General features: G+C 41.3%; 3 protein-coding genes across 4 annotated transcripts; 1 reads left to right on the top strand and 2 right to left on the bottom strand.

The window, feature by feature from the left end:
* Positions 1-2,521: 2,521 nt before the first annotated feature.
* slc15a4 (solute carrier family 15 member 4) lies at positions 2,522-28,439 on the bottom strand. Its single transcript, XM_053870534.1, has 9 exons — positions 28,275-28,439; positions 27,481-28,084; positions 25,547-25,839; positions 25,033-25,174; positions 24,852-24,932; positions 22,542-22,722; positions 18,048-18,203; positions 13,370-13,528; positions 2,522-3,650 (listed from the first exon to the last, which is right to left on the bottom strand). Exons 2-9 carry the CDS (start codon positions 28,048-28,050, stop codon positions 3,499-3,501), a joined length of 1,734 nt encoding a protein of 577 aa, XP_053726509.1. The 5' UTR covers positions 28,051-28,084; positions 28,275-28,439; the 3' UTR covers positions 2,522-3,498.
* Positions 28,440-28,874: 435 nt separating this feature from the next.
* glt1d1 (glycosyltransferase 1 domain containing 1) lies at positions 28,875-51,460 on the top strand. Of its 2 annotated transcripts, none has more exons than XM_053869621.1 (12): positions 28,875-29,063; positions 29,917-30,068; positions 30,186-30,291; positions 31,287-31,338; positions 33,318-33,354; positions 33,852-33,908; positions 41,531-41,629; positions 42,721-42,770; positions 46,291-46,334; positions 48,138-48,258; positions 48,637-48,735; positions 49,977-51,460. In XM_053869621.1, exons 1-12 carry the CDS (start codon positions 28,966-28,968, stop codon positions 50,127-50,129), a joined length of 1,068 nt encoding a protein of 355 aa, XP_053725596.1. In that variant the 5' UTR covers positions 28,875-28,965; the 3' UTR covers positions 50,130-51,460. The 2 variants fall into 2 exon arrangements, with proteins under 2 accessions (XP_053725596.1, XP_053725595.1); XM_053869620.1 differs by having other exon boundaries at positions 33,315-33,354.
* Positions 51,461-51,520: 60 nt separating this feature from the next.
* Positions 51,521-96,185, bottom strand: LOC128761961 (transmembrane protein 132D). The gene is made up of 9 exons (XM_053869619.1): positions 95,741-96,185; positions 85,073-85,940; positions 69,383-69,520; positions 63,860-64,052; positions 59,991-60,134; positions 57,732-57,937; positions 57,282-57,546; positions 55,426-55,617; positions 51,521-54,279 (listed from the first exon to the last, which is right to left on the bottom strand). Exons 1-9 carry the CDS (start codon positions 95,805-95,807, stop codon positions 52,978-52,980), a joined length of 3,375 nt encoding a protein of 1,124 aa, XP_053725594.1. The 5' UTR covers positions 95,808-96,185; the 3' UTR covers positions 51,521-52,977.
* Between the last annotated feature and the right edge of the window lie 25,711 nt (positions 96,186-121,896).

Raw genomic sequence — 121,896 nt, 5'->3', positions numbered from 1 at the left:
GCCGCTTTAAAGCCATCATATTTTTGTCCGAGGAGAATAGGCGCACCGCTCGAGCGCGGCCACGGAACGCACTGTCACACTCGGTTATTAATGTTGACTGACAACGTGTTTGTGTTCCGAGAGGGAAATCCTCATGTGGAACATTTGTCCAAGTTAAGAATGGAATGTGTTCTTTGTGGTGATATTTGTCATCAGCTAATACGCACTTTGAGTGAGTCATTAGCCTTTCTCTGTCTTAGCCACAGTTGAAGTAGCCAGACTGAGATGAGATGTGCGCAGGGCAGATGCTACTTTACTAGAACAGGGACAGGCTTATAAAACTGGCACTCACTGCAGGCAAAGTGGGTCAGTACCACGTCTGCCACTAGTTTCATAATGTTACTTCACTTTTAAAAATGGATGCACCGTTTTACAGGGCATGATAGTGGTTCCCCCTTTGATAGAAATGTTTTCCTTTTTACTCATCCAACAGGCCACACCACGACCTAGTGGGTCGCACTTTTGCCGGGTCCGACTCCCAGGTCGTGACCTTTCTGCATGGAGTTTGCATTTTCTTCCCGTGTATGTGTGGATTTTCTCCAGGTTTCCCTTCCCCAGTCCCCTTTCTTCGGGATACGGGTTAGTCTCGGTCCTGGTCTTGGTCTTGCCTTCCTCATTGGTCTTGGTCTTCCGAGCCCTCTGGTACTGGACCTGGTCTTTCTATACTCTGCTCTCAGGTTTGGAGGTCTCAACCTCAGCACTAGGTTGAAGTTATCATTCTCCGTGGCAGAATTGCTAAGGTTAACAGGGTGTTCCATTTAAAACCTTTGAACTTCTGTAAGGTGACGACGACACATATTACTTTATCTCGTACCTTTTTCTGAGACCACGAGATGGCACTCTGTCCTGAAATCTATGGCTTGCAATATTTCAATCAAAACACGTTTTTTAAACAGAGAGCGCCACTTACTGTAGGGCTGAGGCCAGGATTTTTTTTAAACTGTGGTTTCAAAAATGAAAAAAGAAAGATTTGTAACGCAGTTAGTCAAGAATTGATAGAGAAACAAGGAAAAATGTTTTTGACATTTACTACTTTTATGAAAAAAAACAGCAGCTTTTCGTCATGAGAGGTAAATCTCTCTCCCATCGGCAGCGGTCCATCTCTTCTTATGCTCGGTCGGAATGCCTGACTTGAGTTCAGTGAGCAACGGATTTCAGTTATTATGTTTCTTTTGGGATTTTCCCTGTTTCCACTTAGTTTCAACACGTTTCATCAGGTGAGATTTCAGCTTTAAAAAAAGATTTTTTTCAATCTTTTTTTTGCTTGTTCACATGTAGTGGAGACCCACTCAGGTGTAGAAATGAAGACAATCTCATTAGTCCAGCACTACCTGCAATTTAATTCCAAATGTAACGTAACCAGAGACAAAGGGACATCTGTGGTGAGAGCAGGGAGCAAGTGGAAGATAAGCTAGAGAGGAATGAAGGTTTGAATCAGAATCACAGTTATTGTCATGGTCAGTGGGGATCCCACCAACTAGGACAGTGCTGCAAAATAAAGTGCTGTCAATAAAACAAAATAAAATAAAACAACAAAGGCTGATCACAAAACAGTCTGACGGCCAAGGCTGCAGTAAGATGGAATACATGTGTGTGAATGAGAGGGAGCCAAGTGGACAGGTGAAGATACAGGATGTAGAGATAAAGAAGGTGGAGGACTTTAAGTACTGAGGCTCAACTGTCCAGGGCGATGGACAGTGTGAGAAAGAGGTGAAGAAGGCAGGATGGATTCATTAGAGAAAAGTGTCAGGTGTGATGTGTGACAAAAGGGTGTCGGCAAGGATGAAAGGGAAAGTGTCCAAAAGGGTGGTGAGGCCAGCAGTGTTGTATGGTTTGGAAACAGTGGCACTGAGGAAAAGATAGGAGGCAGAGCTGGAGGTAGCAGAGATGAAGATGCTGAGCTTCTCTCTGGGAGTGAGCAGGATGGATAGGATCAGAGGGACAGCACACGTGCTCAGGTGTTTAGGAGACCAAGTCAGAGAGGCTGGATGGAGATGGTTTGGACATGTACAGAGGAGAGAGAGCCAGTACATTGGTAGGAAGATGTTGAGGTTGGAACTGCCAGGCAGAAGGTGGAGAGGAAGGGCAAAGAGGAGATTGATGGAGGTGGTGAAGGAGGACATGAGGTTTGTAGGTTTGAGAGAAGAGGAAGCAGAGGACAGGGTGAGATGGAGGAAGGTGATCTGCTGTGGCCACCCCTGAAGGGAGAAGCCCAAAGAGAACGAAGAAGAAGAAGGAGGAGGAGGAGGAGGAGAAGAAGGAGATGTTGAGGTTGGAACTGCCAGGCAGAAGGTGGAGAGGAAGGCCAAAGAGGAGATTGATGGAGGTGGTGAAGGAGGACCTGAGGTTTGTAGGTTTGAGAGAAGAGGAAGCAGAGGACAGGGTGACATGGAGGAAGAGGATCCACTGTGGTGACCCCTGAAGGGATCAACACTTCCAACACTTACTGGTTCAGCAGTAAATAATGACGCAAACTCAGCCATCGACTCATGAAACAAACTTTAATGGCAACATATACACTTCAAAACAACATCCAGTTTGTGCTGCATGATCAAGAGAGAATATACAGTAATTCCAAAATGAACTTTACAGGGATTTTACAACTGAGATGACAAAAGGCACCGAATGACTGGCAACAAAATGAGTCAATCACGAGAGGCACGCTGTGAGCAAGCTTGTCGTACCAAAGGCTGATATGAATTCTCAAAGGCACTCATGAGTGACACGGTTCCTCACACCCTGAGTGTCCGATATTGTGTGCAAAACAGCGGCCGGACGAATCAAACACACGAGAATCTTCTCTTGCAACTTGAAAAGCAGAACGCATCGCAGCGTCATCAACACATTGAAAAGGAAAACATGACACAGAATAAAAACAAGCATTTAAAAGTCTAAATATGAGACAGCGCTGCACGAATCAGAATTTCACATTTGCTTGAGTTGTACCTGTAGACTTCTTGAAAAGGAGTGTTTAAAAGGTCGAGGTTTGATGAAACAGCTTGCAGTATGAAATGAGAGGCACGGCGCCGCTCTCGGTCAGAACGTTAAAAACAAATACACGTGACAACAATCGCTAGTATAAATTGACCCTTACAGTTAAAGTGCATTGGATTTTCAGGGAGCTCTCTCAGAGCTCGGCGTGTGAGACTGTGACTAAGAACGTTAAACACTAGATGGAAAACGCGAGTATTTATTCGAGCATCAGTTGAAAGGAGTTCGATATATAAGCAGACAGAAAGCACATTTAAAACAGCATAATATTTATAACTCAATTGGCACTTAAAGCAAACATAAATAGAGAAAAGCCTGATCTGCTCCATTAAAATGGTCAATTCCTCATCACCACCCATAACGCACTTCAGAAAAACATTGTGAATAAGGAAGATTCATCAGATTAGTTTCTGTGAACAGGCTCTTTGGGTGCAGTGGGGAGACACCAGGGAGGTCAGGCGAGGGCGCTCAAGATGAAAGGTGTCGGTGCCTCTGACCTGCCGCTCTGATCCTCTGCTTGTCGTACTTGACCGAGACGATGAGGAAGACGAGCAACGTGACGCCCTGGATCCCCGCCAGGAGGAAGAAGTAGTAGTGCAGAGAACACTCGTTGATGTTTCCTAAAAAAAACCCAAACACTCCAGTGAATTTGTTTTCCACGATACAAAGACAGTGAAATCAGAACAGTTCCACTCCATCAATCCTGTCTGAGAACTTTGTTTTGACTGTGAGTCATGGAAGTTTTTTAATTCATTTAAATGTATGCTGTGTTTTTACAAAAAGGGCAGAAAGTACTTCCAGAACAGCAAGGGACACGGGGAACACAAGGTTGGTGGGAGGAGTTAAGAGGCGGATCTACTCTGGCAGTGCTTCACTCGGACGCGAATGGAGCAGAATGATGGTGAAACAGAGACAGTCACGGGACATGTGACCTCTTCCGTTCAATAAAACTGGGGAAGCACAGCAGAGCATGTGAACTCCAAGCTAAACAAGCTGCAATTCACCACAGATACTCAGCTTTACAAGCACAATTCAAACTTTCCTTTGGATAGACTTTTCCCAGAGTGTCCGTGGATAACAGGAAAAGAATGTGCTACGACGGCTCTTCAGTAAATCACGCTTCGCAGAGCAGAGTCACGTCGTCGCCGAGCCCTGAGCCCTCACAAATAAATGTTCGTAGCAGCAATACGAGGAAAACAAACCCAAGTCAGGACTGTCAGCAGGGAAGCTTTTTACTTCCCATCACATCTTTAAGTAAGAAATCAATTGACACTTTAAACTATGAATTCACAGAGACAACAAACATTTAGATGCAAGGAATGTATAAAACAGATTAACTAACAACCCATTTACAACTGGGGTTTAGAATTCATATTTCATCATATATTTTCCACGAGGATAAAACCACATCCATGACTAAAAAACACAAATAGATTTGGCCTTTCACCTCTGTCAGTAGAGATGGGTCGATGTTTCATGAAACAGTGCCCTGATTCTCAGAGGCCACCAGATGGCGCTGTCTGCTGTAAAACGTTTGGACTTGAACAACTAATTCAATGAAACCTCATGCAATTTCTAAACCAAGAGCGCCATCTAGTGGCCTCTGAAAACTATGACACTGTTTCATCAACCCTGCTATACTGTTTCACGATGCCTCATCTACCCATCAATACTGTGAGGTGAAAGATTTTCAAGAGTGGATTATTCCAACGTTAATTTGAAGTTTGTGTATTTAACTTTTTAGTTTTTATTACAGTACTCCATTGTTGTTTGTCACACTACAACTCTCCATCCTTTTTCCCCCGACGGCATTCACCTCACAATACTAACATATTACCAGATCAATTCATGATCACCACATATTACGGTCCACTTCATCAGTCAACGTTTTCAGCTCCGATGCTCTTCATGAATTCAATACCAAAAATATTGATGAGTAGTCAATCCCTGTCTGTGGTATCATAAGTAAAATGGTGTCGCAAGAGGCTTAAATGGGTTGCAAATACAGTTAAATACAACAACACACTGTGTACTTTAGTCTGGACGAAGTTAACATAAATAAATTGGGGCTGTGACTTTAAGAGATTCATTCCAATGAATAAACTACAGACAAAAACAATGAATTGATGCAAATACTGTTGTATAAATTTTCACATTCATCAGTGCACCAAGACTAAGAGCACCGCATGATACAATGTGCTGTCATGACCAAAACATCCATGATGAAATGACTAGGAAGGCATTTTCAAAAAGGCAGCCCTCTACTTTGCTCCGTGATGTTTTGTCGATATATCAAAGTAAAAGTTCGGTCTGATCTGAAGCTTTAGGTTTAAATGGTGCACAAGATTTCCTTTTACCGACTGTCTTCTGTGTCACAGCATCCAAGCAAACATTGATTTTTCCACTTTCGCTTGAGAATTTCCCCGAAGAGAGGAGATTACAGATATGAGCAGGTTCAACTGAGGGTAAACGCTCACAAGCGCCTGTCCTGAACTGGCGGAGCTGCAACGGCGGTAACTATGGCGCTGGATGTCTTAAAAGCTTGGGACATCTCTCAGAAAGAAATACTGCTGAAGCCATATCACGGCGAGAACTGAGATACTGTGAGCCTACATGCAGCATCATCGTCAGACGAGCTTGGAAATGAGAGGCCCTGAAGCCGTCTGCCCACTTCCAGAGTTCTGCTATGAGATTCCTCATGTGAAGCTGTCACCAAGGAAAAGATTGGCGGGCATGTTTGATTTTAATTGAATGTGAAGTCATCACAGCCATCGCATGTTGATTCACAAGAACAGGAAGTTGTCAGAACCAACAGCAACCATGACTGGACGCTTCGAAGGAGAGAAGCTGCTCCTGAATATTTCACTGATGTTACCAGAGTTCAACCTTCCCCACTTCCTCGCTGAGGGCTGCAATGAACTGACATGGTGGAAAGAAAAGGAGAGTGAGATCAGGGGGCGGCGTGAGTGGACGAGGACGACAGGTTTTTCAATCGTTCAGCGTTTGTGGCACGGTTTGTTGCCAACAGGAGCCACTATAAATAAAAGGACACTTTGTTTCTGGAACCGTGGCCACTTTATTTTGCAAGTCGTTGCAGTAAGAGAACTGCGCTGCTGCCTTGAATCAAACTCAAGCTGGGGGCCTAGGGTGACGAGACGTCCGGAGAAATCCGGAGCGGAGCTGAAATTGAGAACCTCACCCGCACCTCAGATCAAAGCCTAACTATGAGCCAGGAGGCACTTATCCACCAGTCACAACATACAACCATATCATTGAAATACATCCACTTTCATGTGACAACAGTGACATACGACGGTGCATTAAGACCAAGTAGAGATATCGAAAACATCAGAGCAAATGGGCACTGTCGCACGGCAACTACGGTATGGCCGAAGGATGCAAGGAGCAGTGTTGTGGTCGAGACCGCCAGAAGATCAGAGTGTAGAGAGAGCTCGTCCAAGACTATGCGGCTGAGGTGCCAGAGACCAAGACCAAACTGAATATACAACAAACTAAATAATACAACCAGTACTACAGTGGCAGCCACCTTAAAGGGCCAGCCGGGCTGACAGCCAGGTTCCTGCCACTTTCCATCTGGCTCCATCCACTGGAATGATCCCCCCACTTCTCGTAGACGTGTATTTTAATGTAAACCCCACCTACTCATTGAGTTGCAAGGTCTGACCTGGGAATGGCGCTATATCATAAAACAAGCCCCATGGTCATTCTAACTTTCCATAGTGGAGCTGGGCAGCAGAAGGACCGCAGGCCAGATATGGTCCTCTGAGAGCTTCCATGTGGACCGATAATGTTGCATCATCTCAAATATGATGGCAGCTCTGTGAAGTCAACTGCTACGATATATGATGTGTTTTGTTCTTTTAATACGACATCAATTAATAATAAATAACTAGCAGTGTGAAAAAAAGCCGCACCGATCTATAAGCCAACAGGTGCGGCGGTGTGGTCTATGTCGTAGAAAGGTCAGTGATTTCCCTATATGGCTTAAGAGTGAGGATATCATTCTGAACAAGTTATGTAAACGGAGTCCAGCACTTTCCCCCACTGCTCTGGTGTTCGTGGAGCTCTGAGCTGCAGCTGAGACCGGCTGTAGTGGCGGACCTCTGCCGGTCTTCCCATTTGTATTCGGCAGTTGCGAACAAAGCTAGGCACATGAGCTGCAGAAGTTAGGAGCCATTCTTAGAAACCCTTGGATGGAACCACTATAAAATGTATTCATCACTTCCTTATCAAAATAATCTGTACTGAAATATCTCTAGAACCTTTCGAGCAATTTCACGAACAGACGGACGGCCTCGTTGAGCAGCGGTAAACATGTCTCTGGAGTGAAATGGCCGATAGCTCCCAAAATGGATTCAGTGGGTGTCCTGTGCTGCTGATAAAAGCGCGGGATTAGCGTTACTTGAAACAAGTGATCTGAGAGCTTTTGCATGATCACTTGGATCAGCGGAGCAGATCAAGGCTCGTAATGTCGCCACAAGTATTGTGTTCATAGATAATTCTCTTCCCAGCCGCAGTGTTGTCAGCGCGCTTTCGGGGATAATTATAAATCAAGAGGAATAAAGAAACATGGTGATGACAGGAAGCGCCACACAGCGCTGAGTCTTCTGTCAGTGTGTTGTGCAGTGGGGCCGTCCACAGTACACAGTGGCGGAACCTTTCATCTAGCGGCAGAGAACTGACGGATGGCTGTGAGGTTCTGCCAATGCTTTAATGAAAAGAGGAGCAAAGTGAGGGATCTGACAAATACTTTGACCTTTGTCAGAGTCCTGACTTACTTTGCTGTCATCGTCAGCCGCTCCAAGGTTGAAATTGTGAACACTGCTGTGGCTTGAATAATTAATGAACTACAAACCGACATGGGTGACAGGAGACCTGAGAATGAAGAATGCACATCGAGGGCTTGCGTGGATCAGAGCGAGGATCCTTGTTTGTTTAAACGATTATTGACTTGCGCGAAGAGCAGACGGGCCATTACGGAGCTCTATCACCCACTACCAAACGCATTGTAGAGATGCTTTAAATAAAGAGTTGAGCACGAATTCAGATTGGATTTTCATGTGTTCATTAATCGTGCAAATATTATTATTATTTTTTATAAAAATTTGGGGACTTTGTTCTGAAATGTCACCACAAAAACACCACTAATTCACATGTTAGTTCCTTATTCTTAAAGGGATTTTTCAATTTTGAAACTTGACGGAGGTAGCGTGCGACCGCGACTGTTGCTGCATCCGCTGTGGTTATCAGTAAACAAGTAAAGGTGTAGCTTTGACTATACAGCTTAAGTCTTGCTACGGTCTGAGGGTCATATGTCTGCAGAGTTGTATTGTGATTCTACATGCTGCGGGCATCTGCTGCTAATCCTCCTCAATTCTGTTCCTGCTGTAGCGCTGCAGACTCTTAAGCTACCTTTCCCTGGCCTTATCTCAAATGTAGCTTTATCTAACTCCAACTAACTTTAGTGTTTCCTTCCTCTGCTTGACTCGACCTTACGTGAGACAACAGCAGGCTTCTCCACTCAACACTTGCATACCTCTGTATCTCTCCTTCACAACAATGGTTCCTGTACCTTCCCACATCAGCTCCACTCTAACCCCACATCCCTCTTCACAACTTTGGGTTTTAAAAAAATGATGAATCGAGCAGAATCATTTTCCTGTGTATGGCGCCATATTGATTCATGAACTGCAGAAATCGAATATTTAACACACATTTCTTTTTCTTTTCCTTCTTTTGTATAGTAAGCCCAATACCAGAAGATATACATTAGTATTTTTAAAAATGCACCTAGTTGGAGTTTCAGTACTGAGAGAATCCCTTCCATATTCCAGAAAAATTGGCATAAATTGATCGAAATCTTAAGCCATATTGAAATCCGATATAATCAGGAATCACAACTGGGTGAATCCAATCCAACCAGTTGGAGAAATCAACACCCAGGTTTAGTCACAACAGTATCATCCTCCTCCTTCACTTTACCTCCAGTTACCCCAGCCAAAACCCCAATGTCTTCTTCACCGTACTTTGTCTTTCCATCTGTCCCACTCCAATCTCCTCAGCCTGAGTTTAGCTCTCACCATCTGTGTCCTCCACTCTATCTTCCCTGCTCTCCCTCTGGCCCATCCACTCTTCTGTCTGTCAATATCTACACTCACCCTAACCCTTTTCATACCTACTCACCTATAGACCACCATTGCACATCACATTTTTAAAGAGAAGAATGCACATTATGGTGTTCTTTTCTGACCTTAACTGTGGGATATTCCTCATATGTAAAGGGCTTGAATGACAAATGTATAAGCTATTTAAATAGCTATGGAAAGAGTACCGCATGGCGGGATAAACTACTCAATAATAATTTGTTTTTAAATGATGAAATGGATTGAGAGGGTCACGTGCAATGACCTCAGAATAAAGAAGCTTGAGTGCATCTAAAGTCACTGGAAGAATGAAATTGAAGCAAAAATGAAAATCGATAGTTGTTTGTTTCAGCAGCAAAACAGAGCAACCACAGTGTCTCTTCATTATACTCAAAACAACATGCTCGAACAGAAATGAGACCCCTTTTAGTTTCAAGTTAATCGCAGCTTGTTCTTCTATAGTGAATAATAAACTATTATATTCATTATCTATACGTTTCAATGTAGAAGAAGAGGTTGAATAGCCTTTTCATTTTCACCACAGTATTTCAGTGCAGGATGTGAGAATGTCACAGTTACATTGAACGTCTAAGCACAGACATCTGCTTCAGGATTAGAGCGCTTGGTCATAGACAAAACCATTTCCTGTCACCTGGCTTTCACAACCTCACAAAAGCCTTTTAAATACAGCCTAAGGAAGGGTCAAAATTCAACGAGATGCAAGGCATGACATTTACTCAAAGCCAAAAAACGTTTTTAAAAAGAATAATGGAAAAAAAAAACGGACTCATTTGTTGCACAACAAGAAAAAAAGGGTCACTCTTATGTTTCAGGCTCATATGAATAATGAATTAAGCGAGGAATGAGTCATCCATCAGAACATAACCACAGGGAAATGAAGTGCAGTGGGGTTTGAAGATCAATCGCTTCGATACACACAACATTTTAAGCGAAGGAACAGACATGGAGGAAATGTTTCACGCTTTGCTGCCATGGTTTTCACCGCCTACTCAATACACGTCTACAGTCCACAGGTCGTGAACCTTCTGGAATCAATTAAGAAGCACGATCTGCATTCACTGGAATTTAGGAGAAAAAATAATGCTTAATAATTGTGAATATATCTGTCATATTTCCATCGTGAAAGTGAGATTATTACGAAGGGGAAAGCTGTAGATGACAAACTGTCAGATTAATAGTTCCAGCTAGTGTTATGTAGTGTTAGCTAGTGCTACCAGGAGAGTGTGTGACAATGTTTACACAAAGTACACAAATAAATGCACTCCCGTACCAAATTAGAAATAAATAAATGCACTATGAAGTTTATCAGCTAGACATTAAAATAGTCATGTGTCATTCACATTGTCGTGTTTTCTCCTCTCCTATTTCTATTTGAAATTAAATTTCAGTCATGGTCTCTGTGTTTTACTGCAGTTAGCTTCGTATCTTGTTTAACAGAGAAAGTGGGAATTGCACTAGGATGGAAATCTATGCGAATGTCATACTAAATGTGCCTAGCCAGGTCTACTTAAACCTCAAATCACAGAGAAATGGAAAATAAAAGGTCAACAACAAGAGATCTTTCCTGAACCTGAACCCTGTTTGAGTGAACTCTGAGGTCTTACCAGACATTAAGGCTCCCCCTTTTTTAGGCCATCATCTTTCTTGGATCATGTAGAATGTGAAACAAAACCATCTGACTCAGATGCAGAGATTCAGTCGAACAGCTCTGATTTTCACCGGCTTCTTACAGCTGGTACATTAGAGAAGCCGAACTCTCCTCTTCTTCTCCACTTCCATCGCAGAATACAGCGACAAAATGATCAGTACGATGATGATAGAACTGCAGCGAAATGTATTCCAGGTTCCAACAGATTGTCAGGAATTGAATTGACTGGCTTCATACTGTGACTGTGTTCTAGTGTGGTGCTGCACTGCGCCTCCCCGGCTCTCACTTCGGTCTACGCTAATGATTTTAGGTGCCAAATCACTCATCATTAGATAATTCTTCTCTCACAGTGTGTCACATTGTGAGGTGCGTCATCGCATTTGGAGGTTCAATGCTGTGTGGAGAAAAGACGTCCTGATAGGATCGGATTAACCAAGGGGAACTGTAGCGAATAAAAGCCGCTATCACCCGCCGATAATGTAAGAATATTGTGGCTCGGATTTTGGCTCTTTTGGCTCGACTCACTGTAAAGAGTCACATGTGCAGTAAATGTAAATGGATTTAATACCATTTATGTGGGAAATAAATATCTAATGCATCACACAGCACAATCTGAATTGGATGTTATTTAAAGGATTCTATTTCTATGATAAGGACTGATCAATAGAATAACAATAACATGCTCTTTAGAAGCAAAAAAACGTAGTTTTGCCAAATCTAATATTTGGGGAACACAGCAATACATGTACAGAAGGTTATCTTCACATATATTATATAAACTAAACCACCACATTTTCATCAAGTCATTTCACACCTACCATGCTCATGGAGTTATGAAGGCGCAAACACCTCAAACAATTACATTTTCTGAACTGAAATAGTCGATAAAAATCATAAATTAGATGCTTAATGAACACATATATTTGTTTATGTTGAATCAAACATCATGCACACACATGATTTACAACAGTTTTTCAGACTCTGCTCAGAAACTGCTTGATATGATATTAGCATTTGCAGTGTGAGCACTCCATCTTTGAGCAGTCTTGGCATTGTGCTACCTATTTCTCATCTTCTTCAGCGTGTGGTCTCAGTTGTTCCTGTCCCTCCTGTTCATGTTCGACTATGCTGTGTGCGACTGTCATCCCTCCCTCCCCCATCTGCTCAGTGCCGGCCAACATTTTGACCAATCAGGTGCGACCAAAACAGAAAAGAAACAGAGAAAATGAACTGAACTGACTCCAAATCGGGAACCTGTAAAACAACAGTCTTAAAGTCTAAATTAAATGAAGTATAAACTAGACCCAACAACACAGAAAAAGCATGTTAAACTTTGAAGAACCAAGAAAACAAAGAAAACATCAGAACTCTTGGAGTCTGCTGTTGTTGTTGTTTCTGTTGAGTTCACTGAGTAAAGACTTGAAATTAAAAGCCGGAAGCAGCCTGGTGCTGACTAACACCAGTCTGTGCCGAGCAGGTGGAGATACTGTCAACATGTCGGTGGAGCGGCCCCATCTCCATGTGAGCACTCCAGGGACAGCTTTGCTTAAGAGGAGTCGGGCTATGTAATCAGACCCAGAGCTAGTGATTAATGCTCTCGTCTGTCTTCGGGCCATTGCAGCTCAACTAAGATGCTGTTTACTTCGCAGCATTTTCGCCTGCAGCCACAAAAGCAAGCGGTGTATTCCACTTACACACGAGCTGCTGGATGAAGCTTCCAACTAGATGTCAAAAACAGTCAATACTCTAATGCTAGCGCTCCTAGCCATATGCTTTTCCACAGTAGCCAGGGGGATGTTTATTTTCTACTCCTCAGCTCACCTTTTAAATTACTTGTTTTGGAGAGTGTGAGAAAAGTTCTGCACGTAATTCAACCCTGGTGTAAGCGGCACCTCTGAGAAGCACGGATGGATATGTGGAGCTTGCAAAGCACTTCACAGCAGTAGCCTCATCAAAGTATGTCTGACTTGCCGGCTAGTGTATTAATGAGCTATTAGGCATGTGTAGGTAAACAATTTACAATGTCGGCTTATTTACCGCGTGCGCAGGGAAAAGTGCATCTGTGCTGGGAACTGCGTCTCGATGGGAAGCCCATTCATCTGCTGTCACAAGCTGCCTATTTATCTGCAGCCACAAACAGACTAACACAAACCTTTTGTCGGTCGTCTGACATGACTATTTGTTATGGTAAACACGCTTGAAACAGGAGCAACCAGCACCGCGGCTCACATCCCTGTATTTAATTTCCAGACAAAGGTATGGTCTTGAAAAATGAATGCATTTATGGGAAATCAATGTCTGTGATTTTTATTTCCAGTCCATGCACACAGTCAACGCGCAGAGTCAATAGCATGCTGCGCTGTGAGAAGCTGATGTAATGACTGCAATGGCATGTGGACAGACTAATAAAATCTCTGTGGTCAAGTTTAACAGCATATCGGACAATGTCAGACAGAACAGAACCTTTAAATGCTCGGATACAGTTCAGGTTTTAAGTTCTACTCACCAAAGTCTTTGTGGGATGACATCCAGCCGATTGCCTTAATCGAGACAAGAGCCAGAAGACCTGATCCCACAAAGGATCCAATGCCGGAGAAGAAGAAGAAGAGACCCATGATGGCACTTTGCATTGACTTCGGGGCTGCAGAGTAAGCAAACTCCAGACCTGAAAGTAAGAATCATTTCTTCAGTTAAGTTCCACGATACCAAAGAAAGTACCCCATGATTTGGTCACACAGTAACTCAAACACTTGGACTACATCAGTGTTTAAACAATGGACACATAGGGGATATTTGTGCTGAGTGATTAGGGGTAAAGAAGAAAGGCACAAAGAAAATAATAATAATATTATATATATATATATATATATATATATATATATATATATATATATATATATAAATAAATCACTATTTTGTTTTTAAGAAACGACAGATCTTGAAGCATCTGTAACAGACAACTACAGAAACTACAATTATTTAAATGGTTTGGCATTATTGCACAAAACAAATTCAAATCGAAAAAAATCTAGAGACAACACATAACAATGGACATATCCAGCAGTGCAGTCATTAACAACAAAGCAAATAGATAAAATAAAATATAACATAAAAATATAGCGTGAAAAAAAATTAATATATCTATATATATATATATATATATATACATACATATATATATATATCATCTATATACATCTTTATTGTCTCAAATAATACAAAAAAGACAAAAAAAGAAAATCTTCAACGTATGAATCATGATTGTTAGTTGTTACATTGTTAAATAAACCGAAGAAGACAAATCACAAGCAGCTTGGAAGAAGAAGGAAAAAAAAAAAATGCATCTCTGCATTTTCAACAAGAGCACGAAACGCTGTTGAGAAAATGGCCAACAGACCTGAAAAAAAAGAGATGCAAATAATAAAAAAGCTGCCTTGCTGCCAAGAGATGTGCCTGTCTGCAAGCTGACATTGATAATTTCATGCCACCTCAAACACGTGATATTTCAAATGAGGCCCTATAGCTACATCTGTCAGGAGAGATTAGAGAGCAGCGCTTAACTACGTTTGCTTTTTAAGACCTTCCTTGGAGGAATGAAAGGCACAAATTAATGTGATGAACATTTTTTGCTTGTAGATACCTGCGGTTGTTGTGCAAAAACATATGCTTATTACACACGCACACTTGAAAATTAGTACCAGTGCATAATAGTTCCTTAAGCTAAAGGCGTCATATTTGGTATTCGCAGTCATTTTTGTGGTGCGAGCATATCATAGCATAAGCAAAACATTCAAGTCTATTTTATTCTGATAAAAACTACCATCATTGACAGCATATGGGGGTGGAAAAAAAAAAAAAAAAAGATTACGAGGATTTTTCTTTTTGCACTTGCTGCAGGTATCATTTCCTGAAGTCCATATTAACCATTCCCACAGAGAACAACAGACTAAAGGACGTGAAGGCTCAGCCAACTGAGTCATAGCCAAAGGAAAATCAGAATCGTTGCAGCGTTTTTGACAACTTAAAATAAATACACAAATAGAGATAAGTATATTTTGACTCGGAGGATCATATTAAGTGGCACTGCAGATGCTTAACTTAGCAGTCGTGTTCAAGCAGTCAAGATTCGAACACTACTTACTTACAGAATACGAGACTTTCTTAAGTGGATTGAGGATCGAGCATTTGAACACAATGTAAGGCAAAAAGAGAGACATATAGAGGATATCAAAAAACTGGAGAAACATCATATAAAATGTACCATTATTTCCAGACTAAAGTGTGCACAGGAATATTATTTGTACCCACTACATTTTAGAAGGAAAACAGATCTTGTTCATATATAAGCTGCACCGGTTTAGAAGCCGCAGGTGCAGTGGTGCAGTCTGCGCCATAGAGAGGTCAGTGGTGCATGCAAATGTATGAGGATCAAACTAGTTTTTATAACAGAGTCTAGCATTGAGACTGTCCCATGAAACAAACCCCGCAATGTTTTGAACTTGAATCATGAACTCATGACATATTTCATTAGCACTCGAGACGCGCTGTTTTCGCCCGCATGTACAAAGTTCCGTCACCACAGCCGGTCTCAGCTGCTGCTTCTCGTCTCCGGTCCTCCAGGAGATCGGCTCTGTTGGCGGAGTTGTTGACATGCTGGCTCATTCTGAGCGCTTTAAGGCAAATAATACACCTGTGATTTCAGTGGTTTGATGTGACGAGGCACAATATTTTAGGCAGCATGACGCTCTTTAGCCTGTAAAAAATCCTTATATGAGCCATGTCATATTAGTTACAGGGTTCAGTCCGCCAGAAAAAAAAGTATAGTCCTGAAATTACTGTAAGCAAATAATAAATCAACGTAATAATCGTCAGACATTCAGTTTAGACAGCAAAACAAAGAGGGTGCCTCATGGCAAACCAGAGACAACAGAACCTAGCAATAGCTGACTGACAATCATGGCCAGAGGCTTTGCAGTCACATGGATGACAAAAGCTTGAGGCTGCTATTAGGACTGCAGCGGCAAACAAAGATATAAAAAAGAAAGCACAACAACAGAAAACAGGACAACTCTGACGGCACTTGTTTCCCCCCTGGAACATGGAATGAACTACATTTTAGACAACAACAAAAGCTCCCATTTCATTACTTATTTCCTTTCCAACAACTGTACCTGTCCCCTTTGTGCTACATTGCGGAACAAATACATTTTTTTTTTGTCAAAGTTCTGAGTTTTCTTCTCAGATTGGAACTCCCAAAAAAAACGAGGACATTTTGAGGAAAGAATTCACAGCTGTCAGTTCAAATAAAAATTATTCTGAACAGTTTTGATTTAGTGCATTACTGCTGAACCACTTTCAGGAAAATCCATTTTATCTGAGGCCATAAAAAGAAACTGAACGATTTATACTTTCTGGATGGCCCCTGACAGACACACAAAAGGAGGAGCCATTTAAAAAGTTGGTTACCGTTTCACTCCGGAGCTACTGTAAGGTGTTACAACAACGAAGAAAAACGAACCCATCTTCTGAAATACTATTTCAATTCTTCACTGAGAGCACTCACCCTCGTGAATCAGCTTCCAAGTTGCAAACTGCTGTACAATCTCTCATATGTATAAGCAAGCAATATTATTGAAACATTCAAATGAATACTCATTGTCTTTGTTTGCTACGTTCCATGGACGCTTCTGTTATTCCCAAGAGAGCAATACAGATTAAATAATGGGCCAAAAGAAGCTCCTCCTATCCAGACAATACCAGAGAACTGGGGCTTTGGAGTCTTTACATGGCACCTGTCTACACTTGGATCAACCACACAGGAAAGATTCAACATGATCAAGAGTCAAGACATGCTACACAACTACTGAGGGATTGGAGCAATTGAAAAATAAATTCAATAGATTGTGGAAGCGGAATACAGGAGCTTTTCAATGATGTATGCCATGAATTGAGAAGGAGCGAGACTAATCCTGGGTGTACACCAAACACTTTGCCGATTTCTGTCCGCTAGGCGGTTCATGTCCAGATCCCATTTAAAGAGTCACTGACAAAGCTCTGGATCTATGGATAAATATGCAGCATGAAATTATCATATCATATATAGTCGACAAAGTGGGTTCGTTGAATTAGAACGCTGAATAAGGGAAAACCTAATTCAAATTTAGACCAGAAATGTGCCTCAATGACGTATATACCCGCATTTTTATTTTTATTTTTTCAGTCCTGAAGGGTTGATGAGGTTTCATGAAACAGTATCCTGATTTTCAGAGTACCCCAGAAGACACTGTCTGCTGTAAAATGCTTGCATTTGAACAAATAATTAAATGAAACCTCAGATTATTTCTAAAACCAAACCAATAGTGGCCTCTGAAAATTAGCACACTGTTTCATAAATCCTGCAGTAGTTTCATGATACTTCATCTGTGCATCACTACTAGCTAGAGAACATTTCGTGAATCAGGTCTCCGTCTGGACATTGCACTTGGCTCAGAGACTGACAATTTTGGACAATAATTTGCAACAAATTCTTGCAACAATTCTGCAGACAAAAAATACAAATAAAAAAGGTTGTAAAATAGTTAATTCTGATTTGGTCGGTACAATACAACTACCTCTCTTGAACACCTCAGAAAAGATTGGAATCCCAGTAATTCAGAGAGCAGGTTTGAGTCTTTGCCGCTGGGCCATGAAGCCCCCTCCTGTGCAGCGTACCTGTGCCAGACAGTGGTGAATTGCTGCTGAGCAAAGTCAGCCATGTCAAGAGCTTCCAACACTTTAAAAGGCAGTTCCCAACTCACATTAATATACGCAACTCTCAGGTTCTGCCGTGTTTCAAATAAAAACATGCATTTATTCACAGTTAGCTACGTGTTATAAATCTTGAGCAACAAACGACACAAATGGTCCTCGGGATGCAGCGCTGCCTCTGCAGGTGCTCACAAGGGCAGAACAGCAACCCACATAAAATATAGTCTGCGCCTCTCTCTTAGTTTTCCACTTCACATTGGAGTCTGCACTTGAAGTTGCACAATGGCTTGGTGAGTTACCCCGGCCCATAATTAAGCAGCCTGTCAGGCCTATCACAGGGGGATAGAGTTTTGTTAAATCATCACCTCTGCCGGTGCACAGAGCCCATTAAGACATTAAGAGCTACAAATTCCACTCGAGATGTCAAGAAACAATACCTGCAATGCTGGCAAATATTTCGCTGATTCCAATCAGCACATACTGAGGCACTTGCCACCAGATGGGTAAATCTGCCGCGAAGTAGATAACGTTGCCCACCACCTGGTTAATGACTTTTGTTTTGACAATCTCCAGGCGTTTTGTCTCGAGGATACCTGAGGGAACGGAGAAGAGAAAAAAGTCAGCTGAAAGTCAATTAACAAGTAAGTGAACAATCTGCACAAACACATTGGAACTGTTTCATTGTTTAAACAGGTCCGTCGGCTGAAAAAGAAGCTTGATAACTGTGTATCAATGTATAGATGTGGCACATCATTTGTCTTTCTCCAAATAGACAATAAAACTGTCAGATATTTTTAGGATGCCAGATTTAGACATTTTATAGAAGAGAAATAAGCTAGAATTTAATGTTAAATTTCACTTCAAATGTGTTCAAAATGTGTTGTTCAACAGCTGAATTTGAAGGCAGCGAAAGTGTTGTGCGTTTATCCACAGTGAAGGAGGACAATGTATCGAAACAAGGATGCTAAATTTAGGCTCCACTAATTAACAGGCAGACTGATAATGGATGATCAGGAATTATGTTTGGCTGGCGACCAAATATTCTGGCCTCTTGAGTGACGGAGTTCGACACTCCTGTTTTGGAGTAGCTTTTAAACAAAGAAAAGATGCAGAGTTTGAAGTTTTAAAGATGAGGACAGAGGTTTAGATAGGGAAAGACCAGACAGGGAAACAAGGATATCAAAGGCAGAAGTGAAGCTGGAGAAGTTTGAATACAAAGTTAAGGTGGTTTGGAGGCATAGAGAGGACAGGAAAATGGTTGAAATAGTTGGACAGGACATGATGGATGGGAAAAATGGGGAAAGGGTAAAACGAAGACCACCAATCAGGTTCATGGATGCGATAAAAGAGGATATGAGGAGGATTGGTGCTCAAAGTTTAAAGTGGCGGAAGGATGACTTGATTGAGAAACAAGGAAGATGACATTCTGAAACCATAAAAACCTCCGGGACAAGGCTACATTTTAAAAAGCAGCACAAATACATTGAGACTTTTCCATGAATTACTTACAAAATCCCCTTTAAATTTAACTCCAACATCCCATTTGACGGTAAATTTGCTGTTGGGTTCAGACAATGGAAGCGATGGGTAGATGAACAGATTTAAATGGATTAAGTTTGTATTTCTACATTTCATGAACGAAAGAACAAGATCCCAGACACAAGCAGCTGAAATAAGTTTTTCCAGACGAATTCCCTTAAAGATAGGGTGAGAAGTTCTGTCACTCGGGAGAAACTCGGAGTGGAGGCGCTGCTCCTCTGCATTAAAAGGAGTCAGTTGAGGTGGTTCAGGCGTCTCATGAGGATGCCCCTTTGGAGGGGTCTCTGGGAGGAGACTGAGGAGTCGACCCAGGAGCAGGTGGAGGGATAATATCTCCTCACTGGCCTGGGAATCCCTTAGTCGGAGCTGGTGGATGTTCCCTAGGATAAAGGAGTTTGGTGCGACCTTATGAAGCTGCCTCCCCCACAACCAGGCAACGGACAAGAAATGATGATCTTCACTGATGACGATTTAACCGCAACCCACCCCTGAAGTAACTTTGATCGGGAGACACATCAGGATTATTTCCATTCACGTATACTTCCATAATTAAATTACAACTTAAGCAAACGGCTCCACGATAACCTTTCTCCCACGTCATTTAATCAAAAGAGCAAAGCAGTCGCCACAGAGCCCAGTTTTTCTTTTTAATCAAAAGTTATATTCAGTGGCAAAGGATGTGTAATTAGAAGCTATTTTTAGATATGAAGAAGACAGCTCCTAATCACAACTAAAGCAGCGCTGAAGAGAAGTTTGTAGCCTTGTAATCCGACTATAACACAGGCTGTCTATCACAGCCACTGGGCCCACGGAGCCGCCTGAAGGACTGCTGCTCTGCCGCTGCACAAACCGCCGTGATCCTTGGCCACACGACTGAACTGATTCAAATTCGCAGCACCTAAAGATATTGAGTGTCAAACTAAAGCAGATTAGCACACGGAGTTAAGAGAATGTGATAAAAATGTGTGAAATAAAACTTCAAAGTGATGCCAACAGAGCTTTGCTAAGCTGACCAGCCAGCGCCTTTTAAATGTCAGACCTTTTTACATAAATGAAAGGAGGATCTGAAAGTGACCGAATGAAAGTGTGCTTTCTTTTTTGCCTTCCCTTTGCGCTACATGGGAGGTCCGGCTGTCATGCGCTTGTGTGTCATTGAACACCAGGAAATCCAGGGAAATATCAGTGGCCCGATGTCACCATGATGGATTCATGCTCACAATGATGGAAGTGGTTCTGACTGAGAGCAGAAATGGCGACTGTGGAGTGACATGTTGACAGTGTAACATGCAGACTGACTGTTCGGTGAGCAAAATATGCACAGCTGGTCACTCACAAGCCTCCATCTGTAAAGCCTCACCACAACATGATTTACACCAGAGGACAAATGTAGATAAGCACTTTGGACATGAGGAGACCCCTGCTGAGGCAAACTCAGTTCCAGACACATCAGCTCTGAGGTGGCTCCTAGGAATCAATCTGTTACGCTGAAAAGATGGAAGCTGCGGCAGGCAGCTGGTGAAAAGCACCCCAACCAAGATAATCACTGTTGAACCAACGTGACTGAAAGCAAAGATGTTTGTCCAACTGACGTTTTAAGGGTTAGAGCTAAAATAGGAGGCAATTTGTGTACACATTCACACGCGACTACACTTTATCTTCAGCCTTTTTATATATTTAAGCCACATGGTTATCAGAGTGGGCTCAGGAGTCATAAATGTTAGAATTTAAATAAAAGCCTCAAGAAATGTGGGGGAAAAAATGAATTCCCCGAACAGCAAGAAATGAACATACAGGATACAGAAGAACATTCTTTAAAATAACCTCAGAGGCACTGAAAAGGTTAACATTCTAAGCGTTACTGGCCACTCTTGTGTTGATTAAATCTTCCCTCATGTTACATTTCGAACAGACAAAAAATGTGCAATTAATTTCTCATTGATCATGGGTTAACTCAGCTCTAGTGCGACTAACTGAGATAAAAATCTTGTAATAAACCCCATTCTTAATCATCTTATATTACGTAACATTACATTTAAATATTATCAATGGGTGATTTTGAGGATTTTCTAGGTTTTCATTGAATAATTTGGGCGCCCGATTCATTGCAAAAAAATAAATAAATAAATAAAACTCATTAGAATCTCTTGCTTTGGTAGTACAGCAAAAACACTGAAATGTAAGGGGCGTTCACTGAAGACCGTGAAATAAGAAATCTAATCTGCCGCAGAAATTAATGGGCTCTTCCATGACCTCTGCTCCACCTCTCCGTCAACTTCTCTTTCTATCTTCAAGTATGGTAGTTTTTGCATAATCCTGCTGACAGAGGGGCACTGGCAGAGCAGCAACCGCCAACGCCAGTGCGGGCCAGAGAAGGGGAGAAAAAAACACTTCCCTTAGTAGTCGTATGCATTTGCTGCATTTCGAATCATCTTTTGGCCACATATTTAAATAGTTCACCAACATTGACATGGACATCAAGTTATTTAGTAAAGAACAGTATTGATGGATATTAAGGAAAACTTTATACATGTTTTCGCCACAGTGCTTAAAGTTGCTCATCTCTATCTGCAGATTTTTTGCTGTGTTGCATTGGTGATAGATACCAACAAATCTGTTTCAAAACTGACTCACTCAATCTCTCTCTAAGGTTCACTGTCACTTTAAATACACATCCCTGGTTCATTGAGTTGAAAATTGACTACAACATAAACATGAACAGCTTGTTCTGAATGTGAAGTTTTCACATAATTGGCATGGGTAAATATTGTTTTCCCTTTCATTCATAGAGACAATACCAACACATGTACTATATGTTGACAACATCTGACACAGGTTCGTAGCAAATTTACAATTTTCAGATGAATAAACGTCAACTTGTTAAAGGTCATTAACAACACGTGCTTTGGAGATTACATGCACTTGTAGAAAGGTCATCCGCTGGAGTCTGTGTGCATAGCCTATCAAGAGGGCAGTTGATTTGCTCTCTGTCTGCCTAAAGGCCTGTTTTTCTCCAGAATTTTAGACTGGCTGATTCACTGCATTCAGTCCCTGTTGGCAGACTGCACTCTGACTTCATAATAAACAGTCAACTTATCTGTGACACCATTGTTTATAACAAAAAAAAGCAAAAAAACATTATTAATTCAACAGTCACAAAGGAAACGTACATGAAAATTATCTCACAAACTTCATGTTAATATTCTAAAAGCTACATCATTAGTAAATAACTTAACACTACATATAGATTTGCTGTGTCGTCTGCCTTATATGAACTTGACTTAGTGTGACGTGTGTTGCGGTCGACAAGCTCTAACTTTGTTGTTCCCTCTGTGTTTGTCTGGCCCACTTCGGTGACAGCAAGTAGAGGACACGTCTTCCTTTTTTAAACTCACCCGCTGCAACAGCTGACCACATTACGAAGAACATCCCGACTGCAATCCTCTTTAGAGAGGACGGCAGCAGGCCTCGTCGCCTCAAAATGGGGTCCACCACTTTGTCCTTCAGGGGAATCAACATAAGGATGAGCACTGCATCAAACATGGTGAGCCATGCTGCCGGGAAGTGGAACATCATCTGGTGGAAATAGAGGAGAAAGAAAAAAAAGGTTAAAACAAACACAAAAAAAGGAAAAAGCAAGGAGCACTTCATTTCAGCAGTGCGTTTCTGGGCAGCGTGTGAGAACATAATACTTGCTATTGCTTTGGCACCCCCAGGTGGACAAACTTGAATATAAGGAAATGAGCAGAATTTAAAAAAGGAAACTGTATGAGAGCAAAGACAGAAAGTGGACATTGAAAAGCATTAATCTATTCTGCAAAAATAATGATCAGCATGTCACAGAATGGGAATAATAGTAGGAATAATTAACATTCAACTCTAAATCACCAATATGTTGTAACACAACCCACAATTTAAACACAAAGTGACCTGACATGTAAATAAAGAGTTCACTAATGTAAATTAGCTCCTACTAAAATGAGCATCCAAAAGCTTTTTGAGCCCATTTTAAGTTTGCTCAAAACATAATGGCACTTAACAGTTCATCAAAAACAAGCATCTTCCAGTAAAACCTGAACATATTCAAACACCCAGTTTAATAGTCATACATTAGCAGCTTAGTCTATACACAATATAGATTGGCAATTGCCTAAAATTACTCCACAGTTTGATGTGAAAAGGCTATGTTAGGTACATAAAAGAAAAAGAACAACATGAGCTTAGTATACTTGAAAAGACTTGAAGTTGAAGTCTAATCAGGTGCGAAAATAAAGCGGAGGGGCACCCAAAGGCTTTACACCTTAATCTCACTCCTCTTTTGAAGTGAAAAAGTTAAGGCTGGTAACAGACAGCTTTATTTTCAAAGACAGAAAACAACCTGTCAACAAAGAAGTCTAAAGAAATCAAATGATGTGAACAGGAAAAGCAGTGGTTTCACATGTCAGACTTTCTTGCTGCGCACAATGTGGCTGATGGCAACTGTTTCACTTCACGTTTACAATAAAACGATATGACGACCATTCATCACTTCCTCTCAGCGTTGGACATAAATAGCTTTAACCAGGAATTGTGCAGAGAAATGCAGATCATTCTAGTTGCTAAGGTCTGCCAGCTCCACGAATAATCTGTCAGTTTAAGATGTCGGTTTCTCAGCAACACTAGACAGAATGAATCGCATGGAGGCGCTGCTGTAAAAAAGGTTTAGTCACAGCCAGATTGCTAATCTAGAAGGTTTTACTCTGTGCAGCTCTGACTTAATCCTTGAGGCATAAACAGTGTACGCTGCCACCAGTTACCTCCAACGTGTGAGTGGCCTACTGACTCAATTCGCTTCAGGGATCAACACTTTGTTCTTAAACTGCAGCAGGTTCAAACAACTGAGGTAATTTGTGACCTGTTCAAACTGCTAATAAGTGGTTCATATACAACAAATACATCTGAATTAAATGTTTTTTGGATCTAAGTCACATCTATTTGTAGCAAAAGCAGCAATGCCCTCTGGAAATGCACAGGGGTATCAGTGACAATAACAGATTTATTAACTTAAATTAACTGACATAATTTTATGCCAAAATTGTTGAGATGAATGAAGCAAATGTATTTTCACAGAGCCACTCTCAAGCGACACAAGTTGTAGAATATATTGACTTATTATAAAATGAAATAATTCAGAAGAACAAAACATATAAATTGAAATGTGCATGATAATAAATAAAATCTTGTCAATGACAATGTCTTTGTAAATTTAGGATTACAAGTAATGGATCAGTTCATTTTCCACCAGTGATTCCATGGAGATATGTGTTGAGTCTTTCTGTATATGCAGAGTGAAGCATATACCTAAAATTATGGGTGTACTTGAGCAGAAATAGGGAAAGTGTATCCAACCATGATGTTTGTTCTGAATAGGATGGTAATAAATAACTAGATGAACACAAAAAACATGTTTTTTGTGACCTCTGAGGGGCTGCCATCTCCCCCTGGCCTAAAATGTCACTTCACATAACTTGAGAAAAGAGTTCCGTCACTGTAATCAGATATCAACTTAGTTCCTTTTTAAGTATGGCGGGAATAATGACTGTCATCTTATCACAAAAAAATATCACAATAGTCCACGTGATAAAAACATTAGCTCATGTACATCATTAACGTAAAGGGGAACTGGAATTTGTGGGAAAGGAAAGTGATGATACACTTGAGTTTACCTGGTGGGAATCAGTGGTAATGTTGGGGGCCGCATCAGGGATCTTCAGGTGGAGGCTCTGCAGGATGTACGTTGTCTGCATCTGCGGAACAACATAACATAATCATAATAAACATAATAAGAACATAATCAAGGAAAAAAAATCAACACAATGTAGTTTCTTTCGATTTTAACACACATACCTGGAAATATACAGTCCAATAGGGGATCAGGGCTAGGAAGACTGGAAGGATTTTCACCAAAGCCTTCACTTCTTCCACTTTTTCCTCTGGAAATATCCCTCCGTAGGTCACTTTGGCACCGTCTAATAAGCTTGGTTTGTTGCTGCTCACGACCCAAACAAGACAAGTAGGGTTTTATTATAACCGTCTGATTAGAAATGCATCACTTGAAGGAGAACAAGACCATCTCTCTGGGCTTTAAAGGAGCTGTCTTTTAAGAAGAGGTTACAGTTAAACAACTTTGAGCACAACTTCATTCCAAAGCCCATAATCTCATCTCTAGAGTAAGTGCTGTTGTTGGGAATATTTGAAAAGGCCAACTTAAATTGTACATGTTTTAACTGAACAGGCTTAAATAGGGACTTTTAAAAACCATATGCAATAGAGCATAACTTGAACAACAGATTTAGATAAGGAGTAATAACATTATTATTCTGGCCACCAATTATTAGAGACAAGAACACCGTGGTCTCACCGAGTCATGCTGGGCTCCTTTGGTTTCTTGTAACAGCAAGCGTAGCTGAGTATCTTGAACATATTTGTAAAGGCGCTGCCGTCAGCCGGGTTGGTGATGAACACAGTGCGACCCAGAAGGAAGACCAGGAATGAAATCCCCAGGCACACGGTCGGGATGATGTAGCCAAGCAAAAAGCTGACATTTTGCTGGATGTAGGCCACACCTCCAAGTGATAATATGGCTCCCAAATTAATACACCAATAGAACCAGTTGAAGAATCTGCGGGTCGCCTCAGGCCCCCTATCTTTGACCTGATTCAGAATGTGGGGAGAAAGAAAAAGTCGTGTCATTACGAAGAACATTTTAAATTTCTATTGTTCTGATAGCAAATAGGGGAATTTAAATCGAACATATGACTTAATTACTTCAGAATATTTCCACACACTACTGAACAACCATCTTGAGTGAGGAAAGAGATAAAGGGTGGTGAAGAAAAGGATGCAGGTGGGGTGGAAACTGTGGAGGCAATTGACAGGGAGATTTGTGACAGCAGCAGCACCCAAAGTGAAAGAGACGTTTTATAGACGCGTTGAGAGAGTGTCCATAATATGTGTGGCGTTGAGGCTCTCACAGAAAGAGAGGAGGGTGAGTTAGGAGGACCAGAGAAGATGCTCAGAAGGCAGAAGATCAGTTGATGTGGGAATATATACCTTCTTATGTGTTTAAAGCTCAAGCTTTAAAATAATAAGTTAAATCAATGGGCGAGATGCAGGATTACACCCTGGACAAATCGGCAGTCCATCACAGGGTACACACACACACACACACACACACACACACACACACACACACACACACACACACTTTATGGAGCGGTTTTAAGTGCAGTTTTGAAGGGCAACAATATTTAGTACAACAAGTTACCCCCAGTATAAATGAATAAAATGATACACTATAAAAATTAAATATAAAATCTAAGTAATCAACCAGGAGCAAAAATACTTCAATAAAGATACTTTTCAAACCTACTTCTCTGTTTTCAGTCCGTCAGGCAAAAAAAAAAGCAAGACAAACTTCAATCCATAAGCATGCAATTTTGAAAGTCTTTATCTGCTTGCTGTGTTTTTGTAGCATTTTAACAGAAAGTCATTTCATAGCACACACCATCAACCAACCAGCCCAGCTAGAAATGTAGATAAATGTCGGTACAGGCAAATTATATTATTCTCTTGATGGCACTGAGCCATCCAGAGCGCAGTTATCCCCACGGTGGAAGAGATTTTATCATTACGTGATTAAGTGGATATGTCTTTATATATGAGAAAAAAATGCAGTGGTGCAGCCGCAATTAACTACTGGGGAGATAATGTCACGACATTATCAAGTTGATGCGGGGCATAAATCTTATTGAAGCTCCTCTCTGGAGTAGTGCAGTGTCAGAGACAAAATCTATCTTCATACTTAAGCTGACCATCTCGATCAGTTAAAAGGAACAAGTTTAAAAACGAAACTTTTTTTATACTGTTCTGTTTGGTTTGTGTGGGATTGAACACTTGGTCCCTTCAAGAATTAAATTGAGCATGTAAATTCACTTTTTTTTAGATTAGGGACTTGTGTCTTGTATAAAGAGAGTAAGTGCATCGCACAGTGACTAAATAAGTGATTTCCATGCCACGCATACTTTTATTTTTCACTTCTTCTTATTAAGGTGGCTGTTTCTGCTATTTGGAAATTCTTTATTTCACTTTATGTTAATTTAAGGCCACATTTCATGTTGCAGGACATGTTTGTGAACTCAGAGTTCATGGTCAAATCGAAACCTTATCACATGTCAAATCCAGCAGTTCCCAGCGCATACCAAATCAGACACAGGCCTCAGTCACACACACACACACAGCAGACCGCATGTAAACTTGAATCACCGCTACAGGTTTGATCTTGATGTACCTCACCTGGTCAGCTCCAAATGGTGTGATGTTCGACTTCACAGTGCCCACCCCTAATGCGATTAAAAACAGTCCACTGTAGACAACTGGGCGACAATAGGGTTCTCTGACAGGGCAGGTGACATTCGCTGGAATTGTGGCATTTGTGCTGAGACACTCAGCTGGTTGTACCGGAAACGCAGTCTCTTCCCCGCATACGTTTGTTCTTGTGTCTTCATTTGCAAGAAATGGAAACAATATAATTCCTATGAAATACAGGATCAAACTGGTGGCTATTGTGCAGAACTTCCCTAAGTATGCATCCGCCAGCCACCCTCCGAATGGGGAGATCAGGTAGGTAATGCCCATGAACATGAGAGGTGCCTGACTGGCTTGGGCTCCCTCCCAATAAAATGGACTATTGTTCAGGAAAATGACGAGGTTTGATATGATTCCATAGAAGGCAATTCTCTCGAAGGATTCAGCCAGGAGGACGGCTGCACAGGCCAGTCGACGTCCCTCAAAAACGGATGGGGTCGAGGGCTTTCTGGAGTCCAAAAGAGGGGTCCTCTCACTCACTTCCCCGCCGTTGGCCATTCTGGCTCTCACTGGCTTGCTCTGTTATTTAAACCTGAAACATTCAGGGTTGAGTTAGCTATCAAACACAAAAATGTGCTCACGTCACAACTTACGGCACAAGTTCGGAGGAGTCACATTTAGGCGTAATATTATGCTAGCTTTAGCATAACAAGGCACTATTATTATCTTAGTGACACGTATACATATAATCATAATGAAGTGGTCAGGCGGTTGTCATTTACCTGATTTACTTGCACTCAAGCTGCGGTTGTGCAAACGACTTTCCTTCGACTGCCATCAAGACTTTGAAAAAGAAGAACTGGAAGTCAACAAAGTAAAATCTCGTGACACAGCCAGTCGCCAATCTCGTGCACTTTCGCGTTGCCCTGGATACGATCTATAAATCGCAGGTCATCCTGCCCTGCGTAGATTCCACTCGAGCGAGGTCTATCCACATGACATACATATTTGTTGTGCAACAGTCTTGCTGCGTCGCCCAGAGGAGGAAGTAGTGCAACGGTATGTGCCATTTCTCACCATAAATATCTCGGTTCTTGCAAAATATATGATCTATCACATAATAGATTTTGTTGTTTTATTTTTATTTTTAGATACAGGTACAGCGTTTGTTTTAATTAATTATATTTTTATAACCATAAAATTAAATGCCGCAGAAGTAGGATACTTACTCTAGCACATTTTGTTATTAAAATAAAAGTTAATTCATATATTTATGCCCCAAATAAGCTGAGATAAATGCAACTAGAACAATTAATTTTAGTGCGACTTTTAAGCACGGTCGTGTGTTTCCGGGGGACCGTATAGTGGGCGGACATGTAAACAGTTCAAGCATGTCATCCACTACCTGCTCCGTGTACACAAACCACAGTCCAGGAAATGCGCCCGCATTAGTCACCTTACATGTCTTAATGCATGCAAATCATTCGAGTAAACAGCGTAGAAATGAAATTGCTCTTCTTCGCTTGTCTCAGTCCAAATACAGGGAACAACACAACAGCAGAACGAATCAGGTAAAGCATGCTGCAGTCGCATTCGTCAGCTGTTGCTCTGGATCTGCGTCTTGTATGACAGAAAGCTCACACAACCACAGGAAAGCGTTTCCTGTTAATAGCAAAGTACACCATTTTGGACACATTTCGCTATGCTTCTTCGATATTTTTTGATGAAGACTTTTAAAACTAAAAGCAGAGTGGGTCAAATTAAGTATGATAATTGGTTAATTTTCGACTCTAAATTGAATAAAAATGGTGTTTCAAGGATGAATGTAGTGCTCCAAATGACAGGTTCTAAACACATAACATCTGTCTGTCTCAGCATTCCCAAACCATAGGGAATTTAATATCCATTTATTTAACTTGTGTTCAGTTGGATTATGCCTGTTCCTAAGTTGAAGTCAAATAAAATGAAGCATGTTTTTGTTTTGAAGGAAACTCCCCTTGCTAGGGAGCTTCGATGACACTATTGTACTGTAACAGTGTAACTAAGTTGTGCTTCTCTGCCCTTTTGTCTTCCTCACCAGCACACGTTGACTTCATTCTGGGATTTAAATGCACTTTGATTACAGCTTTTTGTAATTCAATATAATAATTATAATATCATATTGTGGATTTATTCTGCCAAATGAAGTGTTGCATAAATTCATCTTCAGGTAACCACCGCTTAGTCCTGTCCAGGTTGCCAACTGAAGTGTTATTGTCAATAAAGATCGCAGGGCATTAGGTTTGGTAAGGAAGGATATAATTATAAGTAAGATAAGTAAAAAAATAGTGTTTTAGGGGTGGTTTTTCATGCTTTTGCTTTGACATATGCGTGAATTTTGATACAATGAGCCGTACAATTTCTTTCACTTTATGTCCATTTAAGGTCACATATCGAGTCTGCAGGACATGTTTGTGAACTCAGAGATGCTGATGAATTCCAGTCCACCTCAGAAGTGTCTGAGCTCATCTCCCAGAGTCCGCCATTCGAAGGAGCGTTGGCCATTCATCTGTTTAGAGCAGGCAGACTGCTCATAGGTAAACATCCTTGTGTTGGCAAAACTACATGTGGATGACACTCCCTTTTTCGTTCCCTTTATGTTTCACTGTTGCTCAGATCTGTTTGCTCTTCTCTCTGTCCGACTCTCACAATAGATGCAAAAATACCATTTGGTGTCATTTTTGGTGGAACGGACATAAATGAAGATGTGAAAGAAGAGCGGAAGCGTGTGGTTATGGAGCAGGTGCTTCTGAAGGCCAGGTGATGAAAACACAACAATAAATCACACGAGTGTCTAACAAGAGGGCGTCTTTCTAAAATATAACCTAATGAGCCTTTAGTTATCACTTGATATACATGTGCTTTTTGCAATTAGTGACAGATGGAAACATAAGGGATACATTTTTAGTTGTAAAAAGTGAAAATAAATGACTAATGTTGTGGAGACAGCTCGCGATTAGGTCCAGGTCCAACTCATTTGTGCGGGTTGTCGTTGCTTGGCACTCGCCTCGACTATTAAATATAATGGTGTCGATTCTACACTGTAAATAAGGCTTGTCCAACATCAAGGTGAGTTGCCTGTCCTCTGCCCTTACACTGAAATGCTAATAAGACATTTTGGATTCTGCTGGCAGACAGAAATGAGCAGATGTCTCCCCTGTGTATTAATAGGGTTCTTGTTGTCCCAGTTTGGAAAAGTATTATGAGTTCAGTACTGTATCTTCAAGTACTACTTCAAGTTGTTATGGAATTGCTTGATTTTGGGGAAGCATACATATAGAGCAGGAAATTGCACATGTAATCCAAATATTGGCAATTTTTTTCAAACTGTTTTGAGAAGCAGTCATTTTCATGCATAAATATAAATTAACTTTGAAATTTGAAATGTCTAACTAACATCACGAAGCATTTTTAAATTTAGATATCTTTCCTCCAGAGGGCTCTCTGCTCTTGGGTTCCTGCCTGCTGTTAATTTTCCTCATTTTTTTCATAATTATACTATTATAATCATCATCATTATTAATAATAATAACATTATTACATACTTAGTTTGTTTTAATATATTCATTTTTTTGTGTGTGGGGGCGCAAAAAGAACATTGGTATTATATAAGAAACCTTGTCATCTGATAATGCATGTCATGAATTATTCAGTGATTGTAAAATATGGAAAGATCAAGCATCACCTTCAAAGAACACAAAGTTTGGTATATAAAACGTATTTAATTATTTATTTATTTTCTCTTTCCCCATCAGATTTGCGGTTGCGTTCACTGAAAAAATGAAAAAGAGGGCTGAGCTGTTTCTGGTAAGGCATTTCCCTCACACATTGATTCCTCTTTCATGAGATAAACAGTCACCATTAGCACAGTTCATAATCAATTATATCGATAACATTGGCATGAACAGCTTCAAAGCAGTGCACTGCAGAGGAGTGTTGCTACATTAAAGGGGCCCTATTAGGGGCTTTTCGCAGTGTGGACTCTGCCTTGTAATGTTTGAGTTGAAGCTGACTCGTAGTGTTATGAACTAACAGAGAAATAAGGTGGTAAAGTCGATTCTGGTAAATAGTTCAGGCTGGTTTTGACTTGTGACGACTTCCTTGAGATGTGCGTCATTGTGGGTTGCAAACCAGCTATTTTGCGCAGCGAACCACCAGCTTAGAAGAAAAAAAAAAAAGGACATCACCTGAGGCGCAGAGGTGCGAGGCTGCAGAGCAGGAAGCGTATCAGAATCAGGCCACCCGGGACAAAATCTGCAGTGTGAAAAGCCCCTTAAGCTTTCCCATGTTTTCAGAGCCGTGGCATATCAGCCATTTCCTAGTCATTTTATCAATGTAAAACTGAGTCATTTTGTAAATTTTAAGTCACTATTCCTGTATAAATATAAACATTTCAATTTGTATCTTGATACAAAGCTTCTCCAAGTATTCAACTGACTGAAGTCGAAGAAAATAAATACACAATAGAGCCCCTCTAATATAATTATGAGTAATGACCTGCAGAACAATACCAAAATTGAGTTGGCATGAAGGAAGTTGTAGCTTCCCATGAGGCCGCATTGTTTTGACCTGCCATCCATCCATGTGTCACAGGCCATTTTTAAGGTATGATTGCTGCTCTTTTGCGTATGAATTGCTATTGTCTTTGTAGCTGACTGAATATTTTAATGTCATGAAGTGGAAGTCTAATTAAATAGCACCCAAGATGAATGGGAACTTGAACATAGGACTCAGTTCAAATTTATGAGTAAAAAAACAATAATAGTAAAGTAAATAAAGTTACTTGTTTATTAATGGTTAATATTTTTGGTGTTGTTTCACATTAACTTTCAATGACTATTCTTAACAAATCAACAAGATATATATATATATATATATATATATATATATATATAAATTGCAGGGCAGGAATCGACTTTTATATATATCTGAGGATTGCTGAGGTCATGACCCAGGTTTACATTAAGCATCAGTGTAAAGAAAAAGTTTAGAGGGTACTTCAAATTTATGAGTAAAAAAAACAATAATAGTAAAGTAAATAAAGTTACTTGTTTATTAATGGTTAATATTTTTGGTGTTGTTTCACATTAACTTTCAATGACTATTCTTAACAAATCAACAAGATATATATATATATAAATTGCAGGGCAGGAATCGACTTTTATATATATCTGAGGTTTGCTGAGGTCATGACCCAGGTTTACATTAAGCATCAGTGTAAAGAAAAAGTTTAGAGGGTACTTCAACTAGCAGCAGGATTCTGACGGCTTCAATAAATACAGCACATCAACGTTTAATATACACACTCTGCTACTGTGTTCCATAATAGTTTGACATTAAACAATATAATAGTGTTTTATTTTCAGATTAGATCCCAGCCGCGGGCTGCGGATTCCAGCGAGAGGGATGTTTTATCTCTGCCATTTAGTGGTGACAGCAGGCGGACAGGACAGCCACTGAGAGACATTGTTACACTTTTTATTGTGACAGAAAACACACACATAGAGGACGGATGCAGTCTGATTCCATCTAGTCAATTTCCTTTCCGTCCCCTCATGATTTATTTCACTGAAGTGCCATTATCTTAACAATTACCTTGCTGTGTTTATTTCTTAACTGGGAGTTTGGTTTAAGCGTGCTGTTTGTGGAAATAGCTTCTGTTCCGCATGAAACAAATCCAACAAAACTTAAATCTAATTACCTTGATCAAATGCTGCCTGTCAGTTCAGATTTATAGCAGTGGCTTTTGTTTGTTAATCAAATTCTTCTTATTTATTTCCTAGAAGCTTTCCCAAGGGAGTAAAATCTGTGTCCAGCCTCAAGGTAAGCAGATCATAAAGAGCATCCTCAGTTGATCTTCGCTGAACAACTGCATTGATATATATTCATCTCTTAATATGTCATGGCAATAAAAGAGCTGCCTCGCCCTGCAGTTTAGATGGCATGTCATGCTGAATATCCCAAATCGCTTTTCCATGATATTCCCTGCCAGTATCCTTGTTTGGCAAGTGCACCCCCTCACGGATTAAAGGAGTGTCCTGGGCCTGCTGCCTGGATGAGCTTGGCCCACACGTGGTTTTGCCTGGGTTACTGAACACACCGGTGTAGAGCGCTTCAATTATCGTTTTTAAATAAACCTTTATACTCCATTTGCTCGACTGATAACACCTACAGAGTACCCTGGTGTTTCATCTAATCTGAAAGTTAAAAAAAAATGATTTTCAATTAGAAATATTGCACAAGTAATCAAACTTAGCTCATAATGGTGCTCTTGAAACTGTAACTTTTTTCCTTTGAATCGTTTTATCTGTACTTCACAGGGATCCAGACCCAAGCAGCGGAGACGTTCTGCTGGTTGGAATTCCTACGGAGTGCAGGTGCCATGTGCTTTCAGAGTGGTTCAATGCCATTCTGAAATACTGACAGCATATTAGTCTTCTTGATGACATTATATGGTGTAGTGTACTGATGTAGGTCCTCTACTGTTCTAGTAATCGAGCTTAAAATGTTGGTTTTCAGTGAAGTCGCCAAAGATTCCAGAGCAAAGAGGACTATCAGGTGGCATCTGTAAATGACCACACTGTTTCACGAAGCCTCATCCGACAGACAGACATGTTTTTAACCTGTTGAACAGGTCAAAACCCGAAGTTCCGCCCTGTAATTGATTGTGAATAGAAGAATAGAGCGATGTATTGGCAGGTGTCTTGCAATGCGATACAGGAGTGGTGATGCAATACACTGCAATATATTGCAATAGTGTAAGTTCAGCAATATATTGTAATAAGAACCATCATCTCCCAGGAAGAAATCTGATAATGCTCTACAATATCAAAACATTAAAACAAGTTTATTGTGATGACGTCAGTCCAGTTAGACGTTTAGTTAAATTTCGTTGTTCGACAGAGAAATGAGTGACTCCCTTAATAAATAAAATAACTACAGTGTGCAAAGAGAACACATTAACGTACTGAACATGTCGCAAATGCAGCAGCATATCCAAGTATCTACCGATATATATTAAATGTAAACTTAAAATATCAAGACGAATCAAGAGTCGCGATGTTTCAGCAAAAATATAGAGGAATCAAGTATCTCGATATTTGTGTTTCGATATTTCGATATGAGGTTGAGCCTTCTCATGTGGACTTTGTCTGTTCTATATGGGAGATCTGGTCTCCCTCCCCGATTATACGGAGCATGTACTGTTGACTCTGAAGTTTCCCTGTTCATGGTGTCCCCAGACTCTCTCCTAATATCAGAAGGATTAGCTCCAGCTCTCCACATCCCTGAATAGTAAATGAAGGGCAGCCTTTTAGGTTTCATCCTGAACCACTTTACACATTAATTTGTTTTCTGGTCTGAGGTCGTTCGGTGCTGGACCCAATCTCACCCTGAGGTGGGGTACACTGTCGGCAGGTTGCAAGTCCACCACAGGGTGCAGACACCTTCTCACACACAGCGTAACCTGAAGACAAGTTTGCACTTAGTAGATGAAATTGGAAATTAAAAACATGCCATTACAGTAGCCCACAAATCGTATAGCCTAAAACATTAAGCTTTGTGACATGTTGGTGATGTTGGTGTGCTGTGCCTTTTTTCCTCTACACATCGTATGGTGTGTCTCAATTCTGGTTTCAAGTCCCACAGAATATTTTGCCAATAGTGCTGTGGAACTCCAGGTGCTCTGATGTGAACTTGAAAGTAATGTTTTTTGGGACAGGAGTGGCTTCTTCCAAGGTGCACATGAACTCCATTCTTGGTTTATGTTTTGTGTAGATCTGTCAGCCAAAAATTGAGTACCGGCCGGAGAACCCTGTCTTCAGCTGACACTCTTTGTGGAACACTGTAGGCACTGGCCATTGTTATTATTAATATTGAGCCTCATGCCGTGTGGACCAATGTTATTATTTGTGTGCACTCCACAACTTTTATTTTTTCATTTGCTTATCTATTTATTTTATTTAGTTTTTCTCCAATAATTCAATCATTTACACAATAGATGCCGCGGCCAAGAGTGGTTGTTACAGCCTATCACTGGTCTGACAATGTATATACACTGTTATCGCTGCATCGTTTACACACATTCTAGGCTTTAAATTGGACTTGGGATGTTAAGCCCACCCATGTACACTGTACAATGCTCACAGAAATCCCCACTGAGTGAGGAGAAAAAACAGTTGATTTATAGCCGTCCTGCCCAGAGCTATTTGTCACCACATTTCACAACTAGTGCAAGTCACAGTAATTGCCCACAGTCACTTCCCCTTTGCTATACTTGAAATGGGAGTCTCACCAGAGCTGTCTTCCCCTTTGTAGAAGGAATTACCATTTTCTTGTTCTCTTGGTTTAACGTGAGAAGCGTTTGGTCTGTTTTCTTTTGGAATTTGTTTTTCTTTACAAACCGATTAATTGGACCACAGTGGTCGTAGACTCATTTGATAATGCTCTATCTGTACTTGTATATCGACATTAGAAAGTAGCAGTCAATGTGACCCCAGAGGAGATAGACCATAGAATCAAATAGAATGATTTACTGCCCCTTCTACAGTTAAGATATGGCTGCTGTTATTGCAGTGGTGTTGGCTTCCAAGATAAATGGCTTTAGATCTTCCTATTGCAGCTTTGATGGTCAAAGCTTAATGTAAGAATTGTCTGTGTACTGTGTGTTTCACTCCTCCACACGCTCTACAACAAAAAAAAGACTGCACCAATGTGTTTTTAAATTGTGTGCTGATGTGTGCAACTCTTAAATAACAAATGTGGTAACACTGTTGTATGGGGGACTATTAATAAACTAATGACTTGCTTCTTCGCTTTCTAGCCTCAGTAATTCTGATGTAATTTGGTGGGAACCTTTGGTGACCATTCCAGGGTTAAAATATATTTAGTTTATATAACGATAATAAGCACCTTATACTGAAAAAAGCCTGTTTTGCAAGGGCAAGAGCATAAACTGCTTTTATTGTAGAGTGAATTATACTTTTTATAAATACTCAAATACAGCCACGGTTAGCACTTTGACCAAATGTACGCTTTATTATTTAGTTTTACGTTATTGGATCACAATTACCTTATGAATCAATTCTACCTCTATCATATACTGCATGTTCCCTAATCTAAATTGTGACTGTAACTTTTTATTTGGCTGTCTAGCAGTAGTTGAGTCTGCTTGAAGACATTAAAATGCCATAGAACATTGTCTCTTTTTTATGAAATACTTGCAAGTTTTGAGTGAAGGTTCCACACTGTCTCGGATGTCCTTGTTTTGTTGGCGGCTTGTTTTTGCAGGACTTAATGCTGGCAGACAATGTCACGATGTGTCTAGTTGCATCATGTGTCCTGAAACTTTTTGTCATAGTCATCTTCTTTCTGATATTGCAACCACCATTGACAGTTGCAGTTTATCTTGCCACGTCATTCAGGTCCTCCGGCCCACCCAATCCGGACCTCAATCTCTGGGCATTGAGGTCAACAGCGTTTGATGGCATGTCAACATTGTCAGATCAGAATTATTTAAACATATAATCATTTCATTAAAATGATGTAATATGAATTGGAACTGTGGGGAACATGATAATACAATGAAATAATCAAAATTATAATAACAATAGTTTAATTTTCACTTCAGTTACATTTGAACTATTAATTTCATTATTTTCAAATTGTATTTTAGGGTTCCAGTTTCTACTCCTTTTTTCTTTCATTTGTTCCACATTGTTTTCCTAAACAAAATAAAATATAAGACTTAAATTGTTTAGCTTTCCAGGCATAACAAGAGGTTATTGCAGCTTGTTTCTCACAAAGGTCTTTTCATGTTTATTTTTGTTGACTAAACACAGCATTAACAGCACATTCATTTCAAATATGTCCTCTGTAAAATATAAAAAAAGACGTCCCAACTGAGGGAACATACTAGTCTTTGTGTTTTTTTATTATGTCATCCCTTGGGTGTCGTACACTTATCAAAAGCAGAGATTTCAGCAGCGGTCCTCAGATGTTGGCCCATGAAAGCCATGTTTGTTCCGCCCGCTGCGTGCCCTGTCATGTGGCGTTAAAAGAGTACATGAGCTGTGGGGCTGAGAAGAACGTTGTGGAATAAGCCACCATTCCGAGAACCGTGATAGATCGAGGGCCTGCATGCAGGTGGCCTGTTTTTATCTTGTCTTGCGAGTGATTTCTTGTTTGTTCAATAATTGATGAGGTGTAAGAAAGTCTCTCGGAGCCTTGCACCTTCAATACGCTTTGAACATCATAGCTGGTTTTATTGTTCAGCTTCATGTTGTATTACGAAACAGAACAGAATATATTGCAGTTTACAGTTTTCGGTCCCACCTTAGATTAGGTAAACTCATTTGTGTGTGTATTTGCAGCATATTACCCTGTAATTACTCTTTATAAAGGACTTATTAATGTCTTGTTATGCAAGACTACATTTTATCCAGGAAAAGTTCACACTAAACAACAGCATAATTACTGATAACTGACCGGAAATAAGCAAGACATTAATTTATTATAGTTATAGTATTTATTGTGTTCCCCAATCTATAGTGTTATCCAGTATTCATATATATATATATATATATATATATATATATATATATATATATATATATATATATATATATATACTCAAAACCAAGTGGACCAGACATATATCTACTATTTTTACCTTCAATCTGAAACTATGGTGACTATATATATATATATATATATATATATATATATATATTTCTGGTCCACTTAGTTTTGAGCGTGCCACTCCACTATTAAATAAAAAGTAAAGGGGCTGGTGGCGTCCTTTCATGGTGCAGGACTCACTTTGTTTGGCTCCCTATGATGCTCTTCTCTCTCTTCTCTGTTTGTTTTTACAGTATCTTGTCATATTGATGGCATGAATTCTTGGCACTGCCCTTTCTCTCTGTGCTTATATTTTATGTCACGCAATCCCCAAGTCACGCCCGACCCTATCAGTGTATCATTTGTATACTGTACGTCTGTGTAGTATTGAGGGCTCCTACTGTAGTAAATGTTTGTTTATGAATCATCAACTGAGCCATAAATCTCAAGTAAAATAATTTGTGTCTAAATTAAGTATATTTTGTAGGTGAATGTTTTATTTTCCCTGTGAATTCTTAGTGTTTTAATTCTCAGTTTCTTCTACTTTGCTTGGCTCAAACACTATAGCATTCAGCGGATTAGAGATCATCTCATCATTAAAGCATCTTGTTCGCTGTGTAAAAATCCAAAATACTGTGCATGAGAATTACGGATGTTGAAACAAACAATTACCTTAATTGAGTGACTATATAGAACAGTATAATGAGGTGTCTGTTTCTAATCCAGTCAAATTAAGGACACAAGCCGATTTGTGGCACAATCCCTTTACCCAAATACATTGTTGTTTTTTCTTTAGTAACAAAGAGAAACAAACCAAAGTATTTATCTTGTGTTTTTTTATCTATTCTGTGACTACTAATTCCATTTAAAGCATAAATACTGAGAAACAGAAATCCTCATTGTGTCTGGAGCTATCTGCTGTTAACCTACTTTTGACTAATATGTAGGAATTTTACTTTAATCCCAGTACTGTGGAGTTATGACAAAAGATAGATAATAATATTATTTATTTATATATATATATATATATATATATATATATATATATATATATATATATATATATATATACACTAGAAATGGTAAAAACAGTTCTAGTGTATGAGATTTAAAATATAAACCCACCTTTTGTTTCTTCTCTTTTTTTTTAATTTTCTGTTCTAGTGTCATAGCATTGTATTATTTCCCATGAAGTTACTTTTGTCAGATACATTTTGTATCTGAATAACTGTCTGCATTAAAACCTATTGTTTAAATAGCCCCAGCTTTGAGCTCTTAAGCATTCTCAAAGACATTTTTACGAGTTAAATCTTGCATTTCTGATGTTAGAAATTCCGGCCAAATAAAGCTGGAGTTTAATACGAAGTGTGAATAGGGGTGGCACTTTGTGAAGATGAGCACGGATTAGATCATTGCAGCTAAATCAGCTAAATGGACACTGCTAATGAAACCATGTGTTCTCAGATCCCGTCAGCATGTTCATCCGTGCATATGCTCTTGTCATCACTCCGTCAATTGTGGCCCGTTCTTCACTGAATGAGCAATGGGAGTGAAGATTAATGTGGTGTGCTGAAACTCATATGTGTTCCCACCATCATCCAACACTAGTCAACCACGCACGCACGCACACACACACGCACACATACACACACACTCAAACTGAATATTCATGGGGCTGGTTCAACAGGATTTTTTTTTCGATAAGGAAACACGATTTCCTTTTAAAATTGTGTCTTCAAATTTTGGGCTTCCTTTTTCCCTCTCTTCGGCTGTCTTCAGAGCAGAGCTGCTTCAGTGTCTTTCATCTAGATCTGAGGACAACACTGAAGTTCCTAGCTTTTTATGCTTTCATGTCATCAAAAATCAATGAACGTCAGTACAGAGCATCCAGCACTTTAGAAAAGGGAACACATTAACCTTTAAAAAAAGCAATTCTTTGCTTATTTGCTGTACATAATCATTAGCTAGAGTTGTGTTGGTTGAAGACAGTTAGGGTGAACAAGGTAATGCATAATGATGAATAACTAGGGCGGTGTATTGGCAATACGATACATGAGTGGCGATACGATACATTGCGATATATATTGCGATACTCTATCAACGATATATTGTAATTACAGCCATCATTTTACGGGGGGAACTTGGATAATGCGATGCGACAATATGATGTGCATGAAAACAGGTTTGTTGTTATGTCAGTCCAGTTAGACTTTGAGTTAAATCCAGTGGAGAAATGAGTCGTTCCTGAAATCACCGAAAAACTACACCGTTCAAAAAGAAAATATTTTATTAAACACTTTAAAAATGTAGCAGCATATCCAAGTATGTATGTATTAAATAGTGATATAGCCGACTTAAAAAGCAAGTCAACATCACACTAGCAAGCAAAAATAACATTATAATGGTACAATGTTGCTATTTGATATTTTGAGTTATATTTTTCTATAAATAACTAGCAAATTTTCTGCAACATACTAACATAGTTTATTTATAAGTGTCCCTTGATCTAAAGGGCTACTAAAATAATCTATTATTCTATCTAGTATTTAGTGCTTTGCTGGTAGCTTTGATTTTATCAGTGAATTGGCTACATTTTTTTCGATGTTAAAGCAGTTTGACCCACAGTGAAATGTGAGCTGTTGCTGTGTAAAGGGGCGACATAAAACTAAAAGCAATTTAACAAGTGAGTCGCCCGATTGCTTGCTGTAAATACTGAGCACAGTAATGTCACTCATTCATCCTTTTCTTTCACGAGCCTGACCTTTGCCAGGTCATGGGGGTTTCCTCAGGTCCATCCGAGGTTTTCCTTCCACCAGCTGCTTAAGCTGGCTGGAGCGCTTCGTCTTCCACGGCAGGGTAATACCGTCATTGGCCAAATTATGATATTGATTTATGTTGTACATGATCTCAAATGCTTATTTCTAATAGAGCACACCCTCTTTTAATTGTTGATTTATTTTAATTGTACTAGTTTCACTGCTGTTGTTCACACCCTGCTTTGATTTGCCTTATTTGTTTTTCCCCACCAGTGTGTCGATTCATCAGCTAAATTGTCGCGTCAGGGTTGAGTCTGCGCTGATGTTTTCCATCGCTGATTATGATTCTGATGGAGATTATTGTTCCATTCTTAAGTATTCAACTGGAACTAAAGTTGTGATGCTCTTCTATGCGTCGCCGCAGCTGCAACCCTTCATGTCTGTTCGTCGAGTTTCAGAGCCCTGATCAGAAAATTGTGCTCGCGCATTAGTCACTGCTGTTTCAATTTTCCTCGTGACCTTGGGTGATGTATTGCTTTCATTATCTGCCGATGTACTTTGGATGTTCATTATGCAGTGTTTTGTTATTGTTGCGCTGTCATTCTGAGTGTCTGGCGTTTCTCCAGGAGTAAGCAGAGAGCATATGGATCAGCTGCGTGTCTTCTTGTTGATCTGTGGCCTCAGAAAAGTCAAGGACCCTCTCTATCTGGCTCAGGTCTTTTCAGGTACGTCATGCATGAGAGCACCATGTGTTTCGGTGGCAACTCTTTTTCCTTTTCTTTAAGGGTTCTTGCTCATCTATTGGCTTGTGGTGGGGCAATGGCTTTATCCTCATGAATAACAGATCACTTATGGAGGTTGTAATTGAAAATTAATGTAAAGTCAGAGTAAGTTAGCACAGTGTGACAGCTTATCTTAACCCTACAGAGACTTTCACGTTTGTGTGTTTAGCCCTCGTGCGGCGTTTTATGACAAAACCTTTCTGCTTTTAAATCTCACTCTTTTGACTCAAGAACATTCTCACTGCATGGTGGATTGCCTGGAAACTGATGATTTAAATTATAGTGGAGAGTCAGATCTGGTTTTGGAGGACGGCCCGGGTTGAGGATCTTGGTCATCGGCCAAATACTTGCAGCCTCTTCTTCTTCAATTTGTCCGAAGGCAAGTGAGGAGGTTCAGGCATCTTCACAACATGTCAGCGTCTGCTCTCATGAAGTATGGAAGTTTTCCACAGGCGTTTAGCGAGAGAGAATGAGGACCTCAGGCAGTCTGAGCGATGTCAATGCCATGACCCAGTAATGAACTCCTTTTTTAGTAGACAAAACTTTAATTTAAGCAGATCTAATAAATAAGACATTCAATTCACTCATTGATTTTCCAGCTCTTGTTCCCTTAATATGGCCACTGGAGGAGGGGTGGGGGTTGGAGCCAATCCCAGCAACTTCACCTAACTGTACAATCATTATTCATATGCAGTTTGGTCATAATGGTTGCATTACATTTGGCAGCACGTCACTCAACGTGATTCCATCTGAAGATGAGCAATAACGTCTACTTTTAATGTTGAGTTGGGATTCGTAAAATATACAATACTTTCTGTATTACCTTGCTTACACATTATTGTATCTATTCTCTTAATACATATTAAAGTAAGCTTTTAAAAATGTTATATAAAAAATCTATTTACAGCCCTTTATTTAATGTTTGCTTCTTTTTATTTCTCTCCACATTTGTTATTTTTTCCTCCATTCGTTAATATTTCCCCCCCCTGCAGCTATTAATGATATTTTTGTGCTCTATTTTGTTTTTTCTTCAGAGTGGCATGCTCAAAATCCTCAGAATATCTTGGTCATAATTGGACCCAAGGTAAGAAGGCTCTCTTTCTGAACTTTCACAACTGGTAGAATTATAGTTTAATTATTAATTATGAAGTTGTTTTGTTTTTTTTGAGCAGTCTTAAAAAAATGTTTCACAGTTCAAAATGTATTTTTGTTAATATATAAAGTAAATTATTTTCTCTGTGTTTCGAGCATTTTACTGCATTTTTTTTCCTGTCCTCTAGATAAGATTTATTCAGATATTTCCACAAAATTCACTCATAGATTTACTCGAAATTGTGGGCACACACCCCACCACCCCCACAACTCCACCCTCACACACAGTGGATTTGAACTCTCTCATGACCTCTGTGTTGAAATGTTGAAGGTAATTACTATGGTATTACTACTGTATTTAACATAGATGACCGGTTCTCACAGGATTAAGATCACAGACATCTCATAGAGTAATTAAAATAACCCCACAACCCCTGGTAAATTTCATTCAGTGTGAACAGGGTCATGGACTGGTACTCATACTACAGACTGTGGGAGTGCACACTTTTACTGAGATTCCACTTGGATTTGTCAGGCATGTCATTTCATGTGTGTTGTTAGCTCGCAAAATTAGCATTTGCAACACCTTATACCTTCATTCAGGTTGTATTTCTTGTTTTTTTTGAATGAAGTTTCTGATGATTTCTGCCTAAAAAGCTTCAGCCAACTGTGCTGACAAGAAGCACTGTCTTGTTTTCGAAACCCCCTCTCTCACTTGCCTGACCAGTGACCTGGAAATAGTGTGTTGTTTTACTGCACATGGATGCGCCAATATGTTTATGTGTTGATTTAAATCCTGTTGAGCAGCATCACGCATCTGTTCTGGGTATTGTTCCTGGAAATGTACTTTATGTAAAGGAGAATGTGTCAAGAGACAAGAGTTTAGCAGATGCATTTTTACTGCGCTTTCTTTCAAGTAAATATATATTTTACCATAATAATTTGCATTTGCCTGTTGCTGTCATGGGTTTCTTTCTGCAATTTTGAAGTCACAATTCATGTGTCAGGCTTTAGTAGTTAATCCTCCCCTGTTTCTTTTCTTCAAATTCTTCAAATCCTATTGATTTCTCGACAGTTTTGACTTGATCTTCCCCATCACAGGCTTTGATATAACATTTGTGCTTAGTGTCTGTTCTTTTCTCTCAAACAGTGGTGTCAGACTAAAGGTATGTTCCGCTGTAGTTTTGCTCAAAAAACAAGTCAATTAGACACGGCCAGGGGGCTTACACACTCTCGCTGCTTCTCTGAGCTGCACTTCCTCTGTTGTTGTTTGATGAAATGGTTCAGTAGAGGCAGAGACGCGTGATTCATCTCGACACCTCGAAATCACAGAAAAGGGTGTTTGTTTCTCCCAGAAATGGAAATGTGTGGGGTTTTTTTTTACATCAGCATGTCCCTTGATAATAATGGTGTACCTCTCGTGAAAATGTGCACGAGGAGTCGGAGGAGTTTAGAGAAACATAAATACATTTTATGCAAGAGACCGAAAATAATTAGGCGTCCGGATCACAATGGTTCTGCTTCAAAAGTCACGTGGATGAAAAGACGGGACCAGCAGATCTGAGTTATCAGATTTGGTTTGAGCCGTTCACCTTCACAGCAGGATGTTAGCTGACTTTGATTCATAAACAAACCAGTTGTATGATTTCACACTGTGCATGACAACACAGTTATAACCTCATGAAAACTATAATCTTCAAAGACATCGCACGGAAAAAAAACACGGCAGTTTGTTATGGGGTATTTATGTACAGGCATCATCCAGCGCTTAGTTGAAGTCCGGCCACAGGGGCATCAGCAAGAGCCAAGAATCCAAGACGTCATTCTCCCCAGATGCCTTGACTGGCCACTGGCGTGAATGAGGAGGAGCAGTGGCACCTCTTCCCGTCTCACCTGGATGATTGAGCTACTCACCATAACATTCAGGGAGAGTCCAGCCACCCTCAGAAAACTCTGTACTGTAGGTGTGAGTAGAGATTGAATCCAGAGCTTCTGCCTATGGTGCTGCTCTTTCTTCTACAGTCAGACTTAAAGAAATTCATCAACAATATAGTGGACTAAATGCGGCCCACGTGCCTTACATTTGACACGTGATTTCAGATTTCTCTGTCAACAATAAAGCCAAATCATTTTAGCATGATGGCTTGACAACGTATATTTTCATTAACAAATAATAAATATTATTATTAATAAATTGTTAATTTTGATATGAAATGAAATCTGTGCAACGTAGGTCATAAAAAGGAATGTAAAAATACATACTTTTATATTTTTATTAAAAGAAATGATTGAAAGTAGCAGAAAATCCTTTTTTTTTTTATTTAATCCGAAGAAAAATTATCATGTATGTAGTGTTTTCAGTTCATTTTTTTTTCTTGCATACATTTAAATCCTTGATTTACTGTACAACAGCGAGGCATATTATTAATAAATGAATAAATGGCTTGTACTCAGAATCAGAATCAGAATCAGAATCAAATTTATTGCCATGGTCAGTGGGGAGCCCACTGACTAGGAAAGTGCCTTGGAATAAAGTGCAACAAAAAAAAAATAAAATAAATAAAATAAAATAAATAGAATAACATTACAACAAGGCTGTTCATGAATTTAACAGTCTGACGGCCGAGGGAAAGAAGCTGTTCCTGTGACGGGAGGTTCTGGTCTGGATGGACCGTAGCCTCCTGCCAGAGGGAAGAGGAACAAACAGTCCATGACCAGGGTGAGAAGGGTCGGCTCTGATCCGACCTGCACGTCTCTGGGTCCTAGAGGCATACAGGTCATGAAGAGGTGGCAGGCTGCAACCGATCATAACATAAATCCTCAGTTGTTCCGATCATAAGTGTGCTCTGCACTTGTCATTTTGAGGAAAAATTGGGTTAGTTTTTTTGATCATGTTGCGACGCAGTCCTCTGTGACCATAACCATCAGATTACCTCAAATTATCATGGCGACAACCTCGATACTGAGAAGCCAATGATGCTTTAGCGTGTACAGGGAAAAGCATGAAGACAAAACAACATTAAAGTCGTCAGGAAAACAGATTGGAGTTCCAATAATATTGACTCTGCAAAAGCATCATTTGCGCTATATGATCCGTCCCCTGCTGCTTCCACGACCGACCCCTTAATCCCAGATTACGTCCAGATGCAAAAAATAGTCTGTTTAGATTCGCTGATGTGAATTCACACATGCTTTGCGGCAGACTCCATTTCCAAATTCCCCATGATATGAAAGAGCGAAGTAGCCCCTTGCTTGGCAACATCTTTGACCTAAATTGCTGCGCTTTGACTTTCCTGTTGGCAAACTCATGCACACAAATCCCACGTAGCAATTAATCAGATTGGCCACCCACTCCACCCTGACCCCAATCTCTGAAAATACAGGATTTCACAAAATGATTTCTCATGGTAGAAATATTAATTGTTGCCTTTGTTTATTGCGTCCTCTCTGCTGACAATGAGGCTTTTGCTTGCTAAATAGCAAAAGTGCCTGATCTGTCTTTTCCCCCTCAGATCGATCCTTCGCTCACCATTGAAGTAGAAGCTGTTGTGAAGCGGTAATGTATTCCTCTTTGTTTCTGCGTACGCGAGGGTGTGTGTGTGCGCGCTTGAATCAGATGTGCACTTCATTGTGTCATATTCAAATGTCAAATAAAAGGCAGACCTCACAGGGTCTTTCTATCGTCAATTCCTGGTTAAGGGGATTTAGATTTAGATTTTGTTGTTGATGTGTCTTTACCATCAAATAAATATGAAGGCGTTTAATATCAATTCATATCTTCATATCTCATCTTCATAGCTTCATCACAATTTTTTATTTATCGCATTTACAGTAGCTATTTGACCCCATGGTCTTAGGTCGGTCAGCACCACCGACCCCTTGGTTCCAAACATCCTGACTATCTTTTCGAGTGGATCTGTGGTCTATTCTTGCCTTTCTGATGTCTCAGCTATCCACCTTTATGTTTATGTTATGTCAACGCTTGTTATCAGTAATAGGTAGGTAGCCATACTGCTGTTGTTATTACCATAAATACCAGACTATAGAGTGCACCGGAATATTCGCCTCACCCCCAAAATTTAAGAAGGAAAATAGAGAGGTTCATACATAAGACACACCGGCCTATAAGCCGCGGGTGCAGTGGTGCTGTCTGCACCGTAGAAAGTTCATTGGTGCACCTGGATGCTCTGTTGGCAGAGCTGTAGACACACAGGCGAAAACAGCACATTTGAGCGCTGTGATGTCATTGGTTTGATGTGACGAGGCGCAATATGTTGGCAGCATGACGCTCTTTAGCCTGTAAAAATCCATATGTCAGCCACGTCGATGTTTAAGCTGCAGGCTCAGACCGTATGAAAACAGTAACGGCTTATAGTCCAGAAATTACTGTGGTTACTGTTGCTGGTAGTGACGACATCATCGCCGAAAGTTGTGCAGTTAAACTACTTAAATTAATTACCTGTTTTTAATCTCTTTGTAATGTGACTTAAGAATGTATTTTGCTTCACGAGGAAACTGTGTTTAATGAGATTAAACAAGATGAAACATTTCTTTACATACAACCCATGGCGAAAATTAAGGAATCACCAGTCTTGGATGATGTTCATTCAGTTTTTTAATTTTGTAGAAAAAAGGCAGATCACAGACACAAGTCCATGTTTTTCTTTTTGGTCTAAAAAAGTAATTGTTACTGACTACCACTTTGTTTCCTGGATTTCTTTTAGTTTCTTAACCAAGAACGTTGCCAATCAAAATGACTTTTTGTGATGTTTTGTGTCATGTCTGTGATCTGCCATTTTTCTACTGGTGATTCTATATATATATATATATATATATATATATATATATATATATATATATATATATATATATATATATATATATAGTAGCAGGGTTGGCTGTAATTGAGTTCATTTCCATCAATTCCTCTTCATTTTTTATATATATATATATATATATATATATAAAATGAAGAGGAATTGATGGAAATGAAGTGAATTACAGCCAACCCTGCTACTTGCATCAATATGACACAAAATATTCTGAAATTGCTGACAGCTTAATAGTTAGTTCAAGCATGTAGAAGCAGTTTAAACCAGAGAAGCTTTGGACGAAGCCTCAACTCCCCGACTCCCCAGTCTTGGCAAATTAAAAAATATTTCTGCCCAAAGCTCTCCCAACTCAGAGACCTACTGTGCTGCAGGAAAGTGCCGTACATGGTTTGAGCCTCACCTGGAATGTCTGTGTTTGTCACGCATAGTTAAACCACATTTCCAACCCGAAGCTTGTCTCGGCCGCTCAGCGTCATTCATGCCTTCATAAACTGTGAGTCACTTAGATTCCAGCTCTGCGATCACAGAACACCCGGGGTCTTCTTGGCCCACGAGAGGAGCCAGGAGGAGCTGCACGCTGCCATGAAAAGGTGCTTCGCCCTGGTGAACTGCTCCATATCAGAGGGCATGTCAGCCGCCATCTTGGAGGTAAGCTGGACACAGGTTGCCGTGTTTAGCACTTTATTTAGATTCGGAACAAGGGCTGTTCATTAAATGGGTTGGCTATTCCTCAACAGCCCAGTTGACCACTGCAGGCGCAGCTCCCCGAATTAATTCCTTGACTCTGATCTTTCTGTTCCTGAGTGAGGCAAAGCAGCAAATCCACTTAATCTCTTTTAAACACAGTCGATTAAGACAATCCACAGTAGGCTTAAGGTCTGATTAGGATGTTAGCATGTTTGACTCAGCAACCTGCTGAAGGTATTATCAGATGCACGTTGTTAAATCGGTACGAGGACATGAGAATAATCAGATTCTGACGTTGTCCTTCTCTTTTGCCGCTGTCGTGCTGTTTGCTGTAAACAGGCCATGGATCTGGAGCTACCTGTGGTGGTCAGGAACATCCCGGGAAATGCAGCGATCGTGCGACACCAGGTCACGGGACTGCTTTACGCTTCTCCTCAGGTTTGTAGAGGAACCCTTATGAGGTCAGCACAAGTCATAATCTCACTTAAGCTTGAGGTGGGAATGCAAGGAGGAGGTTGTGTGTGCACGCCCATGGTATCACGGTGGCCGTCTCATGCTCATTCAACTAAAGAAAATCTACTAAAAATAATATCTTTCATCTATGTGAAGTGACACATAAGTCAATGGCATGTCACCGTTTCCCCAACCCCACAGAAATCCCATCATCTAATGGCAGCATATGGTAGAAACTAGCTCCCACAGAAGGTTCAAGCAGTTTGACATTTAATAAGTTTAGTAGTAGAAGGACAACAACACAAGTTAAGTCCAGTGAAAAAGAGGGCAGGCTGGTGCAGATGCCTGCTGCTGTAGGCGGGGATAAGTCCACTCCAGGGGGGGTCACGTGTGTAAGATATAGGCTCGCACAGATGGTTGCCGAGACTTCCACAAGTTAAACCCTGACAACAGCCCGTCCTGACCGAGAGTCTGTGCCAGATCCGTTCCAGCCAATCGCAACTGCAAACTCTTGGCCAGGCTTTTCTGCGAATCGACAAAACTAATGGGCTAGACTTTCTTTTTTTAGCATTCTCTTGCGGTAGATCTGATTTTCTTGTCCAGTTTCTTTTTGGTTACTTTGTGTCGCTTCCAAAATGACCATCGGCTCTTGCTCTCACATGAACTAGTACAGTGATTGTGCTATGAAAGTCGAGCCCTAATCCTGTTGCCGAGGATTTATAGCTCTCCTATATCAGAGGTCAACATGTGAAGAGCTTCTCCGGCCGTAATCGCATCACTTTTTTCTAAAGAAGAGGAAGTTAGCTGGTGTAAAAAATGGCTTCCTTACTGGCGTCCCACTGCGCTGACGTCTCCGCTTGTGTCTTTTCTCTCTGCTGATGAGCTGCTGGGATGAAGATGATTGATCGACCTTCCATCAATGCAGCGTCTCTTATTTTTAATTGTCAATTTCATCTCTCCGCTTGCCCTCTAGGCAGCTGGTGGGTAGTGATATATAACTGTCCCAGTTTATTTTTCCCTCCCCTGCATTCACAAGGAAATTAAAAACGACAGCTATTATGTTGTCCTTTGAAAAAAAAAAAAAAAAAAAAAAAACAGGGCCCGTGGAATGACAGGACTTTCATCCAGAGCCACAAAATACTCCCGGTTTTCTGCATCAAACCCAAAAGCAAAGCGGTGCACTGATCTGCACGCAGGAATCTGAATTTGTTTTTACAATCTTACAGGAATTTATACGACAGTCTGAGAGGCTGCTTTCGGACGAAGATTTGAGGGAACAAGTGGTAAAGAATGGGAAGCAGTACGTGCAGAAGCATCACAGTCCAGAGCAGGAAAGAGAAACGTACCAGAGGCTTGTGGGCTCCCTCCACTGCGCCTGAAGATGTACCCTTCAAATCCACTTAGTGTCTGAACAACCTCAGCTACACAGAACTGCAGCACACTCTTATTGTTAGCAATAGGATAGATGCACCACACTGTCTGGTTTTCATTATCTACTCGGTCAAGGAATGTCGGGGGGGTGTACTGTAATGGTTTTTAATATGATGAATAATTATTTATTTTTCAATTTTTAACGTACGGTGTTATGTTTTTAACCAACATCAATTATCTAATAAAAGCCCAACTCCGTTGAAGGTTTATTTATTTGCATTTTAGAATTAGTAAAGGATGTTTTTTTGACTGTCGGACTGACAGAGATGGACAATATGATGACATGAAATCATAAACAATTGGAACGTGTTGACGCTCTACCAGCGTGAGGAGATGACACACACTCACATTCTTTCTATACATAGCAGATCTATGCTGATGCGTTCCTTCACTTGTGGCAGGACATTCAACAAAGCACAATTTCCCCTTTGGCCGAAGTAGCATTGGAGGTGAGCTGCTTAAATATAGTTTCATCTTTGTTAAGTTATATCTGTATAAACTTTTATTTTGTAAGTTGTACCAAATCAGTGGAGCGTAAGGGCTAATAGATGAGGCATCATGAAACAGTATTGCAGGGTTGATGACACAGTGTCCTAATACTCTTGGCTTAGAAATGATATTGATGTTGATGTGAGGTTTCATTGAATTAGCTGTTCAAGTCCAGACACAGTGCCATCTGGTGGCCTGAAAATCACAACACTGTTTCATGAAACCTCATCAACCCTGCAACTCTGTTTCATGAAACCTCATGTACTCATCTACATCTACATCTACATCTACTCACTACATCACTTATAAGGGCACCTCATTTATACCACCCCCGTTCTTGTCAACACAATAAAATTCTTCCGGGTGTCGAACTCAGACTCAGCGGCCAAATCTGGCTGGTGCTAAGAGCCGTTAATACGAATAATACCAGCTCACTAGCAAAGCATGTCGACATCACGACCGTCCGAGGTTTGTGTTCAAGGGTTCTGACAGTTTAAGCTAAAACTGTCCACAGAGTTGGTCTGGAAAATTCCTGAAAGTTGATGCAGGTGAAAGGGAATTGGATGACAGATGGGGAAGCAGATGGAAAGCCTGACCGTCTCCTGTGTTTTCAGTCAGTGGTAAAGGAGGACAATGTATGTATTTTGAAGCAACCCACACAGAAGCCTTACGCTACAGTTAGCCTTCCGTTGTTAAAAGGGATGCTGATGTCAGATTCTGTTTTGAGTGTTTTGTTGTTCCAGTCAAGGAATGTCATTTACAGACTGTTCAATAAACATGAGTTTTATTCCGCCTTTGGCTTTTTCTGTGTTCTCATCGTACACACTCACACGCCAGACATTATATTTGTGACAAATAAAAACAATCGATTTAGGAGCTGAAATTCCATCACTACAAACAAACGTGCTCCTTGACACAACACAGTCACACTGTTACAGCCGCCACTCTCCAACCACGATGCCCCGGTCAAGCCAGCAAATCTCCCAAGCTGAGATCAAAACCTGCGACTCCTGCCCTTGTGTGAGTGAGTCTGACAGATGCGTGAACTTTGAAACGTTTTCCTTCAAAGCTCATTCAAGCAGCTTGATCCTGGATTTAATTATTTCAGTTATAAAGTGAGGTTGGTGATCACAGCGGAAGTGAGAATAAAAAGAGGTTACAAGAGGACTTCAGTGGCTCGGCTTTTGTGTGAATGGTTCAGCGCAGACAGTGCCGTCACCCAGAACAGCACAGCCTGGACGTGTTCAATCCCCCTGCTACTAGTTGTCACATGTAACAGAGTTTGTCTGGATTTAAATTTTACTGCACCAATGTTGTGGTGCGGCGAGTAGAGTGTTGATATTAACTTTGGTGAGAGAAGCCCCGCCACTTAATCCTGTGTTTATGGATTTGGATCCGGGATTAGACTCTGATATAATACAGATCTGACACGATACAAAACCGGACTGAATTGATTTATTGAAAAGCTCCCTCATTAAGTCAATATTTCTCGCACTGTCGTGTATCTTTGACACAGCTTCTGTGTGCATTGAGACTGGTGTGAATGTATAGCCTGCTACTGCATGTAGCCGTGCCTCATGTTGGACCTGTAAATAACTGAGTTGAAGGTGCTGTGTCTTTCATTTCAGGGGCCAAATTGTATTCCTGTAAAACCAGAATTTATATATTAAAGGGTCCCAAAAAAAAAAAAAAAAAACACCTCAGAACTCATGCGGTAGAGGGTAATATTCAACATGTTTGAGTATGTCAATATCCAGCATTTACTTATCAACTCATAGTCGCCACCAAAAATGTCTCATGTAAGCAGCTGGATGATACCCAAACTACAGTATTTATGTTTTTATACTACCATGTGAGGTGAAATAAAAGGGCATGGTGATTATAGATTAGATGTTTAATGAAAAAAATACCAGTCATATTACAAAGAAACACTCCTTAATAGTCATAATCAAACAAGATATAGTCATGGCTACAATTTGGTTTAACACATATCCGTCTTTTTTTTTTTTTTGCCTCCAAAGACTTCACTACTACATGGTCTTGTAATCTCTTGAAGTGTTTTTCAATAGGAGCAAGTGCAAGTGAAATGAAACAGTGGGTCCGAAACAAGCACAGTTTTCCTCCAATATTCACAGGAATATACAGCATATGTACACGCGAAGGCCTTGACAGGTATGAAATGTGACAGGGAGTGTGGTGTTAACTCTCCGTGGTCTTTATTGACTTGTTTTGTTGTTCTTTTTTTTTTTTTAGCTTACAAAGGCATTGAGGTGGTCCAAGCCACATAGTCTCTAATGTGAGGTCTGATCAGGTTCTGTGTTGCAGGTGGTCTGGTTCTATGATGGGCACTTGAGGTTCCTCCTCACAACTGTCCTGCTTTCCAACCCAGTGGATGCCGTGACCGTTCTCCCGCTGAGAGAACTGCGGCGAGTGCTGGCGATCCATGGAGGAGAATGTCGTGAAGTGGACTCTCTTTCTCTTGCTGGTGGGCGAGTGAAGGGAGTCGGTGAACATCGTTTTGCTTCTCTGAGAACTCGCGCAGGTCACGGGTGAGTCCGTCACCGAGGCCAGGCAACTGGGCCTCCTGGACAAAGAGGCGGTTTTCTCCGGCCCGATGTCGATGACGGTGGTGGTGGTGCGGGAGTCTTGCTGCACAGGGCTACCGGGGACACTCATCACCAGCTCAGCGTCTGTGCCCAGCCACACCCAGTCATGTCTGTGCCCTGTGGGCTCCTGACCTTGAGAGGGTTTCTTCTGCCTGAATTTAACAACATATGAAATGCAGTTGACCAGGAAAACCAGAATAGCCAAGCAAAAAACCCCTAAAAGAGCGTACATTCCGATCTCCAAGTCTGTCAGGGGCCTGTTGGCCGACATCTCCCCCCCTTCAATCTCTACTTCAGGGGTCTTCTGTCCAGGATTTACAACCTTCGTGGGGAAATTGTTTGCATTGACCAGGTTACCGGGGGGCTTCACCGTGCTAGTGAAGCTAGCTTCTCCCTCCACCATGTTGTCAGAGGGGTACGTTTTGCTGCTGTCACTTGGACTGCTCATCATGCGGATGTTCCCCTCACTGGTTGGACTACTTATCTTCCCCACCCCTCCAAGGCTTCCACTGGTTATATAAGTGCGTTCAGTGGATTTGGATGTGGTGGTGATTTTCTGCATGGCGCTCTCCTCTCTGTCCAAGGTGGCGCTGGGCGGCGGAGGGTCCTGAGGTGGCTTCCTCTGCTTCTGCTGAATCTCAATCTCCTCCCCGTCATTTCCGTAGTCGCTGCTGTTGTCCTTGCTGACTTCGGCCATGCTCTCAGTACTTCTGGTGTCGCTCTCGCCGCGCCGGCCGTTGAACTTGACCCTCAGGCTGCCATTCCCCACCGCCACCGTGCTTTTGCGCTTGGACTTCTGGCAAACCTCGCAGATGGACATTTCCACTCTGACGAGATCGCCCTCCCCCTCGCCTTCCGCCACCACAGCTAGCGGCGCTCTCTGCACCGACACCACTCCCTCGTCCAGAGACGTCACGGTCACGCGGTAGCAGGCTGAATCATAAATGTCAAGAGGCGTCTGGCTGCCGTCACTGAACTGGACCCAAGCACTGACCAGCGCTTCCTGGAGGTGATAAACAGAAAACCATTTCAGCTTTGTCAGTTACACCGTTGTAGCAAAATATTACGTGTTCATATTTTTTATGGAGCAAGGCTACTGCGATATGATTGATTTCATCCTGGGACGAGTCAACGTAGTCGACGATTAAATTAGGCTATTTGTTCATTCGTCGACAAGTCATGACACAACTGAAGCTACGTAACCGTCGTGACCCAAAACGTCGGAAACATTTCACCACAGATACATCAAAGGACACATACCTTTTACTCCACATTTCTAAATTTAACACTGTACAAGTGTTTTGTTTGTGCAATTTACATGCATTCTTATTTATATTCCATTTCCAACACTGCTATCATGTGTCCGTGCTCCTCAACCTGTGCACGTCGTATACTGACTAGCTGACTAATAGTCGGCGACATTTCAACAAAGTGATCGTTCGTTGAAGCCCTAGCGCCAATTCGATTTTTGCAGTTCTTATTTGATGTGATTCTGCTATGGTCTGATTTGTCTGTATTACTTATTGGCTTTTAATTTCCTTAGTATTTTTTTTTTTATGATCAAAAGTTGAATTATGCACAGAAAAAAGGGTTTCTTGATGAAAGTTGGGTTATGAAGGCAACTGCAGTATATGCGTAAAACAAGGTGCAAGAACACCTTCTGTCAGAAATATTTTGGGGCTGTATAATGAGAGACCTCAGATTCAACAGTCGTAAACGCTGCTGAAGATGGATTAAGTCACCAAGTAATGTATCCAGTACAACCTTCGACGTAGCATTGATGGTGCCAATCCAGGGTCTACAACCTCAGAGAAGTACTAATAATACATGATATGTTCAACTCTTTTTGAGTTGCCTTTAGTAGAAGCATTTGAGCTTGGCTCAACTTCTTTATACCAAGAAATGAATTACAAAGTCACAAATGAAAGAATAATAAAAAAATAATATTCATTTTGGGGGAAAATATCAATTTTTTCACAACTCTAACAAGGAACTAATATTTATTTTTTTGTTGTTTATTTTTGTTTTGTGTGCTCGATCATTGAAAACACACACAGAGACTTTGCAGCTAATGAAATGTTCCCTAAGTGCTGCTTACATTCGTCACCGAAGTTAACATATGTGTTTACTTTATGAAGAAGTGTCGCACCTGCTTCGGAGCTCGTAAAGTCTCCAGCGTGGTTGTGGTTGCCAGAATGGCTCTGTTGCTCCCTGGGCTGAGCTGCAGATTCATGGAGAGGCCAGTAACAAGCTGGACCCCCATCTCTGTAATGGTCACCTTGTCATCCGTGACTTTTATGGTTGTCTTGGCCAAGACTGTGTCGGAAAGTGGCGAGAAAACCTGGGAAAGAACATGTCAGTTTGCTTTTTAATGAAACGTTACATCAGATTTAGAACAGCCATGAAGACGTACAGACAAATCTAAGAAGAAGCGGCGAGGATGGAACGTGTGATGAGATGGATGGTGCCCCCACATACTGCAAAGTTCAAGGCTTTGGAGGTGACTTATCTGTCGCTCTGAATCATGTAGGTCGAGCAGGGCTGTCAGTGAAACGCGGTTAGCCATTTTTAGCCCGAACTTGTTCTTACAACAACCTCTGTGTCCTTTCAGTTTTAGTGTCTTCTTGCCTGTTCTTTGTCATTTGATAATAAAGTCAGACCATCGACCTTTTGCTAAAACGGGAAGGGAACATGAGATCAGAGCTGTCAGAGACTCTACAGACGGTTTGACAGCTGTTTCGTATGGGGAATGTTTCACAACGGTCTGTGTGAAACATTACGTGTACATTTTAATCTTTAATCAAATTTGATGAAGGGCATTATGTGATTGTTAAAAGGTCACAACGCCTTTTCATAAAATAAAGAGGGAAAAAAAAGATAGTGACTATTTCAGAGGGCGACAAAATCGCTCCCTGTGGCCTGATCCTCCACAGAGAAGCGACATTAAAGGGAAAATTGAAAGAACAGATGTAAGTGGAAATGAGGACATATGATATATAAGGAAATATATATATTTGGAACTAAGGAAAGATGGATGAATTTATATGAATATATATTTTTTTAAATACATGGGCATATATAAACAAATGAATCAATGTGGGGCATAAAAGTTAAATATTAGAGGAGGAGAAACATTATTAAACAAAGTAACAAAGACTATTTATTATTATTATTATTATTATTATTAGTAGTAGTAGTAGTAGTAGCAGTAGTAGTAGTAGTAATAGTACTGATAATAATAGAAATAATAATAATTTTATGTATTTATTTTTATCTATTTTAATGTTCAGTGCAGTAGCAAAGACGATTTATTATTATTATTATATTATGATTATGATTATGATTATGATTATTATTATTAGTAGTAGTAGTAATAGTAGTGATAATAATAGAAATAATAATAATTTTATGTATTTATTTTTATCTATTTTAATGTTCAGTGCAGTAGCATAGACTATTTATTATTATTATTAGTAGTAGTAGTAGTCATAGCAGTAGTAGTAGTAGTAATAGTACTGATAATAATAGAAATAATAATAATTTTATGTATTTATTTTTATCTATTTTAATGTTCAGTGCAGTAGCAAAGACTATTTATTATATTATTATCATTATGATGATGATGATTATTATTATTAGTAGTAGTAGTAGTTGTAGTAGTGGTAGTAGTAGTAGTAGTACTGATAATAATAGTACTACTAATAATAATTTAGGTATTTATTTTTATCTATTTTAATAATCATGATAATCATAATAATCATGCAATAATCATGATGCTTTCATTATAAAACCTGAAATTAATTCGATTTTTTTCACCCCAAAACTAATAAAAATAAAATAAAATAAAATTTGAAAACATATAACATTGCAGTGGGAATTGGCTAAGTATTTTTTTAAGTAATGTAATTTTATTCCAACACAAGCATCTGTTTATACTTGATGCATAGCAGCAATGGAGCATGAGAAAGTCATTATATTGCTGTTGCTATAGTTATGACTCATCACCTGTATCGAGGTGGCTCCAACATCTCGTCCTGCCAGAACTCTTCCAGCCTGTAGCCTGGCGACACGAGCGTCTTCCACCTTCATGAAGTATCTGACCAGTCTTGTGACGTCCACCTGCCAGTCCGCACCCAAGAAGTAGGCCTTGGGGTCCCGAGGGTCCTCTTGCTCGGCCACGAAGTGGGTTAACACGCGCACCGTAGCGTGCTGGAACTGCAGCATGCAGCCCTTCCCCTTCTTGTCATCCTCCTCGCTCTTCCAGCCAGACCTGAGTCGTGACACGTCAAACGTAAGCAGGTCACACCTGTCCCACTCAACAGCTTGACCCCATTTCTGGGCTTGAATGGATTAAACGTGGAGTTTCCCATTATTTTATGCAACGTATTCAGCTCCCTAAAGCCTCGAGATAAGACTCACGAAAGTCAAGGTTTTATGGCTACTGTGGACTAATACCTTTTAGATGTCAGTATTGGGACCCTCCAGCTTTTGATTTGGCTCAGCTCTGTGTCTGAGACCTCGATCTGTAGAGGCAGTCGGGGCATCCACACGTTCACCTCCATCTGGGCACTGAGGTGGCTGTACGTGAAGTTCACCATCATCTTCACTTTGCCCTTCGTCTCCTTCCCGTTCAGGAAAACGTAGTCGCACCTGTCGGACACCTGCCAGAAATAAACAAACAGTTCATATCACTTCTGCCAACAAACTGTGCGAAGAGTTCAGCTGACAGTGAAGAAGACCTTTCTCATTACAGCGGTAACAATAAATGATCAAATATTCTCATTAAAGTCATGATCCTAACAAATGGGCAATTCCAACAACAACAAATGGGTCTGCAGAAGTTTTCCGCTGCCTGTGTTGCCATAGATACAAAGATAATGTCAGTGAGTCGTAATAAAATACCGTAATGATCATCGGTCGGACGCTTTAGGAGGAGGCAGCATTGCAATTTTATGTAAATGTAAATATGATGCGGCGCAGTGCTGAACAGCAGTCCCTCACTGCAAAGCCCATTCATTACTCTGTACTTGCAAAAGTGACCTTGGCAAACTTTGGACAGGTGCGGCAAAATACCAAAGACATTTTTGAGACTTGAATCCAGAGGTTTTTTTTTTTTCACTTCTCAACGGCCGCGTCTTTGAACAAATTAGATAATTAACGTTGCATTGAAATTCTGTCACCAGCCGCAGGAGGCTCGTATGGGATGGGCGGAAAAATAATGTGACATTGATCGATGGCCTGTGGAGGAATACAAATCGCAAATGGATTCCTCCCGTTTGGGTGAATGGCTTGTCTCGCCGCTATTTTTGAGACAATTGTGTGCCCACACTACAGACCAAACGGTCCAGACCAGACCTTCCCGGTGACCACGTGGCCGTGCGCCATCCCCGCACTGCTGTTCAAATAACCAGGCTCGGCTTTCAACACCCCAAGAGCAGATGTATGTCCCTGCACAACTGCGCTTTTAGCAAAGAGCAAGAAGTGGTTGGTACTGATGTTCCCTGTTATGTAATATGATGTTGTATAATATGCCACTTTTGTTTAGACATGCTTTCTTTTTGCTTCAAATTGAACCTGTGTTTGTCTGTGGCTGAGATGATAGATTTACTTCCCTGCATCGGATGCACTGTAGGCCACTGTCAAGCTATGAAGCTAAGTCTCATGTCGTGTGTAACCTTTGACAACAATTTATTATTCAAGGCTCGGATGTTTACACCGTTTACCGACCTGAGATTAGTGTGCGACCCAATCCCTCCACTCATCCTCAGTCTTTATTACAGTTCCACTTTTCTCGTGACTAAATGTATTCGCAGCCTTTGACCCTTGGGGGCCACGAGCTCGACTTTCAATTTCATCTGCACACAAAGCCGATTTTACTGCTCAGTTGTGTCCAGGTTAGTGGGATGGAAGGGAAGCTTAGGTGGACATCATGTGAAAACTGCTGTTTGAGACAAGCTTTCCATACTGTGCATTATCCCAGGGGTCTTGGTCCTGAGAGGGCCCAAGTGTGATCAACTGATCGGCAGTCTAGCGCTGCTTGCTTCAACAACTGATTGGTTCAACTGTGTGTACTTGGTGGGTTGGTACGCAACTGCGTTGAAGCCCTTTGAAGTTGCAGATGTGCGCTACACTGTGTAATCTCATGTTGTGTTCACATTCAGCAACCGTGTTTCGTGTTTCTTGACTATTACAAGTTAGTACTAGTGTTCATTCCCTCTCATCTACAGACCCATTTATGCTCAACGTTACATACGTGTCCAGATAGAGTCAGATCCTTCTGTCCGTGCTCTGCCTTCATTTCGTGCGTATTTCCGCACGTACCACAGGAAACCATCAGGGGGCAGAGTTACTGTTACTACCCGATACAAAGCTTTAATGAGACATGAAGAAGACATTTCAGTTACCACCTCCTACAACGCTGCCTCCATTTTCCTTTTTTGGGCAAGAGATACATTATAAATACTTCTTCCACAATTGCCACGTTGGTTTTGCTGCTTGTTGCGGTCATAAATTATTGATGCTGGGCTGCGCCCCCTGGTGGCTATATATATATTGGTGGATAAAATCATTTTATCCCAAACATTTTTGCATCCTTTTTTTTCCCCTCATTAAACCATGGAGAATCCAATTGGCCTTTCACACTCACTGCCAGCTCTGGAGGGAGACAAACCTTACTAAACCAATTTTATTTATACTGTTTTTCAAAGGTCCCACCTTGAGAACATCTTCATCACTGGAGTTGCAGTCCGTGTAGTCGGAGACGTCCGTCACCACTCCGTCCTCTTCCACGGCCACCGTCCTCACGGGCATCACCACCTTCTTCCCTGTCAGAACGGCTGTGTTCAATATGTCCGTGTCCTGTGAAGAAGCAGCGTGTTTAATGGGGGAAATCATTGCTTTGAAGACAGTTGATGATGAGCAGAATATCTGACCAGGCTCTACTGACTCATCAGGAGGCAGGCAGGGCTGATCATGATGACTCTGTGACATGCAGGTCATTATTCCACATCCCACTCCAGGCACTATGATTTCCACGCAACATTATCAAAATGTCAACCAAATGGTTCTTGTTTTTGAAAATTAAGGAGCAGCATTTGCTGTTATGGCTGACTTAAACACATCACTTTCTACGCCATTTTAGATCACATTATCACAAAAATATGCAAGTTAACAGTGGAAAACAAAATCAATGTTTAGCTGTTTTTCCTGGTCTTTAGTTAAGTAGATTTAACACTTAAAATTCAAAGCAATTATTGTGTTCAAGAAAATTTGTCACGCTAGGTTTAGAAACTCAATACATCACAGTGAACATTATGCGACAATTATTTAAAATTACAGAAGATAATAATTTAGAATTTTGATCTTCAGTCTTCACCAATATACCGATTGTAAAAAAAAAAAACAAAAAAAAAACAGAGATCTTCTCTCTGGAAGTGCAAAAAAATAGCCCAAATATCCGAGAAGCCAAAATAATGTCAACTAAATGTTTATGCCCCTTGGATTTTGGATGTTCTATAATTTTGGCCGCAAATGTCAGACAAACTTATTGTTAGTGCTTACTAAAGCATGTTAACCTGTAGTTAAGGGAGCAAAATAGCACCTGCATTTGGGTAAATCTAGTTCCAAGTGAATCTAATTCAGAGCAGTCTTGCAAGTGAGAACCGGAAACAAGCCTTTGTGACATCACTGGAGGCCTAGCCTGTCGGCGCACCACTGGAATGCATGAAAAAAAAAAAATCTTTTGCGCTGAAAGTTTGCCTCATACGGGTTTTAAAACCAACTGCAAATGCCCACGGTTTTCAAACATAAACAAACAGCAAGCAACTACTCTAACACTGTCAAAACAGGGCAGAGAAGCTATCAAAACAGCGGTGAGGAGGTGTCAATACTCGCCGGCAAAAGACCAACTAAGTCCCTCTTTTAACCCAAGCACATTATTGTTGTGTACTGCAGACCCTGCTTAAGAGAGCTTTACATTACTGTATTGCTCAGCAGTGATGCGTAGATGAGGTTTCATGACACAGTATTTAAGAGTTCATGAAACAGTGTCCTGATTTTCAGAGACCACCAGATGGCACTGTCTGCTGTAAAAAGTTCTAAACCTAGAGCACCATCTTGTGGCCACTGAAACAGGACACTGTTTTAACAACTCTCCAATACTGTTTCACGATACCTCAGCTAGCCATCACTACTGTTCAGGGTTGCCGTTATTGTCTGTCCATCACTGATCCGTTCAGACACTTCATCCTCTCACAGTAGTCTAAGGCGTTACACAACGATAGTTTAAAAAAAGTCCTTCGTTTCCATGAGCCTGCTGTTCCTCCTCAAAAACCGTTGCGAAAACCCTCATTATTCATTCCTACTACCGTTGCCTCTCTGCTTCTTAGCACACAGTGCACTGGTGCTCTGAGTGACATCACAAGATGGCGGCGACGTTTACCCCACTTATGAGACTTTTATAGTAGTATGTGGAAACAATTTTTTTGTATACACAGAATGAAAACCCAGTATTTCTTCTTTCTAGTTATTTATTGGTTGATTTATTTTTAAATAAACTCTGTTTTTGTCCTAAAGGCGTTTTCTCAGAGAAATAACTGAGAATGGCTGGTTGCCTGAAGTTTAGTTGTTGTCCGATCAGGATGACTCCACACCACAAATAGTTCTGCACAGTCTGGGGCAGCTGTTCTGAATCAAGCCCTGTTGAATTGTACTACAAAAGATTCTGGAGTGAATATAATCCAACAGCAGCAGGAGCTTTCTTATTTGTTTTTTAGTGCTTCTCGCTGTCCATGGTGCTGACTCCAGTATGAGATTGTACATGCCGTTTGAGTGAGCTGCACACAACGTAAATTTCAAACTGCCGTACTCTACTCTCTAGTAAGACCCCCTCATTCTGTTCAGATAGTTCATTGATAGTTCCAAGCAAAGGTTGGCCAAAGCATGCGGAAAATAGCCCTCGAATTAAAGGGGAACCAGTAATTCACAAAAGAAATGAAAAGAAAAAAGGAAGCCCGGCATGAAAAAAGTGTCCATCTGTGGTAAATGGCGCTGATTTAGATCAGAACAAGTGTCAGAATGGATTCTAATCCGTCTGTGGAACACGTGCGCGGCACCACAGTATTTCTCTGTAGTGCGCTGGAAATCCTCCTTTCCTGGAATCACATCATCCTTTTGTTCAATGAACGACACGATAGAGGGCACGACAAATTGTTATGGGATTTTCTCATTTTTTTGTTGGGACGTTTCAACACGCTGGCATGAGATAAACCATGTGATAAAGTCTGGTTTATGGAACCTTTTTTTTGCTAAACAATGAAGTGGCTAATTCAATTTATCCAATATTTCCAGTTAACAAGCACATTACTGTACCTCAACAGCCACTGAATCCTCCGTTTCAACAGTCACTCTTGTCTATTATACTTTGTATAGGCCCCTGCACACATTCATCCCCGCTTCATTGGCCTTATTTTAACGTTCAACAAGTCAGTATTTCTTCCCGAAGCATCGCTCAGAAATTCTGACTGAGAATTTTCATCAGGTTCCTTTTGCTTCCAGTGGTTTCTTGGAGGACTTTGATTAGCTGAGGAGAGTATGTATCATCTAGTTATGTATTATTCACACAGAGTGCGGTTGCAGTCACACCACATCTCTATCTCTGCATATGTGGGCATCCATGGATTCACAAAGCTTGAAATTGAAGCAGATGGATGTTCATATGCCCTCTGTGTGCCGTGTTAAAACACAGCGTAATGAAGTGTAAATCATTAAGTCGTGTGTGTTCGCATGTATATATATATATATGGATGTATCCGTGTGCGTGTGTGAGAGTAGAAAGTGAAACTCTGGACGGAGTCAACTGCTTTAAACTGATCTAAATGGGGCGGAAATCAATCTGATATTATCCGCACATTTTTTTTTCTTTTTAAAGTGGAAAACTCAGTGTCGAGAGGATGCCGTTCATCCACAATGTGTGACGCTCTCAGAAGTCCGCGGTCAAATCTCCTAGTTTGGCCGTCAGCCTGGGGTCAGGTGTTAATCCGTGGACGTCAAATTCCCTGAATATTAGAGTTATGCTACATCAAGTATTAGAAAGGAGCCGCGCTCATGTCACCAAGACAGGCGGCACGTGTTTCACCCAGTCGTAACTCCAATCGTAACAGCGTTTAAAGCGCCGTAAAGTCTCGTGTTGGATCTCGAGGATTAATTATAGCACCGCCTGATGAATTAAACAGAAGCGAAAGGAACACCTGACGACCACAGCGCCGCACGCCAGAAGCGCAACTGATTGACTTCCGCTAGATGGGACGGCAACCAGGTCATGTTGCTTTATATAAACCCCACTTACTCAAGCGTCCAACGCATGACCAGCAAACCAGACAGGCACAATTAAAGCGATGCACATTACACATCATGTGTTCACGCTCTGATGCACCACAGGATGAAGCGTCTGCTTTCATGAGTGACGCTGACAACAAGGCAGGTTATTGTTTTACTACTATAGTTACCCCTCACTAACTTGTTCCTTTCTACGTTTTGTATTTTCAACACACACATCAAGATTCGCTGGGTGATCTGCAGCTCACCATGATGAGTGGAGCAAGGCCCACAAAGTCCCTCTGTGTGGTGTAGATCCTCATGGCTCCTTCGGTCTTGGATATAGTTTTGGATCCGGATGGGAGCTCCAGACGCCATACGATCACCTGACTGTCCAGAGGACTGCTCAGCTCCTCCACCTCGAAATCCATCTGAAGCACATCGATCAGGCTGCTGTCCAGTCTGGAATGGAGGCAAAGACCTTGTTACTCTCTGGATCTTATGTAATAACCCACTTTCTTAAGTTAAAAAAGTAGACTTCTATGTAGTTACTAAAAATAACTTGTCTACTCCCAAAAGATCAGTTAGTTGTTTTTCCAGAAACTGATACTCCATCATTGAAGGGAAAGGGATTTGGAATTTTTTACAGTTATTGAATAAGGAATCAGCAGGTTGGCAATGTTAGGTAGTGATGGGTAGATGAGGTATCATGAAACAGTATTGCTGAGTGGATGAAACAGTGTTCATTTTACAGCAGACAGTGCCATCTGGTGGCCTCTGAAGCTCGGGAAACTGTTTCATGAAACCTCATCGTTGAAGACTGTTGGGTTCTTGTGTTTTTTTAGTTAGGTTTTTTCCCCAAAATGACACAGTAATCCAGACACATGAACAATTGTTGCATTTACATAGAGCACTCTGACCAGAATTAATGTCTGATCTAAATGAAAATGCCTTTTGTAAACACGTATTTCGGAATGAAATGGTCTGACTGAGCTCATTCCGTGCGGTCGAATTGTTCGGCTTGAGAGGGGTGGATTGGATTCTCTCTCTGTCTGAGCTGATTTTTGTGTCACTGCGTGCGTCTTAACCCCACGTGCCATGAGCAGTTCATTAATTCTGAACACGCCCTAGACATCCATATCAGGGACAAAATGTGTCCTAACAGTGACGTCACATCTGGCAATCGCGGTCAGACTTATTGAAACTTTTTCATGGAACATCTATTGAAGGATCCAGCGGCAGGTTCTACCTCACATGAAGCTTCTATATCGGAGGACGATATTTTTGCCCAACATCAAAACAAACGCATCGTGACTGACATATATATATATATATATATATATATATATATATATATATATATATATATATGTCGTAGTCAGACCTGGAAGTAGCTAAGACGCATTCCGAAAGGACAAAAATCTTTTTGCTATAAAATGACACATGTCAGCCAATCACAACGCATCCCTCCTCAGACCAGGAAGCAGACCAGGAGTTTGACCTGCTTCATATATACGTGTCTTGCTGACATTAATGTTTCGCGTGTGGTCGAAGTCTTCATTTGAAGTAAACAGTTTCGAAAAACCAGATCGCGACATCAGAATGTCATCGCTAGGATACATTCTGTCTCTGCGACTGCGAAGCTCCACCACCCAAAACACTCTCAACGCCTCAACAATTTCAACATAATGCAGAAAAAAATACAGATTTTATAAATTCCAAATAGGTGTAATAATTTAATCTGCTGGTGCGTGTTGCTAGGTTACAGACAGCGGATTGTTTACAAATGCATCGAACCAGTTGTGTGGTGGAAGAGTCTTTTCTTCTATGCTTCTATTTACGCCCAGCTTCATGTAACTTCGCACGTCAGAGTGGGTGGTTTAGATTAAAAGCTTATGCAGGAGCAAGAACACCTGAATCATACATTTTTGCATCATATAAACCGGCCAGATTTCACCTCTGATCAGAATGCATTCATTCAGACTGTGGAAAAAGTGCCCATGTAACTGTACTGGAACTAGTAGCTGGCACATTTCTATTCCCCGATGACATTTTGGGACTACTTTTTTAAATTTTTCTCTTTCACAAGCATGGCTGCAACAGAGTTGGAGAACGTCTACCCTTGCAGCCTCCAAAAATTGTGACAATAGTTTTCCTGTTTGTGTCAGAAATGTCCTCTCCGCATGTTAGTGTGCGTACCTGCCGAGATAATCACATGTGAGTGAAAGTGTGTTGATTAAACCAGGCGCGCTCTGCACTTTCATCAACTGTGTCAAGCTTTAAACTGTTCTGGTTTCGAAAAAAAAAATAAAAAACCTGTATTGATGTGAACCCATTTCTGCATATGGGCTACTCTCATTCGCAGCATTAAAAATGCCTCTAAATTTCATCTTGGCATTTTGTGCTCACCGAACTGCAGAGGAACAGAGCAAGGTTCTGCTGCTGTGTCCCCGGTGGTGAGTTGCTGGTTGTGTGAAATGTGCGAAGAATAAAAGGTGGTCCGAGGACGGCGGCTTGCTGCATACAGAGCAGACTATAAGCCTGTGCAACTTCTAATGGCCTCTCAGTGATGCCAGCGAGGACAAAGTGTCCTCGCAGTGGATTCAATTTTCTCTCATGGCCCAAGTTAGTATCCTGTGTTTTATTTCTTGGCAAACTATAGACCTATGGAAGAGATATATTGGTGCGGGAAAACACAATACCCACCCAGACATTATCAGACCTTTTAGTGTGTGTGTGTGTTCATGTTATAAATAGCCGTGTCAGGAGGCATTTCAGCAGGAAAACTGGCTTTAAGAGGTGACATCCGTGACTACTGCCAGAATCGTATTTTACTAATCCTCCATTAAGTTTCAAAACATGCTGCGCACAAATTCAAGGATCCATCAGATCAACACAGACACTTTGTGTAATTGAATAATCTGAACATATTGGTCCTGAGATTAAATCGAGAATCAAAACAAGATGTCCACGGAAGTATGTTTAGATCCTCCTAAGTATGCATTAACACAGATATATACCGCTGTTGGGACCATTCTTGCGAAGCTTTGCGGAAAACACCGGCTTGTTTACTGCGAGCTTGTGGTTTAATAAAGGGCCCGTGTGGAGGATAAAAAGCTTTAATGTACAGATACGCCAAATACTTTTAGTTCCCATTAAAGTCAGGCTGAAAGTCCAGGCCCAGATGTGGTGTGAGAATCGACAGTCTCTGCAGGGGTTCCGTCACATCCATGACATTTTAGAAGGGATTAGCTCACACGATCGACTGGAAAAATATGTTCACCCATAAAAAGGACGTGGTAAACAATGCCATAATCCATGCAGGACGGGGAAAACATTTTAATGAGGTCAAAACAATACAAAATAGTGCGGCGGCCGGTTACAGCCGGCTGTTGAAAGTCAGAGCAGACGCCGCTGCAGTCGTCGAAGAACTTTTGTTTTTTTTTGGCAGACCTTATGCCGTCGTCCTTTTTTATAAAACTATAACATGCTTATCTTTATCCACTTTTTTATCCTGTGTTCATCCTTTAAAAGTTGGATATCCCCAAATTGCTCTTTTCCAGCAATGGAAGCAATTTGCGCACAGATTAGGGCTTTAATTTTGCATTGGATTTTTCCAGTTTCTCTCGAGACAGAATTAATCCCACTGTTTGAAATTAAATCTCAATAGATCTCTTTTATTTTTGGAAAACTGGCATGCTGGAATCTTAAGCTTTACCATGTAATACTAAAGAATCTTTGCCATTTTTGAACTCCAGGGACTTCTTAAAAGATTAGTCCAGTTTTATCCAGTAAATACATTTTACTTTAAGCAAACCTCAAATTCATTCATTCCTGGAAGAGTTTAGAATGTTAAGCAGGAGGCGACGTTCAAGAGGCCAGATGCTTTGAACATGTTGGATGAAGAAGGTGCAGGTTAAACTACAAATGAGGTTCATAAATAAAGTGCCAGTAAAGGAGGGAATGAAGAACATCGGTGTGAGTTGCTGAGGCAACCCCTGATGGTGAAGGTCAAAGATGATTCTGAGGTCATGACTACTAACACAAAATTCAATGGCGCTCTGAGAATATTTATATAAATTATGTCTCCTATGTTGTAGCTCGCTAATCGCTCAATAAAATAAATCTTTTATGCCTTTCAGGCCATTGTTTTATTGCGCAGTGGACAAGAGTTGGTTTTTACGAGATGTTGCTGTTAACCCTTTAGGTGAGTTCTGAGTCTGACCGAGCACGTCACACTTTCCAGCCGCTTGAGCTGCTGCGGCTGGTGGGAACTGGACAAATGTATGAAGATGCCGCTTTTTTCAAGTCCGTTTTTTCAATAAAAAATTCCACTATTTCAAAAGGTTGATGCTTGAACATGGTTTTAGTATGATCCAAAGTTTGTTCTGGGAGTAAATTCACTCATTTGTCTGATCCACTGGTGACGCTCTTCCTCATCTCTCAAGCAACATGGCTGATGGCTGGGCATCATCATTGTTGTTTACTGCGTAACCATCAACACTAGTGCAGCTTCCACTGCTATTTGCATTGTATTATCTTGTATTATGTTCTGCTGCTTCCACGGCATCTGCCAATATTTCTTTTTTTTTTTTTTCTTTTTTTCAGTCCCGCTGCCTCCATCATCATTTACAGCGTCCCCGGACACGATGAATCTCCAGTATGTGGTGCTGTGTGCTTTGGTATAGTCATGTCACTCACTTTCTGTCTCACCTTATAGTAGTGATGGGTAGGTGAGGTTTCAAGACACAGTATCGGAGGGTTCACGATGTTTCATGAAACAGTGTCCTGATTTTCAGAGGGCACCAGATGGCAGTGTCTGCTGTACAAGTAACATCTGACTTACGACGGGGATCGGTGAAGGTGAAAGGTGAAGGTGAAAGGTGAAAGGCCGTGGTCGTAAGTACAGGTGGGCGTAAGTCGAGCAGGTCGTAAGTCGGATGTTACTTGAAAAATGTTTGGACTTGAACAACTCATTCAATGAAAGTTCACATCTTTTCTAAATGCCCTCTGAAAATTAGGACACTGTTTCAGCAATACTGTTTCATGATACCTTCATGATTCTTCAGAGACTATTCAGTAAATTCATTTAAGGTTTGATGGTTATCAAACTCTATTCACTCCAAAACCTTAACAGAAACAAGACCTCAAATGCTGCTCAGATTGAAGTTACAGGTGTGAAGTAGTTACTACTTCCGGTGTCATATTTGCAGCTGGGCTTCTTTAAATGCCGTCACGGTTTTTCACGACTGTGGCTCCATCTCTGTGACTTGGCATCGAACAAGCATTTTGTGCAGCAGCGTCACAAAACAAAGCCGCACTTGCGTGACCTGGCAAAGGAAATCTGAGTTAAGCTGCTTGTTGGGGTATGGCCCTGTTTAATGAGGTCTAGGAACAAGTTAAGCACTTCTTGGATGCAGGTGGAGCCACCCGCAGGTGCACGAGCATCGATAATAGCTTCACAATCAGATTCCTCCAGGCAGCTGAGGTCATAAGTTTAAGTCCATTTACCACAAACCACAGAGGTATGACTGGCACCGTGAGTGGAGCACACAGCAGAGTCTGTAAAAATGAAAAGGCAGCGCCTCTTCACTTCCAGAGGCTGAAGAGCAGACGTGATGTCAAGGTGCCCTCGGGGAGTATCACTCATGGACGAGGACATCACCTCAAACTCAATCCAGATCCAAGTGTTTGAAACTGCTCAATTCAGCACAGCCACTTAAGATCGGACGGCACTTGGTGATGGAGAGGATGACATCATTTCCTCAAGCAAAGGGGGCAAACAGACTTGCCTTTTTCCAGGTATGGGACCTTTCCTCTGACAGGTCACAGCGATGGAGCCATCTGCACCTTTGTCCAGCGTTATATCCCACAGAGCTGAGTTACTGGGCGTCGCTGTTCTGAAGACCACTCCTTTGGTGATCGTTGATCTGAAAGGAGACAAAATTTGTGAGAAAAAGCTCCTGTTTTTTTTTGTTTTTTTTTTTTTACGTTCTTTTTAGCGAAGATAAAGTAGCGTCCTATCTTCTGCAGTCATTTGCATGTTGTATTAGATTACACGTGATGTTTTTTCACCAGAGGAACTCACAAAGGCTCGACACCAAGAACGTTGCCTTAAGGACCAAGCTTGTTATCTCACTGGATTTCGGACCCATGACCCCCACGCTCCATATCTGTTGCCGCTTTGGGCTGTTTTCCACATATGCCATGTGCTCTGAAAACGTCAGTTTCACCACTTGGTTACTCCTTTTGAATGTCAAGCATTTTGTTTGTCTCCATTGTTTCATCCCGGCACACAAATTCATCCGGTCGAATTCCACATCTTGAGAGTCTTTTATGAATACAGGATCCTGAGAGGAATAATAACACTCATTATGAACCTCCTCAACAAAAACAACACGATATTTTAAATCATGATTATTGCTTTTATCCTGTCATGACTCTCAGTGAAGGACTCCGAAGACTGTTGAAGGATTTCAGGTATCGCTAAAAAGATTCCCGTTTGGTTGCCAAGATTCCATTGATTCAGATTAACGTTACGTCACAACCATCAGATCAAAACTCTTATTAGATCAAGAATAATTGAGATTGGCGATAAGCAACGCCATCCTGAAATGAGCTGCACATGTGTCTCATCTTGTCTCACTGACAGATACCAAGCACGCATTCCTGCAAGAGCCACTTCACTGCCGGTGTGATACTGACTGTTGCAGGGTCGAGCTAAGTTATTGATCAGACAAGAGCTTTTCGAGCTCATGTAGACATTTTTTATATAGTGCTGAACATGTGAAGAGCAAGCATCAAGCACTCATGTGTTTTCTGAAATGTCTGCCCAGTCACTTATTTTTCCACTTCACCCGCGGACGGCCGTGTTGCTCAGCACGACTCGGTTCAATTGCTCGTATGTATTTAACAAATTACCACACAAACCAACACCAATATTGACTCAACTTTAATAGGATTGTCTCTGATAAACTTCATTGAAAAAAAATACAACATGAATCAGCGGATGATCTATATATATATATATATATATATATATATATATATATATATATATATATATATATATATATATATATATATATATATATATATATATATATATATATATATATATCTCTTCATTTTATTTCCGTATTGGATTCTTTTAATGAGCCAGTATTTTTTGTCCCTCAAAATAAATAAAAATGTATTCAAGAAAACACCCCGTAATAAAGAAAAAATAAAGAAATCTTCTTCCCACGTTTTACCCTGCTCTTCCATTATTTATTATTTATATTGCTAATCTCTTCTGTCCATCTCTCTTTTTGCATGAAGGCCCCTCATGTTAGTCACAGGGAAGAATGTGGCCCCACACCGGATGCATTTACTTTCCTGAGAAACCCAATATGAAAGTGGCCCACATCAATAGATATTAAGAGTTGGAGTGTCTCTTTTGCAGTATATAATGATCATGCATGTTTTACATAAGGAAAGGACAGATAAGTCTTTCCAGCCTCATGAAGGGGGCAGGAGAAATAGCCATCAGCATCCCATCCTCCGCCACCTCCACCCTGTCAAGCGACCACCGCGGGACAGAGCTGGCCATCTTCATACATTTGTCCACTTCCCACCTGAAGCTGCCGCACCAGCTCGAGTGGCTGGAAAGTGCGACGCCCTCGGTCAGAGACAGACTGAAGACCCACAGACTCCTGCTGGAATATGTTGTCTTTGTTTATGGGAAAATGTTGCATGTGGTTTCTGTTCGTGAGTATCGACTTAACTGCCACCAAATGTATGTTTACCTCCCGTGTTTAATTGTCGATACATGGAAATGTTCATTTTATTTGTTGCTCCATTGTACTCATTTGTTCTCACAACAAAAGAGGCACCAGACCCCGACTCATCGATGATATCATCGCACCTTGATATAATCATGATTTTGTCTGCCTTTATTTTTACCACCATGTTTCATTATTTCCCTCTGTTTCTGCCAAAATCACTTGAACAGTTTTCGCCCTGCATTAAATACTCACAACAACTGTACAACTCTAACTCAGCAACCACGTAGGAAGCTTTAAAAGTACTATGGAGTTCATTCGCGACCTTTACAGTATGCACTCATGATGAGAAGAAAAACTAAAGCTGCAGCGTATGTCGCCTTTTTAAAAACTGCAGTGCTTCTGGCAGTGGGCCCCCAACTTTGCACACACTAAGCCGGATTAGGGGGAGGGGAGGAATAAGTGGGGGGCCGACCTGTCCACATTCTCTGAAACACAAATATTAAAAACACACAAACACTTTTTATGTCTTTAAATGGTTCTTTCTGAAGGGGACATGTTCCTACATGCTGCTCTTCGAAATGTATTCAATACCCACAGTTAACTCTTTGTTTAAAACAGGAAGGTAGGGAGGTTCCCATCTTTTATTTTGACAAGATGATATAGTTATGATGCTCGAGGACAGACCCGATCCTCACCACGGTGGAGGAACACAAATTGTGTAGTTTCATTTTATTACAGTACTATAGAATTTTTCTCTACGGTTCACAATATAAAACTACTTTATATTCATGTACATTGCTTTTATGTCCAAAACTATGACTTTGACAGGTGTTGACTTCATAATTCTACTACAAATGTTTTATTCTGCTGACCTAATAAATTTACAGCATACTGATGATAAGAGATATACAAACAGTACAACTTGTGTTGTTTATTTTTTATTTATTTTATTTTTTATTTTTAAGTTTTTTTTGGTTGTTTTTTTCAATAGTGCGTTGAGCTATTCATCACGTGAACAGTGTCAAGCACTGATGTGCTTTAAGCAACGTCATTCTCCATTTTCCACTTTGTTGGTGGATGGGCGTGTTCTCTGTATGGTTCAGTTCAATTGCAAGTACTTATAAAACAAACCAACACCAATAGTGACTCAACTTTCAAAGGAAGAATAAGAAGAATAAAGAATAATAAGCAATTGATTATGGTCCTGTTTTTATTTGGTCGCCCCTTTTCAGTTCATATTTTCCTTCCATGTACAATGAAGACAGTATAGCGGAGGTGGGCAAAGCGTGGCCCAGGGACCACATGTGGCCCCCTGCCTGTTTTCATGTGGCCCTCGCCAGATCCAAGCACAATAAGTACAATAAATATTTCAATTGTTCATATCTTTTTTCTTTCTGAATTTGATTCTTTTGATGAGTGATCTATTTTATTTTTTTTGTCTCTCAAGATGAATAAATAAATAAGATGTATCCAAGAAAATACCTTATGACAAAGTGCCTTCAAAATATAATATAATATATACATTGAGAATCATAACTATATATATAAAAAATGTATTTAATATATAAAAATATATTTTTTTCATGCTTCACAGTTTCATTTAATATTTTTTTTCTTCTGTCTTTCGGTCTTCTGGCTTGACGGCTCCTCACGTTAGTCCCAGGAAAGAATGTGGCCCCTAAGGAAATGTCATTGCCGCTCCCTGATGAAAGGCAGCTGCAGCCAACGCTTCTTAGCGACTTGAGCTTTGCTTGGAACCTAATATTAAAACTGTCCACAAACAGATGATATTACATTTGAAGAAAGGCTGAGTGCTGCATATTGTTTTTCATCATGATCGAGGGCTGCAAATGGCCCCGGGGCCAGACTTTGTCCACACCAGTTTTGCAGCTTTGGATTGAGGTAAAACAAAAGTCCCAAAACCATTTGCTCAGCTTCTACACTGATCGAAAAAGTGGCTTAGCGGAGAAGCTTCTGATACTTGGTTTCCATCGGAAAAGAAAGCTACGTGCTTTATCTTCAAATCTTACGATAAAGTGCTGATCGCATTATGAATCTCAGAGAGGTTGCAATCTCCGACCACAATCAGACGCGGAGCACATCCTTGGCTTTGGCTTTGAAGGAGCCGGGGCTTTCCGTCATAATGAAAGTGTGGCGAATCAAAAGGTTACAAAGCTAGGAATCAAGTTTGCACAGCCGTAATCACGGCTGAGAAATCTCGTATTTTGAAACATTTGAGAAAATCTCTGTCATGAGCTTCACCACCGTGGGCGAGTGCAAAAACACGCGATCTGTAAAGACGCTCTTCCGCGCCGACTAATCCCGGCTGAATCACTACAGGCCGTGGACTGACCCTCGCGGCCGCAGCTTCACGTTCAAACAAGCTACTGACTCACAGGTGGCAATTCAAAGGCAGCCGAGCAACGTTTCACCGGCAAGGAGCATTTTAATCTCATGCCACATCAACTGCATATTTACATGAAAACAGTTTAGCGGTGAAAACATCAGCGACCTGAGCTAAACTCCCTCTGCCTTCTGTTTTGCTGCATCAGGAAGTTGGTAACTACAAAGTGGGAAGCGTGAAAAGGATTGTGGTTGAAAAAGCAAGAATGAATCGGCATGTGAGCGTGAAGCACCGCAGGAGAAAACAAAAGATGTGGCTATAGCAAAGAACAAAAACAGATCTGTGGTTTATTAACTGTAAAATGATGTGACCTAATTCGGGGTAAATGACAGACAGAACGAACCAAGAACAGGCTCTGCGTTGTTGGAAATGAAGAGTAAGACATCAAAGTGGGGTGTATCCTGAGAGAAAAAGGTCTCTGCTGGAGATATTCGCTATCACATTTCACAAAATTGCACTGACAGAGCGGAGTCACAGAAAGTGTGTCAACAGCTGCCAGCTGGTTTAAGCTTATTTATCTGTATCAGGGGGGATGAAACCAGAGTGACCATTGTCACTTATCAGGAACACTTTAAACCCACGAACGATTCACCCGTTTTTTTGTTTTTGTTTTTTTTTTGTCTTCTGCAACACATTACTTCACATTCATTTTGTCAGCTGGTCAACATTGTGAGTCACCATAAGCAGCCATTTTGATGTGACAACATGACATTTAACTGAAATATGAGACACAGAGATGAAGGATGAGCCTATCACAGAGGCAGTGGACCCTATAATGAAGGACGGCGTGAGCATTCCACTGACGTCATGCGTTACATAAACAAAAATATCTCAAGAAAGGGAGAAATACAGTTTTGTCGAGACGGAACAGCCACGTAACTTTTGGATGAATCGGTTCAGCTCAGTCCTGGAAGGTGCCAACAATGCCCTAGTTGACTCGACTCTACTGATGACCATGAACCATGCATTCAGTGGGATGTCGCCAGCAAGCAGAAGTTTTGAAAATCTTTTGTTAGACTTTATATCCAGTATAAGTCTCATCTGCAATGCATTATTAGTACATTCATATGACATTATAATGCATTTATTAAGCTTTATAGATGACATTGTGAATGTTAATTTTGATGAATGACAACTAGTGCCGGAGTTTTCTGATGTATAATATATAGTAATACAGTGTTGTCTGTAGTGACAACACGGCAAAAACTCAAAAACTTAAGTTTAGTCTCAATTTGAGTCAAATCCCACTTGATTTAAGATAAATATACTTTACAAGAGACGTTTCAGCAAGATGCAGGGACTTGTTTTTAGACAATGTATCATAAATTATCATATTCTTTAGGCAGATTTTTTTTCACTTATTCCAAAGTACAGTAAAAGCACGTTCATTTTTCCCCATGTTTTTGGAGGTGCATATTGCCAGTGCACTTCTTCATTCGACCACATATGTCATATTCTTGTGCTTCTTCGGCTGTGTCAATTTTTAAGAACATATATACAGCAGCAATTATTTTCAGTCTTTTCCTAAATAAAATAAAAGTAATTTCAAGTAAAAAACAAGTTCCAAAAATGTTTCCTTCACTCACCATCACTTCCCCCCTTTTATTTTCCTGTAAATACTGAATATTAACTACAGAAGGGTTCTATATTTGTGCTCTTAAAGCAACAAGTAAACAACTCTGCATCAAAAGACTTACAGTAAATGACCAAAGTAGGGAGCATCTGTGGTGCTCTCGCAGAACACTGAGGATGGAAGGATGTAGGCTGTGACTGTGTTTTTCATGAGATGACTTTAATGAATGCCTTGAAAGATGAATGGGGTTTAAAGAGTTGTTCTCACCTTAAGACCTTCACTGGGGACAGAGGTTTTACCCTGGACAGGTTGCAGATTCATCATCCTACAGTCACTCACTACAGTCACTAAATATGAGAGTCATCGATAAACCTGTGTATTGTTCTGGACAGAGCGGAAGCCAGAGTTGCCTCAAACTGGATCCAAACCAGTGACCTCGGTGATGCGCAGCTTCAGCGCCATTATTCAACCACACTGCCATTAAATAAAACAAAAGCCACCAAATTACCCACGAGAGAAATGCGTTCTTCCGAGCGTCTCACTTTGGAATACATGAATAATAACCGGAATCCAAGCCGACGGTTTCAGCGAGGCTTCAAACCCAGTGCGCCTGTTAATTGGCTTCTAAGTAACATGGCGCTCCTTGATGAAACACCTCGGTGAATTGAGAGGAGAGGAGCGAGGTTTAAGTAATAAAAAGTGACAGTTACAAGAAGCTCTGTTTTCCCATTTCAGTCCCACTGGAGCAAAAAAAAAAACCCACCAAACCTCCTTCCAGTGATTGGAGGGGCTGGAGTGGTTGAAAGTAGAAGCCAGTGTCCAGAGCTTTGGTGAAGCAGAGGAGGGTGGAGGTGCAGAGGCTGAGGAGACAGATGGCTGCGGAGAGTGAAGCTGACAGTGTGTGAGAAAAGCAGCTCTCAGGTGCTGCACCTGCCATCCATCTCAATCCCACTATTGTTTCACCTTTTACTCTCACGCACAGACCAATAAAACACATGCAAACCTGTTCGCCAGGATGTACACCAGCGTCCATCAACTCCCTTCATAGATTTGTTTCGAAGATTCAAGGTGCATCGGGTGGTTAACAGAATCTGTCAGTGTATATGGAAACAATTTACTCTCCTCAACCACCGTGAAATACAAACTGCATTTGCTTGTGGTTTGGGCTGCATCTCCTGTTGTCCTGGTAAAGCATCTCTTTTCCTTTTGGGGGGAGAAAAAAAATATTATTGAGAAAAGAGATCAAGCCTATGACAAGAAAATAGGAATATTTGATGTGATTTTAAGAAAACAAAAATTAATTAATAGACAAAAATAATCTTTTTAAACTAGAACAGGACCCAATAAAAAAATGTAAAATTTTAAAAACACTTTTTAGCGGTTCTACGATGAATAAATCACAATTAAATGTAATATCTGAGACCAAAGATCTCCTGGAGGAGCGGAGACGAGAAGCAGCAGCTGAGACCAGCTGTGGTGTCGGAACTTCGGACACACGGGAGCTTTAATGTGTTGAATGTGTGGAGTTCATGATTCAAGTTCAGATCATTATTGAGTCAGTTTCATGAGTCACTCTCCATGCTGGACCCAGTTTTCAAAACTGGTTTAGAAGTGATCCTCATGCATTTTTAAGCCAGGTGCACAACTGACCATTCTACGGTGCAGACAGCACCACTGCACCCGCGTCTAATAGACCGGTGTCGCTTATGTATGAACAAGATCTAGTTTCCTTCTTTATTTAGTAGGTGCGTCTAATAGTCCACGTAGTCTGCTGTACTTATTTCTGTCTCTAACTTAAGCCAAGTTTACTGGTTAAAGTCTCAGCCTTATTCGAAACAATGTGACTCCACGGCTGCACTAATATAAATATGAGTGGCAGAAAAAAGAAACCGTCTTTCATAATGTCAAAGTATAGATAATGAAGAATGGGTTTCACGATGGCAGGCTGTGCAACGTTACACGGTTGGACGTGTTGTGCTGTCGCCTGAGTTCATAAAGAGATGAGCCACATAAGGTGATTCAACGTTGCTCTAACCAGACTCATCACCTGTTTACCATGCTTTTCAACCTAAGAACATCCAGCTGAGAGCAGAACAGTGTGGACCGAGGACAAGATGGATGGATGACATTTCAGGTCTGGCCAGGAAATTGATCAAAATGAATGAATTTGTTCCGGCAAAGTGTCCAGAAAGATAAAGGGAGTCTGTGCTGAAACCTATGAATCTGAAAAGTTTGAAGGAGGAGAGGCACAGATATGATGAAATGCCACTCGATTTGGGACCAAACCAGCAGGAGTTCGACTAAATCTGAGAGTAGATTTCAGCCATTATTTTGCCCCGTAGCGGCCACAGAGTTCGCGCAGAGGAGCGTAATTACTTCCCAGAGATAATTTGTGCACCCATCTCCGGCTTCACTGATTCATCACCGCAGGGTTGAAGTACCAGCGGTACGCCCCGAGGCGTACAGCAACAGATGCATCCATTAATTATGGCGGTGAATGTCCATCTCTCAGCCACTCTGATGGCCAGCCATCAGCAACATGTTCATCGTACTCTTGGAACGGCTCCGGAAGCCGAGGAGACAAGCACGCCGGTCCAGGTGCCAGATGGCAGACAGTATGGCACTAAAAATCCATGCTGGAGACACATTGGTCACAGACATGAACGATCGCCCCCCCCCACCCCCAAGTGGTCCAGAAGCAATGCCATGTTGATACAGTCGCTCAAGTCAGAACCCTCCCACTTGACCACTTGAACAAACTTGAGCTACAATATGTTTTTGAAGTTCTCCGGCAGGTGCTTGCTCTCTATCGCCCTCAAATTTGTATGTCTCCCGACTCCAGTCACGCACATCAATAACAGGTTTATCATCAATATTGAGCAGAGCTTAATGGGACATTCAGACAGTGATAAAGCGCGCAGACAGCTGTTGAGGGCCAATGCGTGGGGCGTGTTAATGTGGCGAGGAGCTGAGGGACGTGGCGCACCAAAAGACGGGTTCATAATGACAGGTGCGGGAGATAGCTTGTTTGTCTCTACAGCAGAATACAATTTTACCTCCATCATTCGCTGGGTTTTATAAATTCCTCCTATAGAAGTAGCGCCAGGACTTCCCTGTGCCAGATGTGATTCTTTGACCTGGCTCTGGGTTGCAGACATAAATGTGTTGCTTTAGGGATTAAGGTCCGTTTATGCTCAAGGTTAAATATGAATCCGGAGACTGGCCAAATGGAGCAGTACCACCGGAAACCATGGGGGGCAGTGTTGCTGCTACTACCTGCATTTATTCTGAATTCTGAATAAATGAATCTAAAACAAAGTTAGGAAGAAGACATAACAATGGCAGAAATTCTCCGTCTTCCAGTCGCGATATACTGAAGAGCCTCACCACCGCCTCCTGCAACACAACCTCCCCTTTAGTCTTTTGTACAGTCTTCCACGGTTTCCAGTTTGTTTTGGAGTTTGTTGTCACACAGCGATCAAGCGTTTCTGCTTTGTGGGTCTCACAATGGCAACTTGTCTGCAGCTTTTTTTCAGGCCAGCAATTTATATTTTGAAGTTGCACAGCCACATAAAATGCCTCGCCTGGCCCAATTCTGAATGGCAGTCTGGAGTTTGTCAAGCGTCTATCGTTTACAAATCAATATTTGCTCAAAAACTCAGCTATTCAGTCAGAGCTTTACTTCCAACTCAACAAAAAAAAAAAAGAAGTCTCTTTTAATCTTGCTCGCTCATTGACTGTGCCATCATGGTGATTCAAAGAGACAAGATAAAAGAAGAAATCAAGGCATCCCTTTTCATGGCTTCATTGATTGAGCAAAGTACTGAAGATTTCTGAAGTCAACTGATGCGGAGAGAGGCAAACTAAAAAAAGAAATACTCTGAAAGTGAGGGATGGTTATTGAAGAAAAAGAAATGCTGGCATGTTTGTTCCAATGCAGAAGAAGCGAAGGCCGAGGCCGTTTAAAAACCCTGCCGTGGAACGTCATGCACTGCTGCTGCCTGGGTCAATATTGACCTATTCTAGCATTCAGGATTGATCAAAGTAAGTGACTGTCTAAATGAATGAACATGGGAGCAGGTAAAAGGAGGATGAATAATCCATGAGCTCCTCTTGACTGTCCCCACGCTTCCTCTGAACCATGTGCGCGCGTGTCGAGGCAGAGATAACTGAAAAATGATTTATTTTTCAGGAGGTATTGATTGTGTCCCACCGGCTCTCCAGTTTGCTTGGCATGGGAGTAACTCCCGCGCCGAGGTCAGCACATTTTTGGATGGCTGCTCTCAAGGACCGGACTCCTTGAAGTCCATGCATGGACCAATACATTCCAACAAACAGTGCTATTACATTTATTACCCAGCATACAGATAGAAGGATTTATGACTTTTGCTTTGCTTTACCCCTGATCCAAATCTACACCCAAACACTATCAATAACGTGCGGAATAAAATGAAAATGCATTTGACCATTAGACAGACCATTATTCACGTCCTCAGAGCGGAAAGTGTCTGGAATAATAATGCGAAAATCAGTCTTTAATCAAGTCGGGGTAAATCTTCACTTGTTTGCGCTGACGGATGACGTCTGACCATACTCAAAGGTATCATGACCATGAAAACTGTCGGGGCGAGAGGGAGACGTTTAATCCTGGAACAGCTTCGGGACATCAATCTACCATCCCACACCATTTCTCCTTGGTGAAGTAGCCTTGAGTAGCAAGCCATGGAGACGGCACAGTTAGACTGTGCAGTGTGTTTTCCTCGGCTACAGCAGTCAGAAAAGAAAATACTTTTTTAACTGTGATGATCTTGCTACAGTCAGTGTGTTTAGTTCATATACTGTATGCCACGTGTGTCCCACAAGTAATTTTGTGTGGCCCACATCCAGTCATTTACAATGCACCGATGCATGCTGATCTGGACCAAGAAGGATTAAAGTATCCAAGCCTGTTGTTAGACAGGCTGCTATCTAGCAAGCGGAGGTTGCCAGATGGAAGGGAGTGAATGTAGGTGCTCCGCGTATCGCGAGACCTTCGCGAACCCCAAAGACTTCATGCTAAAACTATCCTCCAATATCGAAAAGAAAGACACTTGCAGAATTATCTTTTTCTTCCCACATTTATTATTTTCGGTTAATGTCATGATATTTGTTCATATATTATATGTTTTATTTATTTATTCTCCTGTTTGTTAGCTTGTGACTACACTAGCTTTTTTGTAGTATTGTGTTTTATGTATGCTGATGCTATGTGAACATCTTTGTTGTTTGTTATGCATCTTTAATGTCTTGGGCGTCACTTGTGTCTTTGTTGACCTTGACTGAGTTTCCCCACTGTGAGACAAATAAAGGACATCTTATTATCAGGAAGCCTGTTCAGGAGGACTGTACTGTACTGCATCAAGACAAGATGTGGACTCGAGTCTTGACACATAAGTCGCATCTATCAGTGACTTGTGACTTAACATTTGTGACTTGTGATATGTGACTCGTGCACAACGTTTTGTTTTGTATATTTCCATGCAGATTTCGGTTCCTCCGAGGGTCATTCGCGCCCCATATCCAGCAGCCGTCCACCTGACACTAACCGACAGTGGAAACTATAGAAATACTGAGTGGCCAACTGCAACTTCCGCGAGAGGAGAATCAAAGAAGCTGCCTCAGCCACATCAGATTCATCTCAAAATGAATCCAGGTAAGTCACACAACGGTGTGCAGCATTAGCATTAGCACCTGGAGAACTGTCAGCTAACTTGTTCCTGTCCACACCGAGACAGAGTCAGGTTCTGTGGAGGATATTGCGTATCCAACATCTGACAACTGAAACAATAATGTCACTGTTCCTTCTGTCGTGGCTCACATTAAAACAGTAACATCAGACAGTTGAATCTCCCCACTGTCGGACTAACAAAGGCTCTAAACTGGTCTAATCGGAGAATGCAGCGAGTTCCGCGTATTGTAAATACGAACACAAAATCTTCGGCTATTCCTCATTTATGACAAGCAGGAAATGATCATAAACACAGGCATGAAAACCTATACACTCATTTCACGCTAAACAGGACATCAGTTAAAAGGCTGTCTCCACAAAGTGTAACATTTTTTTAGATGACTACGGCTCCTGATGATGATGTCACAGTTCCTTGGCTGTAACAATGCAGTGTTCTAAGTGAGCTGGATACTGGCTGAAGATTATAGCAAGATTCATTCCAATGATGGAACTCGAGACTTGACCAACATGAACTCACAACCAAAGACTTGAGACTTGACTTGGACCTATGACCAAAGACTTGAGACTGACATGAACTCACAACCAAAGACTTGAGACTGACATGAACTCACAACCAAAGACTTGAGACTGAAATGAACTCACAACCAAAGACTTGAGACTTGACTTGGACGCATAACCAAAGACTTGAGACATTACAGGGACTCACAACCAAAGACTTGCGACTTAAATTGGACACATGACCAAAGACCTGAGAATGACATGAATTCACAACCAAAGACTTGAGACTGAAATGAACTCACAACCAAAGACTTGAGACTTGACTTGGACCTATGACCAAAGACTTGAGACTGACATGAACTCACAACCAAAGACTTGAGACTTGACTTGGACGCATAACCAAAGACTTGAGACATTACAGGGACTCACAACCAAAGACTTGAGACTTGACTTGGACGCATAACCAAAGACTTGAGACATTACAGGGACTCACAACCAAAGACTTGAGACATTACAGAGACTCACAACCAAAGACTTGAGATTTCACTAGGTCTCACAACCAAAGACTTGAGACTTGACTTGGACGCATAACCAAAGACTTGAGACTGACATGAACTCACAACCAAAGACTTGAGACTTGACTTGGACACCTAACCAAAGACTTGAGACTGACATGAACTCACAACCAAAGACATGAGATTTCACTAGGTCTCACAACCAAAGACTTGAGACTTGACTTGCAATTGTAAAAAATGACTCGTGAGCATCTTTGCATTAAGGATATTTTAAACTTAAAAACCTTCTTAATCCTATAGACAAACAAATTGTAGCGCATTCTCACTCCAAGACTGATGATGGTCAATTTGACTCTTGCGTCCCAGGGTGACCCAGACATCAGCCGTCTGTGTTGCATGCTGATGCTTTAGCCGTTCAGTTGAATCACGTTTCACGCCCAGCGGCGCTTCCTGAGGCTTTAGGCATCAGCGCTGGCCAACACGTCATAGAGAGGAGCCATTGGGTGCCACTCCTTCAGACTCGTAGCAACATTATAGAGCAGGTTTGGGTTGGTTTTCAGTCAAACACATGGACAAATAGGGTACTATGCATATGAAGCGGTATGAGAAGTGTAGACATACAAACCAACTTGAACATGAATTTGATTCAATAGAAACAGCTATGCATCAACAAGCCACACGGAAGGCTGACGTCTCCAAAAGTCCACGACTGTCAATACGTGACGCCTTAAGAGTGAGAAGTGGGTCAATATGGCTTGGCAGAGGTTTGAATCTGTTACGTTTTTTTTTTAATGATTCCATATTAATGTTGTAGAAAACTGCATTCCATTGGAAATGCTCTATTAAACTCCATACCTACTCCCATCGCTACATTCACGGCGAGACTCTTATGAAGACAGTAAATACACGCACATGCTGAGAGAGATTATTACATTTCACTTCAATTTAAACAGTATCATAAATAAAACTGCGGAATGTGTGCGTTGCTCTGACTCAACAATAGAGATTACCTTGGTGTCTGGAGCGAAAAACAGAAGCAGGTGGTGTTTACGAAAAAACATGAATCAAGTTGAATTGAAAAACAGGGTTTAAAGCTTAATGGCAGTCTATATTGAAGTATCACTTTGAGGAGGGAAGTTCTGATCTTGAAATCTATGCATTAAGACCATGTTTTCTTTGTGAGGGGCAGATGTGCAATAAGTATGTGATGGAGTGCAGGCGCGGAATTGTAAAAAGGACACATAACCAAAGACTTGAGACTGAAATAAACTCACAACCCAGGACTTGAGACTTGACTTGGACCTATGGCCAAAGACTTGAGACTGACATAAACTCACGACCAAAGACTTGCGACTTTACTTGGGCACATGACCAAAGACTTGAGACTGACATGAATTCACAACCAAAAACTTGAGACTTGACTTGGACGCATAACCAAAGACTTGAGACTTGACTTGAACTGACAACCAAAGACTTGAGACTGACATGAACTCACAACCAAAGACTTGAGACTGACATGAATTCACAACCAAAAACTTGAGACTTGACTTGGACGCATAACCAAAGACTTGAGACATTGCAGGGACTCACAACCAAAGACTTGAGACTGACATAAACTCACAACCCAGGACTTGAGACTTGACTTGGAAGCATAACCAAAGACTTGAGACTGACATGAATTCACAACCAAAGACTTGAGACTTAACTTGGGCACATGACCAAAGACTTGAGATTGACATGAACTCACAACCAAAGACTTGAGACTTGACTTGGACCTATGACCAAAGACTTGAGACTGACATGAACTCACAACCAAAGACTTGAGACTGACATGAACTCACAACCAAAGACTTGAGACTTAACTTGAACACATGACCAAAGACTTGAGACTGACATGAATTCACAACCAAAGACTTGAGACTGAAATGAACTCACAACCAAAGACTTGAGACTGACATGAATTCACAACCAAAGACTTGAGACTGAAATGAACTCACAACCAAAGACTTGAGACTTGACTTGGACGCATAACCAAAGACTTGAGACATTGCAGGGACTCACAACCAAAGACTTGAGACTGACATAAACTCACAACCAAAGACTTGCGACTTGACTTGGATGCATAACCAAAGACTTGAGACTGACATGAACTCACAACCAAAGACTTGAGACTTGACTTGGACACATAACCAAAGACTTGAGACATTGCAGGGACTCACAACCAAAGACTTGAGACTGACATGAACTCACAACCAAAGACTTGAGACTGAAATGAACTCACAACCAAAGACTTGAGACTTGACTTGGACGCATAACCAAAGACTTGAGACATTGCAGGGACTCACAACCAAAGACTTGAGACTGACATAAACTCACAACCAAAGACTTGCGACTTGACTTGGACGCATAACCAAAGACTTGAGACATTGCAGGGACTCACAACCAAAGACATGAGACTTCACTAGGTCTCACAACCAAGAAGGGAATTGTAATTGTAAAAAGGCCTTTATCTTTGATCCCATAATCCAGATGCATTTTGATATCCGGTTCTTCTGTTAAACAGCCCAGAAGTAAATGCCAGCAACACTAACTGAGTTCCGCAAATACCGTTAACCAGCTCGAGCCTTGTGCTAAATGAATGTTGGTAATACCACTTATCATTTCAACATCCGCTTGTGCTTGCTGATATCAAAGGGATTTCATTTAAGCTGCGTTTTTATTTTTTCATTCTAGCGCTGTCTTTGACGTCAGCGCTCCTGACAGGCCTCTGCCGCTCAAATACATATATTCATATTCATCATGATTAATCCAGTGCCGATCCCAGAAGGTATGGTATATTCTGAGAAACGACTCTATCCATGCTTAATATGAGCTTGACTAATATCGCTAAATTCCTCAGAGCGCTCTCTCCACCATTACTCAATAGGCCGCTCTTCTGCGCGCCGAAGCCTTATAAGCATTTCATAATGAGTCGATTCCAGGCCAGCATCCGTCTTACCTCAGTGTGAAGTTGCTCAGCTGAGCCGAGCTGGCCATCAGCACGTAAAAGGTGGCGATGTCGGTGGTCTTCAGTGGTTTCGAGGACGTGCGGATGATGATGGAGTTGCCCAGCTTGAGTCGGGAAAGGGTTGCCATTCCTTTCGGCACCTGCAGCAGACGCACGCTTCCAATCCTTTTCATGGGAGAGACCGGGACAAACTCCGTCGGCGGTCCCCATCGACCCCCGTCCACAAAGGCGCACTTCCCGCTGACTTTGGGTCGGGCCTGGTAGTACACTTCCACAGGGTTCCCGGCAGAAGGATCCTGTCTTTCCCGACTACTGCTATCCGACCCTTGAGCGAACCATCCAGGGGGCGGAGACAGCTCAGCCATGCAGGTGGCCTTCTCCCCTCCGAGCGCGCAGGAACCCCTCACCTCTTGAGTTTGCCAAAAGGCATAAACGGATACACACGGTAGCTCATCCAAAGTACTCTCTTGTCTGCCCCAATCCCTTCCGGCGACGTAAAACAGAATTCGCACTTTGGGCTTGGAAGAGAAAACCCGAGGGGTCAGCACAAAAGACAGGATCTTCCAGTTGAAGGTAAAGACCTCGGGAGCGTTGAACAGCTGAACGCTCTGGAGAAGATCAAGAGGCACTACTTGCTCGGCGGACATCGTACTGTAGCTCACATTGACCACCGGCGGGCGACTGGCTTTTAGGATGACAAAGGGCTGTGTATGGGTCTTCATGCTGCTGTTTCTCATAAAGTCCTGTCCGGCTTCCTTCAGGAAGAGGTAGTCGGCATCACGCACCTCATAGCTGACCGGCAGAAAGATGGGTAAAGGCATAAGGCTCTTACTGTCACTCAGCTCTTTGGTGCTCATATCTGAAAGATAAAGACAGAAGATGTCCAGCATTATTGATAAAATCATTTGGACTTTACAAAGCCACATGTAAAACCCACTTAAAAAATAGAAAAAGATTAACGGTTTCCAAGGATTTAAAAGAAAATACAATAAAACCTGCACTTCTCCAGGAGCTGAGACTTTCAGTACAATGCGGGTCAAGGGCAAATGATCATCTGAATGGGGATCAAAGTATTATGCTAAAAGGCCTCAGGGCTTAACCTCAAAATTCATGTAAACAAGATTATAATGTAAAATACGGTAAGAGAAGTGGGGATTTTTGGTGATTTCACAGTGGAAAGTTCTGACCTGAAAAAACAGGGTAACACCATGATAATCTTAATTTCCAACTCCAGCGGTCGTCTGACTTTTTTTGGTGCGCAGAGATGAAAGGACAGTGAAATGAAAGCTACAACTCCCAGATCTGAGACACACTGCTTCTCATATATGACGTTAAATATACATACAGAATGAAAATCACATTTCACTCACGCGGCTGTCCCTGGCGAGACCTGGACGTGCCCAGCGAACGTCGTGGATGCATTTCATTTCCTTTGTCCTCAAGCAGCTTTTGAGATTTTGGCCAATGATAATAAAGCGATATTGTTGAATACAAGATTTTTTGTGTGCATGTTCTGAGCGCCAATATGTGTGAGCATGTGCGTGAGCTGCGAGTTTATCTCAAGGCAATTTCGAAAAAAGACGAGGTCTCGACCTGAACTTTAGTAATTTAGAGTAATAACCCAGCAGTTCCTATGAGGACAGGCATTACCATTAAGGGCACACTCACACTGCACTTCTGATACTATCATCTGCATTTGGCTCATCTCTCATGTGAATCTTAATTTCAGTCACACACACAGACAGAAAAGTCGTCGTTTGTTCCTCAAGGTTTAACGCTAACTTGACATTACACTACTATAGATGTGACTCTAGCTGTTCAATAAAAAGCCCTTTGTGAGGTCACTTATTGTTGTTTGTTTTTATTTGCTTTGTTATTGAATGAGTACTCAAGCATTCAGTTAGTATTTACTGTCCAGTAAAATAAGTATCAATTTTTTTTTTAAATATGTTTTATGTTATATTTTACACGTCGTTCTATTATTCACCACTTAAAAAAAAAAACCATCAATTTTATTTACTTTTATTTATTTATTTATTTTTTACTTTTGACTTTTATACTGTATTTGCATCCTTTTTCTGACCGTCCGTCTTTTGGCTTACGGTCCCACGATAACAATCATGTGACCACTTTCATTGCCCATCTGTGATCAAAGGTGTTCATTTGATAAGTTTAAGTTCTGTCTGGATTATGACTTGAAGTCGTGCAACGACAAATAGATTGTGATAAGACAAAGCCAGCAGTGCTTACCCACATGTGAAATGCAAAAAAACTCAACTATATTGACCAGAATTCCACCTAATTATATGTTCATATGGTGGGCCATAATTTCACTTGATAAGTTGTCAAAAAATAAAAGTCAAGAAGTAAGATTTTCTGACTCGATGAGGCATCAACAACTCAAAACTAGAATGTAGAATCCAAGAATGAGATTGGAATACAGGATTTTTTTAAAACTGTGTTGGAGAAAGCTCCTCCAAGCCTCTCCCCCCCCAAAAAAACACAGAACGGAACACAGCCAGTCGAGAAGCGCCATAGAAACAATGAAACAGATATGAAAGTTTTGTCATTTACTGAATTGGTGATAATAAAAATAATAGTTATTTAATCACGAGAAGTAAATCTTTCTCCAATCTGCAGCGGTCCGTCTCTTCATAAATCCGGCCAGAATTCGCGACTTCAATTCCACAAGCAATAGACTTCTGTCATTTCTGTCTGGATTTTTCTGTTAAAAACATGCCAAAAACCGTCCTGTTCATGTCCACCTCCATGATGCGTTATATGTTATGTGAGTCGATCTTTACCCTCTGTTTAAATACCTTTGATCAGGTGAGATTTCGTCTCATCATTTCTATTTGTGTTTCCAACTAAGGGCACGACAAAAGCAGTGTGTATTGTACATTCATCACAGACCACTGATGGTCTACTTAAAATACAAGACTATATTACACTACAAGTTAACAAAAACAGCAGAAATGGTTGGAAAATCTCAGCCCAGGGGGTCAATGTCCCAGCGTAGGAGGCTCCTGTACTGCTAAAGTGCTGGGGAGATCTTGGATCCTGCTTTTACTGAAAGAAATAGAAAGGTTTTTTTCTGTTTGGAGAAGTTTAATTTTCTTCAACCAAGCTTCACCAAACTTAAAATTCAGTCTGACTTCTGTCTGACACATTTTTTTAAGGGATAACAGCATCCACTTAGAAATGATTACTCAACTTTGGTAACCACATAATTACCACTCACATTTATTTTTCCAATTTTCCACTCCCCAGGGTGCGTCTCTCACCAGCACCACTGTCTTTTTTTTCCCATCATAAGCTTTGTGAATTTGGGAGATCTGATTCATCCAAGTCTGAAGTCAAACATCAGCGCTGGATTAAAAACGGCTTCTCAGAATGTCAGCAGGGAGGGGAAAAAAAAGCCGAGAAACACAAGGAGCCTGCCGCGGCATCGCGATTAGACAATATACATTCTAAGAAACAGATCCATCGGTGGATTAATGGTTCAGGGCGAATCACGTATGCGCTGCGAGTTTTTAACCAAATGGAGTGATTAAAAACAACAGCATCAACATTCGATGATCTGCTCTGAAAGCTGGAGCCGCAGGAAGTGATGTGTCCTCACTGACCAGCTGTTTTGATAGAATTATAAGCTTAATATAGCAGCTGACACAAGCTTCCCCTGTTTATCTGTCGGCTAATTGCCCGCCTTTGAAAAAAAAAAAAAAAAAAAAAACAGTGGAGCTGAGCTCAGCAAGTCGGTGCCCGCTGACCAACACAAATCAAAGGCCATAATTACAAATATTTAAACCTAAAAGCTGCCTCCCTGAAATGATGATAAATGGTGGCAGGTTACCGCTGCTGTCGCTGGGTTCACTATAATTACCAATCCATTAAGAGGAAATCAGAGGTTTTCGGCGTCATACGCAGTTGCCAAATTGATTTAACTGGCCCACCAATCACTTGGGTTTTTCAGCCTTGCGAAACAAACCCCTCCATAATGTTTGACAGCACACATCTGCCAGCTGAATATTCGTGTCACAGAGAGATGGACACAGTTCTTCCATTTCGCAGATCCAGTCATGTGCCTGTCACACTCGCTCTGACTGGGGCATCCAGCGGCGCCGGGTGCCAGCCTGCCCTGGCTTGGCCTCCCGCTGCTCCCGTGACAGATGTGCAGTTTAATACCAGCGTTGGAAGAAGCATGAACTCACATTGGGTTCAGCCGTCTCCCTGTTATTGCTTTTCTTATCTCCAGGTTCATCGTTTTATTGTTAACACCATCATCATCATCAAGGCGTCACTATCACCGTCATCTATCCCGGTTGCTTATCCAAGATGTGCATACTGCGGGGAGCCAGTTATCTCTGCCGGCATTTGGTCGGAGGGAAAACTCTCAATTAAATGGCGGTGACTAGTTCAGCAGAACAGCCGTCGCTGCCTTCTCTGTACATGATGTGAAAACATGAACTTTAAATCATTTTAATTCAGACACGTTTTTATATACCTCTTCAAGGTGGTGAAAAATAAACAATATTTACATACTGTAGCGGGATTCCGAGATAGAGAGCACTGTATTTACGAAAGTTTCCACTCCAGATGTTTTCAAAAGTTTCAGATTCAGGTGGATAAAGAAGGTCGCACCTGACTCCAAAATGGCAATGGATCCTGTTTTTGTTTCTATCTCCGTGTAAATGACACCTGAGAACAGCTGGTCATCTAGCTCAGTGAAATTAAGAATGATTTCGTATCATTCTGAATGTCACACTCGGACGGGCGGGTGTTGCTAAGCGCTAGCTGCGCTAACAGCCTGCTGATGTCTCATTTTCACGAGCCCAGAAAACTCTACGTGCTCCGTCGAGTGCTGGCACTTTAAATGGTGTGTTTAGTTTGACGGCGCTTCCCTGCACAGCATTGTCCCGTGCATGTGCTGGAGGATGCAAACTTTACATGACAGATTGAAAGAACTTCCACGGCAGACACGTGGAAGACAGCTCCTTAGTGAGCAGCGAGTCGAAAGGAGTGGACGGGTCACAACCCGCGGGAGCGCCGGCTGTCACACGTGATGAGTTGTCGTGGTCAGCAGTGACAGGTGGCGATCGGTATTCACCGATCACGCTGAAATCGGCAGATCATGATCAGTGACCAATTGATCGGAGCATCCCTAATTTTCACGATATCTACTTGTTTATGTTTGTCATTTTCTCTCAGGCTGCGTCTTTAGTGAACATCCACGCGGAGACATCAGTACAGTAGAGATGGACGTGGACTAGTGTGAGCAGGGAGCTTAAGGCATGACACACCTTGAGTAGTTGGAGACTTGCAGGGTGGATGATCGAGGTTGGGTGGACTATTTCTGTCTCTATAAATCAATTCATGACTGTTCTTGGAAGTCAACATAGAAAGGTTAGGTCCATACATGGCGGTACAAGGTAAAAACAGACAAGGCAGTGGCACAAATATGATAAGTGACATCAAATCAATCTCCTCCGACAACAACTGTTAGCTTCATGCTAACCGATATGCTAGCTGTTAGCATGAGAGTGTCCAGCGTCACCGATCAAACACGCTCTGAAGTCGGAGGGGTTTGGACCTAAACCAAACAAAACAGTGTCACACTTTGAAATGCTTTTTCATCCATCGCCGCCTGAACTCCTCCATGGCTATGACTAGCTGCAGGCTGAGGCCGCGACAAGGAGCCAGGAGCATCGCAAACCGATAAGATTAAGTTCATATTCTTAACAATTCCAGAGAACAAGGACGTCTCCTTGTGCCGTCTCCCATGGCAGACAGCCCACGGAACCCAGGCTGCCCTCGTCTAATCTCGCACCTCTCAGATGATCCTCCTTCTACCCTTTCCCTGCCTCCATCTGTCTCTCGCCACTCTCCCTTTATCAGGTGACCATCTTTAACCGGGATTACTCAGCTAATTGAACCGCTGGTCCATCTTCCTCATCGCAGCGAATTCCCCTCCAGCAACCAGATAGTGGAATCCGTTTAGCTGGAGAGTCCAGGCGGTTCCATCATGGTTTCAACAAACCTGATACTATTCCTAAAAAACTTTTGGAGGATTAATGTCTGACTGTTGGAACGAATCATTTCCTTTTGTGTGGAACATAACAGTCACCCATGGAGACGCAGCGAAGTCCTGCAGCGGTAGAAATATTCCTGTTGACTTCACGCTGAGGCAATTGTTAAACAGTCACCAGCAGCTCCGAAACATTAGCCTCTGTGTTTTTTGTGTTTTTCAAAAGACATATATCTATCTACTTTCCCTCATTCCACTAAGTTTCAGTTATAAATAATAGCTCATTACCATGTCTTTTCGCGAACAGCTGCCCGTGTTTACAGAAGGTAAATTGGGATTGCCACCTTCCCCCCCACCCCTCGACGCCGACTCGGCAAACCGATGGATGTGCAGCGCAGTGGAAAGGCGCATATGGCGCCTCCCGCTTGGACGTAAATACAGTTGCGAAGCATGAATCCGCACATATTGAAGGGAACAGAACTTGAGTATGACAAGCGCCGGCTGATAAACCTGACGGCCAATCCGCTCTGGCAGCTGTTCAAACCGCTAAATTACTCATTTCCAAGACACATGCTTTTCTTTTTTTATCATGTGAGTCAGAAAACATCAGCACTGCTGTTTTGATGCGACATTTATCTAAAGGCGCATCGACAGCAGCTCATTCTGTTAAGTATCAAAAGGAAAAATACATCAACCAAACTATCCTCTTCCTCTAAATGCTGCTCACACTCCACATATATGCATTGCTTTTAAAGACACTTCTAAAGTTTGTTTTGCTGTATTAATATTGAATGAGCAAGGCAGCGTAGGTGTTCCATATTTTCAGGTGTCAGATCAAACTTTCCAGTTCAAATGAACGTTAATTTGAAGGCTTTTTTCAAGCAGCATGTGTGAAAACGTTCTCAGGACAGAGTGTCATCGCACCCGCTGATGCATTATTTCGGTAATATTTCACTTGAAAAGCTCATATAATGCACCGTCAGAGCCAGTAAAGGGCCATTAACAAAAAAAAAAAAATCTAGGACACCCTTTCTTTTTTCACGAAATACACTCTCTGTGAGGACACTGTTCTCTCTCACCTGAGTTGTAAGACAAGAGGGAGTGATTTCCAAGTGTGGATCTGGAGAGGATTCTCGAAGGCGCATAAGAGCCGTATGATCACGGTGATGTTTGGAGAAACTTGCCCAAAGTTTGTCCGCAACTCCACTTAAACATCTTCAACTCCAATTAGTTTTCTATTCCTCCTCATGTTTCTTATCCTCTCCGCTGCCTTTGTGGAGCACTTGTCCTGCTCTGAGCCTCCTGAGCTGCGAGAACTCTTCCTCCACTCGCTAAATAGATTGTCCGTCAGAGATAAGAGGCAATTTTGCTTGACTCAACGTTTAAATGCCTTTCCTCCTAGGCTCATTCTACTGTCCGTCGGTAAGATCATGCGTTTTTTTTTTTTAAGTAGAGCTCATAATTGGAATATTAAATCAACAATATTTTATGCTCACTCAGCATCTAGGTGAACGGCAGAGACCTGTTTTATTAGAGGATTTAAACTAGCCACTGGACTGTTGTGAATCTTTTAACTTTATTCCCAAAGGCTTCAGACACGATGCCACTCAAGTGAAACCCTCTTGAGGATTTTAAAATAAGAGGAGATACACTGGTGAACATGATATGAACACGCTCAGAACTTGACCTCTGTGGCTACATGCGGTTTCTGTCAATCACCCCTCACATCTTCTGATGCTCTCCGTCCGATTCATGTTTCTGTAGCTGTCGCGGCTGACTTGTACAAAGCGAAAGGAGGCTCCAGTCTGACGGTCTTTTTCAGTTTTCCGACTAATCGCGGATAAATATGACTAGGACTTATAGTTATTGGTCGTGACAGCAGTTTGAAAATGTGTGTCATTTGCCGAGTGCATTAATGCTGGATCAATATACACCAGGGTTGCTATAGGAACGGTCTCTGAGCTTGTCACATATTCTCATCATGTATGTTGGCAGCTGTCATAACCAGCACGTTGTCACTAGTAAAGGAGGAAAGAAAACTGTTAAAAGGGAAAACAGGGAGTCGAACCACTGTTTTCTTTGGGATCTGCAGCTCTTGCTCAAGTCTCATGACATCACAGTGACTGTCAATTATGCAGATGAGGATTTGTCTGATCCCAGTTTGAAAAGTGAACCTTCTGTGGCTCCATTAATGTGGTCTGTACAGTGTGGCAGGGCCTAAAAGACTCAAGTACCTGTGAAAGAAGCATATAAGGTCTCTTTCAAAATGATCAATGGCAGTCGTTTCAGAGCTTCTACTGGCATATTGGTCATTCTACAAAACCAGTGCCATTTCTGCGTTACATTTTTCCATTTATTTTTGTAACATTCACTTTACATAACCAGCAAAAATATTGCTATTTTATGTATCTATTTAAACACCCTGTATCGTCCCCAAATTATAGACCTAATGCTTGGAATTATTTCCAAAATTCAGTTTTCTGTGACCTATTACTGTTAATGCTTTCACATTACAAACTTAAAAACAAGTGATCTATCTAGTATACAGGACAGTTCGTACAGCTAAGCTTAATGGACACCATGTTGCGACCTAAGAATAAATCATTATTTAAAAAAAACAAAGCAAAATATAGGGTATGATTTTACATTTTTAAAAAACAAGACTGTGACACACAAAAAAAAACAATATGCTGGGAGCCAGTTGGGGGGAGGGACTTGCCTACACATTTTCACACATTGATTACCTTCTTCGTCGCTCATGAAATGAACCAAATGACTCCAATATTTTGTCCATTTTTACAGCTAATACAGCGCATGAATGGTTTTTCTATTCCTCCTGGTGCTGTATTTTAACTGACCACACTGACAATATTCCATAGCAGTTTTGCACTGGGCATATTGTAACTCCAAGGTTTATTATCCTAACTTTGCTGAAACACCAAGTATATCTTGAATTGACTTCTTTTTTTCTGTAGTAAAGTTGAGTATTGGCAAGAACCTCACAATACCACATGATATGCATTGCCAGATATGGATCGAGATATCACGATATTATCATGATATAGCTCAAAAATTGTGATGTAATATTCCTGGGGGATTCACATGGGATTGATCTATGTTACAAGTCTCGTAGTCTAAGCCAAAAGTATTATAGTATTTTTCGTTTTTTCCAACACGGAAAAGTCAAATGCTTCTCAGTTAAACTACAGTGATATTCGTGGTTTCTCTTTATAGTAAGGTCTCATCTATAATGCATTATTGGTATATTCATAAGACATGCATTTATGAGGCTTTATAGAAGATGTCGTGAATGTTTACAACCTTGTAGTAGAATTAGAAGTATTATAAGGGGCAGCATTTGAGGCAATAGTTTTGTTTTTAATAACATTATACAGTGGGGTTGGGTTAAGGTTATGGTCAGGGTCTCTTAACTAGATTAGGTACTTGCAGAAAGTTACTCTACATGAGTATGAATATATGAAACCTTATGAATGCATCAGGATTTATTCTGAATTTTTAATTCACATTAGATACTGAAAGCATACGCACCGTCACTGAAGATGTGAGGAAGTGTTTTTAATAACTAACAGCACAAAAATACATGTTTACTTGTTCTATTTACTTTGAATTTGTACGTCTTTAAATACAAATTGTGAGTCATTTTTACTTGTACTGCCATTTCAATACTTCTCCACGGCTGTGTTGGATCTTCATGGTCCCTCCTCTTGTGTCTCTCCACTGACCTCACCTCATGGTTTATCTTATCGATAAATTAACTCCACACATCGTTCCCATCCAGAGCACTCTGGAACAAAAGTTATCCCGAGTGCTTAAATCTTTGGGCCAAGTGAGGTAGACAGCATTACACCCCCGAGTCGCAGGCTTCGGGAAACATTATAAAGATGATCTACTGCTGATCATATAGCATGTAATGCTGTGTGGGGCTCAGTAGTGAGAGGGTGAAGAGATAAGACGAAAGGGAGAGAGAGATTGAGGGAAGCTTAAGCCTGTGCAGTGATTGGGAGGGATTGCTATGTCCAATGAGATTCTTAAAGCTGCTTAAAAAAAATCAGATTTTAGAGTTTTTCCCCATTTTTGTCATTTTTTTTTTTATCCACATAAATCGCCAGACTACATTCCCTGGAAATAGCTATCTTATCAGGTATTTATAGGCTTTAGAGTAAATGCCTCTGTAATGGTTTTATCCAATTTCTCATTTCACAAAGTGTATGACTTTAAAGTGAAATGATTTTTTCTTCGTCTGGGAGTTAAGAAGAAGTGTACTCATGAGGTAAGTCATCATCTCTGGACCTTTTAAGTTGGCTCCTCTTCGATTGCATCTTAAATGATTAATAGCCGCCCCCCTCCTGCGGCGGGGGAGCCGCAGATGCTCATGTCAGCCTTTGTTCACACTGGGTCAAGATGCAAGTTTGTGGCATGGATGAGGACACGGTATCAATTATTTAAGTCTTCCAGAGAGAGGCTTTTCCCGCTGAGGCACCTCCTTATTGTGACACCAACATGAAACCCCACTTCCCACCATTCACTTCTGATCAGCCAACAGAACAACAAACGAGCCCAATATTATAGGAATCCATGAGAAATAATCACAAAAAACAAAAAAGCGCGCTCACCTTGTGTCAGCACTGACGAGACTGTCGCCAAGATCATGTGTAAGACGGTCCTGCACGAGAGACTCATTTTGGCACTGCTCAGTTCCAGACCAGGTCTAAGTCTCTGACGGCTTGTTTCAGCAGCGGATGCATCTGAGCTCAGTTTTTGCAGTTCGCATGATGGACATGGTCACACTCGCGTGCTCTCCTAACTCCCGGTTATGACGCGCCCCTGTCTGCAGCTCCACAGCCGGTGCGTAAAAGTTGCGCGCCTGCGAAAATAAATAAATATATCCCGAAGACCGTGGTCCGCTCAGAGGAAGGAGGACGGAAAACACACACGCTGACGATGAATGGACTCCGGTTCCGATCAATAACGGACTTCTGGGTTCCTTATCGCCTCCTGATTGGGTCTGCTCTCCCTCTGCGCGCCGCGTCTGAGGACTCTGCGGTGTCAAGCGCCTGTTAGCGGATCACTGACTGTCTTGTGCGCAATCCTCCGAGCACTAAACTCATCATCTGTCACTGTTCATCCGCTCAGGAAGCCACGTCCACGCAGCTGCCGGGATTATTAACCCTGCCATGGTTCCTTTACGATACACAACCCCAAATAGTGAAGTTTCTAAAAAAGATATTTTTATAATGATGGCCATGGAGCCAATTTTTATCTTTACAACAGAGACATGAAACTATTTTCTCGTGAAAACCCCCTTTAACTGAGGCGAGTTGAACGATTTTTGCTTGTATTATTGCGCTATACATTATTCAGAAGCAAAACTGAGGCAGAGAAATGAGCAGCATCTGTTGAATGAAGTAGCCGTTTGTGTATTACTTGAACGCCAGATTTACAAGGTCCACATGGCAAACTATTCCCTTCACGACGACAATGGGAAAAAATATGTTTTCTCATTCGATTAATGCATTTTTTTTTTATTTCATTATTAGCGTGGGAGAGCCATCTGTCCACTAGAGGGCATATTCATCAATATTATTTCAGATTCTAAATAAAAACTCATCCAAACTACTGTTAAATAACTATTAAAAATATCGATGAACATTGCAGTCAAGATCACGCAAATTGTTGTGACACTAAACCAGATTCCTAGTTCTGTTCAGCACAGAGAGTCAAGGTGTTGCAACCTTGTTAGATCATGATTTCAGAGGTTCATGAACCACAATTCATCCCGCCTCATTAAAACGCAGTTGCATCACCCCTCATTAAAAGTTCTCATTCAAAATTTATTTTTTAACTCAAGGGCTTTTTTTTCCAGGCTCTTCTTTGTAATGAAAACCAGCAAGGATAATAGAATCATCTTGGTAAGGAAGCACATCACGACCTCTCTAATAAGAGCAGCAGGTGGGTTTTTGGTGCCCTCTGATGGTTGAAAGGAGTTTAGATGTCACTGAAGTCGAGTCAAAAAAAAAGTCCATTGTTGCTTGCGGTTGCATCAGAAATCATCAGGTTTTCAACACTACGCTGCCTCTTTTTTTTAAAGCTATGAAACTTGATAAATGAAGGCGTTGAAATGCATGAGTGCAACGTGGAAGGTTCTGGGTTACGAGGGCAAATAGTTCAGAAGAAATCGAGGATTGTCGTACGCTCAACACCGTGGGTTAACATTTTTACACATGGAATGCTCCCAAACATGACAGTATCAGTCGACATGAAGAAGTCGCCTCAAGCGTTGAGCTAACAGGAGCCACTCTCCAGAGCTGCATAACCATGATAAGCAGCCGCTCGGCTGCTCTCGTATGCTGGAGGAGCCACCATGGGATAATTTAGATCCTCTCCTTTTCACCTGCACCTCACACTCTGGGAAGCACCAACAAAACAGAGTGTTAAAGTGGGCAAGATTTACCACCCCAAAACTGGGATTGATGTTTTTGTGGCAGCAGAGCGGCCATAAAGCAGTCACACTCGTGCATGCATATTTATACGCGAGCGCAGTGCGTGCAATGAGGACACAAGTGGTGCTTACACATGAGCACAAATGTTCCGTGGGATTCGTCGGACACATAAATAGAAACACATTTTTTCCTTTGTTTTGCGAAATTGATGACACTCTGTTGGATTTTCATTAAATCAGCCCAAGCATGCCGCACGGTGCCGCGACCCGACCAAGCTCACCAGATCATTTGTCAAAAGTGTCAAACATTGCGACGTACAGTACGTTGAAAAGTGTCGAGAACGTTAAAGAGAAAAGCAATAACATGGAGGTAGCGGATATGCATGTTGAGCTGTCGACACAGATGGACTCGGCGGAGTGAAGAACGTGGTCATAAAGTGGTGATAGATGTGTCACGAGCAGGCGAATCCATTTCAGCGGGCATCAGTTCTCCTTTGACAAGCATAGCTTAAGCTGCTTTAAACAACACACACCTCCCTAATGTCTTCAGAGGCATTTTCGCTGCTAACTGTGAAAACAGCAGCAGAAAAATTTACATCTTTTCACGATAACACATCCACTGATGGTTGAATAGGTGTGTGAGATATGTCACGGGATATTTTTGCAGTGATTTTAATAGTCCTTATTTGTTGAAAATGCCTCTCCCTATTTTAAAATGCATGTGATTATTAAACATATTTTTTTGTGAGATTAGTGCTCTTGGTTTAGAAGTGATGTGAGGTTTCACTGAATTAGATGTTCAAGTCCTAACATTTTACAGCAGACAGTGCCCTCTGGTGGCCTCTGAAAACCAGGACACTGTTTCATGAAACCTCATCCATCACTACCACTGACATGTCCACAGGCGTGCTGTCTAGACATCCAGCCATGTTTGTGGGGCACATCAAATTTCAAATTATTTGGAAAAAATATAGATTTAAATTTAGAATTCATAAATAGCTAACTTTAAATTGGGTTGTTACTGCCCAGTCTCTCAGAAAATAGAGTCAACCTTTCTATGAGTCTGTGTTGATGGGATTGACTGCAACAGTACATATACATATAAAGAAAGAAAGACAGGAAAAGAAAGAAGGGGAGGATGAAAGCTACTGCTCTATCTTTAGTTATTAAAAAAAAAAGTACAACTTGAAGACAGCAGCTTTTACAGCGTTTGGCAAGCGTGACTCAACACCTTACAAATATACAAAATATAGCTAATAAGAAGAAGAACTACACAACTAGAGAGATAGCACATGCCTCCAAGTCACTCATTTTACATGACTGAAAAAAGCAGAGAGCATGTAGGTGAATCATAAAAAACGACTTAGCGTGACTGAAAAATAATCTTGGAAAAACAGTTCCCTGCGATAGAGCAGCGTCTTGACCACAGGGGTGATCTTTCCACTGCATTCTGTGTTCTCCAGTCTCAAACCAAGCAACTGTGCAAACATCGACCGTGCCGCGCATTTCGCCACATGAATATTTATTTATTTCGGGTTGGAAATCGATTAGATTCGTAGCCTCTGTTTTCTTAAGTCAAGTTTTTACACTTGTGAATGGAGCTGCAGCAGCAGTGAGAAACCATTCAAGTGAATGAGGACCTCAGCTTTCTGCGTTACGCTCCCCAGTCCAACGCCAGTGAAAACATATTCCTGATTCTATGGCCTTTTTATGACCTGATCCAGTACATCAGGTGGGAGCATCGCTTGTCTAGTCTGTCTTCCGAAACTTGACCTAAGCGTTGACTAAGTAGTTTCTATGTATATTTTCCACACCCATATTCTGATTCAATACTGAGGTAGCTGGGCACCTGTGGAGCCACTTGGCATCCCCAGCTGGATCAGTGAACCAGGGCCATTAAAGCAGGGATGGACTTGAAAGTCCGGGTGGAGGGACAAACCTGACTCCGCCCACAGCACTCCTAATGACGGAGCGAGGGTCATAGGCCTCCTCCAAATCCCCAAATCCCATAAAAACTGGATGGTCACACTCACGCGCCTCTCCAAGAGGAGCAGATTAAAGACTTGGTCTGTTGTTGTTGTTTGCAGGGTGATGCCTCATTAATTGTCACACACCCTCCCGACTTGCTGTCGTGTTTGTTGGTGTCACCAGACGTCTCTGATGGGAAGAAGCCCTTTAATTTGTTTTACTATGGATTAGTCACATGGTCATTTGCCTCTTAATCCAACTAACCAGATGTTGTTGTGCGGCAGCATTAAAGACAACACAGTTGCAGATGAAACAAGTTTGCTGTGAAAGACAGCAAGTGCCTGCTGAAGAACACCAGCCTGGCTAATAGGAGAAGTATTAAGCGACATGTCAAGCCAGTGTTGTTATATGTGTTTGACCTCACACTGCATAGAACTGCTGTAGGGTCAAGACGCTAACTGCTTATCTGAGCTCAAACTGTCGAAGTCAGAGACAGAGGCTCAGATGGCAGAGTGGCTGGAGGGTTGTCCCTCGAAGCCTGCTCTATCCCAGATGCTGTTGTGGGGATGTTGGTGGCGTATGAATGACCGTGGCGGTGGTTGGAGGGGCTGCTCAGCGCTTCTGTCACTCTGACCCAAATACACCTCAACAGCTGTGTTGTGACTGCAGCATGAATGGATGAGGATTTCTGATGGGAAGGTTGTTAAGATTATTATTCAGTTATTATTCAAGATCTGCAATAAACCAGGGGGTGAATCTGATGACACTCTTTCAAGGGGCTGTCAAACTCATTCTATTTAAGCACAGTTAAGAAGCTAGCAGGTCAGTGACGGTGATGCAACTACAAGTTTGAAACTTTTTTTTTTATTTATGAAAAATGAAATAAGAAATAATTCAGTATTAATATAACAGTTTCTGATGGATAAATATTGAATAATAATAATAATAGTGTGTGGAAGTGTGTGGCAAAAAATGTTAACATATAACAGGGGCATGATATATGTACAAAAAAAGAAATTCTTCTATCATTGAAAAAAATTGTAATAATTATATTTACGGGGTAAAATCACTGAGGAAACTGAGGAAAAATGTAAGATATTAAGAAAAATATAAACTGAGACGTGCCTTTTTAATGGCATAAAACACCACATCCGATATAAAAAATAATTTAAAAAAAACTAGCACTGACAACAGAACTGTTTACGTATGGCCAGAGATACCGACACAAAGTAAATTTCTAAACGTTTCTTACTCACCTCATGAAGGGATACAATACAAGCAATGTGACCCCAGGGCCGAACATAGTCTAGGACCACTGCGTAGCGATGGGTAGATGAGGTATCATGAAACAGTATCGCAGGGTTGATGGCACAGTGTCCTAATTTTTCGAGGCCACGAGATGGCGCTCTTGGTTTATAAATGAAGTGAGATTTCATTGAGTCAGCTGTTCAAGTCCAACCATTTTAGAGCAGGATACTGTTGCAAAGCAGGGCCACTGTTTCATGAAACCTCGTCTACACATCACTACCACTGCAAGTTGTGAAACAAAAAAAAAAAGTTTTATTAAGCTCCAACAGAGCAAACCTCTGACATAAATGTGCGTTTTATAATTCAGCAGAAGACAATGCTGCCAGCGAAAGGCGCTCCTACTACTGAACATGAACTATTGAAGTCAAACTTCACCCACATACATCCAACATCAAACCAGCGCGGCATAAAACAGCGTGACACAATTAGAGACTGGTGCTCTCCGACGCAGCGACGCAGCGTGCAACAGAACGCATCATCAATAATCTGCGTTCCCACACATGCGCCCCATAATGAGCACTCTACTCGCACGTGTTGTGTTCTACCGTGGATTTAGATTCCTGTGATGAAAGCTTGTACCGATAAACGTCAAGTACGAGGCCTCGGCGTCCTTCAGTGGTGGGAGCTAAATGCTTGCTATCAAGCGGTTCTCACCTGCACGCCAAACAATCCAACTCTGCAAGAATTGAAAGGAGCTGAGAAAAGACAAGAGCAAATACAGCCGGGAGCAGAATCACTCTTTATTCTCCAGGGTCCAAAGAAGCAGAGCTGCTGTCACCCAGGGATATTTGCAAGCATTCATCAAACTTGACTATAAAGGTTATTCAGATCATAAGCAGACTGTGATATATATTTGTTAGAAGTGGAGGAGCTCCACTGGAATCATTTCAAGTGGTGGCGGCCAAGCACCGGAGTGCTGCTGGAATTTTTATGATGAAATGTGGCGAATACAGTGACTCATTAATGCGGAGTGTTTTTTGTATTTTAGTTTTTATTTATTATTTCCCCACTCATAAAAAGAGTGAACTACTTACAATGACTGCCATTCCACTGGGATTAAGAATTTCCTCTTGATTTTCTTCTATTTTCTTACTGTTAGTCATCGCCTTCCAAACATAAAAATATTTTCTTTTTACATTTTTTAAAAATTTATTCTCATAATCGTTACTTCCTGTTTGCTCTTATTTTGTTAAGTCACTTCCAGTCACCAACACTGCCTCCTTTATGAGGTGCCAAAGGTTTCATGACACAGTGTCTTGGTTTTCAGAGGCTGCCAGATGGCGCTGTCTGGTGTGAACAGCTAAACAACACATCATTTCAAAGCCAAGAGCGCCACCCAGTGGCCTCTGTAAATCGGGACACTGTGTCATGAAGCCTCATTCACACATCACCTGGCAAAGAGCATCATGAAGACCAAAGAGCAAAGGCACAGCATCTCTGGAGAAGCTGCAGAGCTCCACGGAGTTCAAACAATCCATCCTCATTATGAGAAGTGCTGGTGGAAGTGAAGGACACACACACAAAAGTTATACTTTGAAAGAATGCCAACTATGTGAAACAAGTCAAAGCAAACCCTCGGTGGAAGCTGAAGGTTCACCTTCCAGCTGCACAACTCAAAACAGTGGTGGTTTAAGAAAAAGAAAATATTAAGAAAAATATAAGTCCATACCTGTAACCTTTTCAGTTCCTCTCCAGAAAATCCATTAGATCTGCCTAATAAAATAGTTTTTACCTTAAGCAACTGAATGCTTTGAGTATACACATATATTTGTGTCTGGGGTTGAAAGGTGACAAAATGTGGGGAAGTTCAAAGGGCAGGAATAGTTTCTCTTTAAAAAAAAAAGGTTCCATTTCTGATGTCGTCCATGTCGACACAACGATCCAAGCATTCTGTGGCGAACTGGATTCTATCTTTGTGTGTGGAAATTGATGGTGCCTTCACTGACCTTCGTGTCGTGATTCATAGCTCTGCCAAGTGCAAGAGAGAGGTCAACTGCCAGCTCATCTACACGCGAGTGATGAACTCGCTGAGACTGAGCGGTGATCCTTGTATCTTTGGTGTCCAGCTCCTGTTGAACACTTGGTACGACTTGTTTGGAAAAATTGGCTTTTATTTATTTAAATATCAACTAACAAACACACCAAGGCAGCAGTCAAATATTGACATATTTAAAAAGATCACTGAATAACTCAGCAACTCAGCAGGTCTCTTGAAGTTGTCATCACATTTTTGCATTCCATTTTTATCATACAAATAGTGAAAACTCAAAGACAACTTGCTGATAGCCACATTTCCTTCGGTGACAGTGAGTCATTGCAAGTGGAATGGAAGATGGGCGCGGAAGGAGGTCAGGTTTTGGGGTAGGACAGAGTCAATGAGGTTAAGTGAATTTGTACCGTACCACCATCACATGAAAGGGCACTGAAGTGGAAGCTCTTGAAACAACACAGCTGGAACCATCTGTGATTCAGTTGCTTCTAGTTTCTCTCCATATGTGTTTTCAGAAACCAGGGCTTGTTGCCAGGGCACTTTCTTTAAGTCGAAATATATGAAATAAACCAATCTTTTATGCTATACACTCATCATCTGTCCAGCGCAGTCATGTAAAAATAGCAGTATATTGAGGAACAGTGTAACGCAGGGAAGTAAAAAATGTGTTTTTAAAGAAGATGCCCACGGAACACCTTCTGAAATTCCGAAATTATATATATATATATATATAGAGAGAGAGAGAGAGAGAGAGAGATTGATAGATTTCTCATGAATAGTCAACATATAAATGAAATGAAATTAAACCTGGAAAAAATGGTGTTTTTTCCAGGTTTAATGGAAAAAACACCATTTTTTTCATTAAACCCTATTCAACACAGGTATGTGTTGAATAGTCAACACATACCTGGAAAAAATGGTGTGTGAATATATATATATATATATATATATACACATATATATATTAGACCATAATGTGTGTGTGTGTGTATATATATATATATATATATGTATATATATATATATATATATATATATATATATATATATATATATATATATATATATATATATATATATATATATATATATATGTGTCTATCTTCTTCCCTTCAATGTTTATCCATTGTTTTCAACTGATGTATTTCTCATGAATAGTCAACACATACCTGGAAAAAATGGTGTGTGAATATATATATATATATATATATATATACACATATATATATTAGACCATAATGTGTGTGTGTGTGTATATATATATATATATATATATATATATATATATATATACATATATATATATATATATATATATTCACACACCATTTTTTCCAGGTATGTGTTGACTATTCATGAGAAATACATCAGTTGAAAACAATGGATAAACATTGAAGGGAAGAAGATAGACCATAACTAAAGCACACACACAGCTAAAAGTTGCAACTCACATAAATGTTATTGGGAGCCAGTTGGACCACAAAATTTCTGTTGATGAAATGTGTACACGTTACAGACATGCAGGTCAGCCTTCCACATTTCCCCTCTGCTTCCTTATTTTACATAAGTTGCTTGTTTTAGCCCCCTTAAAAAAAAGCTGCTTTAATCCCGTCCAAACTGGGGCATTACAGCCAGATCACCATGTTTCGGCTGCATCCCCCCAGGCAGCAAAGAAGAGCTAGTTCGGCCTAATCTCCACAGTGGGGATGCAGGACTTCTTTCTCTGCTGTCGGACTTGTATAATCTGCTGTTTTTTTGCCACTGTAAGACCAGGAAGTTGCAAGGGCTGGAGCGAGAGACAGCATGATGGGAACTGTCATCTCTGTCCCATCGATGTGCGCTGCCAGTATCCTGCTAATCCCTGGAGTAATCCCACAACCACAACAGAGGATTCTGACACACCCGTGCAGGCAGGCCAGGAGTGACTGCAGTGCGCACACACTGGTCGCTCGCGCTGCTCCTCATGCTTGACTGGCTTTAAAATAACGCTGCTCCAGTGGTGTTTAACCACCTCTGAGGTCTGTGTTTAAACACTAGTTCCTCCACAGCCGTGTTTAAACAGAGCCTTTTCTAAAATGAAGCTCCAGTGTGTTCCACATTGTTTCTCCTCTGTGACTCTGTGTTCTGGAGGATCAGTCATCTATGGAAACTAGTTCAATGTCACATCTGCACTGTCTTGAACTGCATCATTACGAGAGGGTGAAAGCCAGATGTGGGGCGGCTGTGTAACTCTTCACTCCACACATCCTTCCTTTCCATATTTAAATCACTGCCTTATGAAGATTTAATGAAGTCGACTATTTTATTTTTTTTTGGTTAAACAATGTGTCTTTACAGAAGGAAGAATGACATGAGTGAGATTGAAAACGAGAGTTAAGTGCTTGAGTTATGAAGCCCCAAAGTCATTAAAAATATATATTACGAACAATAATCTCATAATCTTTCGGAAAATACCAGTATTTACCACTAGGTTTTTTAAGTGCCAAGATCTTCAGTTTCTCCCTCTCTGCTCCCAAGAACCTCAATGTTATTCTCTTTAATCTTTTACTATTTTTTTAAATATTATTTTTCATTTCCTGCACCTCTGTAGAGTCCCTCAGTAACTCTCCTTTATTTAACCAGGGAAATTCCATTGAGATTTTTTTCTGGCCAAGAGGTGTCAAAACACAATAGGCACAAGTGCAACACGGCGAGAAGAACTAAAACGGAGGGCGGGGCATCATTCTCACTTCACCTTGTCTGACGCACTTTTGAATCGACAGTTTATATTTGAACATCTACGTCTGTGACAGCGATTCCAGGCTTTTGTCTGTTCTCCTTTGTTACAGTGAGCTGGAGCAGTAGAGTGAGCAGCGACTCCTCCGACCGTTTTTACTTGTTTTTCTGATCTCGTTTCCAACTCCATTTGTGGACGTCACGTTGAGCTGTTCAATTGATTCCCTGCGACACAATTACAGGTCTAGTGCTGTGTTTCAATGACTCACTCTGCTCTGATCGAAGAGATAAAAAAAAAAAAACAATGACTTGAGGGAGTTTTTCTTCTGGATCAGTCCGACGTGTAATTGTTGGATTAGTGTGTATATTATCACGATCATTTCATCGTATTCTGCTGATGGAAGATTTTCAGTTCTGTCTTCACCACAATGACCAGTATTCTCAAACTCAAATCGCAGAGAGGGGCAACTTTTGACACCCACAACGACCATTGCAAAATAGTTTTTGGATTAGTGTGGCCACTTAGTGTCAGTTCGGTTTGTGTTGTTGTGTGTTGTGTATTGTCCATGAGTGTGACGGGGTTAATTTTACTGGGGGGAATCCAAGACACTCCTCTTAGCTGGATCCAGTCTCAGCTCTCTGAGAGGACGACTTCAGTCACCACAGCCAACTTTCCCTGGTGGTGTGCCACAAGGTTCCATGTTAGGTCCCATTTCATTTTCAATCTAAATGCCGCTTCAAGGACCAATGATCCAGTGTCACCACATGTCTTTCCATGTTGTTATCATTAGTTTTATTCTGTGCAAAACGTTGTAGTGTTTGTAATATCACAGGCTGTGAGTGGAATATCAGTACCGTAACAAAGAGATTTTCTGTTGTTAACCTCTAATGGCGAATTGCATTGTTTTAAATTAATTCATTTATTTCATGCTTTTTAGCAGCAGCTTGCTAAGGTGGGTCGCCTTATCCAACACATTCTCACCGTGCACACGAGAGCTCTTGATCGACATCCCCTGTGAGTCCCAACCCCAAACACCGTTTTTGAATTTGACTCTGTTGTCACGCCGAGTCATCTGCACTGAAGCCGACTGACTTCTGCATCAGCACAGGACATGAAACCCGCTTGACAGTAGTTGATCTGAGACTCCTGAGGAGTGAGAATGTGCCATCAGATGAAGAAGATATTATCAGTTCCCACTTCTTCATGCATAGAAAAGACACTCATGTGTCTTCACCTCTGGTCCTCATTGAGTCTCTGCAAAAACGTAATCTCTTTCTTCCGACTCTCTTCTAGTATTATTCCTTTTCTTTCATGAGTTCACGACGTGTTGCATCCTTTATGTTCTCGATGATACATGCTCCTTTGATGTAAACAATTTACAACAAACAGATTCTCATTGTAATCTCAGTTTATCAGTTATCTGATATCCTCAGAGTTAAAATGTGCTTTCCATCCATCCATATGTATTTGATTATAAAGTCTATCTGGTTTTAAAAACAACTAAAATGTTGTTTAAAAACTGATTGGATGATATTTTTTTAATGTTTAAGTATTTGCTGGCATCAGTTGTCTGTCTGCCAGGATAGTGAGATCAAAGTGAATGTACCATGTTACAAACCCTGCCTCAAATACAGGGAGCAGGAATTCTAGGAAAAGTTACCTTTTTATGCTCAGGTTTTTGTCACCATCAAAACTCTGAATTGAATCAGGCTGAAATGCTTTTATGGAAACCGTTTTTGAAAGGATATGAATGACGGTCATCGATTATTATGAGCTACATTAAAAGTGCTTGCTCAGCACTTTTTTGCAAAACAAGATGAGTAGATGATGTAATGTCACGTTTAAAATGGTTCAATGCACAACACCATGAAAATAAACCACAAAAACACATCTAACATGAATTGTGAAGAGCAGAAGTATGAGTAAAACTCAGCTCCGATAGGGAAATAGACTGCGAAAGCTTGTTATGTGACGGTTTTCCTTTTGTTTTTTTTTTACTGACCTATGTCGGCAGTACAGTAAAATCCGCACCGTAATCCTGTTTGGAGGAAAAGTCTGGGACTTTTATGCATTTGATTTGTAAAAACACAAACAATAATTATTGAATCGGATGATGTCCAGTCTAGTCTGGGAGAGGGACATTGAATTAAAGAGCACGGATGGCAGATTATCGAAAGATGAGGAAGGCAAAGTCAATCCAGACGAGGAGCAAATGCATTAACACGGTTCGAGAGCCACTCATAAACGCTGCCCAGGGGAGCCGGGGGAAGCGGATGAGATTGATGGAGGGGTCAATCTGCGTGAACCTGGCAGCTCATTGGTCCAACGCTAAGGTCAGGGGGTAGACCTTTAGCGGAATCAAATTGTCAAGGATGAAAGGTGCCGGGGGCGATATTCAATAAAACATGAGAGCAATCTTCTCACCGGGAGTAAAAGTGAACTGCTGTTCAACTCCTGGCAGCCCAAACAGATTTCCCCAGCGAGCCGAAAGAGCTGCACCCGCTCATTCGCGACACCTGGCAATCTAGGCCGCCATCAACTCCGCGGCCGAAAATAGTTCCTCCAGATTGGTCAAACCACCACCCGGAATCTGACCTCTGACAATAGTTATCTTACACACAGGAAAGGTCTGAAATGATAGACTTCTCCGGCGCCTCTTTCTGCCACATTAGCTCCTGATAGTGGAGGAGTTATCAGGAGCTATTTCAGCAGCAAACAGATCTTCTCCTTCTCCTGCAGAAGATTTTTTTTGCCCCTAATTCCTATCTCAATAGGGTGATTAAATATGTGCTCAGTATCAATAAAGATTATGTTCGGAGTTTGCTCTCTTGCAAGGCCCAGTGCTACAGGGCATGAAATGAGGAGGCAGACGATAACCTTCTGTCTCCTGCTCTGGGGGAGCACAGGAAGCCATGGAGGGATGAATCATGAAGGACAGACTCCAGACATGTTTGTGTGCGTTCTGTTCCACCTGACCTCCTTCTAGGCACCGATCTGAAACTCACGTCCTTCCAGGGCGCTGTGAAGAGTCTGAACTACAGGTGGTCATGTTCATGAAAACAGAACTCATGTGAGGACTCTCCAAACTTGCAGAGAAAACATGTTGTTTTTCTGGAATAACGTGGGATTTTAGCTCCAGCACTCAAACTCTCGGCCTGGGTGCCAATTGTTTGGCCTGCAAGAACCTTAAATACAAACAGCTTAAAATTCAGTTGACTTGAAATCTGAAGTGTGGCAGAAACTACATCACCTCCAACCCCAGACTCACACCAAATCTGTGCCGCCTCCGCACCGCGGTGCCGCTAAAATAGGACTGAGTTCTATTTTTTTTTTTCTTTGGCTGCAATGCCAGTCAAGTTAGAGTTCAGAGGATTGTTTATGCCAGAAATCAGTCAGTAAAAGTAGAGAGCCTCTGGTAGATTTTCAAAACAAAGAACAGTTTGTAGCTTTATATTCTAGAGGCGTCAAACATGACAGAGGAGCCGGTGGCACTAGCACCTGTCCCTCTGAACAAAGATGATCATATATGCCACAGTGGTTAGTGACGGGCTGGTGAGGCTTCATGAAGCACTGGCCTCGTTTTCACACTAGATGGCGCTCTTTACGTTAAAAAGTTTGGCGTCGACAACCATGTCATTGAAACGGAGAGTGCCACCTAGAGAGGTCTGGAAATCTGTTTCATGAAGCTTCATCAGCACATCACTATGTGATGTGATGTATAGTATAGAGACTACACACTCTATGAAAGGTTGGTGACTTAGTGGGGTCCATCATGCAGAACTGACGCTGCATGTTGCTTAATCACACTCCCTGGCTTTCAGTTAAGCACATGATCCTGATGCCCTGGGCAGTCCATCACATAAAAATGGAAGTCAGAAGTTGGGGTTAGGTAAGACTTGGTATAGTAGTGATGAGTCGATGAGGTATCATGAAACAGTGTTGCCGAGTTTTCAGAGGCCACCAGATGGCGCTCTTGGTTTAGAACTGGTGTGTGGTTTCATTGAATCAGTTGTTCAAGTCCAAACATTTTCCAGCATGCAGTGCCATCTGGTGGCCTCTGGAAATCAGGACACTGTTTCATGAAACCTCATCAACCCTTCAACACTATGTCATGAAACTTCATTTCATAGCTGCTATGGAGGCAAATAAAATCCATTTTAAATTCAAATATAATATGTGTAAACACACAACTAACTTACTAGCATGCAATATTAGTTGCAGACACACATTGAGAACATGTTTATGAGAACAAGTTGCCCTCATTGTCTAGTAGGAATATTTCTGCCCCTCGGTAAATGCATATTGTCATATTGTATTCACAAAACCTCATCAACCCTTAAGCAAACGGGTCATGCATTTCAGTCACGGTCACTTCTAGCGCCTCTCAGTAAGTAGGAGAGCCACGTATGAGTAGCAACTCACCACCCCACCTCCATGGCTACACAGAAAAGGAAACATTTGTTTACATTTACATTTACATTGAAACGCCTATGCATCAACATGCAATACAGAAAGCTGCCTTTGGCGTCAGTATAGGACGCAAAAATCCACTTACTGATCAGCAGAATATAGGCTTTTTGATTTAGTAGTAATAATAATAATAATAATAATAATAATAATAATTTTGAGCTTTGGCTCAAACTAGATGTTTCAATAACAATAATTGATGTATTACTAATAAGGAAGCTATTTCAATTCTCCCTTACATGGTATTATCAAGTTATAGAAGCACTTTCTGAAGGCAAAAGTATTTTCTCCTTCTGTTTTGGAGGGCGCAGAAGACCCATTTAATTTATGTACATGTCTTTAAACCTGGCTCGCATCAGCGTGACATGGCAGCTGAGCAGCAAGTCAGCCATGGTATTAGATATTCTCTCTCTCCCAGGATGATGGTGTGACGCGTGTGTTCTAAAGCGGCTGCGTGTGCACCTGAACGCGCAGGTAAATGAGCAGTTATGACAATTTCATCCAGCCAGGAAACGTCTGGAATTGAAAATGCCTCCGAACAGCGAGGTGATGCAGCTGTGCTGCCATCTACCGTTGAAGAACATATTTGATCCATTTCTACATTGTTAAAAGTCCGTGCCAAGGAATAAACTGGACATGAACTAATACTCGGCTGACGCGTTTCAGTCAGTACATGTTGTCAACGTCCTGGCGGAGGAGTGACATCTGCTGGTGACTCGTATGTTGGGACAGTGACCTCATCTGATCTCACGTTAATTTAATTTAATTTAATTTAATTTAATTTAATTTAATTTAATTTAATTTAATTTAATTTAATTTAATTTAATGTTTAAATGTTAATGATTGCATACCCGACAAAAAGTAATGTCACTAAGTTAAATAATAATAATAATAAGAAGAAGAAGAAGAAGAAGAAGAAGAAGAAGAAGAAAGTTGAGTGTTAAAAATCCCACTCTTGATAAAGGATAGCACTTACTTTGGAACTTTAAAAACAAGTTTGTTTGTTCTAACACTCCGGTTTCCTCCCACTGTCCATAAACATACCAGTCATAATTCATGACTGTCCCTAAGTGTGGGTTTGTCCGCCCTTATTTGCCTAGTGACCTGTCCCAAACCACAACCTCATTAAAGGAATAAAATGAATATAATGAAACCAAGAATGAAATGCAGCCTTTTCGGTTCCAACTGCAGTTTGCAGCGTTTGACCTATAATTCCCTGACAAAGAATTAGTCGGAGGCTGAACCTCTGACAGTCTGTTCCATGGATCATCTGTAGATGGGACACTTACTGCTCTAATAGCTCAACGTCTTTGGGAACCTGCTTTTTTTTTTCTGTCTGCTTTGTGGTGGCTTAGACGAAAGGATCAATATCACTTTTCAGCTGCACAAATGACATTCCATTTCAGCTCCATTGTCGCACGGCGGTGCTGGAGCCTTCATAAATCTTTAAACTGGGTAAAATATGACTTTCCCTCTGTAGCGGCGCAGCACACAGCTGTTGGCTGGAATAATGCTCAGACTTCATCTAGAATTTATTCCTTGATTTAAATGGTCCTTTAACCAGCTCAGTGAAGACTGGGATTAAATACTGCATTTGAGGGTCTTTATGAGTCACAGTGAAGTGATGACAAGCTGCACAGACTGTAGCTATTACGTGCAAAAAGATGACGATGTTCATGGTGAATGATTTCAGGATTCTCACAGACCAATTCATTGTGATCATTATTACAGCTCATTTCACCTGCCGTTTCCCGATTGGCCAATTCACAACACGACTCCGTTGAGGGTGCCGTGAATAAAGACCAAAGTAAACTGGCAAGTTCATCACTTTATCAGAGTAGTTTTGAGCGAGGACCATGTATGTCATTGTACTGACAGGTAGTTACTAGTGATGGGTCGACGAGGCTTCGTGAAATAGTGTCCTGATTTTCAGAGACCACCAGATGGCGCTGTCTACTAAAGAAACCTCACATCATTCCCAAACCAAGGGCGCCATCTAGTGGCCTCCGAAATGTAGGACAGTGTTTCAATAACCCTGCTATGCTGTTTCATGACAACACACGATCCCAGGTGTGTACAGTTGGTCAGCGATGCAGCGCCATTTCAAGTTCACATTGTAAGACGACCATATCATGTGAGACATAAATGACCTGTGAAAAAATGTTCCCACCACAGGCACAAATCCTTAAATTCTACTATTTACATGTTAAAATATTATTGAATTGTGTTTTTGTTTTTTTTTTCTTTCTTTAAATCCAGTGAATTTGAAACATAATGTATCAATTTATTTCAATTTTTTGTGATGTCATTGTAATAACAAGATGTAAGATTAATAATAAATCATGTTTTTTTTTATATTTTGTTTTTGATTAAAAAAAACCACGAAATATGTATTTTTTTATTTTATTTTATTTTTAAGAATAGTGGTGGATGAAGTGGATGAATATTTGCTTTAAAAAAATTACAGTTTGAAATAATATGTTGGAATTCATTTTATTTAAAATGTATTTTCTGCATTTAGATAACACACAGTTATCACAAATATCATATGATCATTCACTGTCATGGAAATAGAAGCTTTAGTTCCTCACATGATTTAGATGTCAGCCACAGCTTTCTCTCGCACGCTTTGTTTGTTTGTTTGTTTGTTTGTCTGTTTCAAGCTCCAGCCCGGTGAAGGACTGAGGACGCACCAGAATGAGCTACACCAGGACAGAGCCACTTGTCACTCCTGGAGCGAGGGATGTCCTGAGAAGAGAGATGCAGCCAGGACTGCCCTCTGGGTCATCCGTCAGCAGGCAGCCTGGGCGAGCCCGAGGAGGAGAGGCCATGAGTCAAGCTGAGATTTAAAGCCTGTCCTCGTCACCTTATCTCCCCACAGCTCGTCGATCAACTGCCTGAACTTACACGGTGGACTGGATTTACTTGTGGATGTCACACCACATTAGCTCATGCGTTGCTTCTGCTTTTACATTCAAATCTACCTAATTCCATGCCACTCAGCTATTTCACACTTCGCTTGGTTGTTTCTTTTTTTTTTTTTTTTTTAGCTTTAAGCACTTTTTAAGTCTGTGTAAAACAAATCTGATGTGTAACAAACATTTGCAACGTCTGACACTTCAACGTTCGAGATGATATTCACTCCTATCATCTGCCTGTTGCGGCGTTTGTATGCTGTTGCTGAAATATCTCACAGAACATAAGAGCTGGCTGAAATATTATTTCCTGAAAAGTTTGATTGCTAGTCTAGATATTGTAATTTATTTTCATTATTATTTTTATTTTTATTTTTGTCAGCAAATTTTTTTGACATAGTATGTTCTTTACACTATAATATTGTGAACCAACATTATACTGTATATGTATATGCATCGGTACATGTATTGTACATAGGCATATATATTCATATCATTTTTTGTTTTTTATTTTAATTTTTATGTAGATTATTTTTATTTGTTGTTGTCATTGTTGTCAATGGTGTCATTTTTTATGCTTATGTTTTTCTCTTTATCTTCAAAAAAGGGAAAAAAATCAATAAAAATATTGAAATATTGATACAATATTTTTCATTTATTTATTTAATCTCTGTTCAATGCTCAAAACCTAAAGGGAAAAATAATGAATTCAAATTAATTCATTTTAAAAAATATTAAATGAGAGAAATGTTGAACATCTCAAACAAATGTCATAATTTTAACTGTCTCATTTGCACATCAAAATAATAATTGATTCTCACTAAACACTTGAGTTATCCTGTAAGCGTAGGAAAGAGTGCATTCTTCAAGTCACAGTAAAATCTCTATTTCCCTTGCATACAAGCTGAAAATAAATAAATAAAGTCTCATTTCATAATCGTTCTGATGTTGTGAGGCCACAGAGTGAGAGAAGCGAGTCCTTCCAGGCGTGGCGAGCAGAAGGCGGGACGATGCCTTCGCTGGCCCTGACAGGTCATCCGACAGGACATCTGATTTACTGTGATTTATTTCAAAGCTCGGACTTGGCTGCTGCAGCAGAGGACAATTTGATTTGGGCTGGAAGGAATAGGTATCTGATGGATTGAGTCCGGCTGCCCACTCTTCTCTCAGTCACTCCCTGCCGGAGGTGATTGATACTCGGGTGGTCCGGCTGCGGTTTCCGGTGGCCATCTGGTTGAGACTTCCATCCTGTAGTTGATTTGTTCATAGCCTCTTGTATCTTAATCTCCACAGTAATCCTCATGAATCTAACTAGAAGGAAAGTAGATGAAATGGAAGCCTATTGATAAATACTGTATGTAACGTACGAAAACACACAGGTCATTCTTTGTGTATTAGAGGTGATTGAAACGCTTCAGTCCCCCCCTCATCTCTGCCAGATCTTTAAATATTTGACAGACACCAAGACGGAGAGCAAACCATCCGCTTCATCCGCCTGTTCCCTCTAGTTACACTTCAATGCTGGAATTCTCTTTCAGAGCTCAGTCAGAGCGCTGCGGTGTTGGGTTAAATTTAACAACCTGCTGCCCCCTCACATCTTCAAGGCCTGCCACGGTCAAAGCACTGCCTGTTGTCCCACCGGCTCGGCCCACCCCTGAGTCGGCCCTCTTTTTTTCGAACAGAGAGAGCCCAGAAGCGTCTTTTTTATCCCTTCAAACAGGTGTGAGATAAAAAAAATATATATATATATATATATCTTGATCAGGATTAGGGTCAGAGTGTGGATCAGTTTTATCTACTGAAGCACATCTCCCTGTCTCTCTTGCCCCTTTAAAGCTTCGCTGGTCCACCAAAAAGACGGCGCCCCTGAAGATGACTGACACATCAGAGATAGACTAATCCTATCCTTTATGCTCTCTGAAAGTAAGTTGTGAGCCTGTCGCCTTTTCACATTTCATTTGTTGTCGTTTGAAATCATCCTTAATGTCATGCTTGGCGCCGGATGGGAGCCAGGAAGCCTTTTTTAGGCATGAGCCAGGCCTGTGATGATGCTCCTCTCAGAGACTCTTGAACATCAAGGACGGTGTTGCAGCTCCTCCAGAAAATTACTGACGGAAATAGTTAGGCTCCAAAAATGCATTGCCAGCTTCAAAACACTTTTGGTTTTGTCTAATATCGGCATGGATTGTTTTTATTTATTTATTTATTTATCACCACTGAACAATAGGCGGAATGAGTCTGAGCCGAATTGTAATGTCACAGTTGTCCAGCAGATGTCGCAGAAGAGTTAGAAATCTCATATAGATGTGGAGTGGACGGTCGATGCTGCCCTCACCTTGTTGGCAGCTATTTTTTCCTCAATGTGTGTTTCTATTATCCGGGAATCGCACCAACAACATGCAGCCTCATTGATGGAGGTAGAAATAATGAAATATTCTAATCGTTTTCACTATGATGTATCACCTATGACCTCAAGGGGGCGCCATGGCAGTCAAGAGAAATAGAGACAAGAAGACTCAGCAACTTCTCCAAAAAAGTTACACAGAGAGTGAAAAAAACGTGAATCAGAAAGGTAGCATTTTTATTAAACTCACTTAAACTTGAGTTGTTCCAGTTCAGCAACAGTGTGGGGCCCACAAAAGTGGTCAGCTGACTACCTGAGTACGCTGAATAAACAGGTTGTTCCATCAATGTGTTACTTTAATTCCATAGTGGCACAAGCCTGTTTCAAGCAAACAAAGCCTGGATCCACCTGCGGAGGAGTAGGAGTATAACATGGATGACCACTGAGAGTCCCTGTGCCAGGGTGGGCAAAGTGAGGCCCGAGGGCCACATGCAGCCCTTCACCTGTTTTTAGATTGAGGGCGCAGAAAAACCACAAAATAAACGGATAGATATTCAAAAATACTACACAAAATACTGCCTCCACATCTTCTATTTAAATGTGTTATTCACAGTTATGGTCCCAAAACACATTCCTGCTTTCTTGTTTCAGATACTCAATGATTATGGTCACAAAATTGAAGTTACATTTCAGACTCATTTTATTCCGTCCTTCAATCCTTTTGGCTTGTTGGCCCCACACAACAGCCATGTTTGTTTTGGACTGTCAGTGTATAAACCTGTTGCCCTTTGGCATTCAGTACAGTTGGTATGAATACCAGTTTGAACAAAACCCCAGACGTTACTGCTGATCGTTCAGATAGATAGAGCTAAGGCCCACTTCAGTTGAGAAAAAGCACTAGCATATTTTTGTTGATGTCAACTATATGGATCGATATCGCCATGCAGCTGTGACCTGACACCATTACGCGTTGCTTAGACCTTGGTCTACATGGACAGGATTTCGAGGCGCAGTTCTGGTGAGGAGGGTTTGCAGTTTGGTGGCCTGAAGATCCAGTCTCTACTCTTTGCAGATGATTTGGTTTTGATGGCTTCATCATGGCGTGACCTGCAGCTCACGCTGGATCAGTTTGCGTCTGAGTGTGAAGCAGCTCTGATGAGGATCAGCACCTCTAGGTCTGAGACCAGGAAACGGATGGATTGCTCTCTCCAGGTTGGGACTGAGATCTTGCCTCAAGTGGAGAAGTTTAAGTATCTTGGGGTGTTGTTCTCATGTGAGGGACTAGGGATTTGGAGACGAAGAAGTGGGGCAGCAGGGGCGGTATTGCAATCTCTTTGTCGCACTGTTGTCCATAAGAGAGAGCTGAGCCAGAAGGCAAAGCTCTCTATATACCGATCAGTCTTCGTTCCGACCCTCACCTACGGTCATGAGCTTTCGGTCATGACCGAGAGAGCAAGGTCCCGGATACAAGCGGCTGAAATGGGGTTTCTCCGAAGGGTGGCAGGCGTCTCCCTTAGAGATAGGGTGAGAAGTTCTGTCACTCGAGAGAGACTCAGAGTAGAGGCATCAGGCAGGCATCTCACGAAGATGTTCCCTCTGGGCGCCTCCCTTTGGAGGTGTTCCAGACACGTCCAGCTGGGAGGAGACCGAGGGGTCGACCCAGGTCCAGGTGGAGAGATTATATCTCAAGGTTGGCCTGGGAGCGTCTCGGGATCTCGGGAGCTGGTGGATGTTGCTCGGGAGACGGGTGTTTGGCGTGACCTCCTGAAGCTGCTGCCCCCGCGACCTGGCAACGGATAAGTGGGCGACGATGGATGGATAGACCAACTCAGCTCAAGTCATTCACAGCCAGTCACATCCGGGAACAAGGTATATAGTTTGAGGTAAGCTCGAAAAGTTATGTTTTGGTCATGAAATACAGTTAATCCTGAGTAGAAATCGTTGACACAGAAATGAGATTTATCACTTTCTGAGCAGCATATACAGTCAAGTTTCAAAGATGCCTTTGGATTTACAATACACACTTCCTTAAAGCCAGCTTCAACACATCTGTCCATCAAACTGCTCTGACAGCATGAGAGGGGCCAGCGTTCGCCTTTGATTTTAATACTAAGAGCATAATTTATGTAAGATGTTTGAATGGCTTTCTGAGTAAGAATAGATTAAAGGAAGTTTCGTGCTCCAGGAGCCAAAAAAGTGTCTGCAAAGCAGAGTCTTTAAAAAGAGGAAAACCTCCTCGGGTTGCATCAAGGTTGAGTGCAAATAGTGATTAGATCCAGCCAGCCACCCAACACTGCTGACAGTCATCACAATCCCTTGAGTTCCTCCATCTATTTTTTGTAAATATGAAAGACCTTGTTCCAACAGTGACTTCAAACGTGGCAGCGCAGGCCCCATACCAGGCCACAGCGTCTTCCTGGGCCCTTCCCCTCTTCACATCAAACCCGGGCTGACAAAAGTAGCTCTAGGTGGCATAATGAGACGCACCAGTCCTTTCAACTATGTGTGAAGTGTGACATTCTCTTTCTCCGTGCATCTTGTGTTGACATTGCAGCCTGTTTGTGAGGAGTTGACTAGACTGTCGCCTCCCCCCCACCCGTCTTCCTTTGGACACTTGCCACGAAGGGCAGCATCAAAGACAGATGAGTTCCTGAGGTCAACAGTCGGAGCACTGTGTACACGGACGCACACATGCATCACAAAAGAACAGTTTGTTGCCACACCTCGTTTCTGTTCTGCATTTGCTGCTAAAGTTCCTTTCAGGTGAGGCTTCTCTGACAGTAACTTTTTGAATTCTCTTGTTAGTATTGAAGGTTCCAATATGTTGCAGTCAATATCTTGTGTAACACTTCATTTATGTTTAAAAAAAAAAATATATATATATATATATATATATTTTTTTTTGTGAGAAAGTGAGTGAGAAATTTGAATGTTTTATGACCAATCGTTTTAATGTTTTACAGAAGAACGGACCCCCGAAGTAATATTTAAGAAACCCTCTTGGAAGTTTTCATGCGGTATATTTAAACTTGTGACTCTCTGAATTTCCCCGCGTGTAATATTATGACTATATGCATTTTCCAAGGGGCAGAAATGCCAGTCATTGAAGGCTGAATGCAAATTGTTCTCGTAAACATGTTGTCAATGTGTGTCTGCAACTAATATTGCATGCTAGTAATGTCTATAACATAAACTAGCAAATAGAACATATAGTTAGTTATGTGTTTACACATGTTTGAATTTAAAATGGATTTCATTTGCCTCCATAGCAGCTATTATTCATGGGTAGATTCTTGACACAGTGTTGAAGGGTTGATGAGGTGTCATGAAACAGTGTCCTGGTTTTCAGAGGCCACCAGATGGCGCTGTCTGCTGCAAAATGTTCGGACTTGAAAAACGAATTCAATGAAACCTCACATCACTTCTAAACCGCCATCTAGTGGCCACTGAAAATTAGGACACTGTTTCATGATACCTCATCTACCCATCACCAGTCTGGACTATACTTGTATCCTAAGTTAATAAAATGATCTTCAAGTATATTAGTTTTTGCTGAGGGCTAGCTGACCAGACACTCGAAGGGACGAAGTGAGATTTACTTCTTTCATTGTTTCATTGTCAACTGAACAAAAGTCAAAACTTCCTCCTTCACTTCCTTTTTTCTCTGTGGCATCTCTTCTTCGTAGGCTACTTTTCTGTTCCACGCCAGGTTTTGGTGGTAAATACTGAACATGTTTTGTGGGAGGAATTGAATCTTAACACAGACTTAAGGGTTGTCTTATAGGCTAAGGAGAAGAGTTAAGGTAATTGGGCATTTCCCATCTTTGGTTGGGAAGGAGCCAAATCTGGACACAACCAGCCCGATCATTTTGTGTGTGGCCTCCTTTATATGTATTTTTTTTTTTTATTAACATTGCAATATCCCTTACATGCGCTTGTATAAGACGACTAAATGAGAGCTAACTGTTTCCCTTGTATTCGCTCGGCACCGTGGCAGTTCTCCACAAGGCACCACCTTCCCTCCAACCGGCTTGCTATCTTGTGACTGACTGTCTGGTATTTTAGGAGACGGTGAAAGCCATTATCAGTGGATTAGCAAAAAAACGAGATTGCAAGACCGTGCGGTACTCGAACACGCTGCCTTAATGCTCCCTGGCCTGTACTTCATGCCTGAGCTTTGTCCACTGACCAGCAGATAAGATGCTTGAAGAAGCTTTGCAACCACACGCTACATGTGACCATCACATCAGTGCCAAGAGAGAGATGATAAAAGTTCAGTGAGCTGCAAAGGGCCAAGCTGTCGCCCGTCTAAACCATTAGATGAGATGCAACCTGAACTCTTGAGCGAGACGCTCGACATGTTTCAACACAGCTACCGACACAAAGACTCCACGCCCTGCACGACTTGTATCACCGCAGCACAATGCCACGCTACAGACGGACGGTTTATCATCTCATGTGGCTTGTTGTGTTTTTTTTGTTCTAAATTCCTCTCACTTTCCAAATGGTTCACTCGTAGCCTGAGGGGTTGAGACGTCCTGTTTTCTATGGCCACCGAATTACCTCCGAGTGCGCGGTGCCGAGCTCGCTGCCAGAGAGGGAGGCCAGCATTGTTTTCATGACAGAGATCAATGGCTGGGTGAATGTGCTTTAATTCTGCAGGAGCTCCTCTCCCAGGCTAATAAATGCAAGCCTCCCTGCTGACTGGGCTTTCGTGCTGCGCCCAGCGGGGGTCAGCCTTTTTGTGTTCCTGTGCCCAAATTATGGAACCATCAATACACTCCCTGGAACCAGTCAATAGAAGCCGCTTTGTGGCTGAGGGGAGACCAACTTCAAGGCTGATCAAAAAAAAAAAAAAAAAAAAAAGAAGAATTTTAAAATAAATAAAATGAAAAATCGAATCACTCTGAGCTTATGAATCACTACTTAGATGGACTGACGTATTGTGATTTATAAGCAGCAGCTATTCGTTTTGTCACGAGGAAACCAGATGAACCTGCTTCAGAGCGTAACTGTTCGCACACATACTATGAACTGTTGCTGTTTCACATGCCAAAAATAGTTTTAAGTTAAATTATAGGATCCAGGAAGTTCAAGTCATTCGAGTCATATGATGTTGCACTTGCAAAGTGGTTAGTTAGCAGAAAAGTCAGTGAGTGTGGCAAAACATGTTTGTCAATACAACAATTTCTTTTCACGAATCCATCTTGAAAATTCAGCTCATTTCCTCACCCTTTTTTGTTAAGCAGTTATTGATAGCGGTGATCTTTCCTAAATATACACGAGGATTTGACTCAGTATTTGCAGATGCATGTCAATTATAGCTTGTTTTTCTTTGCCTCATGGTTTGTAGGTGTGGGATTCGATCAAAAAAAATCTAGTTAATAATAGAATTTGTGATTGTGCAGTTTAATCGTATAAGAATATTTGCCACAGGAAGCCACATTTCTCCATTTGAATTAATTTGGTATATCACTGTATCAAATGATGGACTCATACTTACATTTAAACAACAAAATATTGTTTATTTTGCATCAGTTTGACAACAGCACAATAAATCACGATGGTGGCTACATTCAAGTTTTTATATCACCTTATTTAAACTAAAGCTCTTTTAATGTCTTCAATTTTATAATATTAAATTACAAGTTTTCACCTTTGTCTCCCTCCTCTCCTTCCACTTGGTGCCACCATTTCTGACATTTTTTGGTCCAACATGTCCTCTGAGAATTATTTTTGAAAAATGGGAAACTTATTGTATTCTCATGGCACAGTGAGCATAATTCAAATATGAGTCAGAAGTCTGATCTCCTCTGTTACAAGTTCATCAAATGAGGATATCTCTATTCCTATGTTCAGGGTTGTGACACAATCCCTCCAACCGCACAGTGTTGTGATGCATGTCTCTATACTTCCTCACTTCTCCTCAAAGCATCCACTGAATTATTAAGTATCCAGCTTCAAAAAGCTTGTAAAACTCTGTCCCCCCTCAAAATCTGAAACTTTTCCCTCCCCTCTATCCCTTTTTCTCTCCCCTTTATTTTTGTTGGCTTCTCAAATATCAAGTTGTCTCCGGATTTTCAAACGGGATTGAAAAATAAGAGTTCCCCCTTCTTGCAAGAGCATTCAAAGGGCGCCTTCTTCAGATGTGCCACCTTGCAGCGTGGTGGTGGCTGCACAGGAACAGGATCATTCAGATATGCTAATGGATCAGCGGGGTTGCTCCGAGCGCGGCTTACCCCGATTTAAAAGACAGCTGCCTTCGCCTTTTCTTTTCACGCACTACTTTCTGCCTGCCTCCCTTTTTCTCACTTTAGCAGAGGCGAAGATTTCAACGCGGTTTCCATTACATTTCTGCTAATTGCACAGATCGCCCAGTTAGCCGGGCGCATGTCGATCTCCGTGGCGAGGCGCGCCACAAAGAAGCCTTGGAAGATGAGTCGGAGGCATGGCTGAGGTAGCTAAGAGTCAAAGCGGGGCAATGATATCATGCCCGACGTGGAGGGCTGTACATAATTGAACCAGCGCCCAGCAGCCCTCCCCTGGCTGAAGTGGCCCTCTGTGTCCGTGTCTCTCTATGAGCCATTCAGCCGGCCCAGTCCCACACCATCCCGGGCTGTCC

Source organism: Synchiropus splendidus, chromosome 7 (genome assembly GCF_027744825.2).
Source record: "Synchiropus splendidus isolate RoL2022-P1 chromosome 7, RoL_Sspl_1.0, whole genome shotgun sequence".
NCBI lineage: Eukaryota > Metazoa > Chordata > Actinopteri > Syngnathiformes > Callionymidae > Synchiropus > Synchiropus splendidus.
This window is presented reverse-complemented; position numbering and strand designations above follow the sequence as displayed.

Excerpts from the sequence above, each read along its gene's own strand:
- LOC128761961 (XM_053869619.1), bottom strand. The coding sequence starts at position 95,807 with ATGAGTCTCTCGTGCAGGACCGTCTTACACATGATCTTGGCGACAGTC. Across the intron at positions 60,135-63,859 it reads GCCTTGCTCCACTCATCATG|GACACGGACATATTGAACAC; the intron begins GTGAGCTGCAGA and ends GCTTCTTCACAG. Across the intron at positions 55,618-57,281 it reads TTGGAGCCACCTCGATACAG|GTTTTCTCGCCACTTTCCGA; the intron begins GTGATGAGTCAT and ends GTTCTTTCCCAG.
- slc15a4 (XM_053870534.1), bottom strand. The coding sequence starts at position 28,050 with ATGGCCAACGGCGGGGAAGTGAGTGAGAGGACCCCTCTTTTGGACTCC. Across the intron at positions 22,723-24,851 it reads TTACCACTGATTCCCACCAG|ATGATGTTCCACTTCCCGGC; the intron begins GTAAACTCAAGT and ends TATTTCCACCAG. Across the intron at positions 18,204-22,541 it reads GTGGTCAGCTGTTGCAGCGG|GTATCCTCGAGACAAAACGC; the intron begins GTGAGTTTAAAA and ends CCGTTCCCTCAG.
- glt1d1 (XM_053869620.1), top strand. The coding sequence starts at position 28,966 with ATGCAAATCATTCGAGTAAACAGCGTAGAAATGAAATTGCTCTTCTTC. Across the intron at positions 46,335-48,137 it reads GTAGAAGCTGTTGTGAAGCG|AACACCCGGGGTCTTCTTGG; the intron begins GTAATGTATTCC and ends CTGCGATCACAG. Across the intron at positions 48,259-48,636 it reads TGTCAGCCGCCATCTTGGAG|GCCATGGATCTGGAGCTACC; the intron begins GTAAGCTGGACA and ends TGCTGTAAACAG.